A 144,179-nucleotide genomic window follows, 5' to 3' on the forward strand; every position below is an offset into this window, starting at 1 on the left:
AATCACTGTTATAAGGTAAATAATATGCACTTTATGAACACAGGGTTTAAAACCCTAATTCTGTGGGTCACTGGCTGTTGGAACAGATTGCTTAGTCTTTCTGAGTCTCACATTCCTCAGCTATAAAATACAATTACTTCATGGGCTTCTTAGCATCAGATGAGATAATGTGTCATTGCAAAGTGCAAAGGGTATGAGAGTCTCAATAAATGTTAATTTTCTTGCTTTCACCATATCTAGACCTTGATGAACAATTTATGGAATGAAAATAAAGTCATAGAGTCTTACGGCAGGAAAGGGTTGGGAGCTATCTAGGCCAGCCTCCCAAGGGAGTTCCTTTCAAAATGTCCATGTCAGACAGTCATTCAGTAACTGCCTGAAGATTGCTTAGAGACTGGGAGCTCATCTTTTTTTTTTTTTTTTGGTGATAGGTTTTGTTTTACTGATGTACACCACAGAATGAATCAGAAATCTGACCCTTTATTCTGAAATTTATTCTTTAGAACAACATACATTATGTAGTCATTCAAGTTTTAATGGTAATCATTCATTCAAGTTTTAAGCCAGAGCATCAAGTATTATATAAATTATGATCTTGTTTTGGTTAAAAACAAACTAATATGTGTATCTGTATGTGTGTAGAGACAACATCTGTAGAAATTTATATAAAAATTTAGTAGTGGTTAACTGTGTGTTGGTCTTATAGAAACGTTTCTTTTTTATAAAAAATTCATTATTAATGATTTTTTTCCCTTAGTAAACATGTGCTTTTACAGATATTATGTTATCTTTTTTCAGTCTTGATCCTCATAACACTTTTAAAGGATAGATATGGAGATGTTATGTTTACTCTGCAAATGCATGCATACACATGTGTGTGACACACATGGAACTCAGAGGGATGAAATGATTTTCGGAGAGTGATTTTCAGAAGTTTATCAGGAATGGTGGAACAAGAATTAATCTCGGATCTTCTAACTCTTATTCTTCCCACCACATCCTTTTGTTTTGTTTTTTAGTCTACATGTCCCAGTTCCTTCAGCTCTGTCATTTTTGACATAACTCATAGGCTTCCTATTATTTAGATCATTATTCCCTGAATGCATTCCTGTCTGTTAACCTTATAATTAAAATTAGGTATCTAGAAGTGTGCATAATACTCAGGTGTAATCTGAAAAGCCCATAATATAGTTTATTACCTTCCTTGATTAAGACATTACACATTTATTAAATCAAGACATAATACTTTTATTAAAAATGCATGCATTTCAGCTAATTTAAAAACAATATTTTATATTTCCATTATGAATGTAATATATGTTCACTGTAGGACATTTGATAAGTACAGACAAAGAAGCAAAAAATCACTCACGTATCACCCACAGTTCTCTATTCAAACATAATTTCTCCAAATATTTTGTGTCCTTTCCCACAAGAAAGGAAGCTCTAGAGGGACAGAATTTAGATTTATTTTGTTCAATGTTCATGCGTAGGTCAGTGCTTAGTCTATTAGTAGGCACTTAGTTAAAATTTGTTGAGTGAATGAATAAAATATTTATGTATATGTCTATTTATATTGTTGAGTACATAATGGAATCTGTAAAATTTTGTGTCCTGACTTTTTTCAACTCATATCAAGTTATTGATAATATTACCACTTTTATGTCATCATAAATTCTATCATCATAATGATTGCATAATATTCTCCTGAGTAAATATATTGTCCTTTTATACACAGAGTGTTTTTTTTTTTTATATTGGGCTGCAATGACAAATAGTGTCATTGCAAACATCTCTGTGCATGTTTCTATAATTTTTGAGAAATATCTTTTGCAGATGTTTCCAAAGTAAAATTATTAGTTTAAATGTGTGAATAGTTCATAAGAAACATTCCTCTTTTTCCCACAGTTAGATAGAGTTTGAGTACATATTATATTTGTGGTCATCTATCATCATTGAACTTCCAGCTATTTTTCACTTCAAAATCTACATACACAGTAAGCAACAAGCTTTAGGTATGTGGTGCAGACAGTATGAATTCATGTTCCTGTACCATTCTTGTCTGTATTTCTTCTAACTTCACAGTACCAACCACTTGTTTCATTTTGGTCGGAATTAAGAAGAAGTTCCACTTTTTGCTTCTACTACCTTTTGAGAGATGAAATTGTCAGCAAGACAAGTCAAGAATTTGTCTGATGCTCAGCTTTTTAGTATAATGAGATTTCTAGCAGATGTCTTTATAGTGGAAGTGCCCCATTAATGTTATACTTTTTCTCTGTGACAGATTTTTAATCTGAGTTAAGAAAGCTATGTCCATATCTTTTGTCAGGCTGGGCAGCCTTTTATAGGCTCTCATGCCGTATTCCTTTAGTTTCTCTCTCTTTGTACAGCTTTCATCTTTTTACCCATCCGTAGATTTCCACATGGAAGCTCTCCTTGTTAAAAACAAAGCATAAACATTTTTCATAAAACCAAAAACATAAGGCATATTTAGGTCTATTTTAGAAGTCATACATACCAATTCTAGAAATCCTAGAAAATGCTGAAAAGTATAAAGAAGGAACTCCAAATAACCCATAATCCGTCAGTTTCAGAGATAGTATCTGTTAACATTTTGCATACTTCTTGTAAATTTTTCCTCTGTGCATATGTGTGTGTTATGTTAGAACTGAACGTATGACTTTTACGTTGAAGTTATACTTAACATTATATTATAAGCATTTTCTTAAAACTTTAAAAACTTTGGAGAAAGAAGGTTAATTTAATGAATACACAAATTTCATCATAGAGATAGGCTATAGCTAATTTAATCATGCTCCTGTATTTTTCATCTGTTTCAATTTGTCTCTAATAAAAATAATTCTCTTATAAACATCTTGGTATGTAAATTTTTCTATATACCTGTGGTGATTTCCCCCAGATAGATTCCTACATGTGGAATTACCTGGAGAATATGCCACCTGCTTTAAGCTGTGTGGTATATATGTGAGGGTATTTCAAAAAGTTCAGGGAAAGATCCATATTATATTTCAATTCTATTTTTCCACGCACTTTTTGAAGGACCCTTGTATGTTGCTGTCTGTAATCCTGCATTCTTGCCAACACTAAGCTTCTGTAATCTTTGCTAGTTTTATAGGTAAAAAATTTTTGTTTTGCAGTTTTAATAGTTATTAAATTGTTAGTAAGGGTAAACTTTTTCATCTTTCAGCCATTTTCATTCTTTCTTGATTTGAGATCTGTTACCTTTACAGTACTTGTTTCTTCCATGGAGAAGCCTGCTATATCTTTCTACTTATTCATATTTTTTTCAATAAATTAATTTTAGCTTAATTTTTATTTTATAATGTTAATTTATGTACATAGTTTTAAAAATTCAATTTTATTGTAAAGTTTATTACCACCACTAGCAGCCCTCGGCTCACTCCTCCCCTCCACTGATTCCATTTTTTAGCAACATCCTCTTTCAACCCTCTTGCTGTGTTGTCTGCTGTTTCTTCTATTTTTCTAAATAACATGCTAAGGAAGTCATTTAAACTATTTTAAATTCAGACATTATTGACTTGCTATTATGCAATTATCTGTTTTATACATTCTCCGTCCTCACTGATTCATTGTTCCTCTATACCCCATCTCTCAAATATAGCTACGACAAAATTCTTGGTTAGAATCAGTCATTAATACTTTCACCTGTACGGCCTGTTTTGTTTGTTCAGTTTTCCATGCATTCATTACTAATTTATTCTCACATCATCTGGAGCTATAAAACTCTTGTCAGCATGATGAAACACACCAGGTATTTTTTCCCCTTCACTTGGTGGCATTCCTTGTGGGACCTGCAAGCTTCCTGCTCCAGTCTGGACCATCCACTAGTCCTGCTGCCCATTTACCACCCCAGAACTCCCTTCCCTGTCTCACTGGGTCCCATGTCTCTTTCTCATGTTACTCCCTTCAGCAGTTTCCTAGAAAAGGATGTACAGGACATAAAGTACTTGAGATCTTGTGTACTTTTTAATTTATCATTCCACTTGATCAGCAGTTTGACTTTATACTTTATGCTCTATTGGAAATAATATCCTCTCAGAATTTTTAATCAATGGTTTTATTGTGTTCTAGTTTCTAGGATTGCTACTGAGAAGTCTGACACCTTTCTATTCTTACCCTCCATATCTGACCTGTATCTTCTCTCCATAAGCAAGCCCTAAAGTCTTCTTTTTACCCCTAGTGTTCTGACATTTCATCCTTTTTTAGTATGGTAAGTCAGTTCCACCTTTAGCTGTTCCAGAGTTCTGTATATTTAATGTCTCCAGAAATTAAACCTACTGTTTTCTTCTGGGTGGGAGGGAGCAGTCACCTAGCTTGAAAAAGAAGCGGGGAGTATTGGAGGGGGTATTCTTTTGAAATGTATTCATTCATTTGTTCATTCATTCACTTGTTTGTTTATCCAGTCATTCATCTTTTTTGCATTCAACAAACACTTACGAAATGCTAATAAGATGGCAAGCATGGTGCCTGGCAATAAGGATACAGGGAGACGTGTTTTCTCCTCTTAAGGGCTTTATAGGCTTTCTCCCTTATCTTTTATTGGCATTCCAATTATGATGTATTATATCCTAATATTACCTATTTCTTGACATGAATTTTGATTTTTCCCAACCACTTGGTGTATTTTTTTTTTAAATGATCTAATTCAAAAGGCCTTTGCTGGCCGTACACATTGTGCCACATTCAGAGCTTGGGGTAAGGAATGCGCAGGAAAGAGCAAGCATGGAGTCTCCACTAATGAGTTACGTCCAGCTCTCTGGTCACCTCTCCTGTGCCCCAGAGGCTGAGAGAACTCTGAGAGAGATTTGCTTTTCTCCAGGACTCCTGAGGGTGATCAGGGAACTAGTCTTTTTTTCTCTTAGATTCATAATCTTAGGTGGGGTTTTATTATCTCACCTCATCTCCAATGGTAGTACCTGAGGAAGCTTTGGACAGGAATAAATTAACACTTTATCTTTCCTTCTCTGATCAGATCTGTATGGACTATGGTGGTGTAGTCAGCGGGTAGAAGGTAGGATGGATGTTACTAGGAAAATTCTCCTTAGATAGTGTTTATTAATCTTAAAAAGACAAAATTTTGATAACTTAGCTTTCTGTTTCCCCTGGAGGTAATGGAGGTTGAGTTCAACAAGAGGAATGGACAATGTCCTAGGGCAAATATGAAGTATAGAACAGCACATCAATTAATGACATTTCATTTCCTTCTTTCACAATCATTCTTTCCATTTCTTTGGCAGTAGGATAATTACTTTACCAGCTTTAACCTTTGCAATTAAAACAACACTACACATTTTTTCATCCATCTTCCATACTTATTCTCTGTTACATGCAAATAAGTTTTTGGAATTCTTTAATTTTTCTACTTGCCAACCAAAATTTAGAAAGGTTTCTCAAAAAAAATTTTTGTATGTGTGTTTCAAAGGGATGTTTGAAATAAAATGATCTCATATCCACAACATGTGATCATCTCCAATCCTAAGATTTAGGAGACAATATATTCATTCTTATCACTATTCATATTCATACAGTCCAAATTTTAAATAATGTGCTTATATTTTCCAGCATTCTTTATTTCTTGTAGCCTGTTTCTTTCCTACAACACTATCAGTTCAGGAAATGTATAATTTCATCCTCTTATGTAAATGAATTATGTAGTTGATTATATCACATTGAACATCCAACACTCACATTTTTAAAACATTTTCAACTTTATTTTTCTTAAATCCTTTTTTCATTATGGACACACGATGAGTTCACTAAAAATAACAACCAAAATGTAAAAGAGAGAGCAGGTAGATTCTGGTTCATAATTGTGAACACTTACACATACTTTATATGTTAAGCAATTTCCAACTTTTCATAGTAAAAGCTCTATAGATTTTGTAGGTTTCTGAATAAGGAAATGCTTCTTAAAATTCTGAGCTTAGTTTAAGGTGTAAATTTTTATTTTATTAAAAAAATGGAATTATGTAACTGTTGAAGAATTTTACATAAGGTGAAATGGAAGTACACAAGAGGGATGAGACAATTTCAATAATTTTCTGTAAATGTAAATATAACTGCTGATTCGCTTACTATTTTTAAAGCACTTAATAATTACACAATATAATTGTAATGGTTATGTATATCATAAAGTATTAAATATCAGAAAAGATAGCAGATGTATCATAGTAAAATGTACTTTTAATAGAGAAAATATAAGAAAATGATTTTTATTTTATTTTATTTTTTTTGTATTACCCAAAACTTCAGCCAGTTAATCTGTCAGCTGCATCAGGCAGTACTGTTTTCCCAGAGAATCTCAAACATCACTGCTACCCCTGTTACTTACCATGGATATATGACCAAGGTTTGAATCTATTCTTAAATAGTAATTTCTGTTATAGTCTTTCTTTGTTGCTCACCACATTCTCCCCACATTTTTATTTTCTTAAAAAATTCCAAGATATTTAATCATGTTTCTTTGTTGCATTTTCTATTTAATGATACTCTAGTCATTTTAAAGAGGACAATGAATGAGACCTCAAGGTGTACTTACACACTATTTTGTTTCACAGGTCCAATTATTATTTCACACTTGCTTCTTTTTTGTGATTAATAACAAACATAATGTTACTAGTGTGGAACATTGATGCATATGATGTTAAAAGTGGCAGATATTCTTTGGAATCAATGGTACTGTTTGTCATATTTTTTGTTTGCTATGATGCTATTTATTATGATCTATTATATAGATCAAGTTGTAGCCATCTACTCTGCCATATGATTAAGGCACCACTTTGAATTGTTTCACCAGTTGTTACATGCCTTTCCAATACCCAAGATCCTCAATGGTTTGGTGATATTAAGAAATAATGAGTGGGTTTTCCCAAGATGGCTGACTAGAGAGGTATGGTGCTAGTCACCCCAACAAAAAGAGACCAAAAACAACAGAAATATGAATATATTTTTATTGAAACAACTGAGGAAATATGCTGCAGAGCACCAGGAGAGTGATGAGATCCTTGTGAAGTGTGGAAAACAGGAATAGCACTATAGAGAGCCGAGCAGGGCACCCAGCTTCTTCCCTGCTTGCAGGGACCAGCTTGGAATCAGGAAGAGAGGAGGTAAGCTGGAAAAGACCCCAACCATCTCAACACTCACCACAAACATCAGCAATCCCCACCACAAGAAAGTCCCCTAGTCTTCAGGCCCATGACTCACTTGGAAAGTAGCTGGGAGTTAGTGTAACTGCAGAGTCTCATAATGGAAGCCCAAGAAGAGGAGAACCCCTCCTGCCTTGAGTGGCTGTGATGCAGTGCCATCTTGGAGCAGAACACACAGCTGGAATGTTTCCTGCCCTGGACCTGTTGACACTGACTCCCTTTGTCTGGAGGACCTGCCTGAATTCTACCACATTCACATGGGTGTCAACAAGGCTGCCTGGAGCATAGGACAGACAGAGAGACCAAGACCCCAATGTCTGAACACTCGCAGCACTCCCTGTCCCCCAGGTTAGCAGGCAAACCACCTAAGCAGAAAAGCCACCAAGGTGGCCCCTCCTCCTCCTGCAGCCCTCCACAGAGCTGCTGGGGCTGGCTGCTTCCTTGCAGGTTTGCTACAGGCTGAACAGCTGAACTGGTGGCCCTCTACAGAACTGCCAGGACCTGTTGCATCAGTATATATCAGCTCCCAGATGGACAGTGAACCATGCAAGGGCTTTGAAACTCAAAGACAGCCCTCTACACAGCTGCTGGGCTTGGCAGCACCCTCGCAGCCTTGCACCAGCCTCAATAGCTGATCAGGCGTCTACCTATAGAGCTACCAGATAGCATCTTTACCTCCCCACATCTGATTGAGTAGCATCTTTTCCTCTTCACAGAACACCTCTAGATAGCCACTGGGTCCCGAAGCATCCATGCAGGCTTGCTCCGGACTCAGCAGCTGATCCAGCAGCCTCTGATGGACCTGCCAGGACCTGTTGCACCTGTGTACACCTGCTCACTGACTGATAGTGGATCACCCACCCCAACAAGAAGCCCATTCCAACAAGGAACTGCTTAGGGCAACAGCACCTAGGCCACAAAGGAACCCACAGACAACCCCAAGATTGAATACAGTTGAAAAATTTGCATGAAGGCTGCACTCCACAGAGCTGCTGGGCTCACACTACCCAGATCCAAACTTAAATTGCCCAACTCAACTATCAAAATAGAACACTTTTACAAGAAATAGTATCTCCCTTCAAAAACTACTTCTATAATTAAAAGAAGTGACACACTACCAGATGCCTAGACATCAATGCAGATATAAGAGAAACTTGAAAAAAAAACAAATCAGGGAAACATGACTCCCTTAAAAGAAGACTACAATTCTCCAATACCAGGCCCCCAAACCAGGAAATTGACAAATTGCCTGAAGAGGAATCTCAAACAGCAATACTAAGGAAATTCGACATGATGAATGATAAAATAGACAAAAATCACAATGAAGTAAAAAAATATCTGGAGCATGTATGAAAAATTCAATAAAGAGATAGAAACAATAAAAACAAACCAAGCAGAAATCCTGGAACTGAAGAATTCATTCAAGTAAATAAAAAATACAACCAAGAACATAAACAGCAGGTTAGAACAAGTGGAAGAAAGAATTTTTGAATTAGAAGAATGCCTTTTTAAATTAACCAGTTGGTCCAAGGAAAAAAAAAAAAAAGAAAGAAAGAAAAGAAAGAAAAGAATTTTAGAAATAAAGAAAACCTATGTCACATTTCTGATAACCTTAAGCATACAAACTTTCAATTATGGGTATACCAGAAGGAGAAGAGAAAGAAAAAGGCATCGAAAGCCTATTTAGCCTATTTAATGAAATAATAGCTGAAAATGTCCCAAATACTGGGAAAGATACAGTCTTACAGATCCAAGAAAATCAAAGATACTTGAGCAGACTCAACCCTAAAAGGACCTTCCCAAGAGATATATTCAAATTATCAAAAGTCAAAGACAGAAAATTCTGAAAACAGCAAGAGAAAAGCATCAAATCACTATAAGAGAATCCCATCAGGCTGACAGCAAACTTCTCAACAGAAACCCTACAGGCCAGGAGAGTGGGATGACATATTCAAAGTGCTAAAAGCAAAAAACTGCTGACAACGAATACTATATACAGCAAAGCTTTCATTCAGAAATGAAGCAAAAATCACGTCTTTCCCAGAAGGAACAAAAACTGTGGGAATTCACCACTGTGCAACTGGCCCTTCAACAAATCCTCAAGTGAGTCCTACATCTTGAATCAAAAGACAGGGGGCCGGCCCGGTGGCGCACTGGATAGTGCGCCGCTTGGGAAGTGTGGCGGCGCTCCCGCCCGAGGGTTCGGATCCCACATACGGACCGGTTCCCGCTCACTGGCTGAGCGAGGTGCGGGAGCGACGCCGAGGGTTGCAATCCCATTGCCGGTCCTCGGTCCGGTACGGGGGCAACACTGAGGGTTGCGATCCGTTGCCGGACACGGAAAAAGACAAAAAAAGACAAAAAAAAAAGACAGATATATATCACCCTAAATAACATGAGAAAGGACAAAATCTGGTAGAAGAACAAATATGCAAATGAGAAAGAAAAAGAAAGTTTATCTTATCAACACAGAAAAACACCAAACAGCACAGATAAACAATAAGAGGGAAAGAAAGGAACAAAAGAAATATAAAACAATCAGAAGGAAATTAATAAAATGGCAGGAATAAGGCAATATCTTTCAATAACAACCCAGAATATAAATGGATTAAATTCCCCACTTAAAAGATATAGGCTGGTTGAATGGATTAAAAAACTAGAGCCAACTACATGCTGCCTGCAAGAAACTCACTTCACCAATAAAGACACATGTAGACTAATAGCAAAGGGATGGAAAAACACATTCCCCACAAACAGAAACCAGAAACAAGAAGGAATTGTCATACTTATATCAGATAAAATAGACTTCAAACCAGAAACTATAAGAAGAGACAAAGAAGGACATTATATAATGATAAAAGGATCAATGCAGCAAGAAGATATAACATTCATAAATGTATATGAGCCCAACATCAGAGCACCCAGTTATATAAAACAATTGTTATTGGATCTAAGGGGAGAGATAAATCCCAACACAGTAATAGTCGGGGACTTTAACACACCACTCTCAGCACTGGATAGATTGTCTAGACAAAGAACTAGCAGAGAAATGCTGGATTTAAACAGCACTTTAGACCAAATGTACTTGACAAACATACAGAACATTTCATCCAACAACTGGAGAATATACACTCTTCTCATCAGTTCATGGATCATTCTCCAGGATAGATCACATATTAAGCCACAAATTAAGTCTCAACAAATTTAAAAATATTGAACTCATATTAAGTATATTTTCATACCACAATGGAATAAAACAGCAATCAGCAGTCTCCCAACAAAGAAAAGCCCAGGACCAGATGTCTTCACTGATGGATTCTACCAAAATGTTAAAGAAGAACTAATACCAATCCCTTTCAAACTAATCCAAAAATTTGAAATGGTGGGCAATCTCCCAAACTCCATAAGGCCAGCATTGCCCTGATACCAAAATCAGAGAAAGACACAACATAAAAAGAAAGCTACATGCCAATATTCTTGATAAACATAGATGCAAAATCCTCAACAAAATATTAGCAAATAGAACACAACAGCACATCAAAAAGATTATATACCTTTATCAAGTGAGATTTGTCCCAGGGATGCAAGGATGGTTAAACACAAATCAATAAATGTGACACACCACATCAACAAAAGCAAGGACAAAAACCATATGATTCTCAGTAGATGAAGAAAAAGCATGTGACAAAATTCAATATTGCTTCTTGATGAAGACCCTCAATAAATTACATATAGGAGGACAATATCTCAACACAATAAAAGCCATTAACAAACCCACCACCAACATCATCCTGAATGGGGAAAAACAAAACTTTTTCTTTAAGAACAGGAATAAGACAGGATGCCCATTCTTACCACTCCTATTCAACATAGTATTGAAGTATTAGCTAGAGCAGTCAGGCAAGAGAAAGAAATAAAGGGCCTCCGAATTGGAAAAGACAAAGTCAAATTGTCCCTGTTCGCAGATGACATGATCTTATATGTAGAAAAACTTGTACACTCTACCAAAAATCTCCTAGAACTGATAAACAAATTCAGTAAAGTTGCAGGGTACAGAATCAATACACAAATATCAATAGCATTTTTTTTTCTTTGTCTTTCTTGTGACCGGTAAGGGGATCGCAACCCTTGGCTTGGTGTCGTCTGCACCGCGCTCAGCCAGTGAGCGCACCGGCCATCCCTATATAGGATCCAAACCCGTGGCAGGAGCACCACTGTGCTCCCAAGCGCCGCACTCTCCCGAGTGCACCACGGGGCCGGCCGTCAGTAGCATTTTTATACACCAGAAATAACCAAGAAGAAAAAGAAATCAAGAAAGCAAGTCCATTTACAATAGCAACCAAAAGGATGAAGTACCTAAGAATAAATTTATCCAAGGAGGTGAAAGATATTTACAATGAAAACTAGAAAGAACTGCTGAAATAAATTAAGGAGGACATCAATGTGGAATATACTATAAAGCATATGTACTTCACAGGGCCTGGTTTTCCAAAGCCTTGCAGTTTCAAATATTTACCTTGCAAGGACAGGAAATTTTCCTCAGGCTATAAGTCTCTGGTGTAAGATAAAGATTTGTGTCACAGCAGGTTGCTGGCTCAAAGACAGACAAGTTACTGATTGTTATGTAAAGATACTGAGAAATTGCTATAAGAAGGAATGTTTGCTAAGATCAAGTTTGTGTTGATAAGACCACTTAATTGCCTTACTGGAATGTCATCTGTCTTGTTTCACTGAAAGTTACCAGCCTGTATTGTTAAACTATAACCCCACCTTTGCTCTCTTCCTGTAACTTCCTGGTCTGGAAAATAAAGGCAGGAAGAGAACCCCAATTCGGTGTTAATTTTCCCAAGGAAGGGATCCTTCTTTGCTGGGGCATCCCAGGAAAGTTAACCACTTCAGGGCTTCTCACTGCTCAGAAGAGATGGGATGTGAGTAATCCTTTGCATCTCTGTCACCCGGGGAAAGTGAGGTGACAAATCCGTGGGGGGCAAAGCAACACAAAGCAACACATCAAAAGATGGTAAGGCACTCCATGTTCACAGATTGGAATAACTAATGTTGTGAAAATGTCCATATTACCCAAAGCAATATACAGATTTAATGAAATTTCCATCAAAATATCAATGACACTCCACAGAAATAGAGAAAAAAAAAACCCTAACATTCATATGGAAAATCAGGAGACTCTGAATAGTCACTGCAATCCTGAGCAAAAAATAAATAAATAAAGCTGGAGGCATTACACCACATGACTTCAAACTATACTACAAAGCTATAGTAACCAGAACAGCATGGTATTGGCATAAAAACAGACACAGGGACCAATGGAACAGAATGGAGAATCTGGAAATGAATCCACGTACTTATAGCCAACTGATCTTTTTTTTTTTTTTTTCCTTTTTTGTCTTTTTTCGTGACCGGCAACGGATTGCAACCCTCAGTGTCGCACCCGTACCGGACCGGGACCAGCAACAGGATCGCAACCCTCGGTGCTGCCCCCGCACCTCGCTCAGCCAGTGAGCGGCCGGTCTGTATGTGGGATCCGAACCCTCGGCGGGAGCGCTGCCACACTTCCCAACCGGCGCACTGTAGCAGTGCACCACCAGGCCGGCCCTAGCCAACTGATCTTTGACAAAGGCATCAGGAACATACATTGGAGAAAGGATAGACTCTTCAGCAAATGGTCCTGGGAAAGCTGTGTATCCATGTATAGAGGAGTGAAAGTAGACCCATACATCTCACTATATATGAAATCAACTCAAAATGGGTTAAAGACTTAAATATAAGACCTGAAATTATAAAACTCAATCATTTTTCATTAAAAAGTGAAATAATCACATTCTACTGGTTGTTTTGCATTTACCAACTCTTGTCAATCTGTTTCCTAAAATGATGGTGACTTTTAAAATTCTGTTTGGTACATACATGTTCATGTGCTGCAGTTGGTCTCGGCTGGCTGGATGTTCACATGGCTCACTCACATGCCGCAGATGCTGTTGCCAGTCAGCTAGGAGTTCAACTGGGGATGTCATTGCAAATGCTGACCCCAAGCCTCTCCATGTGACTTGGTCTTTTCACAGCGTGGTGGCTGAGTTCTGAGGCAGACAGTCCTAACATCACCTGTTCCAAGAGACAGGAAATGGAAGCTGCCAGTACTTTTTAGACCTGGGTTTGGAGTTTTCCAGAATGTCATTTTTGCCTTATTTTACTGGTCAAAGCAGTCATAGTGCCCATCCAGTGTCAAGGGTAGAGAAAATAGTCTTTATCCTTTGATGGGGGAGTGGCAAGTTCAGACTGCAAGCAAGCAATTGGGCTAGGGGGTACTGTGACCACCTGGGGAAATATAATCTATTACACTACAGCTGTGTTTTAAAATTTTTATTTTGGTCTATAATTTGACCAGATAAATGTCATACTAAAGAGTTCAATATAAATGGTGAAATTCAGTAAGTTATTTAGACAGCATGTAAATTGTGACACTATGGGTTGCTTTCATGTTGCTATGAAATCAGAAATAATTCTGAGCTTCAGAGTTCTATCATGTGATGAGTTTTTACATGTGTACACAACACCGATGTCTTATTTATTTATTGGAATGACAGAAATTAATTTATCTTTTCAAAAACATCATTAGAAAAATTTATGTTTACTATTAGCCTTTAAATATTCAATATAATATTTTGTACATTATGCTGACTGAATTATGTTTCTGGGAAGTGGGGTATTTGGAATATTTGGGTGGGAAATTCAATCTACTGCAGTATATTATTTTTAAAAATAAAGTAGTAATTTAAAATTATATTCTCATATCTTTATAATCTTATAAAGTAAAGGGATGAAAGGGCCTCAAATATATCTTTTTTTGGCTAAAATATATATACACTCATATACAAGGGGTCTTCAAAAAGTTTATGGAAAGATTCATATTATATTTTAATTACACTTTTCCATGAACTTTTTGAAGTACCTTGTATTGTTCTAGCTATGTCTTCTTGGTATCTAAGAACAAATTTTGTTGAACTTATTAGGCCAGTAACTGCTCCATGTAGTTGACTGACTAGTACTCCTTTATTTTATAATTGACAAGAAGCTGTGAAATTCCCACATAGCTTTGTGTTGTGATAAGCCTGTAGAATTGTCAGGTCTGCCACTGGCCGACCCGAACAGCACTAGCCTCGTTCCTTCTGGTGAGCGAGTGAATGGCCCGGATTACTCTCTCCCTCCTGTCCCCTTTGGAAGGAGACGGGGGAAGAGAGCTGTGAAGAGAGGTGAGCACAACCACCGGCCCCCCAAACAGCCCAGGTAAAAGGACACTCAGATGTGGCGGGGGTTCTATCGAGCAGTTCGGTTTATTATCACACAAGCACTGGCTTTTATAGGCAGATATGGAGGGGAGGTTTTAACATTCAGCTTAAAGGTCAAGGGCATGCATCCTGTCTCAATGCCTTTCACGAGCACAGAAGCACGTATTTGGCCAATAAGGGCTTAAGCAAGGTTCCCGCAGACACTCCCACCCTACTTCCTCCCTGCGCCATCTTAGGCTGCCACGTTAATACACCCTTGTGGGCCCATAATGGTGCTGCTTGTAATGTCACTTAAGGTGGCGTTGGTTTTTAAGACCCAACATAGAATGAAATATATAATTGTTCAATGGACATTCAGACTTGCTACATTTTTCTGTCAAAAGAAAAATTAATGTAACTAAACTCTATGTTCTCTTTTTTCCTCATCATTTCTATTTTGTTAATCCCTTTGACCAGCCAAAGACATTTTTTTTTTAGTATATGGGGGAATGAGAATAGCATTTTGGCTATGAATGTGTCAAAATGATTGTGATTTAAAAAATATCAGTTTATGGGACAAAGGGATATTCTCTGAAGTAGTATTTGGAGTAATCTGAGAATTGAGAGTTTATGAGTCAAGAAGTCTTTTGACATATGGTGAAGAGAGAGTCATTCTGAAAAATTAATTGATTTGTAAGGTCCAGATGAGCACTGTGGGAACTCAGAAGCCCAGTCATAAAAACAATGAAACGAGAAATTCCTTGGTTTTCACACCCTTTTTTATCTAACAGATTTATCATTTCTTCCTCTAGTTTAAATAGGCTTTGCTTGTCGAGAGCCATCCTCGAGGCATGGGAGCCTGAGGAGTGATACCCCTTGTTCAACAGGCTGCAAGGGGGTCCCGTGTGTGTGGCATGGCTCCATGGAATTTTCTGTTTGTTCACTTTTGGTTACTTGACAAGGCTTCCCAGAATTAGAAGGCCTCACCTTTTGGCTTAGTATGGCTTTGGGAGGTTCCAAGGGTCCTGGAGTTTCTCAAAGGACATGTTAATAATATATCAAAATTTACTGGTTTATTTAAAAGGCATTGTCAGTATTAAAGGTGTCTTTTTTTTCTTTTTTTTTTTTTGTCCTTTTTGAGACTGGCCGCACCGCACACAGCCAGTGAGCGCTGTGAGCACACTAGTCATTCCTATAGAGGATCTGAACCCGCGGCGGGAGCACTGCTTTGCTCCCAGTGCTGCACTCTCCCGAGTGTGCCATGGGCTCAGCCCACTAAAGGTGTTTTTGATGCATGTTCCCGGTATGGGTTGGCTTTATTTAATTTTGTTATTGATCTTTCCTATTAGTGATGCATGTATTGACCCATAGTGGCTGTGGTCATGCTCTTGTATGTGTAGAATGAAGTTGTTATGTTGGAATTTTATCCATGTCCCCCAGGGAGTTGGTGGGTCTGAGTGCAGTGTTGTTTACAACTAATTGATCACAACTAGTTACAGGTTTCTTTGTTTTTTTCCCCATTCCCACAGTTTCACTTGATTTACCAAGAACATGTTGTTTCCTTAGTAATAATAAGAATGATATAGTGTGTTTTTTTTGGCTTGAGTAGGATCATTTAATTTTTCACTTTGTTTCTTGTACTGTTCCCAGAGTCAATTGGCAAGGAAACAGAAAATTGTATTACAGAGATGGATAGGTAAAATAGTAGAGATACATAAAAAGGTTTAGATATTAACAGATTTTGTTTAGATTAGTTTAAGGTGTAATTGTCTTTAATAGTAGTACAAAATATAATAGGACATTGTAGTTAAATTTCATTATAAAAAATCATGTTATAGACATTATGATTTTGGTTAAGAATTATAATAATTAATATAAAACATAAAACATTAAATTGTTAAATATAAGCATAAGTAAGATTTAATAGGAGTTTAGAATGCCAGAAGTGATGGCTTTCCAATTTTCTCTTTAGGCTGGCAGCTAAGACTCACCATCTTCCTCTAGAAAGCTTTTATCTAGTTTATTTTCAGGGTCTCAGTGCCTCAACTCTCCATCTCTTAGAATTCTAGGGAAAAAAGATTTTTGCTACTTTGATATAATGCAGTTTAAACCACTTCTTTGACTCCAGTTTATCCTATTGGGGCCTAGAATAAAAACTTCAAGCTGTTGTTAGCTTTTAAAACATGATTTTTTCCTAATTTCTATATATAAAGATTTATATTTATTTAAAAAAACACAACTAGAACCATGTCACACATTCCATATATGCACACACATACACATATACATATGTAGGAGAATATACATATGTGTGTGCATTTGTGTAACTAAATATTATAGGCAATTACCTTCTTCATTTTACTGGATTGTATAGTGTTCCACTGTATGAACACATGAAACATTAATTTATTAATATTTAGGTTGTTTCCATTTTGTTATTATGTGCTACTGTGAACATCTCTTACACACATATATGTTAAAGATGTATATACATATATATGTATATTTGAAGATTAATGTGACTATATCTATCTGTTAAATCAATACATAGAGGTAGATATAGGTCACTGAATGAAGATATTTGAAATTTAAGTATTTTTGGTTAAATCGCCTCTCATTCAACTCTGATAGCTGTTCTAAAATCCTAGAGTGGAAGCCATAGCTGACACTACCTCTTGCTTTGTGATATCTGTCATGGATAATACATGAAATTAGGAGAATATTTAAGTGTCTTTTTATTGGAGTAGTAATATATTGATTTTTAATCAATATATTACTATTAAATTATTAAATTAAATTAATTAAAAATCGTGGTAAATGGAATAATTTTGGTTTAGCAATTTGAGACATCCAAAAAAAGGCAATCTATTTGAATAGTTTTCTATATGTCTATGCCTTTTAAGACTTAAAAGGATGTCGCTGTCATTGGGAAGTATTTGATAGATGCTGATAAAATCTAAATGGTGATTTGGGGCCTGCCAGTAACAATTGTAAGTAGAGATTTTAGCCATATTTTAGCCCTATTCCCACTTATTGAACCTATTTTTAATGTATTTGCTGTGATTATATATAGTTATACAAAACTTATTATTAATCCCATTTTTTCTTTTGTTTTTAAGTATCTCTCTAAACATGCTGATAATGGCATAAATCAGCTTGACACAGATATCTTTGCACTGCAGCATACTCATCAAGCTGACTGCTGAATTTTTTCATGATAAGATAATTTTCCTTCAAGTCTTAATACCATGGAGGTCACATGGTCTGGTGATATTCATGAGGGAACTGTCACTTTCAGGCTCCTAATATCAGTCGCTCTTCTATCTATATTTGGTTTATGGATTCAGGAAAGTGTGATAGCAGTTATTAGCTGCTCTCAGAAAATCCTCTTGCAAGATAGATTTATTTCCTGATTAATGATGGAAATGATCCAGTATTAATTTCAGTTTTTAATATCAACAATTTTATGTTAACATCATTCTTGCTGTGTTCACCTTTCAAATTACTGTGATCATTCTAATGATTAAAAAGCTATTATTTGATTTAGATTCACTCTGTTATTATCAGCCATAGCATTTCTGACATTTCTAACTAAATTTGGGTATATGAAGTTGCACCTCAACTAACAAAAGATGTTCCAATAGAAGCTTTTTGTGTGTGAATTCAGGAAAGTTTAAAGAATAGAAAGCCAGGGAAACCCTATTTGTCATAAATTCGATCCTATCTAACAAGATTTTAGATAGGTAGAGTGGAATTTGTTTTATTGCTATTTACACTTGAATCTAGGGTACCTTATGTAATCTTTTGTTTTTAGCTGCATATATTTGTCAACATTTATTTTATAACAGCACCAAATTGCTTCATCTGCTCTATTTTTTGAGATGTGTTATTAGGCTATTCGACCTTTCTATTCCTTGTTATTCACTATGATTAATGAGAATGAGGGCTTTTAATTGCGGCATAAGAAAAGTGCCCAAAGAATGTGGCAATTACGTTAATAATTCTCACTTTTGGACATGTTCTGATGAAGTAAATCAATGAAGGCAGCAAACAGTTTGCCACTAAGTGCCAAAAATATTGTTGAATTTTTATTTATTGGGCCAGCCCGTGGCTCACTTGGGAGAGTGTGGTGCTGATAACACCAAGGCCCCGGGTTCGGATCCCATATAGGGATGGCCAGTTCGCTCACTGGCTGAGTGTGGTGCTGACAACACCAAGTCAAGGGTTAAGATCCCCTTACTGGTCATCTTTTAAAAAAAAAAAAAAAATTTATTTATTTATTTATTTAAGATCTATTTATCTTTTTCTCCCAGATTTATTAAGCTTTAATTGACAAATAAAATTATGTATATTTAAGTGTACAGTGTAATAATTTGATATATACTCTGAAATGATTACCACAATCCAGTTAATTAACATAGCCATCCCCTCACATAGTTACCATTTTTGTGTGTGATAAGAACACTTAAGATGTACTCTCAGTAAGTTTCTAGTATATGATACAGTATTAATTATAATCACCAGGGTATATTAGATTCCCAGACTTTATTCATCTCATAACTCAAACTTTGTACCCTTTGATCAATGTCTCCCCACCCACCTCACCCCTTGTACATGCATGCTAATAGCAGCATTATTCATAATATCCAAAGAGTGGAACTAACCCAAAAGCCCATCACTTGATGAATGAATAAACAAAACATTGCACATTTTGTTTATATATACATATAAGGAAATATTATTTAGACATAAAAAGGAATCAAATACTGATAATGCTACTGTAGGGGAAATGCTGAATATAAACCTATTCCTACTCCCCATGCATACCAGAGTTCCTTCTCCCCACCGGGAAACTACCCCTGGCCAAGGTAGTTGATGGAGTTTGGATGTGTTCCCTCCAAAACTCATGTGGAAATTTGATCTCCAATGTGGCAGTGTTGGAAACTGATTGAGTCATGGGGGCAGATCCCTCATGAATGGATTAATGCTCTCCCTGGGGGAGGGGGGATTAATGAGTGAGTTCTCACTCTATTAGTTCCCACGAGAGTTTGTTGCTTAAAAAGACCCTGGTGGGCCGGCCTGGTGGCGCACTGCTACAGTGCGCCACTTGGGAGTGCGGCAGCGCTCCCGCCGAGGGTTCGGATCCCACATACAGACCGGTTCCCGCTCACTGGCTGAGCGAGGGGCGGGCGCAGCACCGAGGGTTGCAAAACCGTTGCTGGTCCCGGTCCGGTACGGGCGCGACACTGAGGGTTGCGGTCCGTTGCCGGACACGAAAAAAGACAAAAAATAAAATAAAATAAAAGACCCTGGCACCTTCTCTCTCTCTCTCTTGCTTCCTCTCCCCATGTGATCTGTTTTTAACTGCTGGCTGCCTGCTACTTTCCACCATGAGTAGAAGAAACCTGAGGCCTGTGCCAGATGCAGCTGTCCCAGAATCATAGGCCAAATAAACCTCTCTTCCTTATAAATTACCCAGTCTCAGGTATTTCTGATATAGCAACACAAACGGACTAAAACAGAAAATTGGTACCAAGAAGTGGGGTGTTGCTAAACCAATACCTGAAAATATGGATGCAGCTTTGGAACTGGGTAATGGGCAAAGGTTGGAGGAGTTTCGAGCACTTAGAAGAAGAGAAAAAGACGAAGGAAAGTTTGGAATGTCTTAGAGACTTATTTGGTGGCAAGCAGAATGCTGATAGTAATGTGGACAGTAAAGGCCATGTGGATGATAGAAATGAGGGACTTATTGGGAATTGGACAAAAGATAAACCTTGCTACACCATAGCAAGGAACCTGGCCGCATTGTGTCCATGCCCTCAGACTTTGTGGAAGTTGGAACTTAAGATTTGTGAACCAGAGCATTTGGCCAAAGAAATTTCTAAGCAGCAAAGCATTAAGGATGCTGCATGGTTACTTCTAACAGCCTACTCTGAGTTATGGTAGCAAAGGCATAACATAAAGCCAGAATTTAAAAAGGAAGCAGAGCGTAAAGTTTTGGAAAATTTGCAGCCTGGCCATGCAATAAAGAAGCAGAGAGCCGGAGAACAATGCAAGGGTGAAGCAGAAAAACTGGTTGCTAAAGACATTATCTTGGCAGTGAGGCAGCCAGATGCTAATAACAGAGATGATGAGAGGAAAGCCCTGCAGGCATTTCAGAAGTCTGGAAGAGTGCCCCACCCACCACATACCCTGAGGCATAGAAGGACTGAGTTGTCCTGGAGGACAGACCTGGGGTGCAGCTGCCCTCAGGATCCTGTTCTCTGCATCCCAGCTGCTCCGGCTGGAGTGGCCCCAAGTGTGGTTTGTGCAGCAGCTCTGGAGAGTAGAAGCCCAAAACCTCAGTGGCATTCATGTGGTGTTAGGTCTGCAGGCTTGCAGAATGCTAGAGCTGGGAAGGCTTGGTAACCTCCACCCAGATTTCAAAGTATGTATGGAAAAGTCTGGGGGCCCAGGAAGAGATCTGTCTCAGGGGTGGAGTCTCTGCAGACAACCTTTGCTAGAGCAATGCCGAGCAGAAATGTGGGGTCAGAGTTGCAGCAGAGAAACCCCAACAGTGCCATGCCTAGTGAAGCTGTGAGAGCAGGACCACCATGGAGGCCCCAGACCTGTGGAGCTACCAGAGTGGAACACCAGCCTGGGAGAGGTGAAGTGTGGCCTGAGACCAGGAAAGCCATAGGAGCAGAGCTGCCCAAGGACTTGGGGACTCAACCCCCACACCAGTGTGCAGAGGCAGTCAAACATGGAATCAAAGTACCTGATTCACCAACCTTGAGATTTAATGCCTGCCCTGCTGTGTTTCAAACTTGTTTTTGGCCTGTTTCTCCTTTCTTCTGGCCTATTCCTCCCTTTTGGAATGGAAATGTATACCCAGTATCTGTACCACCATTTTATCTTGGCAGTAGATAAATGTTGGGCCTTAAAAACTAATGCCACCTTAAGTGACATTACAAGTGGTGCCATTAACGTGGCAGCCTAAGAGGGCACCAGGAGGAAGTAGGGTGGGAGTGTCTGTGGGAACCTTACCTTAGCCCTTATTGGCCAAATACACACTTCTGCGCTCGTGAACACTGTGTGATTGCAATAGCTAGGCATTGAGACAGGATGCATGCTCTTGTAACCTTTAAGCTGATTGGAGGATGTAAAAAACTTCCCTTCCCCATTTGCCTTTAAAAGCAAGTACTTGTGTGATAATGAACGGAACTGCTTGACAGAACCCCCGCCGCGTCTGAGTGTCTTTTAATGGGATGGTTGGGGCCAGCGGCTGTGCTCACCTCTCTTCAAGGCTCTCTTCCCCCGTCTCCTCCCAATGGGGACCGGGGAGGGAAAGAGGAATCCAGGCAATTTGCTTGCCCACCAAGGGAGAGACTGATAATGAGGCTAAGGCTGTTCGGGTCGGCTGGCGGTGGACCCAACAGATAAATTTGGTATTGTTTTTCAGGTTCACAGGTGTAAGGACTTTTGCTTTTGGTCTCAGATGAGACTTTGGACTTTTAAGTTGGTGCTGGAGCAAGCTAACACTTTAGGGGCCCTTGGGATAGAATGATTATATTTTGTATATGAGAGGAACATGAGTTTTGGGGGGCCAGGGGCAGAATGATGAAGTTTGGATGTGTTATCCCCTCCAAAACTCATGTGGAAATTTTATCTCCAATGTGGCAGTGTTGGAAACTCATTGCGTCATGGGGGAGGATCCCTCATGAATGGATTAATGCTCTCCCTGGGGGAGGGGGGATTAATGAGTGAGTTTTCTCTCTATTAGTTCCCATGAGAGCTCTTTGCTTAAAAAGACCCTGGCACCTTCTCTCTCTCTCTCTCTTGCTTCTTCTCTCTTGCTTCCTCTTGCCATGTGATCTACTTGTACCCACCCACTCCCAGCCACTTTCTGCCACGAGTAGAAGCAGCCTGAGGCCTGTGCCAGATTCATCTGTCCCAGAATCATAAGCTGAATAAACCTCTTTTCTTTATAAATTACCCAGTCTCAGGTATTTCCGTTATAGGAACACAAACGGACTAAAACAGCTGTATTCCATATGTTTTCATATATTGTATTTTAATTTTCATTTTTCTTAATATACTTTTTGATTTATTTTTGATTTCTCCTTTGACCAATTGGTTGTTCAGGATTGTGTTAATTTTCACATATTTGTGAATTTTCTTCCAGTGATTGATTTGCAGTTTCATACTATCATGTTTGGAAAAAGATACAAGGTGTGATTTCAACCTTAAATTTGTTAAGACTTATTTTATGGCCCTATATGTATGTTATACCCTGGAGAATGTTTAATATGCCCTTGAGAAGAATGTGTATTCTTCTCTGCTGAAGGTGTATTATTCTTCTGCTGCTGTTGTATGAAACATTATATACATGTATATATGTATGTGTGTGTATATATATACATACACATACACACACATGTCTATTAGATCTATTTGGTCTATAGTGTTGTTTTCTTTATTTCTTTATATGGATGATCTATCCATTGTTGACAATGGGGTATTGAATTCTCTACTATTATTATATTTGCTGTCTATTTCTTGCTTCAGTTCTTTTAATTTTGCTTTATATATTTTGGTGCTCTAATGTTGGATGCCGATACATGTGCAATTGATAGATCTTCTTAGCCCCTTTGTTATTATATTGTGACCTTCTTTATTTCCTGTGAAAGATTTTGACTGAAACTATTTTGTCTGGTACAAGTTTAGTCACCCCCTACTTTCTTTTGGTTGCTATTTGTATGGAATGTTTTTTCTCACTCCTTTGTTTACACCTTAAAGCTAAGGTGAGTGTCTTGTAGACAACACACTGCTGTGTCTTGTTTTGTTTTTCTATTAAGCCACTCTGTGTCTTTTGGTTAGAGAGTTTAATCCATTTACATTTAAAGAAATTATTGATAGGTAAGGATTTACTATTGCTATTTTGTTAATTATTTTCTTACTGTTTTGTAGTTTCTTTTTTCCTTTTTTTCTCTCTTGCTGTCTTCCTTTGTGATTTGTTGATATTTTGCAGTCATATACTTTGCTTTGATTTCTCTTTGCCTTTTGTGTATCCTGTGGTTATTATGAGGCTTACATAAAACATGTTAGAGTTATACAACATCTTCAAGTCTATTTTAAGCTGATAATAATTTAACCTCAATCACATACCAAAATGCTACACTTTTACTAACCCTCCTCCTAATTTTATGCTATTGATGTCACACTTTACATCTTTTTATATTATGTATCCATTAAAAAAATTACTATAGCTATAGTTATTTTAATACCTTTGTCTTTTAACTCGAATAATAGAGTGAAAAGTGTTGTATACACCACCATTAGAGTTGTAGAATAGTCTGATTTTGACTATATATTTACCTTTACTAGTGAGTTTTCTACTTTCATATGTTTTCGTGTTGTTACTTAGAATCTTGTTTCAACTTGAAGGACTCCCTTTAATATTTCATGTATGGCAGTGTTGGGCATCTCCGGAGGCCACACGGGACCCCAACAGGTTTTTCCTTTCCCTAGAGGATTGGGGTCAAAGGATTGCCCTTTTCTCCCCCCCAGGACATGGGGTCATGGGGTGAAAAGAGATTCCAAGAGATGGGTGAGCACGCCACTGCTCTCCCAGATAGGGAACAAACACATACACATGCAGTGGGGGTTCTGTCAGGCAGTTCCGTTTATTGTAACACAAAAGATCATATTTATATGCTTAGCAGGTGGGGATTTCCAAGCTTAGGCCAATCCTTAAAAAGGTCAAATGTGCATGTGTCTCGCCTCTCTATGCTTAGCCCTCCTCCTTAACTTCCCTTGGGCACCACCTTTTATCCGTTTAGGCCATATGTTGTTTTTGCTTAGAAAAAGGGTGCGGTCCCATAAGGCAGGTCTAGTAGGGATAAACTCCCTTAGTATTAGTTTTTTCTGGAAATGTCTTTATCTCTCCTTCATTTCTGAAGGACTATTTCACTAGATTTAGCATCTTGGTTGACAGTTTTATTCTTTTAAGACTTTGAGTATATCATCCTACTCTCTCTTTGACTTCAAGGTTTCTGCTGAGAAATCTACTGACAGTCATACAAAAGTTTCCTCATTTATAAAAAGTCTCTTTTACTGCTTTCAAGATTCTCTCTTTGTCTTTGATTTTTGACACTTTGATTAAAATATGTTTTATAATCTTGTTTGTTGATCGTACTTGTGGATCTGTGAATCTAATGTCTAAAACTTTATGAATTTACATTGGAAAGATTTTAGCCATTATTTCTTTAAATAAGCTTTATGCTTCTTTGTCTTTCTCTTCTTTTCTGGGACTGCCATAATGTGTACATTCATCTGTTTGATAAGTCTCATAGGTTCTATGTACTTTCTTCATTTTTTTATTCTTCATTTTGTTTCTCTAATTGGCTAATTTCATATAATCTGTCTTTAGTTTACTGAGTCTTTCTTCTGTATGACTATGTCTGCTGTTGAAGTTTTCTACTGAACTTTTTAGTTCTGTCATTATATCTTCAGCTCCAGGATTGGTTATTTTGTATGGTTTCTATTTTTTCATTAAACTTCTAATTTTGTTCATTCGTTGTTTAGTGATTTCATTTAGCTGTCTGTCTCTGTTATTTTGCATCTTATTGAGCTTCTTTAAGATGATTATTTTGAATTCTTTGTCAGGAAATTTATTGACTCCTATTTCTTGAGGTCAATTACTGGTGCTTTATTAACTTCCTCTGGTGGTATCACATTTGCCTGATTCTTTGTGATCCATCTGGCTTGTGCTGGTATCTGTCTTAGACTGCTTGGGCTGCTATAACAAAATACCATTGATTGAGCAGTTTATAAACAACAGAAATTTATTTCTTATAGTTCTAGAGGCTGGGAAATCTAACATCAAGGAAGCAGCAGTTTTGATTTCTGGTAAGGGTCCATTGTTCCTCATTGATTGCATGTCTCACCATGTCCTAACATGTTGCAAGAGACAAACAAGATCCCTCAGCCTTCTTTGCAACAGCTTGAACCCCATTCATGAGGGCTCTGCCTTTATAATCTAATAAGCTTCCAAAAGCCACACCTTTTAATACTCTCAATTTGGAGGTTAGATTTCAACATATACATTTTAGGGGAATACAAATATTTAGACCATAATAGTGTCTGTGTATTTGAATGGAAAAACACCTTTTGTAGTCTTTGCAGACTGGTTTCATCAGGTAAAGACCTTCTCATATTGTGTTTCAGGGCTGATGCAATTTCCTTCAGGATCCCAGCCAAATGAGGTTGGAGCTTGGTCATGTGGCTGCTGTTCTGTCTGCCCTGGGGTCTTTGGTTGGTGTGCCTGTAACTGAGGGCTCAAGTGGGTATTGATACTGTGTGGTCCTTGGGTGTATTGGACTGCCTCCAGGACCTTGGTCAGTAGGGTTGGCTCTGGGATTGGCCTACTTCCAGGTCCACATTTGAGTCTGTAAATAATGGGCTTGTTACCAGATGAACTGACAAGTGTGGCTACTGCCAGGTCCCTGGGAGTGCTCCTGCTGGGTCAATGCATGGGTCCCTGCGTAGGCAGGAATGCTAAGTTCTAAAACCAGGCCACAGGACTGTTTCAGGGGCCACAGCTGACACTGAGGTCTGCAGGCCTGCCTCAAGGAGCATGTATGGACATGTCTCTTGCTGGGTTTCTGTGTTGACAAGACCATTCCTGGATCACTGTTGAGATGGGCAGGAGCTGGGTTATAAAGCTGTTTCAAGATCCCTAGTGGAACTGAGGTTGGCAAGATTGCCTCTGGGGACACAGATGGGCATGTCTCCTGGCAAGTCCCTAGGCAGGCAGAACTACTTTCAGACCACATTTGAGAAAGGCAGAGCCAAGTTGTAGGGCCATTTCAGGATATGCTGTGGAATGAAGGTGAGTAGGCCTATCTCTGCCGGCATGGACATGTGAGTCCCCAAGTGGTTCTCTGTGGGGAGGACTGCTCCCAGACCATGATTGAGAGGGACTGGAGTCTGATCATGGGCCACTTCAGGGTCCACTACCAGGACTGAGGTCAGCAGGCCTTGGCCCAAGGCACAGGTGGATGTGACTCCTCCCAGGTCCGTTGGCAGATAGTGCAAGTGTCAGGACCAAGGCAAAACCTGGCTGTATGTGAGTCCACAGGGGGTTGGGGCTGTTTCTGGATCTGTATCCAGTACCACAGTTGGCAAGCCTGCCACCTGGGCATGGGCTTGCACTTTCAAAATGACCCACCTTATTTTGGGGTCTCACCAAGATTTTGTAACCTTCTACTTGGAACCCAGAGCTCCCACAAAAGCACTTTTGTCCATGGATGACAGCCAAATTATTGTTGCTATAGGGGGCAAGCAGGAGACCACATATTTCACCATCTTGTTGATGTCACTCCTCTGAAACTTTCATTGTGATTTTTCTATTATTTAGTATTCTGTAGAGTTAAAACTAGAAAATACCACACTTGTACAAGATTTTACATTTCCCTTTGCTTAGTGAAATTCTCTAACTGTGAATGGTTAATGTTTGTTAAAAATCTTAAAGTATATAAGTACTGGATTTCATGCAGTTTATATTCTGCTATTTTTTTTTTTTTTTTTAAAAGAGGACCGTAAGGGGATCTTAACCCTTGACTTGGTGTTGTCAGCACCATGCTCACCCGGTGAGCTAACCGGCCATCCCTATATGGGATTAGAGTTAAAACTAGAAAATACCACACTTGTACAAGATTTTACATTTCCCTTTGCTTAGTGAAATTCTCTAACTGTGAATGGTTAATGTTTGTTAAAAATCTTAAAGTATATAAGTACTGGATTTCATGCAGTTTATATTCTGCTATTTTTTTTTTTTTTTTGCAATATACCATAAAATATTCTTCAATCAAGTATCTCTTCTTTATTGGTCATTTGGTTAGGGATGTTTCAAATTTAAAATATGCATTTTTTGTTTTAAAAATCTGAAGACTACAAATAATAAAACTTCTTATTAATACCCTTGTATTATCTGCATTTTACCAGTGTTTTAATATTGCCTTTTTTCTTTTGAATTTTCATATTATGCTTTTAATATATCAAATATATCATCTCTAGTGAATCTTCATTATGGGCTCACCAAGGTTAACTTTAATAGTTACTCTTTTTTCTGTATTGGATTGAGAACTTTAAGGGTGATTAATCATGTTCTTTTGAGGTCAGTCTGAGTCTGATGATTAGATGTCCTTAGCAAAGCAAGGAACTAGATAAGAAATTACATCAGCATTAAAATTTAAGAGTAGAAAGTGTATTTGGGGAAGTTTGCTCTCTAATGGCATTTCTGCATAGCAGTAAATGAGTGTGCCATCAATATTTATCTTTGGGTTTACTCAGTGGAATCAGTGACACTGGTTGATAACCCCTGAAATGTTCTTTGAATACTTCTGAGGGAAATAATTTTGAATACTAGTGAGGGATGAAAACTAGTCCCCACACTAGATCAAAAGGTCTTCTTTAAAAAAAAAAAAAACAAAAAAAAAAACCTGTTATATTAAAGAGAATCTTCCATTCAATAGCACCAGAGTAAAGGTCAAATTTATATTTTGCCTGGAATATGCTTTTAATCCCCATATAGATTTTAAAAGAAAGTGAAAATAGCAACTCAGATGACACCAGAGAGGACAATTAGAAAAAGAAAAAAGATTCTTATTTAGTAAAGACTTTATTTAATATTCAGAATTCTCTGTAGAGTTGATTGATTTATAAAGTTCAAATTCAGAAGAAAATATCCATCCTCTTACATTACACTCAGTTTATTGACTCAAAATAATGGAATTAGAAATGATTGGAAAAGATTCATAAACTTTAATAGATAACAAGCTGGGTCAGCTTCTCAGTGTTAGAGGCAACTCTGAGAATCAATTTCTAGGTTATTAGTCAAGTGTTCTATTGTAAAACTGCTGCTTTGATTCCTCAACTATTCCTCACATAAACCTTCCTTGCTTTTTTAACAGTTTCCTGAATCTCTCTTTGATTTTATTTTTTAGTCATTATCATCTATTGTTAGAACAAATATTTAAAGTTTTCATGATGCAATGTGAGCTCATTTTTTCCTATTTAAAAACTTTATGAGTATATAAAAAATCTTCTTTTCTCCCTTTAATATAAATGATATCCTAATATTTTGTGAAGCTAAGCTTTCTTCACACTGCTTTTGATTTGTGGGATATTGAAACCAGTATAGAAAAATTAATGTAATAATTTTAAATGTAAAACATTTCACTCTTCTCTTCTATATATATATATATATATATATATAACGTGGATAATGAACAGCCCAGCATTTAATGTTTATGGTAACAAAATAATATGTTACATATAATGCATTTTTATATAATCTCCAGAGTATATTATGATTTACAGATTTTTAGAAATTTTGCTATTTTTTGTTGACAACAATATGTCACATATTGTTATTCTTTTCAAATATATCTCATTTCTCTCCGTTAAAATTTTGGTCCATACTTCCTGCTTTTCTGCTTTAGTATATACTCTACCTAGAAAGCACTCCTTTTACTTCATACAAATTCAGTTTCCTTGTTAATTGTCACATTAACCTTTACAGAAAACACACCATGATTGACTCCTCTGATGATTGTTCCCTCTGTTTAGCCTCCTCTCAGAATCTATGTACTCAATTTATACTGTGTTAGTCTGTATGGCTGGTAATGTTGCTTTGTACATATTTTTTCTTTAGATCTGTAAAAGTATTTTATGTGGATTTTATCTTTCTGATTAGATTGCAATCTTTAAATAAATTGAGGAGTCACATCTCTACATTAGCTTCTCTATTTTGTTTTTATCTTCTCTCCTTTGCATTTTTTTGGTACTTGAAGATGTTTGACTCTTTGATTTACTGAAATATAACTAGGAATTCTCATTCTACAACACTGTAGTTTATTATTTTGTCAGAATATGAGTGCCAGGTCCAGATTTGGGTGATAAATGGTTTAGAAGAGAGAGCAAACATAAAGATTAACTAAAGTAGATTGTAATAAATATTAATAAATAAATATAAAGAAACACTATAGTATTATTTTCTTGATATTTAATCCTACAAAATATTGTGAATTATTATTTTTTGAAGGAAATGTATATTATAAAACATGTGCAAAAGCAATTTATATTGATTTTAAATGTGTGGTTTTATTCAATTATATATATATAGCCTCATTAGCTATATGACTGAAGAAATAAGAAAGGCAATTTGCAGTGCTGGTTCATTAGGACACACAAGACCTCAACCATGGCTCTTTGCCTTAGTTACAGGCATTTCATCTGGATAAGGCTGTGAAAAGATGCCTGGCCTAGTCTGCAGGTGACAGAACTGAATATCCCTTCTGTTCAATCTGCTCAGTTTCATCAGCTCTTAACACCCCAGCAAAGTTGCTCACTCACTTAAAACAATTATGATTGTCACCAGGCAAATTTTAAATACATTATGATTTATAGATTTTTTTTAAATTTTGCTTTTTTTTGTTGACAACAATATGTTACATATTGTAATTGATTTTCTTTTAAAATTAATAGTGAATATCTCTAGAAACTGTTAAGTCAAATGTAATCTATGAAATATGTTGTTGGTACAGTTGGTCCAGTTTTGAGATAAATTTGCACTGACATCACCAACTTTATTAATGTAATAAAATAATGAACAGTGATTTTACAATTTTACACATAACCAATCTAATGGCATAGTACACTAAATGTATTACATATTTTATTTTTTAAATGATTTTAATTAATTTTCTTAAACAATTAGCACACGTTCTGTATAGGATCACCTATTTTGTTTGCATATGCCTGAAAATAATAATATTTAAGAAATTAATTTCCCAATGTATACATGTATCAAAACTTTACATTGTACCCCATAAATTAATACAATTATTATTTGTCAACTAAATGAACTTTCAGCCCAAGTGCCTCCCACAGACTAGAATTTTCCTCTGGATTTCTTAGTTTAGATTTCAGACAGATGGTATGTGATTGTTAAATACATGAATAAATATATGCATAAGTGAATCAATTAATAAGTGAATTCAGCATTAAAAAAATAAAACACAACTTTAAAAAATATTTAGTATTTATGTTCCTAAGATAAGCATTAAATTAAACTCTGTTAATTACCTAAATACTAGTATAGAAGATATTACAATAATAAGTAAATAATAAATGTAGAATCAAGAAAAATAGCCTTATATATTCATTTTGTGTTATCTGACAAATTAAATGTATTAAGAGGAATATGGTTATTAATTTTTTTTTCCTTTTTGTCTTTTTTACTGACCGGTAACGGGATCGCAACCCTCGGTGTTGCACCCGCACCGCGCTCAACCAGTGAGCGGGAACTGGTCTCCACATGGAATCCGAACCCTCGGCGGGAGCGCCGCCGTGCTCCCAAGCGGTGCACTCTCCAGTGCGCCACCGGGCCGGCCCTGGTTATTAATTTTTACATAATTAAAAAGAAACCAGTTTGATTAAGATTGTTTTAATGTAATAATTCTACAGTAAAATTTTAATTTATGACTCATCTGTAAAAAATTATTTAAAGAGGTGTATATTATTTGTATATTTTCATATATTTAACATATACACATAAGGAGTATAAGAAAAAGAGTAGAAGCAAGATAAGATGTGTAAAAATTATGCTTAACTTTAAAATATATTTAACATAGTTCATAGGGAACAATAAACATTTTGAAAATTCTTAATAGGTTTTCAAAAGTGAGCACAGGGATAATTTATGTCTTCCATCAATATATGTTGATGCATTTGCTTTAAAAGACAATTACTAAAAATTAAACAAAATATGCTACATTTCAGATTTACCTTATATCTGAAGGTATCAAAAGAAAATAGTAATTTTCAAATACATGTTCATATTGAAGAATACTTAACAATATTAAAATTTAAAATGGTATTTTTGTTGATATTAATCTAAATGGTTAAGGAAATGAAGTGATTTCATTTCCTACTGATTGTGGTAGGAAGATGTGTGTTAGGTTGTACAGTTAGACCAACTTTCACAGCAACAACTTAAATACTTTCTCTTAGTCTTCATAACCCTTCTAATGATGATACATTTTTTCCCAGGTAAAATATAATTTTTACTACATTTGAAATAAATACTTAAAAATATTGTACTCTTAAACCACTATTAAAATAAATTATTTTCCACATAGGGTCCAGGAATTAGGGGTGCACTTGGTAAAATAAATCTCAGAATATGGACAGAGTAAAATTTCCCTAGGGAACCAAATAAATCATTTGAAGAGCTTTGTCAAGAGAGTTTCTCTGTTGTGTAAAATTCACATTAAAAAAATTCTTAATGTTGACTGGGTGCATACCCCAATAATTCCTCTTCCCATCTTTACCTCTTCCCATGCTGATGAAGCAATCACTCAGTGAGATGTTGTGTCTTACAGTTTCTTTATCTTGGTCCTGGATCTGGTAGAAGGGAAAGCTTTTCTTCATATATGCAAATGGAAACTAAATTCATCTTATTTGTAGGTGAGGTGAGAATGGTCTTTGAAATTAAGGTAAATATAAGATTTTGTAACTGCATTACTCTGTTTTCTGTCACTGATAACAGAACATTTGAAACCAAAATTTATTTCTTACATTTTTGGAGGCTGGGAAGTACAAAGTCCAGGGAGCACACCTGGTAAAGACTTTCTTCTTGGTGGGGCCTCTCTCTACAGAGTCCCAAGGTGGTGCAGAATATCACATGGCAAGTGCTGAGCAAGAGCAGATTAACATGCTCTCCTGCTCTTCTTATAAAGCCATCATCCCACACCCAAGACAATTCATGAGGGCAGCATCCAATCACTTCCTAAAGGCCCTATCTTTTAACACTGCCAAACTGGGGATTGATAGAGTTTGGATGTGTTGTCCCCGACAAAGCTCATGTGGAAATCTGATCCCCAATGTGGCAGTGCTGGAAGCTGTTCGAGTCCTGGGGGCAGATCTCTCATGCATGGATTAATGCTCTCCCTGGGGGAGGAGGGATAGCGGGAGAGTTCTCGCTCTATTAGTTCCCGCAAGAGCTGGTTGTTTAAAAGGCCCTGGCACCTCCTCTCTCTCTCTCTTGCTTCCTCTCACCATGTGATCTGCTTGTACCCGCCAGCTGCCTGCTGCTTTTTGCCATGAGTAGAAGCAGCATGAGGCTAGCCCATGCCAGATGCAGCTGTCCCAGAATCATAAGCCAAATAAACCTCTTTTCCTTATTAATTATTCAGTCTCAGGTATTTCTGTTATAGCAACACAAAATGGGCTAATACAGGGATCAAGTTTCCACATGAGCTTTGGAGGGGACAAACATTCAACTCATAGTAGTACCATTGAAAAGATATTGCTTTGCAAAAATTCATAAGAGATACCAGTAAATGGGACTGTTTGAAACTCTTGTTTTTTGTGAATGCTGACTGCCCTTTGATTATTTAAAAGTGTATCTTCAGTAATTATAATAGACATTAGTTATGGGTTTATACTGGATTTTTGAACAGCATAAAACAAACTTCTCAGTAAATTGACCTACTGAATCTGAAATACTGTGGAACTCATCTTTGAATACCAGTGATCTACTTGAGTAGTAGATCATCCTCTTTTTATACCAGTGTTGTCAATTGTACTAAATGATTAAAATAGAACTGCTGATATTATAAAATCCCCACAAATTGGAACTAAAATATTATAATACGGTAAGTATGAAGACAAACAGTTCATGACATTTATTTTACGTACTTTTATAATCTTGGAAATAACGCTTCAGAACTCTCCATTAAAATCTTATGATTAATGAACAAAAAAAGTGTTGTAATTAGATAACATTTAAAAAGGAGTAAATCCTTCATTGTTAGGCAAAAAAATTGAAACCATTGTTTCTGTTTCTGTGTTCTACAAACAATAAATTGTACACAAACAATAAATGCTTAGACAAACAATAAATGTTTGTTTTCATATTTAAGAAAAGCCAACAGAAATGAAATATTCTATTAAATTCTACAGTAGCTGTTATTAAACATAAAGGAATCATTAATTAATTATTTCAATTTCTTGTAGGTAGTACTATCTTAGTTCTTAAAATAAGAATATGAGTTTCTTGGAGAAATCAAGAAACAACTAATATAAACGTTTAGGCTCTATTTGATCTTGGAGTTTATAACACTTTGGGACAAGACATAAGAGGGCCAGAAGAAAAAATACAGTAAATACAAACACTCTGAATAGAAAGAAAATATTTTATACTGTGAGGTGTGCGTATGTACGTGTATGTGTGTGTGAGAGAGAGAGAGAGAAAGGAAGAGGCAGAGGAAGAAAGAGATGTGTTAGGTATTGGAGGTTAATTAATTTCATTTTTTGACCATGAGGAATTAATTTTCACTTCTCTCAACCTTGTTTATTTTGACCACTGCTCAATATGTGTCTCATATACTCTGTTTGCCCCCACATATGCATCACCACACTATTTTGTGCTTTCTTTCTTTTAAATGCTCACATTTCCCTGGTTTTCTAACCCTTCTCTTCTGCCCTAAAATTGTCCTATTCTTCATAAATCTTACAATCTGCCTTCTTAACCCTTACACTTGGGAAACTGATTTTTGCTGAGAAAATCAGGATTCTGTGTATTAATGATCCTGCAAATTCGTTATCTCCAAACTGTACTGGCACCTCAATATGGTTTGGGAATATTTCTGACTCAACGTCTACTCCTGTTCCTCTCGGGGTGCTTTGAAAGTTTCACTAGGCTCTAAAAGACTCTCATTTATTAATGTTGTACCATATGGCTATTTCAGATTTAATGTAAGAGGAGTCAGTAGAAGAGTTTGTTGTTTTTCTCCTTTCAATCCATTATCCATATTGCTGTCATAATATTTCTAAGATTCAAATAACTTTGTTTAGAATTTTCAGTTTCTCTCCATGTTTATTAGGCTAAAACCTACTCCTTAGCCAGGAGTAACCTAACTCCTTAACCTACTCTAAAACCTTTGAGAACTTTGAATGACATTGTGGTCATTCACTCCTAAGTGCTTATTGAGCTCCTACTCTTTCTTACTATTGAGACACATCGGTGAGCATAACAGGCAAAGATTCCTCCTGCCTTCATGGAAATGATATTCTAGTGGCGGGAGAGATAATAAATGATAAATATACTGTGTAAGTAAATTAACCAGTATATTAGAAGATGATATGTTCTGTAGAAAAAAAGAAGTGGATCAGGACTTGTGGGAGTTGTTGAGGCAGGTTGTGGTATAATAGAATGGTCGAGGTCAGTCTTATAGGGATTTAAGTGCATGCCCACCACCACATGTGCCCTAACTTCCCACCATACCTTACTATCTTCCATTTCCTGAAGAGCCCTCATTTTGTCACTTGTTAGGAATATGGCTTTACACAGAATGTCCAGCTTCCATGGAAGCTCTTTCTTTGCCCAGACCATTTTCACTTTTGATTCCATATTCTGCTGTGACATCTTTCCCTCCAAAAATCTTTCCCCCACTAACCCTTTATTCCCATACAAGGTTGGTCATCCCTTTTCTATATTTTTGCTATGTCATGGTTTTTTGCAATTGATTTTTTTTAGTTGCAATAATAATTTTTACTTACTTATTTATTATTTTTATTTATACATATTTGTGGGGTACAGTCTTCAGTATTCGTGTACGGTTATGTGTTGATCAAAGCAATATTAGCATATTCATCATTACAAATCATAATACTATCAGTATTCGTGTACGGTTATGTGTTGATCAAAGCAATATTAGCATATTCATCATTACAAATCATAATACTATCAGTATTCGTGTACGGTTATGTGTTGATCAAAGCAATATTAGCATATTCATCATTACAAATCATAATTACTTTTTGCAATTACTTATTTACTTTTGTATTAGTTAGTGTTTGCTAAGTTATGCTACAGCAACAGAGATCCCTTAATTTCAGTGGTTTATTTTCCACTCACATTATATTTCAGCTACAGTTACTGCAGGAAAACTGTGGCTCTGTTCCATGTGTTTTCTTCATTCCAGGAGTAATCCACATTCAGGACATGTCTTTTTCATGGTAGAAAGAAAAGAGAAATAGCCAAAACACATAATGGCTCTTAAAACTTCTGCTCAGGTGTAGCATGTATCACTTTTGCTCATATTCTACTGGACAAAACAAGTTATATGGCAAGCCCAAAGTCAATGGTGTGGAAAAGATTCCTGAAGAGAATTCTTGCAAGTCACCTGGCAAGGGATGGGAGGCAGAATCCAATTAGCTTTGTATCTCATGAAAATTTTTAATAAATAAATAAGCACACTTAGAAAGCCAAAAATAAATGAATAAATAAATAAAAAGAAAAAGAAAGAATGATTGTAAGCAATACAGTCTACCACACTTGTATGTCTCTCACAGTAGATTATGTGAAACTCTATTACTTTCATCAACAAGGATATTTTCTGGTATATAACATCAGCTTAATAAAGAATTTTGAAAGTGAATAAGAAAAAAGAGGAAGGGAACTGAGATTTATTTAGTGTCATTGCACCAGACACCACCACGCTTTGTTACTTCCATGTTCCATTTTACGTGTTAAAGTAAAGAAAAGAAATAGACATGGCCACACTATGAATGGTGATTTCAGTTCTGCACGAAATTTTGCATTGTATGACCCTTTTGTATTGTATACATTTTGTATGACACTTTCTTATCATACCTCTCACCATTTTTCTATTTCAGACATTTGTTACATCCCATTTAGATTCCGTAATAACCCTTAATTATTCTCCTCTCCCTCTAGGTTCCATTCTACCTGTAAGTAATGTCCCCAAAGCCTACCTTTTTCATGTCATTCTTCTGTTCAAAGCGTTTCAAGATTACTGATTATCTATGTTATGTACTCTAGTTTATGCTTTGAACCTACATGGTCTCACTATTCTTCCTCGAATACATATGCTGAGCTATTTACATCGTTAGGATCTCAACTTAACTTTTCCAAGTATATCCTTTGCTTTATCTGCTTACTCCACCTGGAATCACCCTTTATTGCCTTCATTTACAGCAAAGCTTTTTAACCTTAAGTCAAATGCTGCTTATTCCATAAACATAGTTTAGTCCCCATCTGAAAGTGATCTGTTCCTCTTCTGTTTCATTGGCACCTTGTAGCTATAAAATGACCAAAGTTATTGAGGATGTTTAGACTTCACAAGAGTGAATGTCAGTGTGACAGCTATCTTTCTTCAGATATTTGAAGAATTTTCAGCTGGAGGAATAATGGGCTTACTCTCTGTAATTCTCAAGGGGAGAACAAGAACAAGCATGTATATATCATGGAGTATATCACAGCAACTTCAATATCTGCCCCAAAAAAGGGTAAATTCTTTCCTCAAAGGAAGTGTTAAAGCAAAATCTGGATGCTCCCTGATTATGCATATTATGATTTGATCACCATTATTTATCTTATAGTCGTTTGTGTCTATGGTGTTTTCCCTACTAGACTTGAGCTCTTTAAGAAAAAAATCACTTTTGTCTTGTTTACATTTGTGTCTCCCATAGTGTTTATTGGATTGGCTTTATTATGCAAAGGGTTTATGAACACATATAACACTAACACCACATGGTGTCAATATAAAATAGATTTTTAAAAGTTTATTCATTAATATTACTATTTATTTATTTTTTTTACATTCTATAATGTTGTTGTGGAGCAGTTGGGGGGAGGGGGAAAGGGGAAGGAAATAGGGTGGGAGAAGGAGGAAGGAGGAAGGGTGGGGTTGAGGCCTGTGGCTCCCCCCTCATTCCTGCAGGGGAGACCAGGGGGCTTCCAGAGGTGGCTTGGTCATTGCTGTGCTGGGTGCAGATGTCAGGGGGGGCATGGCTGAGGCCCTCGGTCCCCCTCCTTCAGGACTGGTTGCGGATGTGGGTGGGCATAGCTGAGGCCCCCAACCCTTTCCACTCCCTGGCTTGGTACCTCAGGGGACTTCTGGTCCTTCTAGGTGTTATGGGTGTTCTTTGGTGATGACAGACCTTTACTAGTTAATACCAAACTCTGTCTCTGCTTGTGCGTACTTTGTTTTTTCTTTCAGTTCTGTGTTGGATCATTTGCTGTTCCCAACACTTACACTCTGTGTTGGAATTAATTTGCTGTCCCTTGCTTACTTCTAAAATGGGGGAACTTCCTGTGGGGCCAGTATTTGTGCTCTGTGGTTGAGCTAAATTGCTGCTTTGCTGCTGATTCCCTAGGGAAGGCTTTTTATGCAGCTCAGGTTTTAAAGGTTGATTTTATAGGTGCTTTTGGGACTCATGAGATCTGATGCACCTGGGTTGTATAGAAACTTGGGACTGGGCCTAAGTCTTTTCAGCAAATTGCTCCCCCTGCAGTTCTATATTCATGACCAGTCTCCACTGAGTGTGCCTGCACTGATCAGGGGGCAGATCAGCTGTCCTTGCTGTGCCCCAGTGTTCCACTGGTGGGACCATCTCCCCCACTGCCTGCACTCTAAACATGTCCCATAGGCGGGCCATGCAGCAATCCCTTGTGGTGACTCATCGGCCTTTGAGTAGCTCCTTTTTCTCAGTTGTTGTGGCTCCTTGCTCCGATGTGGGTCCACAGGAACCCTATTAGTAGTCTTGCTGGCCTGGGGGCCACCAAGGCCCTCTTCTCCCCTGCAGCCTCCAAGCAACTCCATCCGAAGGGCACGGCTGTGGCTTTGGCCACCTCCTGCTCTGGGAGCTCAGCAGCTCCAGCCTGGAAGTGGTTGGTGCTCAAAACAGTCACAGCGGTTCTTTCTCTCATCATGGCTTCTTCCACCTTCATGCACTCCGTAGGTCTCTCCTTCTCTTCCCCTGAGCTTTAGTGGCCCCAGCTTGGCTGTCATTGCTTTTTAATAATTGTAAATTGGTTGATTTGTGGGAGAGAGTGATGCTGGGAACTGTCTATTCTCCTATATTGACGGCATCCCCTAAAATAGATTTTGTTGGGAAAAAACTTGCAAGTAAAGAAGCAGTAGGGGGGCCGGCCCGGTGGCGCACTGGAGAGTGTGCCGCTTGGGAGTGCAGCAGCGCTCCCGCCGAGGGTTCGGATCCCATGTGGAGACCGGTTCCCGTGTGGAGACTGGTTCCCGCTCACTGGCTGAGCGCGGTGCGGGCGCAACACCGAGGGTTGCGATCCCGTTGCCGGTCAGTAAAAAAGACAAAAAGGTAAAAAAAAAAAAAAAAAAAGAAGTAGTAGGGTACACGTTATCCCCCAACCTTTTACAGTCCCAATAGAGGTGGGTTTATGCCATGCAATATATGCCTCTGTGCACCACAGAAATTGCGCCAGCTGCAAGGGCACCAGCAGTAAGATACATCTAGTCAAGCATAAATTCTCAGGTAGAGGAAGTGGCCTTCTTTGAAAGGAGGAGCCTCTGGCTCTCAGCCTCTGATATCAATCTATTCTCCTAGGCTAAGATCTATCAAACGAACTTCCTGCTAGGTTATCAAAAGGGTGGAGATCTGATTTTCTTTAAGCTTGAAATGTCTTTGGATGAAAACAAAAACCACCTAGCTGTTGGTACTGGAAGAGAAAGAAGGTAAATACATACCTATTAGTTTCATATTTTTATTTGACACCAGAAAGGCAAGTACAAAATGGAAAGATGAATTGGAACACTTTCTTACTGGTCACATTAGCTATCAGTTTCTAACTGAACACAAAAGCCAAAGAATCCTCTGATTTTTGTAGTTAGTTAGAAACTGATAGCTAATGTGACCAGTAAGGAAGTTTTTCAATTCATTAACAATTGTAAGAAATAAAAATCACTACCTCTGGCTAACTACAAGGAAAGTGAGGTATTGTGAGAAGAAAGGCACTAACAGAATGAATGAGATGATTGGAGCATTGGGCTTTTGAGGTGCAGAAACAAAGGAAGGACCAGCAGAATTGAAGGAAGAAAGCTGGGAAAGCTCTGGGGACAAGAACAGAACAGATTGGTCAGTACTGATTAATACTACAACAAAAATGAATGTCAAAATCATCATGCTAAGTAAAAAATGCAGACACAAAAGGCTATATATTGGATGATTCCATTTTTTGTAAAATATGCATCCCATGTAAATCCACAGAGATAGAAAGCAGACTAGTGGTTGCCAGGGGCTGTGGAGAGTGGAGAGTGGGAAATAACTATTTAATGGGTGTGGGATTTCCTTTTAATATGATGAAAATGTCTCGGAGCTAGATAGAGGTGATGGCTGCACAACACTGAGACTTTACTAAATGCCAATGTGTTGTACACTTTGAAATGATTAATCGTTAATTTTATGTTAACCTTATAAAATTTTACCTCAATTAAAAACAAAAAAAGAAACAGGTTGGGACTATTCTGGGAGGAATGGAATTCCAACTTTTCCTTTTTTTTTTTTTTTTTACTTTACTTACCCAAGATTATAACCTTTTAGTTTGGCCAAATAATTTAGGTCATGTTGCCTCCTCTTTGTGTGGAGGCAATGGAAGTTAGTATGCACCCCTAGACTTCTTAGTGGGAGATGGGCCCCAGAATTTCATGGGCCACCAAGATTATAGTAACTATGGGGAAGATGTGATTTTCCAAAAATAATGACAGTGCTTTTAGGAATGGATAGTGGAAATTGGGCAAACAAAAACACGCCTAAAATATCCCTACAGGAGGCAAAAAACAATCTTTTAAAGCAAAACTGGTAAGATGTCTTTGAAAAAAACCCCAAGAATCCTCAAACATATTTGCTCCTTTTTAAAAAAATTTTATTTTTGGCCATAAAACAAGTCTTAATACACTTAAAAAGACCAAGATAATAGAAAATATATTCTCTTACCACAATAACAGAAGGAAATTAAGGAAATTCACAAGTGTGTGGAAATTAAACAACACTCTTCTCAATAAACAATATGTAAAAAGAAAAAACCCAGGGAAATTAGAGAGTACTTTGAGATTAAAAATAGACATCCTCTTCTTTTTCTGGTCTCCACTAGTGACTCTCCTTGTGTCAATGCAGTTGAGTGTCTGGCAGGCCACCTATATGGTGGTTGTGGCTACTGCTGTGGTGGCAGCCGTGGCTATGGTGGTGGCTGCTGGGGGCCACCTACATGGAAGTGTGTTTTCAGTGTGCTCCTTGCCTGGTTGCAGGTGGAGGGGGGTGGCCCTTGGCTCCTGCCACAGGACCCTGGGTGTGCTCTGTTGCTTCTGCTGCTGTTTTTAAGAGTCTAACCTTTTCTTTAAAATATGTGTGGTTGCTGTGTATGTCAAACAAATGCATTGGAATATCCAAATAGTAACATGAAATTGTTTTCCCTTTGAGTAGTTACTAGGACATATATTGTGCAGAATTTAGGGAATAAATAGAGCTGGCATATAGTCTCCTGGAATATAATATGTATTTTGAAAACAGTGTGGATGGGAAAGGGGCGTGATAATTAGTTCTCCACTTCTTACTAATCACCATTCTTAGAATTCTTTGTGAAACTGTTTTTATTAAAACTTGGGGATTTAAATGTGTTTACTAGAGGTGGTTGACAGGCTTGAAGGGGTACGACTGAGAAAAACCAATGACAAATTGACACTTGATTTTTAGGACAGAAGGAATATAGAGAACTCAGATGCACTTCATGTCTATTTCTATTCCTATATCCAATATGTTCAGTGTTCAGTGATTCTCGTCCTCTGTGGCAGGGGAGAAAGTCGCACCAGAGAAAGCACTTAAATGTAGTATAAAATTGAATACAGTCACATCAATGTGGCTATTTTATATATATCAATGAAATAGCTTGGTTTCTTGGTAATTGTAATAGGAATTTACCTGAAATGCAGATGACCTGCATGGTACTCTTGTACTATAGTAATAGATCAGGCAAGTATTCATCCAAACAGGGAGGGAATTGATTTCAACTTTCTAATATAAAATACAATTTTTTTTTTCTTATGGGCACACAAGTCAGAAAATGTACAGATTTGGACACAGATATAAACAGAGTAGGAGGATCACTGGGTATGAATTCCAACGATCTGGGTTTGAGTACTAAATGCTATTGACTATCTTTGCAAACTGAAGCAGATCATCTGACTTTTCTATAACTTAGTTTCCTGCATTACAGTGATGTTATGGAGAGTAACATGCAAGTGTCATTTGTATGATATATTTCCTGGTTTTTAAAATTTTATTTTATGGAATCTTAATGAAAAGACAATATTTTCTCAAAATACTGCTCGTAGTTTTAAGGCTGTTTGAGGTAAAATGAGGCCATAATAGAAGCAGGTTAATTACCCATTCTAAGAACAATATGATCCTGCAAATTGCTGTCTTTTCATTGGCAAAATCATACATTTGCTTCTATTATGGGAGAATATAATCCTACCACTAGGGAATTTTGACCATGACTGCCTGTAACCACCAATCTTCACCGCTTACTATCTCATCGTACACTCCACTCACCGTGTTAATCATTTAACACTGATTCCTGGCTCTAGCCTCATTATTCTCCATGATACAATTCTTGATATTAAAATAAAACAAAAGCCAAAACACAAACCCAGCATGAAATCTGTAGGTGACAGGGTACAACAGCAGGACATTGGGTTTGGAACCAGCAATATTGTATAAGCAGATGGAGAGTGATGAGCTTTCACTTATCCTGCGGGATGGTGAGAAATGGGGTGGGATTGACAGGCTTGTGCTAGAGGGGAGAAGAAGGAAAGGAAGACTAGAGACTGAGGTGACAGTGAGGGATGGGAGGACAAACAGTATGATTAGCGTGTCATCTATACAGCAATGAGAGAAAAAAAAGGGTGAACTATTATCTCAGAAAAAAATTAGTTCTAAATAAGTAATAATGGTAACAATAAAATCTTTTCCTCATTGAGCACTTGTTACATGCTAAAATTTTCTTGTAAGAGCTCCTCAAATCATCTCATTTAAACTTCCCAACAATCTTATGGTATAGACAGTATTATTACCACTGTTTTACAGATGCGACTCAGAATAGGCTACTTTTCTGAGATCATATATTATGTGGTAAAGCTTAAATTAGAACCTAACCTTAAATTAGGCTTCAGAGCTTGTGCATTAAGAAGACTAATAACTGATGGCTAGTATTAAAATCTAGTATTTTGCATATTTCTGATTTATTTGTGTATGTATATATGTACGTATGTATAGTTGTTTGTTTGTTTCTTGCCTCTGATCCTTTAACTACTCTTGTCCCTAGTCAGAGGACATTTATAAGATGCTAGGCTTTCAGCACAGAGACTTAGCATTGTGGTCTTCTATTCTTGACTCATTCAGGTCTTATATCTAATTCTAGGGACTGAGCTCTTGTCTTGATCCACGTTCAGAGCCTTCTTTTTCCTCTATATTCCATTTTGGTTTCATGGGCAGCATCCCAGTTCTGTCTTTTGCTTGCCGTTCTGCAAACATCCCCTCCCCACCACTGTAATTACTTTCCTGTTTCACGAATCTTCTAAGTGTACTCAAGTTTTCATAAAGCTCAGCTTGAATTACCCCACTAGCACCTGAATAAATCCAAGATACTTTTCAGATGGTAACATTTATAGGCCTTGGTGAATGATTGCCTCAGGGCAGAGGGAGTACTGTCCCAATTGCTACTATCACTTTCTCTCTAGCTAGATAGATGGAATATTGGATGTGAGCCCACTCCACATTTCTGGCCTGCATGGTTGAATAGATGCTGATGTCTCTATATGGGATACAAAAGGAATTAATAAGTGAAGATAAAGCCAAGAAAAGGATTAAGAATAAATCCAGTCTGCTAACTGGCTAGCTAGTGATGCCACCAACTAAAACAGCAAATCTAGAAGAAAAAAATGTTTGGAGAGAGTGTAGTAAATTATGATTATAATTTTGGACATAGTAAGTTTCATATTCCTTTGAAAATAAAGGTAAATATATAACTCTTTGGTTTAGCAGAGGTTTAGGCTAAGAAAGAAAGATATAGGAGTTAACCACATATGATTTTATGTGGCAGTGCAGAATGGCTTGGGGGAGGGAGATCATATGTTAATTCCCAATATATTCCTAACTGTATCCCAGATAAATGTAATGATAATATTTTTTCATGTGAAAAATTTATGTTTAAATATTGCTATTTTATTAACTATAATATATAATCTAAATTAAAGGCAACGTACTTGCTTCGCAAATGTAGCTTCAACACACTTCTTGCTTAACTAGATTGTTGCCCTTAAGGTTCATTTATGTAGAATTTGAAGCCATCACTGTATGTCTAATACATTTCTGGACTCTGCTTGCATTAAGATACTCAAGACTTTGCTGGATACAAACACAGGATGTTTTAAAAGAAAGTTGTACTTTTATTGGCACTGTTGGACAATACATATAGTAAGGCATGAAGACAATAAGTGCTTTCTTTCTACAAAGTCCATAGGAATAGAACAGAAAGAATTATGAATTTCTAAAATCCAGTCTTATGCCTACCAGGCACAGTAAAGAGAACTTTACCTTCAATTTTGAAATATCTGTAAATGGTAATTTTAATATTTTGTTGACCAGTTATCAAAGACAATATTTGTATTTAGTCATAACATTATTACTAAATAAGCTAGTTTTTCTACCGTTCTCAATGCCATTTTTATAGTATTACTTTATATTCAATAAAATGGATTTTACATAAAAGCTAATACTATGGGTTGAGGGAAGAAAGGAAATTTCATACTCTACAAATAGAGAATTATTTTTTATTATATTATATTTTCAGAATTATATTTTGTGAACTTTTTTTAGAGTGACATGAAATTTAAGAATAATGAATTAGTAAATTTTTTCTTATGAATTTAATACCTCTTGGACAGGCAATTGAAAGTCTTAGTGATCCTTGTAAACATAATTTCAGTAATAAGCTTTTGTACCAGAATATATTCTATTCTGTGTGTAATCTTTCAACAAACTTCCCTATACACATACTTGGTCATAATCTTCTGACATCTTTATTCTCATGGAATGCAAGCAAGGTGCTGTCTATGCTGCCACTACGTAAAACTAGATGGGTGGGACACTAGTGGAATCAAGGATAAGTCCTGATTTTGCTGTGAAATGTTTGACTTTTATCATTTAGAAAATTATTTTTATCACTACTTGGTGCTTGCAACTCCTCTTTTCTTCTAAAATTTGTCCCACTGAAAGCTGAACATTTTCAATAGCATGCTTCTATGTTGCTTGATAGCAGGATGTGTATCTTTTTGATTTTGATAGCACCTGGCACAATTCCTAGCCTGTAATAGGTGCTTTACAGTGTTTGTGAACTAATGGAAGCATTTTGACTTTTTTATATTTATTGGATATGATCCATAATTCTCAAATCTTCTTGTTGCTGTAGCTGTTTATCCTCTGGTAATATAAAAAATGTCCCCAGTTTAGAAAAAAACTACTGGCTGTGGATTTTTAAACTGAACCACTCCTAAAAATATTTTAACAAATATGTCTTTCTTTATTCTAGACTCAGCTTAAATGGCCTTTCTTCTGAGAAGCATTTTAAAGTCAGAATTAATCATTCACCTCTCTCTATTCATCAAACTAAAAGTGTAATAGGATCTCTATGTTGAACATTATTAACGTGGCTTTCTTTTTTGCCTTTCTGAACTATATTCCACTGAATATAGATGAAGACTTTTTTTCCAAAACGAATGAAAAGAAAAGACTGAGGTAATAATTAGTATTCAAGAGTAGAATTTGTAGCAAGGCAATAGTCTGGCTTTCACTGATTGAGAATTGGATGTTCAAAATCCATTATATCTATGATTAGCATAGGCTTGGGAGCCTAGTCCATAGAGTTTTACATAAGAGCGCTAGACAGGAAACCTGTCTCTTTCCAGTCCTAGAGAAATGTGGCAAGAAAACAGATAGGTGGGAGAATGCAATGAACAGATCTGTCTTTTCTGTGAGGAAAGCTATCACTGGGAGCAGAATGAGGCTTTGCCTCTGTCCCCTGTTCCCATTTGGGACTCTGGGTGTGAGACCTCTCATACTTTTCCTTGTGCCATCCTGGCTGGAACTCAACCATAACAGAGTAATTTTGAAAGCAAAGCTTGAAATTTTATTTTCCCTAGTCACTCTTACCCTTTCCTGTGTGTGAGAGATGCCAGGGAAGCTAAGGGTCTGATTGGCGACTTGCCAAGACTTGGCGGTGTAGCATGTTTCTGCGGTGGACCACCTAGGCTGGTACTCAGTGTAGTGTTTGTAGCAACAATATGAATGAAAGAGAGGCTGAAATTGCTAGGGTAGCATCTGGAACATTGCAGAAGCCAGAAGAATGCTTGACAATTTTCTTGCTCAGACTTCAGTGCTGGAGGACCACAGAGCATTCAGAAACCAGGTAATCAGGGAACATCACTAGAAGACTAGAGGATCCAGACTATCCCATTAAAGGAAACTCCCACCCCTGTGGCACCCGGATGCCATGTTGGAGAGGAAGCTGTGCGGGGATACAAAACAATAAGAAATCTGACAGACTGAAAATAGTTTCTGGAGTTACTGAATAATGCCCAAATATATTATTTCACTTGTCATGTTGGGTTAAGTTTTAAACTTGGATGGACAATTAGCTAATGCTTCTCCCAATAAGCCATGGGTGGGGTCTCCTAAAGAAAATCAGATCAGCTATAGACAAAAACAAACTGTGTATACTCTAGGAATTAAATTTCATAACCCAGCTTTACATTTTTATTGAAGTAAGCTGAAATTTATTCTCCCCAAATATTTAACTTGTGCATATATTAGCTCTTTTCATACTCTCTTGTAGGGAGTGATACATGTATCTGCCTCTGTATTAGTATGTTAGGGCTGCCATAACAGAACACCAAAGGCTGGGTGGCTTAAACAACAGAAATTTATTTTTGCACATTTCTGGAGGCTGGAAGTCCAAGATTAAGGTGCTGGCAGGGATCAACCCTCTCCTTGGCTTTCAGATGGCTGCTCCTTGCTGTATCCTCATATGGCCTTTTCTCTGTGTGTACACACACCTTGTGTCTTTTCCTCTTCTCATAAGGACACCAGCCTTATTGGATTATGGCCTCCCCTTATGACCTCATTTAACGTTAATCACATCCTAAAAGACCCTACCTTCAAATACAGTACGTGGAGGGACAGGGCTTGAACATATGAATTTGGGGAGGAGGGGGACACAATTCAGTTGATAACAGTCTCCATCACTATACCATATTAGTTATCTGAAAACAGAGATGTCATCATTGTAGCCATACTCTCTAGTTTGATGACTGACACAAAGTAGGTATTCAGTAAGTGATGAATAGACACAAAGGAAAGTAATACATGTTCGATGCAGTATAATGTGGTAATTAAGCACAGACTTTTGACATTTTGGTTCAAGTTCCAGATATCCTTCTTATTCAGACCTAGTTTCTATGTCTGAAAAGCAGCATAGTAATAATGCTTCTCTTTCAATTGTTAAAAGATTAAATGAGTGTTTGGTAAATTATTAGTGCTCAGTAAATGCTACTTGTGATTGTTATTTAACTGTGCTTCATTATATCAGTCTACTATCATTTGTGCATCAGCTAAAACCAACACGTTTCCTGTCTGATAAGCAGGATCAGAGCACCAAAGAGGCAATCAAGGGCTGCAGATATGGGAATAGTGTGCATGTCATGGAGCCGTCATTCCTGGCAGTTGGTCTCCAGGGATTGTTTCTGTCTGCTTGGGATGATATTTTGGCCCTCATGATGGTAATATTCTTAGTGTTTTCAGGCAAAGTTAGGATGAATAAATTTTAGAACTGACCCATTTACATATTTTTTACTTTAGACCACAGCAGCTGAAGAGCTAAGTTGGACAATTTACAAGCTATATTATAGCCAATATGGGGCAGGCTACTCTTGAAATAGGACCAAGATGCCCAAGAGTCTGAGTGGGTGGTTGCTTGAAAGGTTCAAAATAATTAAAATCTTTAACCCTTGGTCTTCTGCTGGAAGTTTAGCAGTTTGAAGGGGGAAGAAAAGAGAACATGCTGCATTGTGATTGGGGAAGTCAAAAATAAAAAAAGAAAAATCAGATCCAGAATGTTATGTAATAGTCATTAAATAAACAGAAATTAGAGTAAATTTCAATTACACTGGACTATATTCACTTGCTAAGTTTAGATTTAAACATTTGAATTAGTTTGGTAAATTTGCAGGCTCTTCAGGTGTTTAGGCAATGATATAATACTCATTCTTAACCTCAAAGCAGTACGTGTGAAATCTCTTCCATTTTCTCCATGAATCTTTTAAATACACCCTTTGAACTAAAATAACCTATCTCCTCTAAACTCTAAATTAGCACTTTATCTGTCCCCTCATATGTCACTTTTATCGTTTAGTGCTTTATGGTTTATTTTGCCCCTTCCATCTTTCTCACCCTGCTGCCTTCCTTGAAGTCAACAGTTGTAATCTCTTGCAGTGATATGCACTGAGTCTTCCATATAGGAGGTGCTGGATAAATGTTAATTAAATCCAGTGTAGCCGACATCTATGGAGACCTCACTCCCGGCTTCCTGCTATTATGCAAGATTCCACTGGAACATTTTTCCTTGAGTTGGACTCAGATATACAATTTTTCTCAACACTGCTCGAGTTTTATGTGGAATGAGAACAAAACCTTTTGCTATTCTGGCTCTTACATTTCCAGCCAGACATTTAACCTTGAATTTAAATCACTCATCTAAGCCCTTGTTATTAAGGATAAGTGAAATGAGATGTTTTCAAATGAGGCAAAGTTATCAATGGTACCTGCAAAACAACTCATATAATCAATCTATTGTATTGATAACAGGTCAGAAACACTATTTTAATGTAGGAAAGAAAGCCAATTGCTATCAATAGTTGTGACTAAATAAAAGTAAGAGTAGAAAATAAATACTGCTAAGTTTTATGAGTTACATTATGTTATATCAATTGTTTTGATATACAAATATGAGTAGCCTTGTTTTCAATGGTTTGTATTCAGTTTAGTGTAAAGTAATTCCAAGATGTTGGCCCATCATTCCCACTAAAGAAGTTAACTCATTGCCTGATATATTAAAGATTAGAGTTCTTTTTTATTCTTTATTTAGTTTAAATTATTTTTAAAATATCTGATACTATTACAATGTTTCTAAGAGTGGTTATAAACTTTCGCTTTGAAGTAAGTAATTTCATTTTTTTAAAAGTTGGACAATGTTAATCTTTCTATTTACTTTTAAGTGCATGGAAATTTATTTTCCTTATCTTCGTCTAAGGGAAAAGGTTGTGACTAGGTGTGCATGCCTAGGGGAGCCATAAATACATTGACTACCCTAAAGGAGATACCAGGGAGGAATCCCTTCTTGCAGTAGAAATAGCGCTTCCATTTAATCAGAGTTAAGAAGACTCATACTAACGTTGTCCTAAGAGAAGAGTGAGCTTGGGGTTATGATATCCCTTTACTTTAGTGGAAAAGTCCATATGGATAGTTAGCTACTTTCCTCATTATGGGAAGCCTTTATTTGTGTAGACCCTAATAATATTGTTGTACTTGCTAACAGCATCGATGCAGGAAAGAAATTGTTGTACTTGTTAGTAGCATTGATGCAAGAAAAAAAACAATGAAAATAGAATAAATAAATGTTCATAATCAAATCTGAAAACAGTACTATTTCTTCAAACAGTTGAGACTAGTATAGAAGGTTTTATCTGTTTTTCTTAGAAGATACGTTAAAAACATATAACTATTTAAATGTCTAATATCACAAAGAACTACTATATTTAGAAGGAAATTTAAAGATATTATAATTTTGTCTTATCAACCAAACTAAAGAATAATCGTACTTCATATTCTAGGATTTATTTATTGGCAAAGAGTTTTTTCCTGTCAAAATTCTATAAGGATGTGATTTCCCAAGCCTATTAAAAATAATAGGAAAGTCAATAATAATTTAGTGAATGAGTTCTTTCCACTTCAATCTCCTTCACATAAAATGAATGAAAATGTTTATTTGACCACTTATTGAAAGAGAAATAAAGTCATAATCTATTAACATGTACTCAATGTCTCCCACTTTACCTTGGCCTTGCTATTTTATCTAAAGTAAGGAGAAAATACCATGTGAAAAGATTTTGGTTTACATATATATTTATTTTTAAATTAATTGATAAGCCTTTCTATTCAACTAAAAATAAGTTATAGAAGGGAGACTGCCAACATTTTGCTAAATAGCGAATACTGTGGTTAGAAAACCAGAAGTCATAAGAATGTTCCTCAGTGTTTGTCAATAATGTTGTATTAATATCTGATTATGGAGCGCATTTCAATAGTATGTTACTAGTAACAGACAGACATAATTCCTTTAATATAGGAAAAGAAAAATCTTCAAGGATGTGTTCATAATCATTGGAAATTATTGGTTATTCAGTATCTATATTGTGTGAGAAACATTTCCAAAATACTTTTGGGTATAGACTGAAATTTCTTTTTTTTCTTTTTTTTCCTTTTTGTCTTTTTTCATGTCCGGCAACGGGATCGCAACCCTCGGTGTTGCGCCCGCACCTCACTCAGCCAGTGAGCGGGAACCGGTCTGTATGTGGGATCCGAACCCTCGGCGGGAGCGCCGCCACGCTCCCAAGTGGCACACTGTAGCAGTGCGCCACCGGGCCAGCCCATAGACTGAAATTTCTAATCACTAAGGATTGATAGAGAAAATTGCATAAAAGCACTTTTCAATGACAAAACAAAAATTCTATAATTCAAAAATGGAAGCATAAATGCCATTCAAAATGAAAATTATTGAAAAATTAATACAAAACTTTGTGCGAGTGCAGGCTGAGTTCATTCTTAATGGGGAAATCATAAGACAATAACTCGCTTCTTCATTATATCTGTCTCTCACATTTTTTGTCTCTATCAGAAAAATAACTTTGAAAACTAAACTCACATCAGTTCTCGACTTGGTGTTTTTGTAACTTAAAAAAATATGTTACTTGTAAGCTTGATGGAAAAATTCGAGAATTTTAATTATACTAGTTGTAAACTTCTATTTGCTAGTTGTACACAATTCTTTTAGATTTGTTTTAGGGAGTTTAGTTAAATATATAAAAGGCAGAATGATACCAAAGGCCTCTAGAACACCAACACTCATCTTTGCTTTGCCTTGAGCCCTGCCTTGCTTTTAGTCCCAATTCTATTTTCAGTTCTGTCTTTGTTCTTAGGCCATATTTTGAACTCCATATGAAGACCTTACAAATAAGAGTCTATGCATGGAGCATGCCTGCCACATGCTGGGCAAGTAGAACCCACTGCAATTATCTCTATTTTATAACGTTTGAAACTGAGATGCAGAAAGGTTAAGCTATTTGTGAGAAACCACATATAAGTAAGCATTCTTTGAGATGGAGATAGAAACCTTTAATCAGGAAGAGGTTAAAATGTCATGATTCCAAATCTGAAATAGATGGTCTGAGATGGCAGATTCTTAAGAGAAAATAATTAAAGGAGTTGATGCCTCATTGTCTTTAACGATATTCCTTGCTGTTCCATCAAGCCATTGAATAGATAAGAGGTGAGCAATAAGTTTCAAGCTGATCTTTTGTGTAGCCAGATAATTTAGACAAAAGCTCATAGGGCTGATGTGGAAACTAAATTCACCTAGCTGGCCTCTAAATTCCTCAAGTTTCAGTAGAGGGTGAATGAGTGACACTTAGACATATGAGGCAGAACAAAATGACTCTGTATATTCAAGTTTCCTTTTTGGAGTTTGCAGTGTTGGACCACAGACCACATTTGATATGCCACTTCTGAATTATAGATTGGGCAAATGAACTTTATTCACTATTTTCGCTTTGCCTATGCTCAGAATACTTAACCTACATAATATAAGATGGTTAATCCTTATTCTTTCCTGCAGTGATTATAATTTCCACTGTTGAAAAGGTAGAAGAAAATGTCACATTCCAAGTAGACTAGGATATATTTTTTAGACACTTCTCTCCATGTCTGGGGAAGTTCTGGATCAGGTAACTTGTAAGGCACCTTCCCTCCCCCTGATTTAAATTCTGATTAGCCTCCTGGGGAAAGGAAATAGGCCATTCCTAAATTTAAAATCTTTACAACCAGGTGGAAGTGGTGACAGTATGTATTTATCACATCTCCTCTAATGGTTCTAATTCCCCGATATCAGTTTTTAATGGATCATTTCCCTCATATCTTCATATTTTATATGAAACTATACTTGAAAAAATGATCTAATGTTAGTCTACTTGTTCATGCAGTCTAACTCTCTTTTCCTTTGTACCCTATTCTTCTTTAAAGTATTTTTTTTTATTTTCTCCTTTTGAAAAGTCTCTATAAAACATAATACAACTGGGCCAGCCCGTGGCTCACTCGGGAGAGTGTGGTGCTGATAACACCAAGGCCCCGGGTTCGGATCCCATATAGGGATGGCCGGTTGGCTCGCTGCCTGAGCATGGTGCTGACAACACCAAGCCAAGGGTTAAGATCCCCTTACCGGTCATCTTTAAAAAAAAAAAAAACATAATACAACTGTATTCAATAGGGCTTCTTATATAAATGAGTATATAAGCTTCATATACATGAGACCTTCTATGGTGGCTACTTAATGCATTAAAACCTGTTTAGCTGTTCTTCTAATGGGATTCTTTGAAAAGACTCCAGAGAAGGCAATGGAGACCTCATCTTCAAGCAGGGATGAGCAGAGAAATGATGACTTAACAAGTGTGGTAGGAATTTCTTATCAACTTCTTATTCTTATCAGTGTGAGGAATTATCTTTGGACTTTCTCCTTGTTGTGGAATGTGATAATGATCCCTGAGTGGTTTGCTTGGATTAAAAGGATAAATACTACTTCCCTTCATGGGATGTGCTTGATTCAGAGTTGGGTTTTATGGGCCATCCCAGTCTTAAGTATGAGTTCCATAAAAATATCTAGAAAAGAAGAGTCCAGCTGCTAATATTCAGGAGGGTACCTTTGGGAGAGGCCACAGGGACACATTTTAAGGAATTTCCTTAATTATTCAACAAGTATCTACTTAATGAGTTCAGGGGGAAAGACCACTGAGCCGGACAATCAAGTGCTGGCTTTGCCTATGCTGTGAAGGCACTAATAAGAGGAGAAAAATCCTCCCTTCTTCCCTGTAGGCTTGCTTTTTACAGTAGAATGAAAGAGAGGATCTACATGCTATCTGGAATTCCTTTTAGTTTAAATATGTTTCAGTATACAAACATCTGCAATAAGGCTGTGTACTTAAGAGCTGTGGGAGACACAGTGTCATAAATACTTTTCCAGACCTTTAATAAACAGCTCTCACTTTATTATATCTGTAAATAATAGAGAGAATTAACCTAAAACTTTGAGCCAATCCCACAATATTATGCAAGCAATGGAAAGACTTTGTAATGCTGTCTGATCTGGACATGATACCTATGATACTATCTTCATTTACTATTTCTTGGGCATGCAGATTGCATGATAAGAGTGAAACACCATTTTCCATGGCAATACAGTATAGTTCAATCTGATGCATTTTTGATGTAGGCAAATGACCTAAATAGTGTGTAGAAAGCTAAAGAATAAAATTTTTAAAAATTAAAAGAAAGTCACAGGCTAGTAAACTTTCAAGGAAGCGAAAGGAAGAACTGTAATCATTGTATCTAAAAATATTCCTCTAATTCAGTAAGTTACATCTTCTCTGATATGTTGTGGTCCCCTTGAGGGCAGAGGAACTTTCTCAGTCATCTTTCTATGTACAGGGCTTGACACAAGATAAGTGTATCAAGAAATACTTTACCGAATCAAATCTCATAAAATAGAAGTTTTGGGGATTAATCAATAGTGCCTGTCTCAACATATACATGTACACACACACTGAACAAATAGGCACAACTCAATATATAGGTTCAGTCACAGTGTCATAAACTTTCTGGGGCATAGAATCAGAATTACACAAATAAAAAGGACCTGGCTGATCTTCTAATTGTTTTACACAATAAAGTTTTGTTATAATGAGAGAATATAACTGGAAATCACATTCTCATTCTGTGGAAGCTGAGGATGAGAGTTTATGTTTAACCTTTCTAAGGGAATTATCAAATTAAAATAAGTTTAAATTCTAGAAGTATAGAAAGGATACTATCAGTTCTTTCCCACCCCCACCTCCTTACCCTAGACCTCTGGGAACTCCCTGTGTTTATAGGGTTATTTTGGTGTGGTTTGGGAGTATAGGTAAGAGTTTTTCAGGATGGGATGATGAGATTTGGGGGTAGGAGAAAGGAAAATTAGAAGTTGATGTTCTTCACTGGAATAAGATAATAATTAAAATAATTCTTAAAAATTCTTTCCCTTTTTTACTTCTTCAGGTACAAATTGAATGCCATTTCCATAATATGCTGCTCTCTCCTGGTGGATTTTTGTTGAATTGAATTTATTGTAAAGTGCTGAGTAGATGAAACGTTCTAGCTCCCGGACCACTGCTATCCTTTTACTAACTAGCTGTGATGGAGTCAAAGTCCTTCATGTCTCTGTCATTTAACATCTACATTTGTAAAGAAAAGGGGGGGGGGGGGAAGGTTTCAGCAAAAATTCCTTATCACTCTTAAGATATGTTCTATTTTATTTTTTTCAAAGACATTCTTACCTTGAGAATACCTAAAAGATAACAGCATTTAAAAAGATTTATTTATTGAAACATAATTGATTGTACATATCTGTGGGGTACACATTGAATACCCATACTGTCAGGTCCACCGCCAGCCAACCCGAACAGCCCTAGCCTCGTTCCTTTTGGTGGGCGAGCGAATGGCCCGGATTCCTCTTTCCCTCCTGTCCCCTTTGGAAGGAGATGGGGGAAGAGAGCCATGAAGAGAGGTGAGCACAGCCGCCAGTCCCAACCAGCCCGGTTAAAGGACACTCAGACGCAGCGGGGGTTCTGTCCAGCAGTTGTGTTTATTATCACACAAGCGCTTGCTTTTATAGGCAGATGGGGAGGGGAGGTTTTAACATAATCCTATCAGCTTAAAGGTCAAGAGCATGCATCCTGTCTCAATGACTAGCTATTGCAATCACGCAGTGTTCACGAGCATGGAAGCGCGTATTTGGCCAATAAGGGCTAAGGCAAGGTTCCTGTAGACACTCCCACCCTACTTCCTCCCAGTGCAGTCTTAGGCTGCCACGTTAATATGCCCTTGTGGGCCCATAATGGCACCGCTTGTAATGTCACTTAAGGTGGTGGTAGTTTTTAAGGCCCAACACCATACTTGTGTGCAATATATGATGCTAACATCAGGATAATAGATATTCTCAACATAGAACAATGTAAACATTTTTTGTGGCCCTTTACTAATTTCTTGCTTATCTCTTTCTCTCTCCCCATTTACCACCTCTGGTGGCCTCAGTTCTATTCTCTTCTTTTGAAAGTTCAACAAATTATTGTTGTTGTTGTATCTTTTATTTATTTATTTACTTACACATTTTAATTTTTAATTTTTTTTTTAACCTCTCACTTGTGAGAGGGGACATACAGTCTTTCTCTTTCTGTGCCTGGCTTATTACACTCAACATGATTGTTTCTAAGTTCATCCACGTTGCTGTGAATGGCAGAATTTCATTCCTTTTCCTGGCAGAGTGGTATTCTGTTGTGTATATATACCACATTTTCCTTAACCAGTCATCCATCAATGGACATTTAGGTTGGTTCCATCTCTCGGCTACTGTGAACAGAGCTGCAATAAACATGGGAGTGCCAGTATCTCCTTGACATGATGACTTCTGTTCCCTTAGGTATATACCAAACAGTGTGATTGCTGGATCAGGTGGTAGTACTATCTGTAGTTGTCTGAGGAAACTCCGTACTGTTTTCCATGATGGCTGTACTAATTTACAGTCCCATCAACACAGTAGGAGGGATCTCTTTCTCTGTGTCTTCATCAGCATTTTTTATTCTCCATCTTTTTGATAATGGCCACAATGTGGCTATTTTCATAACTTCAGTAAAAATTAACTCTCTCTTTTTTTTTTCTTTTTTTTTCCTTTTTGTATTTTTTCATGACCGGTAACGGGATCGCAACCCTCGGTGTTGCGCCCGTACTGCGACCGGCAACGGGATTGCAACCCTTGGTGTTGCACCCGCACCGCGCTCAGCCAGTGAGCCAACCGGTCTCTATATGGGATCCGAACCCTCAGCGGGAGCGCCGCCGCACTCCCAAGTGCCGCACTCAACTGAGTGTGCCACCGGGCCGGCCCTTAACTCTCTCTTTATAACAAGATATAATTTAAAACTTTGGTTATAAAATAGCATGTATCTTCTAAAATTTCCTGACCCCTCTTCATGTTGCCCTAATTTGGCCTAACTGCTGCTACATCTTGCTGATTCATCTTTTCCCCCAACATGGGGCATGACAACCTGGGAATGAGCCTGCCCAGCACCGAAGGACCTATGCAAAGAAAAATAAGACCTTTTCAATCTAAATATTGATCATTAATGCTTTCATGAGGAATGATCATAAAAGAGGAAACAATATCTTGTCTACAAAAGCAGTTCTCTAAATTTTCCTGGCCTTAAAGAGGGTGTTTATAACTTGGATGAGAGATCCTTTTCCTAAAAAGAAGATTTGTAATTGATCAAAAATTTTACAAAATATTAGATGCTTTGAAAGCAGCAGTGTCCTGGACCAGTGAACACCAACAAACTCTCTGGACTCAAAATAAACTATCATATGGAACAGAACCCCATTCCAGAGTTTCAGAAACTGGTAATTACACCCCAATTCACAGCACCAGGAATGATGCTGATGCAACAGCTCTGAGAAATGATAACATCATCAGTCCCCACCTGGAATAAATTAAAAGGACTTGCCATGCTAAATGATACTAACTTTGCTTTAACAAAATTCTTTTGTCTTAACTGTGAAAACTTGATCTATAGCTTTTGATTTTTCTTTTAATTAAATAAATAAAACAGGGGAGATGTGGACTATACTAACATTTATAAAGCAAATATATTTCACAGGGCCTAGTTTCCAAAGCCCTGTAGTTTCAGGTATAACCTAACTTAAAAATTACATATGGAAATGTTAAGCTTGCAAAAGACAGGAAACTTTCCCCAGGCTAAAGTCTCTGTTGTAGATAAAGAATTATAACACAGCAAAATTGCTGGCTCAAGGACAGACATCTTTGGAGCAGGTTAACCTAAAGTTACTTTATTGTTATGTAAACATACTGAGGAAACTGCTATAGGAAAAGACAATATTTGCTAAGAACAAGCTTTTGGTGGTGGATCAACTTAACCTTTTGCAAATTGCATTATGGAATGTCACTTTGTTATTTCACTGATGTTACCAGCTTCTATGGTTAAACTATACTTAGCTATAACTCCACCTGTGTTTCTTTTCTATAACTTTCCAGTCTGGAGAATAAATACTGGGAAAGAACCCCAGTCTAGTGTTAATTTCCCAAAGAGGAATGCCTCTCTCTTGAGAGCTCCAGGAAATTAACCCCTTTGTGGTTTCTCACTGCTCAGAAAAAGTGGGCTTTGAATAATCTTTTGCATCTCCATCTCCTAGGGAAGAGAGGTGACAGAGAGAGTGCAACAATATTGGCAGTGGGTTTGTTGTATATGGCTTTTATTGTGCTGAAACAACTTTCCTTCTACACTTCATTTGCTGACAGTCTTTATGTAAGGCAGGGATGTTGAAACTTGTCAAGTGCTTTTTCTGCATCTGTTGAGGTATTCATGATTTTTGTCCATGATTTTGTTGATGTGATATATCACATTTATTGACTTGGGTATAATGAACCATCCTTGCATTCGTGGGACGAATTCCACTTGTTCAAAGTGTATAATTTTATTGGTGTATCTCTGTATTCTGCTTGCTATTTTATTGAGGAGTTTTGCACCTATCATCAAAGACACTGCCCATAGTTTTCTTATTTTGTTATATCTCTGTCTGGCTTTGGTCTGATGGTAATGCTGGCCTCATAGAATGAATTTGGGAGAATGGCCTCTGTTTCAATTTTTTGGAATAGTTTGGAGAGAATTGGTATTAATTCCTCTTTAAAGGTTTGGTAAGATTCAGCAATAAAGCCATCTAGTCTTGGGCTTTTCTTTATTGGGAGACTGCTGATTACTGTTTCAAACTCATTGTTTGTTATTGGTGTGTTCAGGTTTTGTATTTCTTTGTGGTTCAGTCTCGGTATTTTGTATGTGTCCAGAAATTTATCCATTTCCTCTAGGTTTTCAATTTTGTTAGTGTATAGTTGTTCATAATGGTTTCTAATGATTCTTTGTATTTCTGTGGTATTGGTTGTAATGTCTCCTCTTTCATTTCTGATTGTTGTTATTTGGGTTTTCTCTTTCTTTTTTTTTCCTTTTAGTTAGCCTGTATAATGGTTTGTCTATGTTGCTTATCTTCTCTCAAAACCAACTTTTTGTTTCATTAATCATTTGCATCATTTTTTGGGTCTCTATTTCATTTACTGCTCTGATCTTAATTATTTCTTTCCATCTACTACTTTTGGAATTAGATTGTTCTTGTTTTTCTGGTTCTTTGAGGTGTGGGGTTAGGTTGTTTATCTGAAATCTTTCTATTCTTTTGATATAAGCATTTATTGCAATAAACTTCCAGTTTAGAACTGCTTTTGCAGTATCCCACATGTTTTGGTGTGATGTGTCTTTATTTTCATTAATGTCAAGAAATTTTTTGATTTCCCATTTAATTTCTTCTTGGGCCCATAGGTCATTCATAAATATGTTGCTTAATTTCACTGTATTTGTATAGTTTCCTGAGTTTTTCTTGTTACTGATTTCTAGTTTTATCCATTGTGGTCTGAAAAGATACTTGAAATTTCACTTTTAAAAATATGTTGAGACTTGACTTGTGACCTAATATGTGGTCTATCCTGGAGAATGTTCCATGTGCTTATGACAAGAATGTATATTTTGTAGTGTTAGATGAAGTGTTCAACAGATACCTGTCAGGTCCAACTGGTAGTTTTAATCCTATGTTTCTCTGTTGATTTGTTGCTGAGATGATCTGTCCTATGTTGAGAGAGAGTAGTTCAGGTCCCCAATTTTATCACATTGGGGTCTATCTCTTTCTTTACATCTAATAGTGCTTGCATTATATATCTAGGTGCTCTGGTGGTGGTTTCATATATGTATGATTGTTATGTCTAGTTGCTGGATAGATCACTTTATCATTATATAATGTTTTTCTTTGTCTCTTTTTATGGTTTTTGGTTCAAAGTCTATTTTATCTAATATAAGAATAGCTACTTGTGCTCATTTTTGGTCTCCATTTTTCCATCCCTTCACTATTAGTCTGTGTGTGTCTTTACAGGTGAGCTGTCTCTTGAAGACAGCATATAGTTGGATCTAGCTTCATAATCCAATCAATCAGTATGTGTCATTTGAGTGGGGAACTTAATCCGTTTACATTTAGGGTTGTTATTGAAAAGTATTGTCTTATTCCCTGGTGTTTTACTGATTTTTGTTTGGATGGTTTAAATATCTTTTGTTCTTTTCTTTCCCTTTTTTGGTTTATCTTAGGTATTCATTGTTTTTTTGAGATATTGAGATATAGTTTCTCTCTTTCTTGTTTGCATATCTGCTCTACCAGTGATGTTTGTTCTTTCTCATATATTCATAGTGGTGATTGTCATGTTTTGGCTTCCAGATGCAGGATTCCTTTAAGGATTTCTTGTAGGGCTGGTTGTGTGGTCATGAACTTTTGCAGTTTTTTTGGGGGGGGGAGGTCTGGGAAATATGCTATTTCTCCCTCATTTCTGAAAGATAGCCTTACTGTATAGTATTCATTACTGGCAGTTTTTTTTCTTTTAGTATTTTTGAATATATCATCCCATTCTCTTTTGGCCTTTAGTATTTTGAATGTACTGTCCCATTCTCTTCTGGCCTGTAGAGAAATCTGCAGTTAATCTGATGGGGACTCCCTTATAGGTGATTTGATACTTTTCTGTTGCTGTTTTTAAGATTCTTTCTGTGTCTTTGAGCTTTGCGAGTTTGAATACAATGTGTCTTGGAAAGGACCTTCTTGGATTGAACCTGTTTGGGGATGTTTGAGCTTCCTGGATCTGAGAGTCCATTTCTCTTCCTCTATGGGAAGTTTTCCATTATTATTTCATTGAATATACCTTCAATGTCTTTCCCTTTCTCCTTCCCTTCTAGAACAACCATGATTTAGATGTTTGTGCATTGTTGTTGTCTGCCTGGATTATTTTGAAAAGACTGCCTTCAAGTTCAGAAATGCTTTCATATGCTTGCTCTAACCTCCTGCTTTAGCTCTCAGTTGTTGTTTTTATTTCATTGAATGAGTCCTTCAGTTCCAGGAGTTCTGCTATGTTCTTTTTAAGGTATTAATCTCTTTCTAAATTTCCTCCTTCATATCCTGGATGCTTTTTCTCATTTTGTTATGTTCTCTCATTTAGTCTTCTCTCATTTCTTTGAGTTTTCTTAAGATTGTTGCTTGGAATTCCTTTTCAGACATTTCAAGGCTTTCCTGCTCTAGGGGGTCTGGTACTTGAGAATTACTGTATTCCTTTGGTGGTGTCATATTTTCTTGTTTGTTTGTATTTCCAGTGTCTACTCACTGATGCCTGGTCATCTGATAAAGCAACTGTTTCTTCTATTAATTTGGAGTGGGCTTTGAGGGGAAAGATTTCCTTCTCTATTTGCAGGCTTCACTGGTGACTCTTCTTCTGTCAATGCAGTTGAGTGTGCGGCAGGCTGCCTGCAGGGTGGTCCTGGCTGTTAATGTGATGGTGAGTTGTCTTGTGGTGGTAGGAGCTGTGGTGGTGCCTGTGGTGGACCACCTGTCTGAAAATCGTGTTTGTGTCTCTACGGCCATACCACCCTGAACGCGCCCGATCTCGTCTGAAAATCGTGTTTGTGGTGCTTCCTGGTTTCAGGATGCTCACTTGCATCCTGCTTGGGTGGCGGGAGGGGATACTTTTTCTCATTTTATTGTGTTGTCTATCTGAGTCTTCTTGTATCTCATTGAGTTTCCTTAAGATTGTTGCTCAGAATTCCTTTTAAATAATTTCAAGGTTTTCCTGCTCTATGGTGTCTGGTACTTGACAAGTACTGTATTCCTTTGGGGGTGTCATATTTTCTCATTTTTTCATATTTTTAGTGTCTGTTCATCTGGTAGAGCAGTTGCTTCTTCTATTACTATGGAGTGGGATTTGAGGAGAGAGACTTCCTCTTGTAGATGTGTTTTATATTGACCATTGAGTTGGGTGCTTTAGCATTGATTCTAGGTAGATGTAGCAGTGTAATCTTCATGTGAGTACTTTGGCCATACTCAGTGTTGGAGCTGCATGTGAGTGTCTCCATGGCCTAGGCTCTGGAGCACTTAGTGATTCCTTGCTGAGATTGGAGATTCTGTATTGGCTCACTGAGGATGTGGGTGAACTCTTGAGTTCTTGGGAGAAGTGCCTGGGTTCCCTGTTGCTCTTTGGCTGGGGTAGGTGTCCCTGGGTGGGCTTGTCGGCACCCTGGCTAGTATCCTGTGACTATGATGGGTGCACTGGGGTATGGTAGAGTTCCTCAGTTTGAATGAATGACCATGGGCAGGGTTTCTCTATCCTCTTTCCTACAGGCAGAGGCTCCTCCTGGGTCCTTGCTTCCCCTAGTTGGGGAAAGGGTTGGTGGTGATTGGGAATTTTTTTCCTACTGTATTTGAGTATTCTGGATTTCTGCCCTCCTGGGGGTTCTGTGTGTCTCTCTCCATATCAAGGCAGTAGCACAGACTACACATGCACCTTCCACCCCCAAGTGTGCTGCCACATGTGGCAGTGTAATTCCCCCTGTGGGTTTGGCCCCTGGGTTGTGGGTTTGTGCTCGCTGACCTCTCTCTGTGGATTTCATTGGTGATTTTCCTTGTGTCGATGCAGTTGAGTGGTTGCCATGCCACCTGCATGGTAGCCATGGTTGCTGCTGTGGTATTGAGCTAAGCTTTGTGGCAGTGGCTGTGGTGGATCACCCACACTGAAGTGATGCCTGTGGCAGCCATGGGGCTGCTCATTGTGGCTCTTGAGGTCACCAGGTGCATTCCTGCCATCTTCTGGGTGTGAGGACTGCCTGTGGTGCACTCCTGCTGGGCAGCTGGGCAGGAGGGCTGACCACAGCCTAAAAGATTGTAGCTTTTAATTTTTTCCTTTTTATCAGAATGTTTCCTTACAATCATTGCATTCCTATGAAATAATTGTCTATCTTTGGCATTCCGTCTCATAGATTATCACTACATAATCACTGAGACTTTGCACATGTACAGGTGGAGGAATTTGGAAATATTGCATTTAAGAGTCAATAAAAAATAGAGACCAAAAGAATGATACAAAAAATTAACAAAACAAATAGCTGGTTTTTTTGAGAGGATAAACTATAGACAAGTGATTCACCAGATTAACTAAAGAAAGAAGAAAGAAGACCCAAATAATAGAAATCAGACATTAAAAAGGAGACATTACAACCAATATCACAGAAATACAAAGAATCATTAGAAACTATTATGAACAACTGTACACCAACAAGTTTGAAAACCTAGAGGAAATGGTCTCTATTTTACTTACTTCTGTTCTGATCTTAATTATTTCTGTCTATTAGTTTGCGATTAAATTTTTCTTGTCTTTCTAGTTCTTTGAGATTTAATATTAGATTGTTTATTTGAGGTCTTCTATAATTTGGATATAAGCACCTACTGGAATAAATTTCCCTCTTAGTACTGCTTTTGCAGTATTCCATTGGTTATGGTAAGTGGTGCTTGTGTTTTCATTCATTGCAAGGAAGTTTTTGATTTCCTGGTTTATTTCATTTCATTTGCATATGGTCTATCCTGAAGAATGATCCATGTGCTGATGAAAAGAATGTATATTCTGTCAATGTTGGATAAAATGTTTTATATATGTCTGTCAAATCCATCTGGTGTAAGGTGCTGTTTAAATCCAATATTTCTCTGATGATTCTTTGCCTAGATGATGTATCCAATGCTGCAAGTGGTGTGTTAAAATCCCCAACTATACTGTTTGGGGGTTTATTTCTCTCCTTAAATCCAATAACAGGTGCCTTATATATCTAGGTGCTCTGATGTTGCATGCATGCATGCATGTTTATGATTGTTATATCTTCTTGCTGCATTGATCCTTTTATTATTATATAAAGTCCTTCTTTGTCTCTTTTTAGAATTCTTTGTTTGAAGTCTATTTTATCTGATATAAGTATGACAACTCCTACTCATTTTTAGTTTCCATTTGCATGGAATGTCTTTTTCCATCCCTTCACTATTAGTCTATATATGTCTTTATTGGTGAAGTGAGATTCTTGTAGGTAGTATATACTTGGGTCTAGTTTTTAAATACATTCAACTGGTCTACATCTTTTAAGTGGGGAATTTAGTCCTTTTACATTCAGGGTTGTTATTGAAAGGTATTGCCTTATTCTTGTCATTTAAAAAATTTATTGTTGTTTTATTTTACATATGTCCCTTTCTTTCCCTTTTATTATATATCTTTGCTGTTTGGTGTTTTCTTGTAGTGATAAAATGCATTTTCTTTCTCTTTTTATTTATGTATCTGTTCTACTAGCAGATTTTATTTTTTCTTGTGTACTTATGGTGATATATATGTCTTTTGATTCCAGATATAGGACCCCCTTAAGGATTTGTTGAAGGGCTGGTCTTGTGGTGGTGAATTCCCACAGTTTTTGTTTGTCTGGGAAAGATAGTATTTCTCCTTCATTTCTGAAGGAAAAGCTTTGCTGGATATAGTGTTCTTGGTTGTCAGGTTTTTTTTTTCTTTTAGCACTTTGAATATGTCATCTCACCCTCTCTTGGCCTGTAGGGCTTCTGTTGAGAAGTCTGCTGTTAGCCTGATGGGGAATCCCTTATAAGTAATGTGATGCTTTCCTCTTGCTGTTTTTAGAATTATTTCTTCGTCTTTGACTTTTGATCATTTGACTGCAGTATGTCTCAGGGAGGTCCTTTGTGGGTTGAATCTGTTTGGGAATCTTTGAGCTTCTTGGATCTGTAAGACCATGTCTCTCCCAACATTTGGAAACTATTCGGCTATTATTTTATTAAATAGGCTTTCAATGCCTTTTCTTTTCTATTCCCCTTCCTATATATCTATATTACAGATGTTTGTATAATTAAGGTATCAGAAAGATTTTGCAGGTTGTAGTGGATTAAATTATGTCCCCCCAAATTCATTGAAGCTTGAATTGTGCTCCCCAAGTCTTATTTATTAGAGAATTAGCCCCCACTGTGAGTGTTAAGAGGGTGGGAAATCCTATTATGGTAATTGAAAGGTGGAACCCAGAAGAGGTGATTGGATTGTAGGACAGTGCAGTAGTGAATGGATTAAAAATAGGTAGTCAGGAGCATGGTTTTGAGGGCTTTAAAAGAAGAGGAGAGTCTGTTTCTCTCTCTCCCTGCTCTCTCTGTTTCCACCATCTTACAGTGTGAGACACCTAGGTCACTGTCACCACCATCAGATGTTCTCCTTGGACTTTGGACTTCCAAGCCTCAGAAACTGTGAGCAATAAATTTCATTTTCTTATAAATTAACCAGTTCCAGGTATTTCTGTTACAGCAACACAAAATGGACAATACAGAAAATTTGGTACCAAAGAAGTGTGGTATTGCTTATAACAGATACTTGGAAATGTGGAAGCGGCTTTGAAATTGGGTGTTGAGGAAAGGCTGGAGGAATTTGGAGTAACAGGCTAGGAAAAGCCTAGATTCTGGTGAAAGTTTGGAAGACAAGAAAACCAGGGAAAGTTTGGAATGTTTCAGAGACTCGTTAAATGGTGGTGAGCAGAATGCTGATAGAAATATAGACTGTAAAGACCATTCTATGGAGGTCTCAGATAAAAATAAGTTTATCGGAAACTGGGGCAAAGATCACCCTTGCTGTGAACTGCATGGAATTTGCCTGCATTGTGTCCATGCCCTAGGAAATTGGAACTTAAGAGTTGTGAACCAGAGTATTTGGTAGAAGAAATTTCTAAGCATTAAGGAAGCTGCACAGCTACTTGTAATAGCCTATGCTGAGTTATGATGGCAAAGGCATGACATAAAGCCAGGATTTAAAAGGGAAACAGAGTGTAAAGATTTGGAAAATTTGCAGCCTGGCCATGTAGTAGAGAAGCAAAGAGCATTTTCAGAGGAAAATTCAATGGTACTAAGAAGATTAATACAAAACTATGGGATTATCAAGAGAAGGGAAGAAGGTCCTGAAAGCATTGTAGAAGCCTCTGGGGCCAACCTGTCCATTTCAGACCCAAAGACCTAGGGAGACAGATGGTCTTGGGGAACAGGCCTGAGGTATCCTCCACAGCCTCACTGCTCAGGACCACCTTGGAAAGCTGCTTCCAGCACCAGCACCCCAGCTGCTTTGGCTCTTCCAGCCATGGCTAAATTGGCCCCAGGTGTGGTTGGACCCACAGCTTTGGAAAATACAAGCCAGAAGTCTTGGCAGCGTCCATGTGGTGTTATGTTTGCAGGCTCACAGAATGCCAGAGCTGTGGAGGCTTAGGACCCTCCACCCCTATTTCAAAGGATTTGTGGAAAAGCCTGGGGACCTAACAGAAAAGACCTGGAAGAGATCTGTTGCAAGGACAGAGTCACAACAGACAACTTTCACTAGAGTGATGCTGAGCAGAAACGTGGGATCAGAGTTGCAGCAGAGAAACCACTGCCATGGTTAGTGGAGCCATGAGAGTGGGACCGCCTTGGAGACTCCAGAATTGTGGAGCTACCAGAGTGCAACCCCAGCCTGCAAGAGCTGAAGCATGGCCTGAGACCTGTAAAGCCATAGAAACAGAGCTGCCTGAGGACTTGGGGACCTAACCCCCACACCAGTGTGCAGAGAATGTGGAACATGGAGTCAAGGTACCTGATTCACCAGCTTTAAGATTTAATGCCTGCCCAGCTGGGTTTCAGACTTATTTGAGACCTTTTACCCCTTTCTTTTGGCCTATTTCTCTCTTTTGGAATGGGAATATATACTCTATATTTGTCCCACCATTGTATCTTGGAAGTAGATAACTTGTCTTGACTTCGCAGATGGGACTTTGGACTTTGGACTTTTGAGTTGAAACAAGTTAAGACTTTGGGGATGAAATGAATATATTTGCATGTGAAAAGGACATTATTTGGGGGGGCCAGGGGCTGAATGTAGTAGATTGAATTATGTCCCCCAAAACTTTTTGAAGCTTGAATTGTGTCCCCCAAGTCTTAGGTATTAGAAACTTAGCCCCCACTGTAAATGTTAAGAGGGTGGGAAGTCCTAATGGTAACTGAAAGGTAGAGCCTTGAAGAAATCATTGGATTGTAGGACCATGCCATAGTGAATGGATTAAAAATGGTGGTCAGTGGCGTGGTTCTGTGGGCTTTAAATGAAGAGGAGAGTCTCTCTGTCTGTCTGTCTGTCTCTCTCTCTCTGCTTCTACCATCTTGTAACATGAGACCCCTGGGTTGCTGTTACCACCACCAGATGGACTTTGGACTTCCAAACCTCAGAAACTGTAAGTGAGAAATTTTGTTTTCTTATAAAATACCCAGTTCCATGTATTTTGTTATAAACAATAGATAGTGGACTAATACACAGGTTTTCTTCATTTTAAAAAAGTTTTTCTTTTCTTTTTTTGTTTTTTGTCCAACTGTGTTAATTCAAAAAGCTTGTCTTTTAGTTTGGAGATTCTTTGTTCTGCTTGCTCTAGCCTGTGGTTTACTCTCATGGTTGTATTTTTTATTTCTTTGAATGAATTCTTCAGTTCCAGGATTTTCTCTTGATTTTTTTTTATTGCTTGTATTTCTGTTGAATTTCTCATACATGTCCTTAAATTTCTTTTCGACTTCATTGTGATTTCTATCTATTTTTCCATCCGTCATTTTTATTTTCCTTAGTATTGCCCTTTGCAATTCCACCTCAGGCAATTTATCAATTTCCTGTTGTTTGGGGTGTGGTATCATAGAATTGTAGTCTTTTGGGGGTGGGGAGTCAATCTTCCTTGTTTTTTCATGCTTCTCATATCTCTGTGTTGACATCTGGGCATCTGGTGTTGCAGTCACTTCTTTTAACTCTATGAGTGGCTTTTGAAAGGGAAGATTCTTTCCTGTGTAAGTATTCTATATAGACAGTTGGGTTGGATGTTTTAAGTTTGGATCTGGGTGAGTGCGGTAGTGCAGACTTTGTGCAATTTCAACTGTACTCCATCTTAGAGTTGTCTGTGGGTGCATTTGTGGACTAGGCAGAGGGGCCCTCAGCAGTTTCTTGTTGGGGTAAGTGATCTGCTGTCAGTCACTGGGTAGACGTATACTGTTGTAGCAGTTCCTGGTACATCTGTAAAGGGCCACTAGCTCAACTGTTGATCTTGGAGCAAGCCTGTGTGGATGCTGCAGGACCCAGAGACTTTTAGAGGGGTGCTGTAGGAAGGAAAAGCTGCAAGCTGATAAGCTGTTGGTTTGGGAGTAGGTGTACACAGCTGTTGCAGGTCCTGACAGTTAATGTGGCTGCCTGATTAGCTGTTGAGCCTGATTCAAGCCTGTAAGGGTGCGACCAAGGCCAGCAGCTCTGCAGAGGCCTGCCTTGGGGTATCAGAGCCTCTGCCTGGTCCACTGTCAGTCTGGGAGCAGGTACACTGAGGCAACAGATCCTGGGAGCTCTGTAGAGGGCCACTGGCTGTGATATTGAGCCTGGAGCAAGCCTGTGTGAATGATGCAGGACCCAGTGGCTCTCTGGAGGCATGATGTAGGAAGGGAAAGCTGCTACCCAATTACTGTTGAGCCCAGTGGGAGCCTGCGAGGGTGCAGCTGTGCCCAGCAGCACTATAGAGGCCTGCCTTGGGGAGGGGTGCTGCGTGAGTTCATACACTGATGTCTCAGTCCTTCTGTCTGTCCTGGGCTCCAGACAGCCTGCGACTTGGTCCCCCCTGCACCTGAGTGAGCTCAGCAGAATGCAGGCATGACCTCCAGACAAAGGGACTCAGGCTCACTGGGTCCAGCACAGGGGTCTAGGATCCAAATAGCTGGGATTGTGGTCCTGGTGGCACCCATGTGAGTGCGTGTAGGGAGGCAGGGCTTCCGGTGGGCTAGCTGTGGGCCATGCAGGCACCCATGGGCTCAGCCCCCAAGGGCCATTCAAGGCAGGCCACGATTGTGGGGAACTGCCACACTCCAGCACTTTTCCACTGGCAAGTCTGCCTGCTTGCCTGGCAGGGTGAGTGGGTGCTGAGTGAGTTCATATGTGAGTCTCAAGAAGACTGGGAAGACTCCCCTGAGGCAGGGATCACTGGTATTTGTGCTGGAAGTGGGAGTAGCCAGCGTCTTTTCCAGCTTCCCTTCTCTCTGCCAGGTGCCAGGCCAACCAGTCCCTCTGGTGGTGCTGAGGCTGCCCTGCTCTGTTCTCTGGTGCTGTTTCCATTTGTCTGTGCTTCACAGGAATCCCCTCACTCTCTTGGTGCTCTGTACCATGTTTCCTCAGGTTCCAGTCAAAATATATCTGTTGTTTTGTTCTCTTTTTATAGGGAGGAGACTAGCATTAGACCTCTCTGGTCAGCCATCTTGGAATTTCCCTCGACACCCAGACCTAACCCTCACAGGTTATTTGTTTCTTTATTGATAAGTTGTAAGGGTTTTTTAAATAGACTTTAGGTATGAGTCCTTTATCAGATATATTATTTACGAATATTTTCTCTTGTTCTATAGGTGGTCTTTTTATTTTCCTGATGGTGTCTTTGGAAGCACAAAAGTTTTAATTTTTATAAGGTCCAATTTATCTTTTTTCTTCTGTCACTTGTGGTTTTGGTGTCTTATCTTAGAAATCATTGTCTAAATTCAAGCTCACAAAGATTTATGTCTATGTTTCTGTCTTAAATTTTTATAGTTTTAGTTCTAATATTCATGTTTTTCATTCCATTTTTAAATTAATTTTTGTATATGATGAGAGGTGGGTCCAACTTAATTCTTTTGCACGTAAATACCCAGCTTAACCAAAAGTAAAGGTCATTCTTTATAGTGAAATAGTGAAATCTTTAACTTGCAGACAAGGACTTGGACAAGGATACTAGTCAAAAACACTGCTATTGAACACTGCTATTGAAATTATAGAATTTTTGCCAGTGCAAAGCAAAAGACATAAAGATGAGAAACTAAGAAATTGTGATTATTTACAGATGTCATGATATTGTACACATGAAACACAAAATGAACTGTAAATAAATTATTATAATTAATAAATTAGTTTAATAAGATTGCTGTATTTAAAGTCAGTATACAAAAATCAATTGTATTTCTATGTAGCAAGAAAAGAAAAAACAGAAAGTGGTATGTTTAAAATGATACTATTTACACTAGCAGGATAAATCAAATATGAAGAAATAAATCGAATAATAGATGTGCTGTGCAAGAGATCCTCCCTGCAAACTGCAAAAGGTTACTGAGAGAAATTTTTAAAAAACCCTAAAATATGAAGGGCTGTATAATGTTTACAGATTGGAAAGCTGAATAGTGCAAAAATTTCAGTTTTATAAAGATGTCAATTTTCTTCAAATTCTCTTAAATATTCCATAGACTCAATGTATTCTGAATAAAATCCTAGCGTTATTTTTTGTGTTAACAAGATGATTCTAAAATGTAAATGAAATCATAAAGGACTAAGAAAAATTTTTTTTTTCCTTTTTGTCTTTTTTCGTGACCGGCAACGGATCGCAACCCTCAGTGTCGTGCCCGTACCGGACTGGGACCGGCCACGGGATCGCAGCCCTCGGTGTTGCACCCGCACCTCGCTCAGCCAGTGAGCGGCCGGTCTGTATGTGGGATCCGAACCCTCGGCGGGAGCGCCGCCGCGCTTCCCAAGCGGCGCACTGTAGCAGTGTGCCACCGGGCCGGCCCAGGACTAAGAAAATTTTGAAGAAGGATGAATCTGGGACTTATTTTACAGGATATGAAGACTTATTTTAAAGCTACAATAATTTCAAATGTGATATTATCACAAAAACTGTAAAATAGACCAATTGTCCAGGTTAGGGTACAAAAATAGATCTCCACACGTAAGGTCACTAATTTTATTACCAAGGTGAAATCACAGTGTAGGGAGAAAGAGTGATCTTTTCAGTAAATGATGCTGTATAAATTGGATATATTTATCCAACAAAGATAAATCTTGATTCTCCTACCTCATATCATACCCACAAATCAATTCTAGAGGGACTGTAGATCTGAATGTGAAAGGTAAAGCGTAAAGAATTTAAATAAAGATCTAGCAAACAGACTGGATTTAAAATAAGTTCTATTCATCAGAAGATGCCATTAAGAGTGAAAAGTCAAGTCACATAATGGCAGAAATAATCACATATAGACATGTACACATGTATTTATTTATATCTATCTATTTATCTATCTACCTATCTGAATTTTTTTTTGTTTTTTAAAGATGACCAGTAAGGGGATCTTAACCCTTGACTTGGTGTTGTCAGCACCACACTCTCCCAAGTGAGCTAACTGGCCATCCCTATATAGGGATCCAAACCCTTGGCCTTGGTGTTATCAGTACCACACTCTCCCGAGTGAGCTATGGGCCAGCCCTTTATTTATCTGACTTAAACATTACCACACAAAAGCAAACATCCAAATGACCAGAAAATGAAAAGGTACTCAACTTTATTAGATCACTGGCTAAGCAAGAGATTATGCAGACATTAGGAAAACTCAAATGAGAACCACAACAAGATACTGCCCTATGACTACCAGAGTGACAAAAATACTGACAAGATCAAGTGCTTGCAAGGATATGAAGCAATGTGAACTCTCATACATTGCTGTTTAGGAGTGTAAATTTGTCCCACTACTTCAAAAAATTGGCAGTGTACTAAAGCTGAATATACACATACCCTGTGACCTAGCCAATCCACTCTGGCATATACCTAACAGAAATGCATATGCCTGTCCACCAAATGACATAGATAAGAATGTTCATAGCAGAGCTGTCATTAGTGGCTTAAACCTAGAAACAAACCAAATGTCTGTTACAATCTGTTCATAGAATAGAATATTATACAGAAATGAGAATGGATGAATCTCATGATCATTATATTAAGGAAAAGAAGCTAGTCATCACTGAGTTTGGTTCCATTTACATTGAATTCAAAAATCAACAAAACTAATCAGTATTTTCTATCCATGATAGACGTCAAGATAGTAGTTACCTTTAAAAGGTAGCTATTGAAAATGGGCATGAGAGTGATTTCTGGCTGGAGTGCTGGTAATCTTCTATTTAAAAAACAAACAAACAAAAAAACTATTCGGGGGTTATGTGACCAAGTTCACGCTGGGAAAAATTCATTGAGCAGTACAATTATGATTTGTGAACTTATCTGTATGAATATAATATTTAAAAAGTTTTTCTTCAGTTACAAATTTTTATGAAGACCTTGGTTAATACAAAATATTCTTATGAGAATATCCAATGCTGCTTGTAAAACAAAAATAAAAATAAAACACTAAAACTAATGTAAATTATATTGAGGCACAAAATAAGAAAGAGCTTTTTATGAAATTTTTCTCACAAATGAAATGTGCTGCCTTATGCAATAGTGAATTTGCTATCATTGGATGCATCCAAGCTGCAGAAAGAAGCATTCCTGTTAATATATCTTAAAGGGGAGTCTTTTTAAAGAGTGGAGACGGGACAAAATGACTTCCAAGGAACTTTTCAACTCCAAGACTAAATAATTTTAAACCTTATGTTGGCACACAATATAAATTCCCAAGTGAGTTATACCACACGATTTGCCAAACACTGTTCATCAGTGAGCAAATCATTGAAACTTTAAAACTGATTCCACTTGAAGGAACATTTCACACTTCCTTATATTTTTGACAACTTTTTGTTATATGATTTAAAAATATGTATGACTCAACCACTAGGCTAAGCAAGAGATTATGCAGAGACTTTTTTTCTCTTGCTATTCTTAAGAAAAATCCAACATAATCCAAAGACAGTTGACTGCTCTATTGGTACAAGATGATTTGCCATGGGAAAATTTAGAATGATGCTAAATATATCTATTCACTGTACCAGGAAGAGCCTTATGAAAAATTGAACAATTTCTATTTATTTCTCACCTAAATATTCAGATTAGATATTCATAATGTGTATGCGCATTTATGTAAACATTATCACGTACTTTTTATATTACATAGCAAAGATATTTTTATAGTGGATATTGATTCAGTTTGGGCTGAACAGTAACTTTAGGTACATATGAGGTACAGACTGATTTATTTTGCTTTTAATTTGTAGGACAAGCTCTTCCTGATTGTCAAATAATCATTTCAAGACATAAATAATAATCATTTGCAGGTTTTTAAATTTTTAGTTCAGGGATCAAGGGGAAAATTTTGTATACTCTACACAGTAAAATGTAGACACACACAAATTTAACACAAATAATTTCAGGGGATTTTCAGACACTTTGTTTTCCATCCACAAACCCTGCAAGATCCATATATCTCAGATTACAAACTCTTGGCCTGGCAAACTCATATAATATAAAGTTTAGACAACTAATCAATACTGATAATGATGCCAGCTTTGTTACAATATTAAACATTATTAGGCATCCAATCCTGCATATTAAATTCAGTTGATTCTTTAAATTGTTTCAGAGATGTTAAGTATTCATTATCACCCAAAACTGCATAAAGCACATGCATGCTCTTTGAAACTTTTGGAGAAATATATAGTTACTGCTAAATTTTATCTGTATTAAGTAACCCAAATGACAGAAGATCCATAAAAAAAAGTCACATATTTTACAATACTACTCTATAAATAGACTGGAAAAAAAGCATAATTTCTTGCACGCTGATTTATGTAGGATCCCATTATAAAATCACATAAACTCTTAATTTTCCAAAACCAGATTTTATTTTATTTTCCATGCATTATTTGTTTCATCTGATCTTAAACCATTTATTGAATTCAGTGACAACAAGGAAGAACTATTATGGAGTGGAGAAGATGACAAAAGTCTTCTAGTGATCTGAACTAATGGTGACAGTTCAAAGAAAATATATGCCTCTGAAACAGAGTTGTATGAAATGAATATGAAACAACTAAAGCAATTCTTTCTTCTGTTCTTATTTGCATGTACACATAATAGAGGGTCACCAATAGCATGCATTGGTATTTCCTCTGTTTGCTATGGAAAATATTTGACCTGAATAAAGAGTACAGTGTCCTGCTTGACAGAATATTTTGGCAGATGGAGAATTGCCACATATACTGCCCACGAATAATCATTTTGTAATGATTTAGAAGCTACTTCAGGATCTTATATTGTGAACATTTATTTTTACTATATTGTAGAAGCACAGAAATAGCAATGAAAGATATTATAAATAAAATACGGGGAAGATGAGGGCTTATGTTAAATTTATTTATTCTGCTTGCCACCCATCAATTCACCTATCCACCCATCCACCCATCCATCCACCCATCCACCCATCCACCCATCCATCTACTCTTCCATTTACATACTATGGGATGTATAGAGATATAATGGTGCACAAAATAGATGTTCATTCCTCACAGAACTTTCACAAAGAAAAATGTAAGAAAAATATACAGTGGCTATACTAGACGGTAGGATTTTAAATGATCTTAAAATTGTAAATGTACAATTTCCTTGTAAATTTAACCACCATAATTTTAACTGATATTTATATTTTAATGTTTAAAAAGCTATCCATGTATTAACTCATTTGATCCTTGTAATAACCCTTTGAAGTAGGAACTATTAGTATTCTTATCGTGCAGATAGGGAAATCAAAGTACAGAAAGATTAAGTAATTATCTAACGTCACTCAGCAAATAAATAGAACAAGCTTATGCAGTGCATATCTAGGCACTGTGTTCTCAGACTCCACAGCTTATTGTCACTCAATAGAAGTATGTTAATAAAAATCAGCAATATTGCAATTCTATCAGCAAGAATAACAGTAGTAATATACCCAATTTTCTACTGATTATATTAGAGTTGTCACTATTGATAACTGCTTATAGACACATTCTAGTTTAATCCTCACAACAACAAAATGAGTTAGGCATTACCGTGCTCCATTTATAGAATGAAGAATGAGGCACAGAGAAGTTAAGTATCCTGCTCAAGTTTCAAACAGCTCATAAAAAAAGAGCAGGCATTTTAACCAGTTCTGTTTTATTCTAAAACCCACACTCTCGATCACTTCCTTAGACTTCCTTCAGGTACATACTCTTAATTCAATAAATGTGTGTCCAAAAATATGAAAAATATGTCCAAAAATAAGAATCCAAATAAACATTGTCTAAAATTTAACTATTTGAAATTATAATTTTAAGTGTAAGGCTAATGTAAAACAATCTTTTGATAATTCACATTAATATAAATAGAAAAAATCTTGAATGTTGCCCCTTTTAAAATTGTGTAAAGCAGTGATTTAGGCTATGTATACCATACCAAGAGATATTGTGCTCTGGCATGGACTCCTAAATCTTTCTTTGCTGATGTCCTCACCTAGGGTGGGGCAAAAAGTATGGGGTAAAAAATCAGCAGATCATTTTTGGTTAGTATTCTTACACCAGGCTTCCTGTAATTGAATAATTAATAAAATTAGCAAAGTAAATAGCAGGCACAAGAGTCAATATTTTGCAGGATTTCAAGTCCAGGCTTCCTTGAAATAGGAATGGATGGTCCCTTGCTGCTGATAAAAGATTTAAATAACCTATGAAACAAGAGTCCAATTGTAACATGATAAAGAGGAGAATATGAGCAGGACCCCGGAAGCCAAGCTTACAATGACTATTTCCAAGATTTTCTAATAAATGACTAAGGCTATTGGGCAAGGAGGTGAGATACATTATGATGGAGAATTTCTATTGTTGCTTAATCTCTCCACTAGATGCTAGGCTATTGAGAATACATTCTGGTATGTTATTTTATTTTTTATTAGGACATAATGTTAAGTGGAATAAACCAGGCACAGCAAAACAAGTACTACATGATCTCACTCATGGGTGGAATCTAAAAATGTTGATTTCATAAGAAGTAGAAAGTAAAATGGTGGTTACCAGGGTCTGGGGTTCTAGTAGAGGGATGGGGAGATGTTGGTCAAAGGATACAAAATTTCATTTAGAAGGAATAAGTTCAAGTGATCTATTACACAACATGTAATAGTTAACAATATGTTGTAGTCTTGAAAATGCTGAGAGAATGAATATAAAGTGTTCTTACCAGGTTCTATATTTTATAATTAACTTTGTAAACTTAGGAGCTAATACATGGAGTATAAGGCCAATTTACATCCACAATTCTATCGGCTCACTAAATCTATTACTAACCCAAACACCCTCACCCCCATGATCTAGCACCCTCCTATGAATGGCATGCATAATAGCATTCATTTGCTTCACAAACAAATGACAACTTTCATAATAGAAGGCTCATGTGTTTGCAGATTTCCCAGTTTTCAAGAGATCTTAAATAGTCAATATTCAGACATTTTTACAAAGCAGTTAAATAATTTCCAAGTTCAAACAGTTCCTTAAGGATAAGTATGACTCTAGAATTTAGGCCTATTGTCTCTTAACACAGTGTGCTTAGCTATACTTTTTAATATCAAAATTCAGATACTATGAGCATTTATTTTATGGACCAATTAACAATTTACTATTATCAGGTGATATCTTTCTTTAAGAAGTTTGATATATTTTCCTCCTAGGGCTAATGCTGGAATCACCCACAGCTCACAGTAAGAATCCTGTTGGCCACTTTGATTTCAGTTTCCTTATGAGTAAAATGAAATGGTTAGCCCTAATGCTTGCTTGATAACTGCTATTAGAACTCTAGATTTTTAAACTGTACTCTATATTTATATGCCTTTATTCTGGTCAAAAGAATTTAAAACACATTAAACAATCTATGTAAAATAAGCATTTGGTGCTTGAATATTATACTAGTTTTTTTTCTTGCAAATTAAGTGGAAGAGTCTGGATGCTGCCTTTGGTGGCAAAACTCTTCTGCTATAACATGATCAATTACTCTCTAAGGAATAAATGGAATCCTTTAAAAATTTATCATTGTCTGGTAAAGTTTCTATTCTCTCCTTTAAAAATTTATCAGTGTCTGATAAAGTTTCTATTCTCTCCTAACTTATCTGTGCCTGCCCTATTGACAGATGTGAAATTTTTGAAAGATTTTCTTTTCAACAATTGGAGTCTGATGAACAAGTCTGTCTCAAACTATGTTTGAAGTAGTGTCCTGTAACTAATAGTTTTTGAAAATATCAATGTTAGTTTTAAAGAGATTACACAATTCATTTTGATAACTTAGATCCATAATTCCCAAATAGAAATCTAGCAGAGTCTCTGCAGGAGAGAGAGGACACACACAGTAAGATATTATATTTACCAAAGGGGGAATAGATTGGAAAAGGTTGAAAGATCTTGTCACAAAGAAAAATTATCTGGACATACCCCTGGAGATCTTTCATCAAATGGAAAAAGGAAAGTTCACAAAAGTTAATTGATTAAAAAAATAAACTAAATCTGGAACAAATTAATTTTAATGACTGTCTTCAAATAATGATTAATTTGTTAATTATGAATTCTAAAACTAGTAGTTGGGATGCAGAAAACTGGACCAAAAGCAAGACAGAGCTGAGTTCGAGTCCCAGCTTGGTTACTAAATAATGGGACCCTTCAGTGTTTGGGATGTTTGTTTTCTTATATGAAAATGAATGGACTAGCCGAGATGATTGCTAAGTATCCTTATAGTTCTACTGCTTTATAACCCTACTAAATTTTTATGTCATTCTTTTTTGTAAAAGTACTTTATAGTGTCTATATCAAAAAGAGCACATAGCACTTGAGGGATGATAGCTACAATTGTTTTCATAACTAGAACAAAAGTCCTTGACTTTATGGCCAAGAGACTAGTAGATCATGCAACTTACCCAAGTCTGCATACCAGAATCATTGTGGAGCATCATCAACCTGGTAATTCTTATTCAGTAAATCTGATAGTATACCTGAGCCTGTGTATTTTAAACAACTCTCCCAGTGATTGTGATATGTATTCTTACTTAAGAAACATGTTCCATATTCTCTTTTGACAAAATGTTTCTTGAGTTTAGGTTGCAGACTAAGGGAAACAAATGTGAAGTTATAATGAATTTTTAACAAATCATTCCTTTTCTATTCATTTGTGGATAAACTCATTTTTTCTTTTTCTTTTTTTTTCCTTTTTGTCTTTTTTACTGACCGGTAACGGGATCGCAACCCTTGGTGTCTCCACATGGGATCCGAACCCTCAGCGGGAGCGCCTCCACACTCCCAAGCAGCGCACTCTCCAGTGCGCCACCGGGCCGGCCCTAAACTCATTTTTTCTTTTTCTTTTTTTTTCCTTTTTGTCTTTTTTACTGACCGGTAACGGGATCGCAACCCTTGGTGTCTCCACATGGGATCCGAACCCTCAGCGGGAGCGCCTCCACACTCCCAAGCAGCGCACTCTCCAGTGCGCCACCGGGCCGGCCCTAAACTCATTTTTTCTTACTTGTAACTTCCATTGGATCAGAGCTTACAGACCTTAGATATTTTAACTTTTTTTGCTTGAACCTGTAACAGTAAATGGTCAGATAATAGAAACTCAGTTGGCATTGAGATGGAATATATATAAAGGACGAGAAACACACATATTTTAAGTGATGTATGTATACATACTGTATGTATGTAATTATACATGTATAAGTACATGCTTAATCTCTGATATCTTCTGTTTGCTCCTCCAAATCCACTCAACACCCTTTTTGCTGTGTTCCACCCTGTGCTCTGCTCCAGGAGACTGACCTGAATGAACTGTAGTAGTCCCCATGCCCTCTGGCCAATGGGTAACCCTGATGGGACATCATAGGAAAGGAGAAGAGTGAATTCAGTGTATTTATGCCATTGGATCACTCCTGGCAAGTCCATCTTCAGTGGCTGTGTCCCTTGACCAGGTTTCCAACCAATGAACTCTTTAAGGTTCTCTTTGCTTTCAAGTTCTGGTAATTGCTCCCTTTCCTTATCGCTTGAGAAATGGTAACAGCTCTGATGCAAACTGGCTCCAGTTTGTTACACTAGCCTTTGTGGCTTTCTTACATTTACACTTTATAAATAGACCTTGTAAATAAACCCTCCTGGAATGATCTTATTTGAGCATGTCATCTATTTCCTATTTACTGGGATCCTGACTGATACTGTCTCTTATGTTAAAGGTAACTTTGCATAACTTTGTTTAACATGAAAAAGTGGAATGCATCGAGACTTGAGTTTTAGTTTGTAAAAAAGCCCTAACTCTCCTAAAAACGGTATACCTAAGCAGCTGAGGAAGAGTGTGTTAAAAGTGTTGAAACTGAGGTAGTAGTGGATATGGAAAAGTGGGTCATTGCTCTGATCTGTGGTATGGAAACGAAACAAGGAAATGTGAATTTTAACTGAATACAAACACCAAGTCACAAGGCTGCGGCTGTTGGTGTTTCTTTACATGCTCCAGAGACACTTAATCTGTGATAGTGCATTCATCTGGGGGCAGCTCATTAACAGAAAAATATGAGAGGCAAACTGGAAGGACTTCATAGAGGAGTAACAAAATGATAAAAAGCACTGGAGGATTGACATCTGAGAAGAGATTAAAAAGATGAAATCACTCTGCTTTAGCTAAGTGGTGACTAAGGGGGAGCATGTCAACTGTCTACAATTATGTGAGGGTTATAAACCCAAAGAAAGGCAGCGATTACTGCAAATCAAGGGAGTAGTGCTCTGTGTAAAGAGACACATTAAAAAGGGAAAAGTTTAGATCAAGTAACAGGACAATATTCTAATATAGAGCTATTTTATGTCTTATAAAGCCAAGTATTACAGACTACAGCATTTGAAAAAGGCAAAAATGAAACAAATTAAAAATCCAAATACTCACATATATGGATTCTCTGTAATCTATCTACCTATCATCTATCTCTTTACATATCTTAGAAATCAGCCTCTCACAAACACATATAGAAAGAAAAATGATCACTACTTTTACTATAGGTTTTGTGCTAGACGTTTAACAGTCATCTTATTTAATTGTAACATTGCATGTTAATAATTAAGAAAACTAAGGTCTAGAAAATTTGAGCAACATTCTGAAAGTTATCCAACTCACAAGTAGCAGAGGCAGGATAGGAACCCAGGAGTCTTCATCTCCATGCCTCTGCTTGTAACCGTTAGATAGTTAAATTAATTTAGTGCATTATTACATCGTTAATTTTCGTTGTTCTGTGATTAACATAACCATATGGACTATCTCACCAGTTCTACAAAGTATTTTGCACTAATTTCCTTGATTACATAATGATATATTCTAGATACCTTGAAATATGGCTTCTCAGGGTCATCAGGTTTGCAAGGGATAGCCATTTCCACAGCCATATTAATTTAGTGCATTATTACATCGTTAATTTTCGTTGTTCTGTGATTAACATAACCATATGGACTATCTCACCAGTTCTACAAAGTATTTTGCACTAATTTCCTTGATTACATAATGATATATTCTAGATACCTTGAAATATGGCTTCTCAGGGTCATCAGGTTTGCAAGGGATAGCCATTTCCACAGCCATATCCCATTCTTGAACATCCCACGTGGCCACCACCCATTCTAGCTGTGTAAATAAGGTAAAGCCTAAATAATTTCATTTCCTTATCCTTCTAGACACTGCTCATTTTTAATTTTGAAAAATAACTTCTCCACCCACTACTTTATGCAATTTAAGTTATCCAATAACTTATATCATATTTATGAAGCTGTCACTTGAAAGAAATTATGCCATTAGACTCTTTCGTGAAAAAAAAAATCACCTCTCACACTTTATATTTTTTCAATTTAATTTAATTTATAGATATTTGGAACAAAAACCATGCCCATGTATAACATTTCAAACAGTACAGAAAACTTTAAATGAAAAAGAAATGAATAAGGCTGCAAACTTCTACCTCTGTGGTTAGAGGTAAATGCTGCTAACATTTTCTTTTGTATCTTTCCAGGAATTTTCTATGCCCATACCTGCACATCTTTTTTTTCTTTTCTCTCTCTCTCTCTCTTTCTTTTTTTTTTACTTAGCCATTTATCTTGGATATCTTTCCACATCAGCACATAAAGTGCTACTTTATCCTTTTTAATGACTGTAAAACATTCTATTGCATGTGTGTAACATTATTTACCCAGTTCCGTGTTGATGAGCATTTAGATAGTTTCCAGAGATTTTTAAATAAACATTTCTGTTATGAATATGTATCTACATTTACCTTTGCATACTTTTCCATACCGATAGGGCAAATTTCTAGCTGAGGCATTTCTGGGTCAAATCATGTGTGTGTTCAAAATTTTTATAGGTTTTTACCAAAATGGGTTTTACGTTAACACAAAAAGCATGTGAGAGTCTAAAGAGGCTGTTCATACTTTAAAATTCACATCAAAGTACAGGTGTTGTGGTATCAACTGCTTTGTGGGCATAAAATGGTAATTTTCCCAAGATGAGCATTTTATTATTATTATTGATTGACACATAATAATTGTATATATTTATGGCATCCAGGTGATATTTTGGTACACGTATACAACATGTAATGATCAAATCTGGGTAGTTAGCATATTCATCACCTCAAACATTTGTCATTTCTTTGTGTTGGGAACATTCAAAATCCTTTCTCCTAGCTATTTAAAAATATACAAAACATTGTTGTTGACTATAGTCACCCTGTTCCTCCTATCTAGACATTATATTGTATGTGTTAACCAATCTCTCCCTATATTAACCTTCCCCTTCCTTTTCCAGCCTTTAGTAACTGTTATTATACCCTCTATTTCTATGAGATCAACTTTTTTACCTTCCACATATGAGTGAGAAAATGTGGTAGTTATCTTTCTGTGCCTGGCTTATTTCCCATAACATAATGTCCTCCAGGTTCATCCATGTTGCCATGAATGGCAGGATTTCCTTTTTTTTTTTTTATGGCCGAATAACCAAGATGAACATTTTACTCTACATAAATATTTTACTCCCGGGCCAGGTTCATCTTTTCCAGCTTGTATTTTCAAGTCAATAACACGTGACTTCTGTGTATTTTTCCATGGCTTAATTAAAAGAAACTAATGTTTAAAATAATAGATTGTGTGAATTCTTTGTTCTAGGCCTTGGCTCAGGCTATGTCTTCTACCTGGAAAATCCACCTCATTCCAACCTGCATGTCTAGATTCTACCTGCCCTTCATGTTTTATTTCAAATGGTACCTTCTCCCTCTAAATCATGTTTCCTCCCTCAGAACTTTCAGCACCTCTGTTTAACCCTTTTGTAGTAAAGAGTTTACATTATAAGTCCCTGAAAATGGTAGCTATCGTTATTAGCAGGCTCTAGATCATTCCAGTTCTGTAAATGTTCCTATCCTCCTCTGACTGACCTGCCTGCTCTGTGGATTGATTTAGCTCAAACTACATATTCAGTATTATGATATTACTTTTATTTTCTTTTTTAAAAAAAGTTCCAAGTTTTAATTTTTAATATCAACTGGTTAAAATAATATTTCTAGGTTAAAGTTCCAGAATTTCTAGCACAGCAAAAATGGTATTAAAATGTCTCTTTGGAACTCAGCTTATAAACAAATACAACATTAAAAACTAAGACTTAAATCTGAAACACACTGGCGAGAGTTGCATGAATGCTATCATATTAAAGGCCTTTGGAAGCAGGCTAGCATAGTTTACACGCCATCGGGTCTATTTATAGAGCTGACTCCTTTCTGCAATGTCAACTGTAACGTTATACTTATTTTAAGCCTACGTATCTCAAATATCAGCCTCTACTAGTTGTACAATTCTCTCTCATTTGATATCAGAGAGCCCAATGGAGCCTTCTGAAGTACCTAGTCAGATCAGCAAAGATAATTTTTTAGAAGTTCCTAATTTATCTTATTCTCTTTGTGAAGATGAAGAAGTTAAAGCTACCTTCAAACCTAGTTTCTCCCCTCAACCGAGTAGACGAGGTTCTGATTCTTCTGAAGACATGTACCTGGACATCCCATCTTCAGGTACGAGAAGAGTTTCATTTGCTGACTCCTTTGGATTCAATCTTGTGTCTGTTAAGGAATTTGATTCCTGGGAATTACCGGGTGTTTCAACCAATTTTGACTTAACTAAGAACATTTTCCGTACAGAAGAATATGTTTTATCTCCACTCTTTGACTTGCCTTCGAAAGAAGATCTTATGCAAAAACTTCAAGTACAGAAAGCAATACTGGAGTCAACTGAGTATCTTCCTGGCTGTACAACTATGAAGGGTATTATTCGAGTTTTGAATATTTCTTTTGAGAAGTTAGTATATGTGAGAATGTCTTTAGATGACTGGCAGACACATTATGACATTTTAGCAGAATATGTTCCTAATTCATGTGATGGTGAAACTGACCAGTTCTCCTTTAAGATTTCACTGGTTCCTCCTTATCAAAAAGATGGTAGTAAAGTTGAGTTTTGTATACGTTATGAAACTTCTGTTGGTACATTTTGGTCAAATAATAATGGCACAAATTATGCATTGGTTTGTCAAAAGAAAGAGCAAGAGCAAGAGCCTGTAAAACCACGAGAAGAAGCTCCTAATAAACAAATTAAAAAAGGCTGCTTAAAGGTAAAATCAAGGTGAGGATATATCTTACATTCTTTAGTATTCATAGTCTTAAAGTTTTTTCTATGTCATTCTTTATTTCATGTGTTTTAAGAAGTAGCCATCCTATTTGAAAATATACTGCTTTTTATGTAAAAAACAATGCTGCCAGGATTTAACAAGGTCGGTGCTATTCAAATAACAGCATTGTGTTATTCCTTCTCAAAATGTGAGAAAACATATAGGTATTTTTCCCATAGATGGGGTGGGTGCAATAGGTATACTACCTAATTAACGAGTTATAAATTGCCTCAGTTCAACCCCTGAAATCTAGATTCTTCACATATAAGAACTATTTATTTTGGTATTTAACATGTGTTTATTTTCAGTGGTTTTAAAATGTTTATGCTCTGCTTTGAAACATTTTTGGTTGATGTAAAACTGTATTTCAATATGTACCCAGTGGCCAGAAATTTGTAGACTTCCCCCAAAAGCTGTACCAAACTTAATGACTGATTGAGTCATACATAGATGTTTGGATTAATACATGTTAAGTTATATCATAAGAGATGTGACTGTAATGATAAAATAACAGAAAAACGTTAAGTATATAAGTGATGTATGAATTACACATAAAATTTTATAATTATAACCAAATGTAACATTCTGGAACACAAATTGGTATAATTTAGTAAAAGTAAATGGAGCAGAATATAAAAATGACCCAAATAGAAATAAGGACATCCAGCTATATAGATTAGAAGTTTGAGATGTGACCCTTCATTACTAACCCTGCTCTCCTGTTAATGTGAAAAAAGGAAAAAAAATACTAGCATTCAGCTCCCTCTGTAGTGCAGAGTCTGCTAATTTCTATGATGCTAGGTTAGTAGATAAAACATTCAGGAGGAGTTAGACCTCTTCTGCTCCTCAGAGGGTCCCAATGAGAAAGTCCACCTTGCTCTACTCTTCACAGGCAAATATTTGATTATCCTGAGTGGTCCCCTAACTGTTCCTAAAACCAAAGATTTTAATATTGGCACCAGAAATAGTGTGATACGATGAAAAGAGAATTGTATTAAGAATCAACACGTCCAGATTCTGATTCTCTAAGCAGAATTTCATAATAAATGTAAGGTATGCCACTGGGAAATTTTTAACCTCTTTATGCTTTAATGTGTAAAGCAATAAATAATAACTACTAAATGTGTTGTTCCATGAATTAATGAACTAACGTAGTTGAAGAAATAGGTGGAAGAAATTAAAATGTATAAAATATTTCTATTTTCATCTTTCTTTAAAGTTATTTGAAAGATTGGCTTAATCAACTTTGTGAGTCATGCCAACTTTTTAGTACAAACTTTTTCGGATTTTAACTGATGCTGTTAAAAGAGATAATATAATCACAATCCCTACATACACTAAAATAATAATTTGGATGTTTATGAAATTACTCAGTAGCATATTAGCTACACAGACAAAATAAGTTCAACACTATTTGACAAACTTATTTAAAAACATAAACATACACATGTTAAATACTTTACAAATGATATCAGAATCACTGATTATTAAGCTTGCTGCAACTTGCTTTAAATGTTAGAGAAAACGGAATTTAGGAAAGATACAGCCTTATTGTCAAGGAGCTCATGAAAGAAGCAGTGTTTATCTTAGCAGTTTTTTCAGCAAGTTAAAGAAACATCTTTAAAATTACAAGCAATGGGCCGGCCCGTGGCTCACTCGGGAGAGTGCGGTGCTGATAACACCAAGGCCCCGGGTTCGGATCCCATATAGGGATGGCCGGTTCGCTCACTGGCTGAGCGTGGTGCTGACAACACCAAGTCAAGGGTTAAGATCCCCTTACCGGTCATCTTTAAAAATAAATAAATAAATAAAAAATAAAATAAAATAAAATTACAAGCAATACATGCTGAAATATGGTTTAGGTAGAGGATTCTTTCGTAGACCAAACTCGACTTGATACCATGAACAAAGAATGGGCAGCTGATAGCCTCATCTTCTACCTCAGTCCTGATAATACTGGAACTTCTTCCAGTTTGAAGATATGTATAACTATATATATCGACACACACACACATTTGTATTCAGAACAGTAATCACTGGATTCATAGCGGACACTATGCAAGTTTTGATATTGCTTTGGGGAAAAACCTGAGAAGAACTAAACCACAAAATGGTCTAAAGGCCTGTAAAGTTTCCTAATGAGTTATAAAAATGGAAAAAACCTCTCTCCTTCAAAACCACAAATACATTTTCTGCACTTCTAGAACTTAAAAATGACCAACATAATTCAAACCACATTTTGAAAAAAGCATTTGCCTCTGGAGGAGGCTTTTTGTGCTGAGTTTCAGTCCAACATGAATTTTTACATCTGATTTATATACCACTCAAAATGGAGTGTATAAAGGAAATCCTGACAGATCCTTAGAACAGCATGTGCCATAATAGAATATTTATACAGCTTTTCCATGATATAATTTATATGCAATGGGGTTTCAAATATTCCTAAAACTCACACGAGAGCATTATCAAATTTCTAAATGAATATTGCAGTTGGATTTTATTGTGAAAAATTTGGTTGAAGAAAAATAGCACACCTTATTAGTATTTTAGAAAATGTGTATTTGGCTAAAATAAAAATGAACTAATACTTATTTGATCAGAAAATTATACCTTCTAAAATCTCCTCCTCCCTCTAAATAGTTACAGAATCTAAATGAATCTTTTTGAGCCTTTCCTCACTTCCTATGTAGCTTAATTTGGAGGTTATTTCTTTCAGAAGATAAAAACATAAATGTATACGAATTTTTGTTGTATATATGCAAATAGATTAATAATACTGTGTAACATAAGTCAGAGTTAAAATGAAAATTAGGCTGTCCTAGTGTAGAGTGATGTCTAACTTCAATTCCTCTTAATACCAAAATTAATTTGCTATCAGGGTCCCTGAGATTGCATCTTCTGAAAGTGTAAATAATCCCTTCTAATAAGTACAGAACAAACTGTGGAAACACATTTAGTGAGGTAGGATTTCTGTTATGTCAATCACCCACCAGGCATTATGTTTTCTCTGTAGAGATTTTCTCAGGTCAGAGTTTGCAAATCTCTACGTTGGTGAGGAGATTTTCTTTTGATGCTTGTTAGTCTATCTACTTTAGACAGAAAGCAATATCTAGAAGGAGAGGAGAACAGAGTTTGAAATTCATAGGCATGTGACTGAGAGTGACCTCAAGATATTTAATTGTACTGAGAGGCATTCATCATGAGACACTTGTTAAGTGTCACCACATATGCAGCTCTGTGGCATGTGCTAGCAGACAAACAAAGCAGATTTCTGACTAACTTTCCATGGGCTTTACTTAAAAATCAATGACAAAAAAATATTGATAAAAATTGCATTAAATGTACATAGCTAATTAAGCTAAACACAGCATGCAGAAACAGTATAACCTCAAAGTTAAAATTATGGGCTTTAGAGTTAAACAGAGTTAAATGTGTTTGAGTCCAAGATCCACCACATACTAACTGAGTGAATTTGGGAAGGTTAAGCTTGGTTTTCACATCTATTAATTGAGAATAATAACAGATTTATCTCATAGGGTTGTTTGAAATTTCCATGAGGTAATACATGTAAACTTTTGTCATAGTGTCTTGCATATAATAAGTTATCAGTAAATTTTAACTGCTGTAAAAACACAACATGAACTCTAGCTTTAGGCGTATCTAAAAATCTCTTGTAAGGTTCAAGGTGCCCCAAACTCCCTCTTCTCTTTCCTCTCAGGGCTCCTAAATTTTCAGCTTTGGAGAGCCATTTCTTTGTCTCTTGCAGTATTTCAATCAACAAGCAAAACTGTAATTTTTCTTAAAATATGTACCACCTTATATCTTGAACATCTTAAAGGTAGAAGAGAACTTAGTGACTGTTAAAATTTGCACATTTAATAGATGAAAAAAAGTAATAATGAAGGACCAGATTGGAAGGGGTAAAAAAAGGTATTAATTCTGGCATTGAAAAGACATGCATATTAATCACAGTAAAATCTATGCTTAATAGCTCTGTGGCTGTGGACATATTACTTTACTCCTCAGAGCCTCAGTTTATTAATCTGTCAAATTGGGGTCATGATGCCTGATATTATGATGATTAAATTAAAGTAAATCGAGATTATATTTCTAAAGCTTCTAGTAGCATGTTGAGCAACTGTGAGGTAGTCATCAAAAGCTAATTATCTTACTTGTCATTATCATGGTCAAACCTTGTTCAGCTAACTAATTTCCTGATTCTTGGACTTACGTTATTTCTCCAAACATCACAGGTGTCCTTGTTCTGTTCCAAAACTCACGCAACAAATATTTCTTAAGGGCCTGATGTTAGGCAGCAGTATCCAACTGAGAACTAGTTGGAGACGTGGGCTTGTGAAGACAAGGACAGGCCCCAAGGGGAAAGGTCTCATTGGGCAAAGAGAGGAGAGTAGGAGAGAGAAAATGCTAAAATCAAATTCAGATTCTCTGGGTATACAATGAGAGCCAAAGATAAAACGACATTAGAGCTGTTTACGTTTTAGGTTTTAGAATATGTGATCTAACTGACATTGAGTACTGGCTGGAGATTGGCCTCAGCACCTCATTTTTTCCCCCACTGTCTGCTAAATATATGAGAGTGCTTCAAGAATTCATGGAAAAATTTGTATTACCTTTAAATTCTATTTTTCTACAAACTTTTTGATGTGCCCTTACATGTTCCCAACTGTTGGGTACACAGGTTGACTTCATCTGGTTTTGTATTTTATTAAGTGAAACCGATTTATTATATTAAGTAAAGAACTAGCATGATATAGGTGTTTGATGGTATTTATAACTTGGCTAGGTGAATGCAAATAAAGCCCTAAATGACGTTAAGGCCAAAGGAGAAAATTGATTAGTCCTCAATTTTTGTTCTCGAGGAATAGAACCAGGCACATTCAGGAATGGAAAAAGGATAAATCCTTTCTAAAGCATGAAGTATACATAGAGTTTATCTTTCATGGTGGTAAAATCATTAAGAGGAGGCCAAGAAAAGCATTAGGAAATGGGGCATAAGATATGTCCATGTGGCGTGTTCCAGTCAGAGCCACTGGATTGTGAGACTTCCTTAATTCACACATACAGTACAATCTGGGGTCCTGGAAATAGTCCAAAGAGGTGTAAACAGTGCCACAAGGCCTTTGGGATCTAATGTATTCCATAACTAACTTGTTTTGAGTCCACACTAATTGTGGAAGCTGGATCTGTTTAAGGGGAGGGACCTTTGGCAAAGCCATATGGAAATATAAAACACAGCTGCACCAGGCCCATCAGGAAGGGGTCTGGAAACTGCCAGCTGGTTGACAGCAAGGAGCCAACAAGCTTAGAGTTATCTTGGAGATCCACCAAGGCTTCGTGGCTTCCTGGTTTTGTGGAAATCCATACCCGCATAAGTCTGGACTTTCTCTAGAGTAGTTTTAAAACTTTTCTGAAAGAAGGAACAAGAGGGTCTCATCATTTAGAGTTTCTCTGAAGCTCTAGCTGAAAGGAGTCACTATAGATGCCATACCTCAAATGGATCCTCTGGGATCTCTGTGAGCCTGACTTCTGCACCTGAAACCCATCTGCAGCCTGTAAAAGTGGAGCATGGCTTAAGAAGTCTGAGCCAAAAGTGCCACAGGCAAAAAAATGATGGCACCACGGTGAAGGGGGCCAAGTTAGTTTTTCACCTTCATCCATTTCTGCTAGCTGTGACTCTTGTCCCTGTTCCAAGATTTTATCCCGACCCCCCAACAGGAATAACATAGGGGAAGCAAGCTCAGGGCAAACACCTAAGGTGGGCCTGATTGCCCAGTGCCCTGTCAGACTTAAAAGATCCTCTATACTCTGATACCTCACATTGTAATATTGCATAAAATTTATACATAAGTATATATGTGTATGTGTTTATATGTGTATGCACAAACACACACACAGATATACACACACAGATATATACACACACACAGATACACACACACACACACACACATATTTATATATACACCCTCTGCCCCTTGAGTGTAAACACTTCTAGGGTGTCTGGGGCTTCCCTACCTTATACACACTGAGGATAGTTGCACAGAGGCACTTTGAGTTTGAATCAAGACTATGGAAGTGGATACTCTTAGAGCAGAGAGCACTATAGGGTGCAATGCAGATCTGAGTACAGAGTTGTGGTAAGGGCTCCACAGAAGCATGATGACTCTTGGGGTCTGGAGTATGTCTGCGTATTGGGGGGTGACGATGGGGCATAATGGAAACAATAGATTTGGACTTTAATAATGGAATGGAGCAAATTGTGGTTTTAATTCTAACTAATTACTGTTTAAAATTGGAGAAATTATATTTTGTATTCATTTTATTCAGGTGTAAAATAGGAATTGTAATTACTCTGTGGCACAGTTGCTGTGAGGAATACATTAGCTAACGTATATAAGCATCTATTCTTGTTGCTGACACTTTGTAGATACTCAGGATGGTAGTGTCAGTGGCATTGATGATAAATTCCACATTTTACAATCTTGTGTATGGCTAATCATATGCCCAAGATTCATGGAGGAATGCTTTTTCCCTCATTATCATTTCTGCTGCCTGGACCCAGACTAATGCAGAGTTTCAAAATTAATCATGTTGTGGGTTTTGTAATCTTTGGGGCACTAATCAGGGAAGTACCCAAAATATTTACGGTATTGCTTCTATGGGGAAAAATTATTTTTCAAATTCTAGCAACTCTGGGTTGCAAAAGATTTTTGGAACATCACCCGTTTGTAAGTTGGAGACTTTTTTTTTTTTTTTTTTTTTTTTTTTCTTTTTCCGTGTCCGGCAACGGATCTTTGGGGCACTAATCAGGGAAGTACCCAAAATATTTACGGTATTGCTTCTATGGGGAAAAATTATTTTTCAAATTCTAGCAACTCTGGGTTGCAAAAGATTTTTGGAACATCACCCGTTTGTAAGTTGGAGACTTTTTTTTTTTTTTTTTTTTTTTTTTGCAGCTTGCCAGTACAGGGATCTGAACCCTTGTTCTTGGTAAGATAATTATTTGGTAATTTTGGACTAAATAACTGTAATGGCTGCAAACAATTCACCTAATTATCCCTTCCCTTTATACCTATGAGTAGAAGATGAAATTGAAGTTTTATATAATTATTTTCCTCTAAAAAATATATTATGTACCATTACATTTTGGTTATTGTTCTGTTTTAAGGCATTCTCTTTACTCCACTACTATATAAACAAGAAATAGCTCCTCAAACATCTCTCTCAGATCTTTTCAGGTTTCTATGCTACTGCCCAAATAGCTTTACTCGATTAACAGACATGGTTGTGTTATTATCTTTTAGATAAATAATAACTGGTTTTGAAGACTTAATCATGCTATCCTGTTCTTTAAAGATTTTATGATAAATAGAAATAAATTGCTAAATTGTACTGTTATACTGCATTGTTTGGTGACAGAGACCAATTGTACATTAAACAAACTTGTCTTAGAAATTGTATATTCCCTCCCCAACAAGTTACTCTGAAAACTGCCCGTCATGTTTTACATTAGTGCTATTCAAGTCACAACTATTAATGGAATCCTAACATCGTAAGATAATGATTGTCCTATGTGCAGTCGTGGATTTGAATTTTACTTAGTTAGCATTTTTGAAATTTGCAGTGGTGAAAAAGATTAAAATATCTCCTTCCAAATTGATATTTGCAAATCATACTGAATAGTCGATTCTTTTTCTAATTATGTGATACAGCTTAAGTTTTTAAAGTACTTACCAAAGGAAAAATTGGACAGATTTTAAAAATCACAGCAAGGAACAGAGAAAAAAGATTATATTCTTCACATATGATCTTAAGTATGGCTATAAGATTATTGTGTTTAGTGCAAATATAGTTATAAAGATCATTTCCAATGTTAATATAGCATGTGATTTCTGAACAATCTTCATTGAATCATACTGTAGAAGGGACTGCCTAATTTTACCTTTCACTGAGGCCCAGCTCAATTTTCCCTCTTACTTGAAACTTTCTCACGATGTCTCCAATTTATTCAGATCCTTTCTTCCTCTAAGCTTAACATTTAATGCCTACATCATTTATCTGGTACATAGTCAAATGTTGCTCCCTGCCTCTTTTTTTGCACTTTTAAAAAGCTTTTGTATGTGTGCCTTCCTTCCCAACTGGATTGCGAGTTCCTTGAGGTCAGAAATAATACATTAGTCTAAGTAGTATTCCCCACAGTAACTAACACAGGATTTTGCACACAAAAAGCTTGGAAAAAATATTTCTTAAAGGCAATTGGTTTTCTCATTGATAACTCTAGGGTCTGGTAAAATCCAAAAGTACTTTCTAAATACTTATATAATAAATTACTTTTATTATATATAATAAGTTATGTTTATTATAGTTTTAATGATTAATGCTTTTATTGTTTTCATGATCTTTAAAAATCAGAAGCCTCATGTACAACTCCATCTGGATACTCAGGTAGCAAATTATTAGCATAATGCTCCAAATAAAAGTTATAGAACCCTTACCTCTAGTTCCCATTCCTTTATTCTATATGTTTTTTAATATCATAGTAATCATTCCTGTAATGCAAATAAAAAACTTCAAGATCATAATAGATTTCTCTATTGCCAACTCTTATTCATTCGACACCCATATTATATTCTATAGCCGTGTATGCAGTGATCGTTTATTTGATCAAAAATAAAAATTATTTTAAAAATTAAGAATAGAATAGAATATACAGAGTATATTTACATACTATAGAAACAACAGATAAAAGGGAATTTTGTCCCTTTATTAACTACATATTTATTGTTTAAATTGACTCAAAATTAAATATAGACTTGAACACATTAACTATTGTAACATCTTGTAGATAGTCTAAATTTAGTTGGTTGAATACTCAAATTTTTCAATCTTTTCTTCTTTCTTTTGTCTTCCAAAGAGCTGATTCATTGATTCATTACCATTTTACTTTTCCGTAATGTCAAGTAATTCTAACATCTCAAATAAAAGAGATATTCGTTTGTCGGTCTTTGGCTTCCTTTATACCATAATGCATACAAGTGGGACCAGACCAGAAAAAGCCAGCAGGCTGAATAATAAAAGACTAAAGGCATGGATTGTATGTCTGCTAATCAGAACCAATTCATTCACTTTTTCTTCTTGCCATGGCCAGGACTAGGATTAGAGCTCAAGTTAGTGCTGATGCTGATGCTTCATGTGGTCCTCATTGATGTGACATCCATGGACCCTGGGACAGATGATGTCTCATTTGCTTTTCCTTACCTGAATGACTTCCCTTGACTGGGCCATTTGCCTGTCAAGATCTTCTACCACCACTGAATTCCTCCTTTGTACCTAGATACCCTACTAAGTTGTATACCACTTTCACCTGTATCTCGAGATGCAGTCTTAGTTTTTCCCTATGTGAAACCAAAAGAAAGAAAGAAAAGAAGAAAAGAAACACTTAAAGGATAGCAATGCAATGCATCTAAAATTTTAAACTTAAGACCTATAATAATGTAGTGTGGATTTATCTGCTACACTCTGTTTAAATTTTTTAAAGTTTGGTGTAATTTTAGATTTACTGAAGTTATAGGAAGAATTCCCATATTTGCATAAACAAATGTTTTAAAATTGTAAAACAAAGGAGTTCAGTTGCATTGATTCTTATAGGCAAAAACTTTTCTTTTGAAAATTTAAGCAATGATAACTTTCTAGTTTGTAGACTATTACTGATTTTGCAGAATATAACATACATTTAAAATGTTTTGTGGAAATATTAACAAACTCAAATGGAATTGTATTATTATCACCAAATATATACTGCTTTTGAAACTTATTTTAAAATTATAATTTTATGACAATAAGAATTGGAAACAAATATGTATTTTAGGAAATTAACATAAAGTCTAAATAATCATATATTTTATATGGCAAAAATAATAATGTATCCCATCTATAATGATATATCAATTAACTCTTATATCACTACCCTTAACTAGTCTCTCACTGTTTTCACTAAGAACTTTACTATACTTTTCCTAAAACCCAACAAAACTTTATTGTACAAAGCTTGAAGTCTCCACTCAAAGTATAAATGTGTTTGGAGGTAGGCAATGCATGGCATTTGCAACTATTTTATTTTTCACTTTCTCAGGAATAATTGTTTCAATAAAATTAGCCAAAAACTAAAGTTTTATCATGTACATTTTGTTGTTTTCCCATAACTTTTAATATACAAATGCAATGGGTTCCTGCTCAAAATGTTACTTGTGAAATTGAATTAAAAATTTTCTGAGGAAGGATTAGCTGCTGACTGAGCAACATGTGAAGACACTCTTTTTAGTACAATAGAATATACTTGTCTGTGGCAAATTCTAACCTCAAGGAAATTAATTTTATGAAACCCCTTTCAAAATTATGTTGGCATGATTTTTTATTTATTTATTTTTTAATTGAAACATAATTGATTATATGTATTTATGGGGTGCAGAGTTGACTATCAGTATTTGTGTACAATATGTGATGATCAAATCAGTACTGTTAGCATGCTTATTGTTACAAATCATCATTATTGTTTGTGTCCATTACCCAATTTCTTCTTAAACCCCCCCTCCATTTTCTACCTCTAGTAATCACAGATCTGTTCTCTTTCTGTAAGTTCACATATTTTTGTGGATTCTCTCTCTCTCTCTCTCTCTCTCTCCTCCCCGCCCCCTCCCTCCCTCTCTCATTCTTTCTTTCTTAGCTCCCACTTATGAGTGATGACATGTGGTATTTCTCATTCTGTACCTGGCTTATTTCACTTAACATAATTTTCTCCAAGCTCATCCACGTTGCTGTGAATTTCATTCTTTTTATGGCTTAGTACTATTCCATTGTGTCTATATACCACATTTTCCTTATACAGTCATCTGTCAATGGACATTTAGGTTGGTTCCATATTTTGTCTATTGTAAATAGAGCTGTCATGAACATGGGAATGCAGATATCCCTTTGACATGATGATTTCCATTACTTTGGACATATACCCAGTAGTGGGATTGATGGATCATATGGCAGTTCTATCTGCAGTTGTTTGAGGAACCTACATACTGTTTTCCATAATAGCTGTACTAATTTACAGTCCCACCAACAGTATAAAAGAGTTCCACTTTCCCTGCATTCTTGTCAGCATTTGTTATTCTCAGTCTTTTTATTAATGGACAGTCTAACTGGGGTGAGATGATATCTCTGCATGGTTTTGATTGGCATTTCCCTGATATTTAGAGATGTTGGCATTTTTTCCATATCCTATTGGCCATTTGTATGTCTTCTTTTGAAGAAATGTCTATTCAGCTCCTTGCCCATTTTTAAAATTGGATTATTTGTCTTTTCTTTTAAAGTTGTTTGAGTTCCTTGTATATTCTGGATATTAATCCCCTGTTGGAGGTATAGTTTGCAAATGTTTTCTCCCATTCTGTAGCTTGTCTTTTCACTCTGTTCATTGTTTCCTTTGCTGTGTAGAAGCTTTTTTAGTTTTATATAATCCTATTTGTTCATCTTTTCTTTTGTTGCCTGTGCTTTTGGGGTCTTATTCACAAAGTCTTTGCCCAGTCCTACATCCAGAAGTGTTTCCCCTATGATTTCTTCTAGAAGTTTTACAGTTTCAGGTCTTATACTTAAATCTTTAATCCTTTTTGAGTTGATTTTGGTATATGGTGAGATGTCTGGGTTTAGTTTCATTTTTCTATATATGGATATACTGTTTTCCCAGCACCATATACTGAAGAGGCTGTCCTTTCCTCAATATGTGTTCTCAATATATGATCTTTGTTGAAGATCAGTTGGATATAAGTATGTGGGTTGATTTCTGGGTTTCTCTTCTGTTCCATCAGTCCAAGTGTCTTTTTATGCCAGTACCATGCTGTTTGGGTTACTATAGCTTTGTAGTATAGTTTGAAGTCATGATTATATGGATCTTTTTTTCTCTGTATTTCTTGAATTCTTGGTGAATTTCTTGACCACATATGGTAATTTTGGTCCAATTTCCTCTCATTTGTTTAATTTCATATCTGAGGATACCAAAGTTTTAATATTTGTTAGAACTTGGCTACAAAACGAGGTAGGGCTCTCATCTCATGTATGATGAACTGTGGCCTCTTAACAACTTCAGTTTTATAATATTTTACTATGTTAATAAATTAGCTTGTTTTTTTATCAGATTAGAAATTTCCTTATTTTTCATAGAACTCATCTAGGTAGTGTCTATTTTCAAGCACAGATTCAGTTAAGGGATAAAATTTGTATACATTAAAAGTTAGCTATTGACACAGTATGTGGCAAATGGAGTGAGACATACCCAGAGGAGTTTATAAGAGATATAGAGCAATAGGCATTAGAAAAATGATTATACTGCGTGCAGGCTGCCCTGTTTAGGAACAGCACCACAAGGGAATTGAACTTGACTTTCAATCTGTAAGATTTGGTTAGGTTTAGAAGGAGCAGGAGAACATTTATGTAGAGTAAAAAAAATACTTGTGGAGATGGCAACAAAAATGATAAGTTAAAGGTTTTTTTTTAGTTGATCAGACTGCCCGAAATGGAAGAAATTTTGAGAGTCAATTTTGAAAAGCAAGGTTGAAAATAATTATACAGTCTCGCTAGACTGAGGATTTTGTACTTTAGTCCCCATGCTGAAAGGCTAAGTATTATTTGAATTATAATTTGGTTAAATAATTATATTAATCCAGAAGGAGTATGCAGGATAAATTAGAGTGGAAAGAAAAGTTTGACCCAGATTGCTAACTGTAAAAAGGGAAATTTAGTGTAATTGTAAATGCTGAATATGATTTTACCAATTTTTTTCTCCTGTGATTAAAAAAAATTATATTATATGAATTATGGCATTTATGAACACCATAATATTTATGGTTGTGTTTGGGGCATGTCATGAATTAAATAATCTCTCTCGTGTTTATAAACCATTATTTGCTCACTGTTTCTATATGTTGGTACATTTCAAACATAGTTTTTATCCTTTCTCATTATCAGTATTATTGAATTCAGCTATAAGTAATTTTTAAACATAAATGAGCAGGTATGTATTGTGGCATAGATTTTTAGATATTTCTCTACCTATTTTATGGGTGATTCATCTTACCACTCTGGTCATGCTTAGGGAAGATTTCTTGTAATGAGTTTGGATCCAGACTCTTCCTGCAATACTTAAGGAATACATTTTAACTTAGTGAAAAGGATTAGTCCAATCTCAATCTTTATGCTTTTAGATGGGTACATGTAAATTATTCTAGTATGGTTTCTTCTATATTACCAATGACCTTAAGATTGAGAGGCTGTGGATTTTGGTTAACATGTAAACAAATTATGAAAATATTAGCAGCAAAACTCTTACTATGCTCTTCAACCTGTGCATTGATAGAATGCTAAAAGAAATTGTGACTAGAAGAAATGAATAGAGGATCTTTATTTATTTAACAGACTTTGGTTGAACACATACTATGTGTCAAAAACCATACTAAACACTGGGGATACATCAGCAAACATTACAATCCCTGTCCTCATGTAGCTTACATTCTACTGAAGGGGAAATGAGTAGTAAATAATATACATAAAAAATAAGTAAGTTATGGTAGAATATGTTAGAAGCAATTGAGAAAATAAAATGCAAAGAAGCATAAGTAGAAGGAGTATTCTTCCTTCACTTCATTAAGTGAAGAATGTATTTCACTGAGAATGTGAAAATTGATCAGAGACTTGAAGAGAATCGCCATGAAGATATATAGGGGCAGGAACTCCATGCAGAAGGAACAAGCCGGTCCAAATACTCTAAGGAAGGAGAGAACAGCAGTGTTTTAGGAGAAGCAAGGAAGCCAGTGGGGCTGAAGCAGACTGAGTGAAGCTGAGCATAGTAAATGTGGTCAGGGAAATTGCAAGGAGCCAATCATAGACAGCATTATAGTCCATTATAAATCTTCAGCTTGCACTCTGAAGGTAAATAAAGGGGGCCACTGAAGAATGTTAGACATAAGAGTGATGATGTAAATTTCATTGAAAAAAAGGCTGATGCAGGCTGCTGTAGGGGAATAGATTATAAAGGGAGAGCAAGGCAGAAAAAGAGAGAACTGTTTGGGGGCTATTCAGTAATCCAGGCAACAGATGACATGACTTAGACCAGGGTGGAAGCAGTGGAGGTAGTAAGAAGTAAGAAATGGAGTGATTCCATATAGAAGGCAAAGCCAAGTTAGACCAGGGTGGATGCAGTGGAGGTAGTAAGAAGTAAGAAATGGAGTGATTCCATATAGAAGGCAAAGCCAAGAAAATATCCCAAAGGGTTGGATATGGGTTTTGAGAGAAAGACACTAGTCAAGGATGACTCTAAGGTTGTTGCTGAGCTCCTGGAAGAAGAGGTTGTCCATAGGATGACATGAGGAAGACTGAAGAGGGAGTTGAGTAGGGGGAGATCATGAGCTCCGTGTTGCATATGTTCAATTTGATATGTTTTTAAATATCCAAGTGGAGAGGTAGGATGGGTAGTTAGATATGCAAATCTGGAGTTTGAGAAAGAAAGAGTTCTGGACTAGAGATACAAATTTAAGAGTTGTCAGCCTGTAAATGGTATATAAAAACATAAGACTGGAAGGTATCACCATGAGTATACATAAAGAAGAGGTGAGAGATTCCAATATTAAGAGGTCAGAAAAAGATAAGAATGCACCAAAGATGATTAAAATTAGGGACCGAGTTATAGTTATACGATATGCTTGGGATTCTCTAAAAGTTATGACCAAATTGCATCTACAAAACTACTTCAGTTGTAATAGATTAAAAAATCCCTGTCTTGGTGATGTTCTTAGTTTTCAGAAAGGGCCTTTGTGTTTATGATCTCATTTGTTCTTTTTATCAACCCTGTGGTGTAGTGAACTGGCTGATGTTATTATCTCCATGTGTCAACTGCAGAAAGAGGAGTAAGAAGATTTACATGCTTTCCTGAGGTCACAGAATCCATAGGTGGATTTTGAGGGGACTTAAAAAGAGTATTTTTGACACTACTGCCTATGATCTTTCTGCTATGTCCTGTTACATTGTCCCATACCACTCACAGCTAACCCAGGTCCAGTTTGCTTAGTTGGGAAGATAATTCAGTCACAAAGGTCTGTGGCAGCGAAGGTTAGTTTTTTGTTTTTTTTTTTTCTCATGTTTATTTTTTTTTAATTTTAAGAATACTAAAAAAAAGAGAAAAGCAAAATTCACCTTTTATCTTATACTTTTCTTTATGATGTTTCTACCTTAACCCATCCAGTTTCATTTGAAATTAATTTGGAATATAAACTTCCAGCTTTTTTCCTGATTTAATACAAATGTATACACTCTTTCCATTTTTTTAAATAAAAGTGAAATTATGCAATGCACATGTGTTGGGCTACAAACATTTACTCATCAATATATGGTGCACACTGTTTGGGGCCCGTTTGTAGAGTTGGAGGGTCTATTTTAGAATGAGGATGGTGTCCATGTTTGGAAAAAGAATGTACAAGTGATGACGCTTCCCCTTCTGTTTTCAGTGGATTCTGTTGCCCCTTAGGTTTCTTATAGGCTATTGGGCTTGTTTCCCAGAGGATCAGTCACTTCCCACAGAATCTCTGAGGCTGAAGGAGTGCAGCAAAGGCAGAAATGAACACATTTAACAATTGGCGGTTTGTCTTTGACACCAAACTCTTTTCTTTGGCTGCCTTCTGGTTGTCCAGATCCCCAAATTCTATTCTTTAGATTCATTTTTTCTGCTGAAGGACCCAATTCCTAATTCTGTTTCAGTGAAGGGAGAGTTGCATTATAGTTAATCTAATCAAAGAAGAAATTTCACATTTGGTTTATTTTTAAAAATCACTAAATCATTGTAGCTATCATCATTTTTGTTTTCAAAATGTTTCAATTATCTTGAATATAGACTATTACTATTGTACATATTGGATAAGTTTATGTAAATTGTAATTGTGGGAAGAAAATATTTTCTATGAAATCAGCCCCATACACATTTCACAAGGAAACCATTGAAAAGTGATAATTCTGAAAGACAGCAAGTGTGATCTTGCAAGTGCCTTCATGTATATACCTTATTAGAAAAGATGAACAGACTGGAATGTATGTAGTTATTGTATTTTTATACAAAATATACTTACACATGATAAACTCCAAACACACTAAACTATCAGCATTATCCAGAAACTTGCATTTAAACCATTATATTGCATGTTCTGCCTTTTTCAGTAACTGCCACCTCATCTCTATTGTTTTCACCTCAAGACTCTAATTGTTTCTTTTATGCAATCTAACCCACTAGTGTCCTTGGCAATACACTTTATGGGTGCTTGCATGAACAGTAATTTCGTGGGCAATTTGCCACATGGTACAACAAATGAAAAACATTTTGTTAGCCCAGGTCTAAATCTTCATAAATATAATCACGTTCATAATAAGCAGTAGTTGTTAACATAAAAATGATGAATGTCTCATACCAAAAACAACATCTAACTTCCCTTTCAGTTAAAAAAAAAAGTAAATTTAAATTCACTGAAGGATGGATAGGTAATGTTTGTGATGAATAAAAATTAATTGTTTTATAGACCTAACAGTAGCATAAATACAATCCATATGCAATTTACACTAATGCTGGCCTGTCTGATTATGTTTTCTCTTTCCCTCACCCCCACTGTAAACCTTAATAGCAGAATATTTTTACTGAAAGACTTAATTTTACATTAACTATACATTCATATAGTAAAAGTTGGTACAAAATAGTAGTGTCAACTAGTGCTTCTCAAACTAGGTTGTACATAGAAAAGTGAAAAATAAGGTACCCAGACTCAGGCCTCACTACAAAGATTCTAATTTAGTTGGTCTTGGCAGGTCCCAGACACAGGTAATTTTTAAAAGCTCTGTAGATGATTCTGATGTGCCCAAGGACTGAGAATAGTATAAACAAAGATCATAAATACAGGTGTTCTCAGTTATAATTTGAAATATACTGAAAATAGTTTGATTAGTCATAGTATCCATCAAAATAATAATATTATTTAAACAAAGGAAAATTAGTTAATTCAAACAAAATAACACTTTTGAAAATGTGGTACGAGAGACTTTTAAGAATTAATAGCAACATTAAGGACGGTGGGACATTGAGATACAAAGGATAATCCTTATAAAGTATTTATTAAAGATCTTTTGTTTCTGTTATGACTTAGAGAAAAGGGCACATTACACAGCATGAAAAAGTTAATTTCTGTTTAGGATGAAATAAACTCTTAGAAAGTATTCATTTTTTCTATTCGAAGGCACTAGTTACAGCGGTAAGAACAGATCTTAATCAGTAATACACTATTTTTTTTTCCTTTTTGTCTTTTTTCGTTTCTGGCAACGGATCGCAACCCTCAGTGTCGCGCCCGTACCGGACCGGGACCGGCAACGGGGTCGCAACACTCAGTGTCGCACCTGCACCTCGCTCAGCCAGTGAGCGGGAACCAGTCTGTATGTAGGATCCGAACCCTCGGCGGGCGTAATAACTTCGTATAGCATACATTATACGAAGTTATACGAGCCTGGGCTACCCCGCCGCACTCCCAAGCGGCACACTAGTGCAGTGCGCCACCGGGCTGGCCCAATCAGTAATACACTATTGCAAAAAGGAAGAGGGTCCAGTGTGAAGTGAACTCAACTTGGATTTGTATAGGGGTGACTGGGCATTTTAAAGAGAGAATGAGGGAGTAGTGAGGGGGTCAAGAGGGAGCTTAGTAGGTCAGGAAAGTAAAAAATTATGAAGAGTTGGTCTGTATGAATGCTGGTTAGGCTAGCTGTGTCTGTTAGCTGGCAATTATCGGAGTTAGAATTCTATCCTTCCACAGAGACTGGGAGACAGAGGATCTCTCCTTCCAGATGATTATATTTTAAAGAAATGGCTTTCAGGTTCTTGCAAAAGACACTCTTGAATTGTAGAGGATACATATACATCTCATTCAGTAGATGCTCTGAGAAATGGTCGTGGCTAGAACAAACTACGTCTTTTTTCCACCTCAAGCTTTCTCAGGTGGGCGCTTTAAGGGGAACTTGGGTCATACTAGAGATGTGCCCTTGAGCAGTTAGAAACTATGTTGGTATTTAACTCTTTTAATGTGGAGACTGGTGACCAAAATCATTCGTGTTGAGTCTGTAGATTTTGTAGACCAAGGTTGAGGACAAGGAGAGAATCTTTGTCATTATCTTTGTCATTAAGATCCACCTGTCCTCATCTTTTCGTTCTTTTCAAAGGACATGCGTGTCTCTCTCACTACCATGCCCCATGGTAGTCCATCTGCCTGGAACATTCTTCTACCTCCTCATCTTCATCTGAGTAATCATTCTAAGCCTCCAGGTCTCAGACAAAATGTTTCCTACTCTAGGAAGCCTCTCTTGCCCACCCCCCTTCCCTGAGATTAGGTTAGTGCTCTTATGATTTTCTTCTGCAGGACTCCATGCTACCCCAATCATGAAACATACAATAGTGATGTTAAAGTGCTGCTTTATTTTTATCCTTCATTAGATTGTAAACTTTATAAATGTGGAATTTGTTCAATCTTGGCCTTGTGCTAGTGGTTTAAATTCTAGCCTAATGCCCAGCACATATAAAATATTTGTTGAATGAATACATGTTGAATTTTGTCTAACATTATTTTGAATTAGCATCATGTCCAATAGAAGGACTGAGTCCTTTTAAACTCACTTGATAGCAGTGTTCTTCAGAGTGTTACCTACAAAGTCTTATACTGCCTTCTCAAAAGTGTGGCAGAGATCCTAATCTTTGTCAACATAACTTCATCTCAGCAGACTTTGGCTATTGTTCCTGACTTCTTTAGTAATCCCAGTATGTGGCCCAACTTCCTCAGCCACCTGCTCCCTGCTTACCGTTTGTATCTGGTTCCCAATTTGCCCTTCCTTAAGCACCATATTGCTCTTATACTAATCTTCAACCATAGTCTGTCTTAGTGAGCCTTCTCACTTCATCTTCTCAGGACTTGCTGGTAATGAACTTTGCTCTATTTAATCAGGGACCCCCAAAACTTCAACTGGCCAACCTTTCTTGGCACTTATGAGCTCTGCTCAAACTCCTTCATCCCCTCCAGTGGTAGGCTCCAGAGAAAATGAGACGATGTCTGCACTGTAAGCTTCCTAAACCAGTCAGCCTTCTTTCCTTGAATCTACATGTTCAGGTGTATCGTCTCTAAATCTACTTGTATCCTTTTCAGTTTAGAACCTGGATAGGACCTATAACTGTTGGATGCCTTCTAGCATTAAGTATTGAAATTAACGTTAGCCAGCATTTGAAGTGTAATCAGCTGCTTGTAATAATTATATTAATAAATATTATTTAGGTTAAAAATAATATTGCCTCCTATTTAAAGAATTTTAATAAAATATATGAATAAAAATATAAATTTAATAAAAATATAAGGAGTTACAATAAAATTTATGTTGGATCTCTTCAAGGTAGTGAGAACTTTAAAGCTAATTTAAAACTTATATTAATGATTTTATATAGATATATGAATATTTTATGATAAATAGATATAGACTTCTGTAGATCCACTGCAGATTTTAGGGTACATGGAGATTACAAGTTAAAAACTAAGTGTCTATTTCTCCCAAAATTTAGTAAGAAATGGTAATGTAAGATTGTATTATAGTTTAGACTACACTAGAGTAATAAAGTGACAAGAAAATGAATATAGGCAGTATATAAAGTCCCAGATGAAAAGTTATTCTATAGCATATTTTCCATAACATGGTAAGTGGATAAACTTCAAATATGCTTGAATACCTTTCCATGGATTCTGTAGCTAATTCTGTTGCACAAATAGAATTTTGATCCCCTTCTTCATAGTATGTTAGTTGAAAGATTAAACTACTTTCACTTCATGATATTTTTCATATTGTTTCAGTAGTGAATGTGGGTATTAACTATATCTTTCTGAACACATGCAAAATGCCAATGTAGTAATAATAAATGATATTTATTGATTGTTTGTTGTATGTCAGGCACTGAGTGGTTTATGTCCATGTCCCTATTTAATGTGTTACATTCGTATAAATAATTACTCTTACTTGGTTTAATTGTACTTTTCTTCTGGTGTTCTCTCCCTTGGGCCTTTCTCTGCTCTCTGTTTGTTTTTTTACTGCACTACTCTTTCCCCACCCACCTTCAGTAAGAATTATTCAGTTGCTAGTTGTATCATTCACGTTTCAGAGCTTCATTTTTAAAAAACAAGTGCTTTCTTCCCTTGTCTCTATCATTAGCCAAAAACCAATTTGACATTGGAAAAAAATACAAAATCAGATTTTGACCTAAATTTTGACTGATTTAGTCAAAATGGTTCAAGTGGTTTGTGTGTATAAACCTGCCTCTAACTAAAGAAACATGGGCTGAAGCGGAGGAGGTCTTTGAATGTGAAGTGGTAGATTTCACATGAGTATAGAATCTTTTGTGAAGAAATCTGTGACAGAGGATGGAAGAAAGAAAATAACTCACAAAAGGTGTGGGTGAGGGGTTGAAAAAAGAAAACGTGTAACACAAAATGTGGACATTTGCGAGGTGTGCTTCAGTGCTTTGCATTAATAATTTGCATATTAAACAGTCACGAGTCTTCACATTAATGAATCCCTAACTAGTCTTTGACACAATACACTGATACCTCCCTGGAGGAGTCATTATGGCCTATCATGTCAATGATCCACATATTAATGACTCTTTTACACACTCATCAACAGGTAGCCTAATAAGCTCCATTGAGTCTTTTTCATTTGCTTTTTAAATGTATCCTCTCCTCCCTCCCTTTTGTAATACCATTGTGAAGAATTGACAAAAAGGTGCATTAAGATGATTTTAATGTATGAAGTTCACAAAAGCATTAAATTTGGGAATAATGCTTAAGAGACTTACTGAGCCTGCCTAGAAAACTTTTCAAATGCAGTTAAATAAAAATACAGTTTGATAATAGGATTCTTATTCAAATTTTAACACAAACCATCTAACCCAATTTACTTTTTTCCCTGATATATTAATTTATGAAATTAGTAGCATAGGTAGAAGGAAATTGTTTGTGAAATGAATTGCTTGAGAATGGAAATAAATTCCAACAGATTTCACATTATAGAGGCTACTAAACACTTGTTAAAACTAGTAAAACTCAGTAACTGATAGTATAAAAAAATTAAAACTATGGAGGAATGCTAGCTGTATATCTAATCGTAGAGCAATCCAGAATTATGCTCAGGATCTAAAAAGTGACTTCATAACTTTTAAATTTAACGTTTAAATAAAAACAATCCCAGCAAGGGATCAAGTATCTTAACATTTCTAACTAACTTGCTTTGGCATGTTTTAACTTTTGTAAGCCAAATTATTATATTTAATATATCCTGTGATGTCTTTAAAAACAGAAGAGCTATTTTCTACTATAAGAAATACTGAAGAATTGCCCTTCCAGTACTTTTATTGGATTATACACCATTTCAACTGATTTACTCTCCAGAGATGGGGGAAAAGTATTGATACATGTTTGTAATTCTTTTTCAAGAGCCAGGAATGGGACAGAAGTTGAATTAGTTTGATACTTTGTTCCCTATAAAAAATAACAAAACAACCACATGAGAACATCACCAGTTCGAGGAACAGCAGAGACCTCAAACGCTCAGGTGAGTGGTGGCGTTTGCTGCTCTGGCCTCGCACCTGCCACTCTCATTTGGGCAAGAGATCTCTCTCCTGAGAGGTGTCACTTCTGAATAATTTGATTTCAAAATCTGGAAGTCTCATGCCCCTTTGTATTCACTTCCTGTCTGAACCTGTCCAAACATACAATGAAGGTATCAATTTAAAATTTTAATTACCTTTTCTTAAAATGGTTTTCAAAACAATATGTAACACAAACGCTGCAGAGCTTGGATGTCCGAGCTCAATATTTAACAAACCAAATAACTTAGGTGATGGTTACTGTAGAGTACACAGAGAAAACGTGTTTAAACACATTTTCTTTTTCTTTTTTTTTTTTTTTTTTTTTTTTTTTGTCTTTTTCCGTGTCCGGCAACGGATCGCAACCCTCAGTGTCGCCCCCGCACCGGACCGGGACGGCAACGGGACCGCAACCCTCGGTGTTGCTCCCGCGCCTCGCTCAGCCAGCGAGCGGGAACCGGTCTGTATGTGGGATCCGAACCCTCGGGCGGGAGCGCCGCCGCGCTTCCCAAGCTGTGCACTATCCAGTGCGCCACCAGGCCGGCCCTAAACACATTTTCTTTAACTGCAATTAACTGGCTCAGGATCCATGACTCTGTGATAATGACTTTCTACACAAACAAATAAATACCATTACAAGGAAAATAATGTCCAATATTTAGTATCCTCAGGAAAAATTACACACGGCTATACTCTGATAAGTTTTGCAAGATGGAGGCAGGAAAAAGCTGTTAGCAATCACTTTGTGGGGGAATTGTGGAGAATCAGAATGTCGCACTTAAGAGGTAGCAAGATTCTCAGCTGGACTATCACTTGTTTCTTGTCACCCACCTGCTTCATGGGTGACAATTACTTCCTTTAAGAACTCAGGTAAAATAAGGAGTTTAGGCTAATAAGTTTAAGAATTTTTTTTTCCTGGTATCTCTCTGATGCACATTCTTTAGTTTTTCCAGTATCCATCACTTAAAAACATTTACATTTCTCTCTGTCAATAGAATATAATTGGCAGGTGGTGGCAGAGGAGTCCCTTGGGCCAGGTTTACCTATAAGTCTTTTTCCACTTAAAATTCATGAATTCTGCTTGTAATTACATCTCATTCCAAAGCAACCTACAATTTTTTTGGTTCACACTTGGACCTCCAAGATTCTACTTAATTATGCACTCGATTTTCACAATTTAAAGCCTCTTTAGAAAGTACACATCTTTACAGAATTACACATAGTGCTTGGTTCAATCACGGAATTAAATATAAGAAGTCTTTTTCTCCCTGATTCCTTTGGAATGAGCTAGAAAAAAAAAGCACCTACCTGCTTTTACTTAGACCTGCAATCCTTGGTAGGAAACAAAGTGTTAGAAATAAGAAACTTACCAAAGAATTTGCCAAAAAGGTTATGTCTTTCAGTTACTTCTTTTCCTGCTATTGAAAGTTCCTGCACCATGAAGGCTAAGTAAGTTTAAGCACAGAGGCAATGGGCAATGTTCTAATTTAGAAATTGAAACACAGAAAATTTTCAGGAATGTAGTAATTCAGCTTTATGCAAAACAGTAAAATTACTCAATAAAACCATCTGGTCACTGAAGTCGTGATATGTTCTTAGTTACTTGAATGTTTGAGCAATTCATTACAGTTTACTCAAGGGGCTTGTGGTTTTTGCCATGGTTTATGGTTACATTTTAAAGGCAATAAATGAGCTTGTATAATAGTAACTATTCAATACATATACTTATCTTAATCAATTGTAGATATTGATAATGTTCCAGTATAAGAAAGTTCATGGAAAGATTCATATTATGTCTTAATTCTATTTTTCCATGAAGTTTTTGAACTACTTGTGTTTGAAGAGTTTTACTTGGACATAAATAAAATAATGTGGAAATAAGTCATTGTATGATATGTAATAAAAAATAATATTATGACTAACCCACAAATTGCGCAGGTAAGATTTCTGTGTATTAAATTTAAATTTCTAAAGCTGATCATAGATTTAACTGAGAATTTATCTTTGACTTTATTGCAATTTCAAATTAGCAGTTATTATGTTTTTTTTTAAAAAAGAGAAATTTATAAATTAAAAATTTGTAAATTCATAGAATACTCCAATTAGTTACATAAATATAGAGCTCTAAAACTGGAAGGCAAGTCATTTACTATCAAAACTGAGAAGAGCCAGTTGATTCCATTCTGAGCAATAAAGGGGTTGATAGGTAGTGGCTGATTGGCCATGGAAAAGAATGGTCCTGGGGCTCAATCAGGTTTTAGCAAAGAAGTCCCTTTATCTGTTTTCAGTGCTTGCCATGGGTCCTATAGGCAGGTCACTGGGAGTGTACTGTATTTGTGAGCCCTAATCTAGTGCTGTGCTTTCACTTTACAGATAAGAAATGTGATGTCCTCAAAAAAACAAGGTGCCTTACCATCTCAGATTCAGCATATAAAGGGAGTATAATGCCATTTAAAAATTCTGTTGTTCTTTCCTTGAGATTATTTCTTGCTTCTTTCAATGCCTGATAATAATGCAGAACTATATTCATTTTATTTTCTTTTCTGGCATTATCATCAAGGAACTGAACTTGATGCATCTTTTCATCCCAACTCCTTCTGCATAATGCCTTTAATTTTTTTTCCTTAGACACTTCTGTTCACAATTAGACATCTCTCTAATTATCTCTCTTTTGATCAAATATTTCTTCTTCTGTCTTCGGTTTTATTCCTGATCAAGAGAACACTACTGGTATTTTAACACACACACACACACACACACACACACACACACACACAAAGATATTAAACTGTAATAGTTGGCTAATGTATTATAAACTTTACCTCTGATTAAGTACAAGTCTTTGCTTTCTTTTTTCCTCCAATATGTAAGTAGCTATGAAATGTCAGAATGCTAGAAATTCAATTTTTATGGAAATATCAAATTAACATTATGAAAAAAATGGTGCACAAAGCAGCACGTAATTATTTATCCTATGAAAACCTGTTCATTATTTCTGTGAGCATCCACTTAGTATCAATGCTGATATACTGTTAAGTGTCCTAAAAAATATTTCAAATGAGTTTCATATCATTTCTGATTTAAAAGATCATTTATTTTCCTTTCTTTCTTGAGGGGAAGGAGGGTAAAGGAAATCAAATGAGACCACAAGCTTTGAACTAAGAGGACTGGTCCAAACTTCTTGAGTAGTTTAACATTCACCTTTTAGTTATTTGTCATAGAGTAAGAGGTTTTACCCAAGAATTCCAAGTTTGGTCCTCTTTAGACAGTTCTGAGCACTTTCAGCAGAGAGTTAAGGAGAACATAAATACAACATTCATGACTCACTTTGGAAATGATTCCTTTTTGTGCCAACATTTTGATTCCTCGTGGAACAAAGTTACACCTCACTGCTTACAACCTAATCCTGCCATTCACCCTCACTGGGTAATTCTATCACATCAGACTTAGATTTTGTGGAACAGATCTCTGAGAGGTTCCACTCTCATTTTAAGAGACATATGGGGTTTTAGCACAATGGAATTATAGGACCTTAGGAAAAACCATATTATTACCTATACTAAAAACAACTACATTTTTGATGGTGTTAAAGTTAGCCACAATTCCAAAAGCAGAAGTGCAACATATCCAGAAACTGCAGTAATATTAACATGGCTCCTAAATCCTGACACCGAATAAATCAATTGGGTAATAAAAGAAGGTGTGAATGAGCATTCCAGTGCAAACTGTATTTGGAGAGGTTACTTTTAAATAAAAGATTACTTTCACTGGAGATGTGCTGTTTTTTCTTTGGAGGGTAGTCTTCCGATAATAAGGGTATATTTTAAAAGGTTAAGCAAGTATGCTATCACAGGCTGCAAATTTTACTTTTAAAAGCAGCTTGTGAAATAAGATATGAGAGAATGTGGTAAACATTAAAAAATATAGATAACTCCAAGTAAATGAAGAAGCATGGAAATTGGTTTCTAATGATCAGTGTGTATTTACAACATCACTAATAATAGTAATAATAGTGATAACAATAATAAATTTATTAAACACTTCCCTATGTTGGAAATTGTGCTAAGTAATTACTATGTGTAAAGAGTAGACAATATTTTGAAAAAAAAAATGAGGCAGAGAGGTTAAGTATCTTGCCCGAGGTCACATGGTTAGTAATTGGCTTAGTAAGTATTAAATAACAGGAAAGACATATTTGCATGCAGGACTTTCTGCTCTTTTTCACTATGAATTGACCCTCTATGGAAAAAACACTGGCATGGTGATTAAGAAACTTGGATCTAGTTATGTCTTTGCCAAGAATTAGCTTGTGTGACTTCTGCCATAATGCTTAACTGGGCTTTGTTTCTTTGTCTATAAAATGATGGGATGGAATTATCCAAGTGTGAGGTCCCTTACATATCTGAGATTCTATGTGAATTAGAGGAATTCGGCATAAAAAGTAAAACAAACTTTCCTTAAGTTACATGAGGCTCAGAGGTAAAAGAGTCTGTAGGACTTACGTTTTTGAATGATTAACAGCTGACTCAGAAACACAAATTATTGTTTGCTGTAAATTTATTAGACAGGTTGAAAACACCTTTTAATTCCTATTCCATCAATATTTCATTATTTTATTCTGTAAGGCACATAAGATAGGTCTATTCTTCAATGTGTTTTTTCTATTCTGGGTATGTTTGAGATACATAAACAATTATTTTCTTCTGTGTATACAGCTGCAGCTGTCTTTAGTATAATTGGGTGTGATTTGCTAGACAGTCTGAGGCATAAAGAGGTACTTCCTGCACCGTATTTCTGAGTCTTAGAGTATTTGCTCGCAACCCCTTTTTATACATGTGGTTAGACCAGAGTATTTCTAAACACTTGTGCACCTCATGTAACTCTGAGGTTCCACTGGAGGTTCCAGTTAAAAATCAGATTCCCATTCCCCACTCCTGAGATGCTGATTCAGTAGACTGGGTTTCAGGCCCCTGATGCAGAGTTTGTAACAAGTACCAGGCCATTTTCAAATAGGAGGTCTGTGAACCACATTTTAAGAGGCAATTTTGGATTTAAATTTGTGCCTCTGGAGCTAGCTGGCTACCAATTGGTTCTCTGGCTTTTAGTCTTTCATTTTCCTAAGTTGTTTCTTGAATTATTTGACATGTTCAGGATAATTCTATTTTACTGATAAGGTATTTGCATATGATGCCTTAAGTTTGGAATTGCTGCCCTTCTTTTGTCTAGCTAATATTACTTCATGTTCTGGTTTAGTTCAGAGGCCATGTCCTCCTGGGAGCTATTCTTACCCCACTCTGCACTTCACTGAGCACATACTTACTGCACTCTGGGGTTATTGCTTTATTGAATTGTCCACCCTCCCTCACTGACCTGTGAGCACTTTGAGGGTAGGGACTCTGTCTTGCTTACTGTAGTGATCTAGTATAACATTTGAAAATTTGTGGGTACTCAATAAATATTTGTTAAATGATGATTGAATGAATGAATGAATATGGATTGCTATAAATTTTAAACTATTACACTTTATAAGCATAACTATTGGCTGGAAACCATTCAGTTCTTCCTATATCCAGCACATATTTATTTAATATCTTCTTTAGGTCATCTCATAAAATTTGAATATTACTTCCTATTTCTTTGAAGTGGAGGTAAATTTACCTCAAATTGTAAAGATGATGTAAGCCTTTGTGCAATGATATTGTGAGAGAAAGGAAAAGTGATATAATCTGGACATTCTTGTATTCTACAAGCACTAGTTTTCATTTCCCATGTGGTCAATAGCCTTCCAAACTCAACACATTTCCTTTAATGAAACTCATACTCTTCTCTTCACCATGCTTCTCCTCTTAATTTCTCTATCTCAGCGATGGTTGTTCCATCCTTTTAAATACTCATACTAGAAACCTCCACATCATCCCTCATTTTTCCCTCATCCTAAGTATTGTGTAAACAGTAGCAAAGCATGCTGCAAATTCACATAAAACTAGAAAGAAGTAGGGGAGCTGAGTTTGGTGCCAGAATGTCCATTGAAATGAATGAGTCTCCCAACTGCCTGTCATCTCGGGAGGGGTGGTCTGCATAGCTAAATCCAGTGGACTTGGTGCACTGAGATACATTGTTGTCTTCATCAGGAGTGGCAAATCTGACCTCACATCAAAATCATTTCAGGGAGTCTCAGCACACTTGTTCTCTATTTCCCCTCCTCACCAAGCACAGGTCTATTAATTTAGAATTTACAGATATAGAACCTGGTGTTTCTGATATGAAAGGCAATCTGGGGAACAGTTGTATTTGAGAGCTATAGTGTTAGTGAGAGAAGAGAGGAATAAGGTTGCAGGGCTTCTGAACCATTGAGATGCTTAAAGTTCTATATGAGCTTGATTCCTAGAGCTTTAGAAATTCACCTATGTAGAATGCCCAAATCTAGTAAAAGCAGGTAGGCAAGGACAATTTACAATATTATGGACCCAGGTGAAGAAAGTGTAGATGGGGAAACATTTTATTTCCCCCAGTGAAGGACTAGAATAAAAACTAGGAACCTAGGCATAATTTGCTGGTCCACTGTCCAGGCATGTGTACCAGAGGTTAGGGAAGAAGGCTGAAAGAGATGTCTGCATGGCCACCTAAGAAGCAGGTCACCCAGCACATTGGACACCAGAAACCAGCCTGCAGATGAATTCAAGAACTTGCTGACTTGCAGTGCTGAAATCCTCAGTTAACTGAAATCCTCAGTTAACTACCAGACTTAACTCTCTCCACCAGTCTTGGAAGAATCAACACTGTAGATTTCTAATTCCCATGAATGCAACCAAGGTTAGGCAGAGAGAGGCATTTGAAAAATCTATGTACAGAAAATTGACCAACAAATCATATCCATGCTACATCAAATGTTATAACTCAAATTTGGTTCTTCTCCTCATTACCTTTACCCTTAACCCACATCATGCTGTGCCAGAAATGTTGCAGGAGCCAAAGGACTAGTCTTCCTCCTCCACTGTGGGTCATCCCACCCAGGCTCTCCTTTACATTACCTCCAGAGATAGGTCCCTAAGAGTTAATCTGACTATGTCTCTCTCTCCCACCCCCAGTCAACTGGTGAAAAAGTACCTAAGGAATTTAGTCCTATTTTTCCTGGCATTCTAAACCCTTTACAATCTAGCTCCTCAACCTAACTCCAGTTCTGTCCCTTGGCATTCTCCCACCAAACACAGTCCAAAACCTCTGAATATCTCATTGTTCCTGGATGTGTCTTTTCCTTTTGTACTTTCTTTACCGTCATCTTTGACCACCTGTTGTTCCCTATGCCTAGAATGACTTTATCATTTTTCTCTAGTCTGAAAATCCTACTTACCCCTAAAGTCTAACTCAAAATATTACCTTTTCTGTGTGAAAAATTCTCCAATTCCCCAAAGTGTCCTCCTTATTTCTGTCCTCTCTTCTTTTCTCTTTAAAAAATCTATTATATCCCATTATTAATTATGATATTCATCACTTATTATAGTTATAATACCCTGTTGATGTGTCTATTTCCATCATTACATTATAACTTTCTTAAGGTAAGAGGCTAGAGATTATTTACCTTTGACTTCCCAGTGCTTATTATAATTCATGGTATACGGTAGGTATTCAAAATATATATTAGAATGAAAGACAACTTTATTACGACATTATTATGTGTCAAGGACTGTGTTAGCCACTGGGAATACAGAAAAACAAGAAACTCCCCTGATCAAAAGGTACTCGAGAAACATAAAGGGGAGATGAGAAATCTTCAAAAATACATTTTTCTTATATCACAATTGTATATACTTCGGAGCCCTATCATCAGCAGCCATCAAGTTCTTTTTCTTTCTCCTCAAATGTTTTAAAGGTTGGAATTAAACTCCTTAAATGTAATTGGTCATATGACTAATACTTTTAATTTCAGAATGGGATTCTATTTATAGGCATTCTCTAATCTAGGCCAGAGAGCAGCTCATTTGTCTTTAGAAATTATTTGAAACAAGAGCTAAACTATTTAGATATTTTAAGTAATATAGTAAGTCCCTGCAAAACAGCCACCCAAAACAATAACTAAATTCTAATCATTTTTTTCCCAATTCCTTCCCCATAACTTGCCCCACCTGATGTAACCATAGTCTTGAAAATCTAGCTCTCTTTTTCATATAACTCTTTATTATATTCTAGGTGTTTCTTGATATGTAAATATTAAAGTTATTTTAATAGTTTTTATCTTAATAAAAAAAGAATTTTCAGGGGATGGCCAGTTAGCCCAGTTGGTTATAGTGCACCGTTGTTAACACCAAGATCAAGGGTTAGGATCCCCGTACAAGCCAGCCACCAAAAAAATAAATAAATAAAATTCCTTGGATGTATTATTTTGGTACAGTTCATTTAATAGTATATTGCTAAGATTTATCCATATTGTTATATGTCTCTGTTGTTTATTAATTTTGAATGCTATATAATATTCTTTTTTGTGATATTACATGGTTTTATATCTACTCTTCTGTTGATGGTCATTTGAATTGGTTCAAGATTTATAGAATTGATAACAGTGCCACCATGAACATTCCTTTTGCTGTCTCAGTTATGTGCAAGAGTTTCTCTTGAATATAGACCTAGGAGTGGATGAAGTGATCATGGATTATATAAATGTTAGATTTTAGGAGATGTCAGTCAAACTGTTTTCTGAAGTGGTTTTTCCTGTTTATTCTCCCACCAGCAATGTATAAGAAAGCCAGTGGTTCCAATACCATCTCCAACTCTTGGTATTAATGGATGTTTTAATTTTCATCAATTAAATGGGTACAAAATAACATCTTCTGGTCCTGATTTTCATTTCTCTGTTCCCTAATAATCCCCTTTATGTACTTTTTGGCCATATGTGTTTTTTCTCCTGTGAAATGTCTGCCCTTACACAAGGAAATGTTTGTGCTTTCTCATTGAATTATAGGAATTTTAAAAATATATTCTTGATACCTATTTGTGTTGATTTTGTGTGATGCAAGCATCTTCTCTCAGTTTGTACTTTATATTTTTACTTTATAAAGAGCCTTTTAATGAATGAAACTTTCACATTTTAATAAATTGACCAACTTTTTTATAGTCTGTTTTCTTTTTTCTTATTTAAAAAAGTATTTCATACTCTGAGGTCTAAAAGATATTTACATGTATTTTGTACTAATAATGTCAAGGTTTTTGACATTTAGGATCTTAACACATCTGGAGTTGATTTTTGAATATGTGTTGTGCCCATTTCATATTTTTCCATAAGAGCAGCTATTTTTCCTGTTTCTATTTACTGAAAGGTCCTTTATTTCCCTATAATCTGACATGTTATATTTGTCATATACCAAAATTCTAGATATGTGTGATTCTGTTACTAAGCTCTCAATCCTGTCAGTCTGTCCTATAACCAATATAACACTGTCTTAATAACTAAATCTTTGTAAGAACTCTTGAAATCAGGTAACACAGGTATCTCTTCCCTGATATTTCTCAGAAATATTGCAGCTATCATTAGCTCTTTATTCTACTCTTTAGAATCATATTTCCAAATTCTGTGAAAAACTGTTTTGGAGTTTTGATTAGAATTGAATTGAATCTGTCGATCAATTTGGGAGAGAATTAGCATCTTCATAATATATTATTCCTTTTTTTATTATACATACATGTGTGGTACAACATTGATTTTCAATAATTGTGTAGAATGTGTGGTGGTTAGATCAGTATAGTTAGCTTATTCATCATTACAATATGCAATCATTCTTTGTGTCCATTGACCAGTTCCCATCTATGAACATGGTATATTTCTTAATTATTCTGAATCTTCTTTAATATTTCTTGATGTAATTTTATTCTTGCACCTTTTCTATTAGTTTTTGTTCACAAATATTTAAATGTAACATATAATTTTTATTTATTTCCACTTTTCTATCTTATATTTATCTCTGAATCTAAAGTTTTCCCTTGTACTTCTGTATTTACATATTTTTGTAAGACACCAACATCATAATGCACAATTGGGTACCTAATCATTTGTCCCCAAAATGACTTAAAGCAGGATTCTGTCCTTTAGACTCAAGCATTGAAGTATTTTAGAGAATTAAATTAGAAAAATTATTGACAACATTTTGGTTAGATAAAAACAAAAAGCTCGGATTGTCTATTGTTTTTCCTCTACAAATGAGATTTTTAGTATTGTTATTGAAATAAAGAGGAAGCAGGAAGAATTAAATGCTGTTTAATGATTTGAGGTAAAATTGTCTATAAGGCTGGTATTTCAATAAATCCCTTTAAATGGTGAAAAAAAATAAAAATAAATAAATACTGCTTTATGATTTATATATTATTAAACACATAGACATTATGTACATGGAGGAGGAAAGTGTTAGTTGGATTCTATAAAAGTAACTCTTTGTATAGTTATTGGCCTCATTAAGCAATATAGATTTATAGAATGTCAGTATCAATTATGCAAATATTTTTTTCTAATGAAATTATATTTACATAAAAACATTGTTTTCATTTATATGCCTACTAAAGTTACCAAATGTTTTTAATAAAGTTAAAATTAAGAATCATGAGTATATACAAAACTGAATTACCTTCTTATATAATCAGGATGGAAGAATTTGCAACTCCTTTATGATATGTTGAAATAAAATTACCCTTCCTGGGATTTGGATCAAAATTGCCTGTGCAATGAAGACTAGATCTATTACAAGAGTTTATCAGCCATTGCCAACTTGCAAGATTTCTTTTGTTACAGAACAAGTCATTGAAAAAAGTCAGTAGCAGAAAATTCAACTGAGAGAGTACAAGAAAATGTGGATACTGGACCAAATATTTCTGATGAATTGACTTGTTATAAGTATACACAAAGTAGATTTTTCACTAACAACTTTTTTCCTACTGAGTATCATGGACAAATCTAAATTTTAATGGCTCCACAAATGCACCTACAAACAGTTTACATTTGAATGGAAAAGGTATTTATCTTTTCCAATTGGTATGCAGAATATGCTGGAAAAGGGATTGTGACCTGAATCATTTTAAAGAAAGGAAATATGTACTTGCATATGAGTAATCTGAAGTCTTGGCTATACAGTAGGCCTGTGGCAACATACCTATAAAGTCTTTTAACCGAGTATGAATTTAGCTGACTTTTGGATTTTGTTAGCTTTTTTTTTTTTTCTCTTTTTTCCTCCTTTTCTGGAGAGATATTAATGTTGTATCAATTCAACTGAAAGAATTTTCAGTAAAATGAAACACACAAAAAATTAATAATTGAAATGTTAGAAAGCAATTGCTACGACCACAAATGGACTGTCAGTTCATAAAACTTTATCATTTAAACCAAGAGAAAAAATGTTCTCACTTACGAAGATTAAATTCATGAATGATGGAATAATCTGCATTTACATGTATTTTTACTTTGGTTATATGTTAATATGAGTGACAATTGTTTAGAAATGTGGCATTGTGTGAATTCTTTTTAAATTTTTATAAAGCCAATTTTTACTATTGTATCATTACAGAAGATTATTTTTATTTAAATATATACAAAGTAATGTAAGAAAATATGAAAGGTTTTGTAATGTTTATTTAACCTATTGCTGATTTGAATTCCCCCTGTACGAAAATAATTAGATTTAGCCACAAAAAATATATATAACATTTTGTTTTAAATTTAACAGTAAAGAAGAATCAGTTACATCAGAAGATAATAACTTTGAGAATTCAAAGATTACAGGTAACATTTCTTCTTTAACTTTTAAACAAAATCTGTCTCTTTTATTAAATCCTACAATTAAAACAATCTTACATAGGTACAATTATATTAACTTTTCAGATACCTATATCCCAACAATTGTTTCTCCTCATGAGAACAAGGAAGACTTGGAAACCAGTAATCAAAATGTAGAACATGTAAACAGGGAACATGATGAACATAATGAAAAAGAATTAGAGTTGATGGTAAGTGTTCTGGTTGCCACAGTATTAGGGAAGATGAATCCATTTATGCTTCAAAGATGCTGCAATGCTTGCCTTTCAATAGCTTCAGCTAATATAATTTGCAAATGTGAAAGCACAGCTTATTCTGTCCTTGCATCTCTGGCTTGATCAACAAGGCACTTTGATTTCAGTATTTTGCTTCTGGTCTCTGGAGTGGCAAATTAATGACATTCATGTCTTATCTTTTTACCAGCGGCTCGAGTAATAGTTTGTAGGATTTACAAGAGAGGTAGCACTATCCTGATGTGCATTTCTAATCTTTATGACAAGTGTACTCTTAGCATAAACTCATCTGTAAAATGAGAGGGCTGGACATTTATGATTGTTAGGGTCCTGTCCAACTTTACAAGTCTATGATTCTTACATTTAGCAGCATTTTTTTTTTTTACTTCCATCCTTCTAAGAATCCCAAAGTTCCAAATCATTGTATAGTATTAAATTACCAAGTGAGAAGAAAATAGCCTGTGCCATAGTTTTTAAATGGGAAACAAATTCAGTACTGTACAATTTAATATTAAATTTGTTATCATAAATTTCACACTTGTGAACATTCAATTTGGAATTTGGGGGGGTTAGATAGTACATTTGTCACAAAGGAAGAAATAGGAGTAAATGAGACACATAATGCAATTTATTCTTTACTGTATTTGGTTGGAGCTCATATCATTGGAATACGTGGGTTCATAATCATCTGAGATTAAAATGACATTTGCCTCTTCAAGTGTCAGTGCTGAAACAGAAAAGAAATTGAGCTCATCTCTTTCTCCACATATTCCACCTTTTCTATAGTGATATGAGAGCTGCATCACTAAAGTATGCAATTTACTTTGCTCCAACTTTAAGAAACTACAAAGTTGTCACCCATTGTGAGAATTCTCACCAGCTGAAAGTTAACATCGCCATTTTTTTTTCAAACCATAGAATATAATGAAAGGGCCCTGAAAAATCACATACTTCACCAATATACCTCATTACAACGAGCAGGCTCAAATATAAAAGTTTGTTTAGAAGTTACTGAAATTGTACATCCAATAAATGAACAGGGAGCTGTAATTTAGATGCTAATTTGCTCTATGCTGACGTTAATGCATAAAACAATGAAGCCGTATAATAGATGGAAATACAACCAAATCTGTGGAACCCACAGGCATTGGCTTACAAGACAGCTGTGCAGTTGACAAGTAACATGAGCCTTATGTGAGAAGAAGGGGAAGACGTAAGATTTGCATATAATTATTGAGATCATGCAAATGTCAGTTATGAGGAGAAAAAAAAAAAAAACAGGCATCTCACTGTTAAATCCTGACAGTTGGCATCACTGAAGAGCTCAAATACATTTGAGTACCAGTTGGCAGAGGGTCATTAAAACAGAATTTGCAGAGACATTAACTCCCTCACTTTTCTTTGAGTGACGTTTTGCTATTAATAGTTTGCAGAAGCTTTGCAGAAAACATATTAATAAGAGAAACTGTAATGGGGGCACCTACAGCAAGTGTAAATGCAGCAAGGGGCACCCAGGAAGCTGCTCTCTAATTGATTAGCATGGAGCTATCAATGTGTATATCCTAAGTGAGGAGAAAGTGCAATGACAAGCAAGAATAGTTGAATAATACAATGTGATATTTGGGAGCTGGGAAGGAGAGTGATTAATTTGGGCCCCGTTTCTTACTAATCTTGTTCCCAAGACATAGCCTACGAGGATCTCCCCCAAAACATCTGGCTTCCAGAGTTTGCATGAAATCCATAAATGAAATGAGTCCAGGATATCTACCAGCTAATTACCAGCCAAGTTAATAAAACCTATCTAATTCATTCTGTACGTTTAAAAAGATCATATGGTCATTATATTTTTTGTTGTTTTTATTCCATAAGATAAATCAACGCTTAATACGAAGTAGAAGTACTGCTTTCAGAGATGAAAAAGATACATTTTCAACAGATTCAGACAATTTTCCAAATAAAGCTGAGGAGTTAGAGAAGAAGCAAATCTATGGTGAAATATGCACTGACTCTTTCAAAAGGCCTTTGTCTCCAAGTTCATCAGCAGAAAGCTCCATAAAGGGAGATTTTTACCACAAAGAACAATATTCCTCAGGAAATGAAGGTAGTCATCAACCTTTAGAGGAAATTACTTCAGATATGGGAGACATCAAGCCATTATTGGGAGATACAAGTAATGACGAATTAGTGCAATTACATATCGGCAGCAGAGAAGTCCTGGATGATAATGCTAATCCAGCCCACAGGAGTAGCAGAGTGCAAATATATTGTCCCTCCTCTGATCAACTAATGGCAAGCAACCTTAATAAAAAACATGAAGGAGGAGCTAAGAAAATTGAAATAAAAGACTGGGAATGTCTAAGAAAAGATTTTCATTCAGATGTATCTGCATATCTGGAAGAATCAACAGAAATGGAATCTTCCAAGAAGGATTATGGCAATGGTAAAGATGAGGAGGAACAAAGAATACATTTAGATGTTAATGAAAAACAAAGCAAAAATTTTCAGTCAATCTTACATGACAGAGAAAGGAAGACAAGCCACGCTGAAATAAGTGTGAAGGGGACAGGAAACCTAACTGCTCTGCCAAGCAAAGGTAGAACAATGCCCACCCAGTCAATCACAGTAGGTACATGTCATTCGCCGAGGACAAATTTAAGATGGGAAGAAGCTGTGTTAACAACCACAGAGTGTGATCTCTTGACTAGTGAAGTCACCGCTTTAAGAGGGTTAACTGGTCAAGTTTGTTCACCAAGAAATGGAAATGTTTTGAGGAATGATTATCCTTTCCAAGTTGAAGAAGAAAAATCAGATAGGATTAATCCTGAAGATCAGAATAAAATCACACAGTGTAAACAAACTTGGAATGTTCTGGAAAGTCAGGGAAAAGCAAGAGGGAGTAAGACAAATGCAACAGAGCAGATCAAAGAACAAGCAGATTGTGAAGACATGTGGGGAAAAAAAGATAATACGAGGAGTTGGAAAGCTAGTCCTACAGAAGAATTGTTTACCTGCCAAAAAACAGTGTGCTGTGAACTGTCTTCTCTAGCTGATGATGGTATTACTGAGAAAGCAGAAGCAGGTACAGCTTATATAATTAAGACAACATCAGAAAGTACTCTAGAAAGCATGTCTGCTAGAGAAAAAGCAATAATTGCTAAGCTTCCTCAAGAGACAGCACGACGTGACAGGCCCATCGAGGTAAAGGAAACAGCGTTTGATCCACATGAAGGGAGAAATGATGGTTCACATTATGCCCTTTGTCAACGCGACACAGTGGGTGTAATCTACGACAATGATTTTGAAAAGGAATCGCATTTAGGTATTTGTAACGTACGTGTAGATGAAGTAGAGAAGAAAGAAGCCATGTCTATGTACAATCCTGGGAAGACACATGACAGGGAGAAACGTAGCCCTGGAAATGGAACATCTGCAGAATACTCACAGGTCATTACAGGCAATCAGAAAGCAACTTCAAAACGGGATTTACATTTGGGAATGTTACCAACAGACAAAAAAGTAATTCCAGAAAATAGAGATCGTGGGCAGGTCCAAGAATTATCAAAGAAAATGGACTTAGATACTGTTGTTCATTCTGCTTTTAACTCAGACATGAATGGAGCTTCTCAGAATGGCTCTAACATTTCCAAACACCATACTAAAACTTCAGTGCCATCTTATGAACAGGCAATTGCTGTGGCTACTATGACTCTGCAGTCTATTTCTACTAAATCAGAATATAATTGTAATCCAACGAGTGAAATCCAGGGTATTGAGAAGCACCCTCAGCCTTGGCCTAAACCTGAAGAAGTTTCCAAAAGTTCAGGAATAGTGACATCAGGTAGAAAAGAAAGATGTATAGGCCAGATTTTCCAACCAGGAGAATGCAGTGTGGAAAAATCTTTAGGGCCAATGATTTTAATCAGTGCACCTCTTGAGAATGTGGAAGAGGTGAGGCATGAAAATGAAGGATTAACAAATTCTGGACAATCTCTATGCTCTTCAGGTGACAAAGAATCTGAGAGTTCTGCTTCTGCTAGTCTCCCTGTTCGGGAAAGTCCAGCTCAAAGCAATGAATCTCTGCTTTCGAAATATACCAACTCTAAAATACCTTATTTCCTTTTGTTTCTGATATTTCTTGTAACCATCTATAACTATGACTTAATGATTGGCTTGGCATTCTATCTTTTTTCATTGTACTGGCTATCCTGGGAAGGGGGAAAACAAAAAGAATCTGTCAAAAAGAAGTAACTTCAGCTCTATTATTATTCTCCCTTAAAAGATAAGCTATTTAGCCCCAAACATTTGGAATGGTGAAAGAGACTATTCATTGTTCAAAGAGCCAGTGCAGTTTTTCTCTTGAAGGATCATTTAAAAAGGAATGCGTATGAAGTTTGCTCCTTCATATAAGTAATTATTCTATATAGGACCATTATGTTTGGATCATTAAATACCTATATGAATATGAGATCTGAAGCACGTCAAGTTGAAATTAGGTACAGCTGTTGCTCCTTAGCAGGCTATGAAGTTGCAATGCTTCACGTCTCTTCACTACTTAAAGTGCTATTTCTTGCATTCATTTCTTTTGCAGTAAAGCTTCATTTTTTTCCCTGAGTATTTTCCCCCCTGTGGTTTTAAAAAATAGATAAAACATAGACAATGGCCGGGATTTTTTTTAGTATTGACCATGAAATTTGCGCTTACCACTGTATCATTTATCAGTACATTTTAATAGATCAAATATTTGTACCTCATTTCATATTTTAAGGAAACACCCAATGTATATTGCAATGTGTAAACTTAAATTGAAGAAAAATTACCTTCACTTGAATAATACTTTGTATATGCACACACACACAACACACATGCACACACCTTATAGCTTCTTTATACTCACAAAGTCAGGGCATTCATAAGACAATCTGACAAAGACTGAAACAACTGGAAGATTATTTTTCAATTGCACAAAATTTTATGAGTGGCCTATCTTTAAGCAATGTTTTTCTCTTGTAAAGGGAGACACAGCTGAACAATTTCAATGTCAACTATTATTCGGAGTTGAAAATCTAAATGCAAAGTTCCACCAGCATTGCTTGAGAGTGAATTTTTATCTATAAAGCATAAGGCATTAAATAATAATAATTTTTTAAATTCCAAATGAACTATTTGTTCTTTATGTTAGTATTTTTGTCTTCAAACATATTTATAATCTTTTCTCATTATAAGATAATGAATTTTCCCCCAAGGTACATTTAGAGAACAACCAACCAGTCATAGGTGATATTTATTATGTGGTTATCAGGATGTTGATGATGACTCAAAATTTGAAGTAGGCAAATAGTTATATGTGGAAATCTACTGAAGAAATGAATATCTAGTACAGCAGTGACTTTGTTGTTATTACCTATACCTAAATGTGTGAAATAATGGAACTAATCATTTTAGTCAAGTAAGGATAATGCAAGGATTCATATACAATTTATTTCAACAGCTATTTATTGAATGACTACTACATGCAAAACTCTGTGCTCTGTTCTGTGGTACTCTATACAGAGTATAGCTAGTCCTAGGCATAGGTCCATAGTGTGATACTTGTGACTTGGCTAGGAATATGGAAGAAAGTCGCAGGGAGGGAGCCTATTTGGATGATTCCTTTTTTTATACAAACTTTTTTCAAGAAAATGTGACATTGATCTTCAGAGAGAAAAAGTAATCTGTTTGTTTACCCATAAAGGTAAACTCAATGAGTAAAACTTGCTTATGTTATCCCAAAAATCTAAGAAATATGCATTTATGGGAAGAAAAAATAAAAATGAAATATTTAAACTGATTTTCATCTGGTAGTAAATGATTTCTTTAATTTTCATTAGGTACACAACTATTTCCAAATCTCCTAATTGCATATTATTCTCAAGTCCTATTGAAAATGAATGCTTGACTTCAACTTTTTAGCTGATCAAATACAAATATCCTGAAGTAGAACTTAGAGCAAATATTTGATTATTTGAGAAGGCACTTTTTATCAAATACAAGTGGATACTGTAAGCAGTACCTAGAAATTATCTCTAAACTTGCTTTACTGATAATTTTGTTGACAGGTCTAACTTACAATGGGGTTAAGGTTAGCATTTCTTCAGTTCTTAATGGCTTGGTTTTTGAATTCTACATTTAAGAGTTTCAGTCAACACGTCATATCTCATTAATGCAAAGAACACTGCATTACTTTATGAACACAGGTGTCCAAGCTGGAATTATTTCCTTTAAAGAACAACTTTAGCTATTTTATCTCTTTTATTTGACTTTTGATAACATTAACTTATCAAACCTTATACATACTTGTAATATGAAAATAGAATCTTCAAAGAGTTTTAAATACTCAATCATATATTTCTCTGCATGCAATGAAGAAATAATTGATACATTTAACTAACTTTCCAAATATTACTTACGATGAAGTTGAAATAAAGTCATCATAACTTGTGAAACTATTGCTAGGTGGAGAGGTGAACTTCTGCAACCTGTTTTGGTCACGTCACTGTGTTGAACAAGAAAAGTGAATCTCACAAAGAACTGGCAGCCCCTGGTTAATAAAGATTTGGTTGTGAATTGTCATGACAAGAGTGATCTATGTAAGCATAGCTGCCCTTACTGTGTCTCACCAAGTATTGGTTAAGGGCCAAATGAAGTTGTGGCAGGAAAGTTAGCAAAGAATAGTGTGTTGCAAATCTGCTTCATACATTGAGTACTGAGCTTCTAACTACTAGAGCTTCTGACTACTAGAAAAATTCTAAAAATTAATTGCAAGCCAAACAAGAATAGGTAGGAAAAATAATTATCGTTGAAAAATCACATCTGTACAACTCATCAGTGTCATAGTAGATTTCTCAACATAAGAGGAAACAAGTCAATGAGATGGCATTCATCCTTCAACACTGGGTTAATGCAGCTATGTTTCGCTGCTGCACTCCAATATTTTGATAGTGAATTATTTCAAAGAGTATATTTATGTATCTGTATCTATATATCATCATTTTGTGAGAGAACCAGGATTATCTTTGATTTATCATCTTAAACCAGTCTGCTGGTTAAATAGAAAACTTAAACATATCCAGACCAAATTTGAGGAAATAAATAAGATATTTTGTTTTCCCAAGAATCATTCATAGTGCTTTCTTAATAATGTTTTTTCCAGTTATGAATATTATGCATATTATTTTGTATCACCAGGACTATTTTATTCTTTATTAGGATCACATTTTACTTATAAATAAACTAAAAAAGCAAACAAAGGAAAACAACAAAAAGCTAGTAGGAAAACAGGTAAGGATGCAGGCAGGTCCATCTATTGATTTCTGTTATCACGATTTCTGATCTTTCTTTCAAATTTTCACTGAGTGAATATAGAAATTGAACTACGCAATAAAGACCTTCTTTTGTTATTTGAATCCTGTCTTAGCCAGTTCCTGTGGAACTGAGGAATAAGATCGACTTTGATTCTGCAACAAGGTGAGAAAAAAATATGACAGGCCATGCTCCGCAGGCATCTCCACCGCAATACATCTGTCTGAAGAGCACAGCTAACAAGCTTATTTTTATTTATTTGATTAAGTTCATTTGATTATTTTTGTTTTCAGAAATAATTTATATAAAATCATGGTAACATAATTTATTTTTTATATTTTAAAAATAGATTTGGTCATTAATCCAATATGTTTTCATCACTTTAGCCAAACCTCTTTAAACAGCAAAATGTTCAGGAAATTTTCAGCCTAGTTTTGAATAAACACATGTTTTACAAGAAATGCCTTTACTGTACTGTTAAAGCCTTATTGAACAGACAACTTTTTAAAAAGTACAGCATTTTCATTTTGCATCATTTCTATATTCATTAAATGCATATATATTACTTTCATATTTCATTTAAAAACAATATATTATGTGGAAATTTAATGAAAAAAATTTAAGTATTTTACTAATATATTCATTTCTTTATATTCATGATAATAAGGAGGGGTATGGGTAAATCCATAGTGTGTTAGAGAAAAATCATTTTTATTTGTCTGTGATACCTCCAAGATCTGATTTTGCAGCAGATTTCAGTGCCTAATTAAATTACTGGTCTTGGGTTGGAATTGGTGCATCTTCCTTCTTATCACCCATCCAAACCATCCAGCCTTATTTCCCACTGCTCCTTTTCTCAAGCCCTCTGTCAGTCAAACAAGTCACATTGTCCCTAGAGTATGCCACCTTGTCCGTTCTTCTGTGACTTTGCTCATGTATATCCCTCCGTCTAGAGGACACTTTATATTATCTCTACTCCTCTCTTCCTATCCAATTCTGCACATTTTTCTATGTACAGTTCAAGTCCCTGTCCTTTCGAAGTATCCTGCTATTTTAGTTGGTGGAATCTCTGTTTTCATATCTCCTGTGACACTAACCTTCTTTTGTGCACTGGGCATTTGACTAATTATCCTAACTGGACTGTCTGCCTAAGGTTTTCTCTTCCCTCCTATCACCCTGCAAGGTCTAGTTTGTAGGGACCTTCAGTCAATACTTGTGGATAGAATTGAATTGCAGTGATGCCTCATTTCTTTCCTGTCCCTGAAATGTGGGCAAGATACTCTGAGGTCTGATTTAAAAATGAATAAATTTAACCAAATTGAAACTAGGTTGTTTTAGAAAACTACTGAAGACAAGTAAAAAAAGTGGTTGAAAAAGGCAAAGAAGATGTAGAGAGGTCAGAGTGGTGTGGTGGATTTGAGACATGGGAACAGAGAAACAATCCTTTCTCTCCATTTCTCTTAACAATTAAATTGATTTTCCATATTTATAAATTCTTCCTAGCACACAAAACATTTTAAAAATTCTATTTCCGGGCTGGCCCGGTGGCGCACTGGATAGTGCACCGCTTGGGAAGCGCGGCGGCGCTCCCGCCCGAGGGTTCGGATCCCACATACAGACTGGTTCCCGCTCACTGGCTGAGCGAGGCGCGGGAGCAACACCGAGGGTTGCAATCCTGTTGCCGGTCCCCGGTCCGGTACGGGGGCAACACTGAGGGTTTCGATCCGTTGCCGGACATGAAAAAAAAAAAAAAAAAAAAAAAAAAAAAAAAAAAAAAATTCTATTTCATAGCAAGTATTATACCAATTATATATTAAAAGGACAGCAAAACATACCTTAATTCACTGGCTAAGGTGAAAACTAATAGAATAAGACATGTTTTCAGATAAAGTAGCTCAGTAGCTTAAAAACCAACAAACATCACAAGGAATAAAGTGTAAGAAACCCGATATTCCTAACTGCTGCCATGCCCTTTAAAAATGGCTGATCTCTCAATTTCACACCTGTTCTGCATGACAACTTTTAGGGTAAGCAAATAGAACAACTGGAAAAAAATAGCCAGTGAATTTTTAAAATAGAAAGCATTTGCTTAACTTATAAAGGAATATGCACACACACACACACAAACATATGTGTGCACACATACATATACCCACATCTGGTTCTAACATCCAATAAGTGACAGTAATTGCAGTGAACACAATCTACTAGTACTATGTGTAGGAATGTATGTAATATATGGAGGCTTATCCTTTCCTTGAAGAGACTCATCAGATTTGGGTATGAAATTAAAGTAATAACACAAAGACATGCCTATTTTTGAGACAGAGTCCAAAAGAAAGTTGTATATGACCTGGAAATGTAGTAGCAAGTCATATAATGGCTTAAGACCATCAGCAATTAGTCTTGTAAAACTTAAACAAAAACCAGATACATGTCTTCTAGATTGCAGAATTCATTAACATCATGTATTGGTTGACTTGGTTCTGAATGGAAACATTTTTAGAATTTCCTAAAGACACTCTGCAAAACACAATATGGAACAGCAGGGAGATGGTACTTAGGAATCATTATAAGAGGTATAAATTCTCTTTGTAAACACTTAACCCATAATCTACATTTCATAATTTTGTGTAAATGGCCTTTATGTTAGAATTTATAAATATTTTTAGCAAGGAGCATTTATGAAAGTATCACAAATTTAAATCATTTTTAATGTACACTATAAAAATATTGTATTTTGTTTCTACACATTAACTGACTTCCCAATTAATAAATAAATTTTTGGGAAATCCAATTGTCTTTTTTCATGATGCATATAAATTTTCCCTGTTTTTAAGTGAAATTGTTCTGAGTTCTGCCTAAAAAAGGGAACAAAGATTAAAGAAAAGTTCATTTATTTCCTACCTTTATAGATATAAGTGAAAATATCTTAAATACATTTTTACTCTTTGAAAGAAGTAAAGGAAAGTAGGAAGTAAAGACAAAGTATTAAAATATCCTTTATATTTATTTCATAGTCTTTAATATGTTGAGTCAGGCCTATAGTTTACAATTTAAATTTAAGTTATTCAGCTCCTCCCATGTGAATTCTTTGGCCTGCCTTTTCCTATTCCTATCCTTAAATTATTGTTCAATACAAGTGCAACAGCTTATTTGCTGTTACATGAATAAACAAGGCATCAAGTTGTAGTCTCAATCTTTGAGCATAACATCTGCATATGTGTCTCTACTGATCTGTGCATGAGAGGTTCAATCTTTAATAATAACAACAACAACAAAACTACAAGCACTTCTTGAGTGTTTACAATGAACTGGGCACTGTGTTAAGCTCTTTATGTGAAAGACACATGTATTTTTTACAACTTCATGAGAGATATATTTACTATTACTCTCTTATTTTATAGATAGAAATGAACGCACAAGGAGGTTAATTTTTCCAGGTCACATAGCTATTAAGTGGTAGATCCTAGGCTCAGACCCTAGCAGTCTTTCTCCAGAACTGATCCTCTTAACCGTAGCCCCATGTCACTCCTTCATTCCAGATACACCAAGCTATCTAATGAATTATACAGTTCCATGTTGACATTCTGCATGGTGCTATATTCACATATAAGTACATTATATGCGACACACCATATCTCTCGTACAGATAATCCTCTCTTTAATGCTCCTAAAAATGGAAAGTTTCTAAAAATATTCTGTTCATTTCAATTTACTTTTATTCACATCATTTCAATTAAAAAACACTCATTGGCCTCCTTCTAGGCCACAAGCTATGTGCCAGGCCTGCACCTTACCTAGCTTGAGCATAGCAAAGGATATAGAGACATATATCTATAATTGCAATGTTTTGTGACCAGCTCAATAATAGAGGTAAGATTTAGGAATGGAAGTGGCAAAAAGGAAGTACTATTTGGTCCTAAAAACACTTTGCCTCTTACGTTTCAGAGATGTGCCATCCTTTTCACTGTCATTTTAGGGATCAAGAAAATCACAATGAAACTCTCCAAACGCCTCATTACAACTTTTACATATGTAGTAACTAGGATGAGGATACAGCTTGATGTGATCGGTATAGTGCTTATTTATGCCTGATGTTCCTGATGTAATTATTAATAGCACCTGTTTAACTTTCAAAAGTAACATGGTTTAGATAATAAATGAAAGGTCAGCCTAAAAACCCAAGAAAATAACCTAGACAGTAGATGTAAATTACACTACGTCACATGAACAAAAGGGGCAGCTTCCAATTTAAATGCCATCTATAACTTACAGACCTAATTCTTGTCCTTAGGGTTATAAAGTATAATTCAGATATACCAGCCCCTGAGAAGCATAGGTAAAGTAGAAGCAACATTTTTTGCAGAGTCAGTAATGTAGGGTGTGATGATCAAAAAAAAAAAAAAAAAGTATGAACATTTTTTTGAAGACTGTGCTGGTCAAAACCTGTTAGAAAGAAGTCATTTACATTACTGATACCAGATAATTATTTATAATATTGTGGAACCAGATACTACAGCCTATTGAGAGGGCTCAGAACATGATAATTCCATCATTCAAGATAGTCAAAGTGAAACAAGATGGAAGAAACCTTTGCAAAAGATGTGGAGGCCACTGTGGTTACTCGAAATTATAATGATGTATGTTGCTGGAAGTCATATTGTGAAAATACATTTTGTTCATCATCAGTAAGAGGAACAAAAATATGGGGGGGGGGCGGAAATCAGATCATACAACTGGCATTTGACAATCATGTGGTTAGACAACACTATTAGAATAGCAAAAATAAAGGACAATGTAAACAAATAGCCCAAGATATTTAGTAAGAGACAAAGACATTTTAGGGGAGAACCAGTGTCACTCCATCTAAAAGTTTTGGCCTTTGCAATGACCTTGATTTTTGGTCTTACTTCACACAGGTAACACTGTGCTAAGACTGTGAATAACAATAGACTTTTTTTCCTGCACTTTTGCTTAAGGGATGTATATGGAAAGCTTGTCTAAAGGACTACTATTATTATGTATACCAAAGAATATGTTCATATGATATGCTAGCAAAAGGCTAGCTGAGTTGCCCTAAAAGCCTTTAGTCATGCCTGTACTGGCTTCCCCTTAATCTAACCCACGCAAGACACAGAGGACCAGTTTTTGAATACTGCTCTTTCTATATCTTCTCTTTGCTTGTTTAAAAATTATCACTGGCATCAATTTTATGTATCCATAAAGCTGTTCTATTATTGAAGATATTGAGCACATGATATTTTTTACAGTTGGACATCATTATTTTTAATTATTAAGGCCAAGGATAATTTGATAATAGTCAAACTGTATAATTTAATGTTCTTCAATCTCAAATAAAACTCCTCAAAGTAGTATAAGCAAAAAATGGAACATATCAAAAAGAAATAAGGCCACTAAGCTAGAAGTGAAAATAGGTGTCACGAGGGACTGGAACAGGGAAATAAAGAGCAGTCAGAAATGGGGTCTTTCCTGGTTTTTATGTTCTCTCACCTTTTTTTCCATTTTTATTTTTCTGTTTTTGTCAGTGGGTTTTCTCTTTACATTTACTCATCAAGATTTATGGTCCCTAAAATAGATTCCCCAACAATAGCTTTACATCCTGACTATATATTTCCAAAAGCTAACTGGTTAGAGTTTTCTGAACCTCAGATCTAAACTCCTAGGATGGAGAAATTTATTGTTTCCTTCTAGATTAGATGTTTATGTAGAATGCAATCCATTGTTTCCTGGTAACTTCAAGCAGAGGGTAATAGGAAATGTGAGAGTGCTCACTGTAAAGGGAGTGTTTCCAGATTCTCAAAATGCTGGAAGGAACAGTAGATTTGTAATGTATATCTGTAACATAATAATTCTCGTTGCTTTATGGACGTTGCTTTTGTAGATGTATGCAGCCCTAATTTCTACAGATTTATATTATATCTTGATATCAGTTAGGGCAGGTTCTTCTATCTTGTTCATTAGAATTCTGTAACTCTTGGCCCTTTGCTTTTCCATATAAATTGCAGGATCAGCTTATCAGGTTCCATGAAGAATTCGACTTTTATTGGAATTCTACTGCATGTGTACATTATTTTGAGAAGAATTTAAATTCTAAAAATGTTAATTCTTTCAATCCATGAGAATAGTATACTCCTTGATTTATTCATTTATTTTGTTCCTTCAATCATGATTTATAAATTTCTCCATGAATACATTGCACATTTACTATTAGATTTATTTCTAGGGACTTTAGGTACTTTATTACTATTATAATCAAATAATTTTTTTCTATTATATTTTCTTTTGGGAAATTATTGATATATTGTAGCACTATTGATTTTTACATGTCACTTATTCAGCCATTTCACTGCGCTCTTTTATTAGTTCTACTAGCTATTAGTGATATGTTTCAGTAATTATGCTAAAAGTGTATATGAATGCTTTTAATTTGTATGTTCTTTCATGCACCTTTGCCAATAGTTCAACTGGTTTTATTTTTTGATCCACTCCTATTTTCTTTTCCTTGACTTCTTGAAGTAAGTGTACGGCTCATTTTTTTAAATTCTGTCTCTTTAATAAAAAAGTCCATATAATGCTATAATACACACCTAACATTTTAGCTGTATTGAATTGATTTTGAGATAATTGTGTATCAAAAACATATACACACACATATATATAAAATCTTTAATTTTTCCCCTTTTATTTCCTAATTCCCATTGTAATTTCCATTATAATTTAACATATGAGTTATTTAACATAACATTCAATATATTTTTTAGATCTTTTATTATTGGTGTAAAATTAGATTAGGCTATTGTTATAAAATATTGGTTATTGCCAATTATTTGAAATGGAATAACACTGCTTTTGTAACCTACTACATTGTAAATTTGATTATTAGTCCATGTATGTATGTTCTCTTTTGGATACAGAGTTTGTTAGATCAAGCTTCTCAAATTTGTTGTTCAAAACCATATTTAATATATTTAGTCAGCTTAAACTGTTATTATTTAAAATTTCCTACTAATATTACGAAAGTATTCATTTCTCCTTGCATTTGTGCTATTTTTGCTTTCAATATTTCGATTTAACTCTTAGTTGAAAATAAGTTCATGATTTTTACTATTTCTTAGTGAATTTCCCTTTTATTAGTGTACATAATATTCCTATTAATATTTTCCTTAAATTCTATATCGTGTGATATTACTCTTGCTGCACCAGTCTTCTTATAGTTAGTGTTCACATATCATAGTTTTTCACATCACTTTATCATGGTTCTAGCCAGCAACTTATATCTGTATTTTTAAAAATCCAGTCTGCAATCTATTTTAATAGGTGAGTTTAAACCATTTACATTATTTTGATTAGCTGATATGTTTGGACTTATTTCTACCATGTTATTTTGAGTTTTCTGTTTGTCATCTCTGTGCCTTATTTTTCTCTATTTATTAGTGCTTTGGGGAATGAAAACTTTAAAAAAAAATTCTTTCTTTTCTCTGATGCTCTAGAAGTGATATTTGTTCTTTCAATTCCTCTAGTTGTCACTCTTAATTTTAAAAAAATATAGTTAATGATTTTTAAAACAAAGTTATTTATGTTTTCTGTTCTGTCAAGAAAAAAACCTCTAAGCAGTATGTTTTAATTACATCATATTACTATTGTTTTCTAAAGTTTTTTTTAATACATTTAATACACATATAGTTATTGTATTTAAAATCCATCATTTAATTTACACACATTTCTTCCAGTTTGGTGTTTAGTCTTGTTTCTTGTATCTCATGCTGTCTGTCTGGGTTCCCTCTTTTTCCTAAGAAAGTGCGTCCAATTATTATTGCTTCAGTGAGAGTCTTTTTGAAAAATTTCCTCAGTCTTTGTAAATCTGAAAATGCCTTCTCTGGTGATTTTTTTTTTTTTTCCTAAGCATGGCGTTTGATGTAGATAGTTATTTTTCCTTTGCACTTTGAAGATATTCCATCATCTTCTGCCATCTGAACAGGTAATTTGTACTTCCTTCTTTGCATTTTTGAGATTTTTTTCTCATTGGTTAGATAAACATGGTAGACTGAAAATGATTGTTAATTTTCCTCCTTCCTGAAACTCCATAAAAACAAGATTAAAGGGATAAAATAATATAATATAAAGAGCTCTAGCAATAAAAATAGTGGGGGAAGACATTGTAGCAACAAATTTTTGGAAGCTGTAACATATTGATAACTACTAATTTACTTAAAAGACCAAATAAAGTTGAAATTTATCTTAGCATTGGCAGAAGCTCAGAATCAATCCAGTTCCACCAAATAACATCAGAAATACCGAGAAATTAGAGACACTAAGTACCTTTTAAAATGGTAATACAGTTAGATGGTTGAAAGACTATGTAAGATGCATTTAGACCCCAGGTAACTTGTCCTTCCTACACAGCCAATGAACTGTACTTCCCCCAACCCTGGTAGAATTCACTAATTCTCTTGTCTCTTGTGTCTATTGTAGAAGTTCTTTTCAAATTTCAGTGACCATAATTTTTATTTAAAGATATCTATCTTGTTTGTTTCATACCTAGCCATTTTTTTCTTATTAAAAAAAAAAACTCCTTTCCATTAAAAAATAAAGTTGTTCTTTTATTTATCAATTTGAGTATCTTAAATATAGATATTTTAAGTCATTATTGGACTGTTTCATAAAAATAATTTGAGGGGGGGTGGATTCATGTTCCAATTCCTGATTTAGCTACCTGTACTTTCTTGGTATTTGATTTCTTCATATGTGTTAGAATTTTGTTTATAAACTTATTTCTCTTTTTCTCTGGGTTTATTTTTCCCTATCTCAAGCCTGCTTTTTAAAAAAATTATTTTAATTTGTTTTTTTCATTGTACGTGTTCGTGGGGTACAGCTTGTTGTTTCAATACAGGCATGTACTGTATAATGATGTCATCAGAATAGTTAGCATATCTATCACCTACACATTTATCATTTCTTTGTGGTTTTAACATTCAAAATCCTCTTTTCTGGCTATCTCGAAATATACAATATGGAATTATTAGCTATTGTCACTTTACAGTATAAGAACTTAGACTTCCTATCCAACTGTACCTTTGTAACTTTGTACTAGTCTACCAACCTTTCTTCCTCTGGTAACCACCATTCTAGTCTCTATTTCTTTCTTTTTTCTTTCTTCCTCTTTTTAATTTATTTTTCTTAATTGACCCGTGATAATTGTATATATTTATGGAGTACCATATCAACCCTGTTTTGGGGTTGGCTTTTTGATCCTCACATGCAGAACCAGACTGTATCATGGGATTGCAGGCTCTGTTCCATGGGAATAACAGAAATGTTGAAGATTCTGCCATCTGGAAAGTCAATTGGTGGTTTTTGTGTGGTCTCTTAGTAGGGAGGCTATGTCTGCGTTCTCCTTAGGCCTGGAGCTTTTTAAAGTTACGTTCTAAGTTTTAGTCAGGGTTTTTTTTCCTGGAGAAGGGAAGCCCTACTTCAATCTTTGGCTTCAAATGGTGAACATGCCTTGAGTCACATTATCAAATGTTGTTTTCAGTTATCTCAGTATCGTATGTGTCATGTCCTAAGAAATGGCAGGTGTGGAGTTATTAGGAGAGAAATTCAGCCCTGTCATATTAGCTAAAAAGGGTTTGAGAGGGATAGGAGAGAGGGCATGTGTACTAGCTGTTTCTGTTTTGGTGTTATATATTTAGGATTGTCTCATAGTCCAGGTTACTCCAAAGAAAGGCTTTGTTTAGAAGGCCTAATAGGTCAATGACAATTTTAATGAAAGCAAGTAATATTGATTGAGTATATTGCCTCATCATATTTGATGGGTATATTGAAATTAATAAAAATTTAGATTTTAGATCAGACAGAGTCACCGTGTTTCTCAAATACTTACGATGTATCCTAAATGGCACAACCACATATCCTTTTATGGAATTCTAAATACGTAGAACTCAAGTTTGAAAATTATTATGTTTGAAAAAGGAGGAAATGATCTATTATTAAAGGTTCCTAGACATTTGATAAAATATTTGTTTCATTGTAATCCAAGTGTTCTCCAGGGCTTGAATGATATATATCTGAATCACTGGTGAAATAAAACCTCCTTTGTCACAAAATCCAAGTTCATGCATTTGAAGTATTTGATACACTTTTTTCATATACCTCAGACTGCAGCAGGGAAACTGATGGTGGCCTCTACAAGATTATACAATTCCATTGAGAAACCTGAGAGGAAATTCAGTGTTTATATTTCTAGGCTTTTTCTTTTCCATTTTCCATTTATATCCTACCCTCTCCTCTTTTCTTCCTAATCTTTGACACTATGAATATCTCACTATAACCTTGAGACGGTCTCAGACATGTTAAAAAAAGTATCTCACAAAATTTTAGGACTGGGTCAAATCATTATTCCCACTAAATTATAAAATCACTAAAATATGAAATAATAACTAACATTATATAGCCAATTCTTACCAGAGGAAAAGGGTAAGAAATTATTTTAGTGTTAAAAACCATATTAGCCTATCATTGACTTAAACTACTGTCATGTTTCATTTTCAAAAGGCGCGGCCAAAATACAGCGACATCAAAATACCTCACTGCACCCTCTCCTCTGTCACTTGTGTCATTCTCCTGAGCCACATTGTGGAACGTGGGTGATGCGAACAAGCTATCAAGTCCCGACAATTGTTGTGAAATCCCTTTTATCTTAGTCAGGGAAAATGCCTGGTATATATTTACTTTTCATTATAGGAACATACATCTTTATGGATTACGTCTTAAAAAACATGCTTTAATATAACCTAGAAAATTGAGCATGGTTCCTCAGATACCAAAACAATTCCTGTATGGGAAAAGATTAAATTAAATTGGGATTTTTCTAGCATATTGAGTAAACATTTCATCTTTGATATGTTAACACTACCTGGGACCCTAAGAAATTTTTTCCCCCTAATTTATAATTAGAATTCTGCCGTAGGTGTGGCCAAGGATAGAGTTTTTGTTTTGGATATACCCATTCAGGTCTTTTAAAATATCCAACCTACTACAAGAATAATTTTTACATATTTAGACAAGTTCAATGGAAAGATTGGACCCAAAACACAGAAGTTTAGATGATCGGGGTTTTTTTCTGTTATTATGAGAAAAAGTTCACAACTCATTATAGCTATTTCTTTCTTTCTTTTTTTTTTTTTTTTTTTGTCTTTTTTTGTGACCGGTAAGGGGATCGCAACCCACCGGCCATCTCTATATAGGATCCGAACCCGCGGCGGGAGCACTGCTGAGCACCCAAGCGCCGCACTCTCCCGAGTGCGCCGCGGGACCGGCCCCATTATAGCTATTTCTCACATTATAGCTAATTATAGCTGACCATGACTGTTTTCTATAGCTAACATAAATTACAGTTAGCTGATGTGTAAGGTTAGAAGTGTACAATACTGTGAAAGAATAATCCTATGGGGACTGGGAATAATTTCACAGAGAGGAGTTGGCTTCTAGGCAGGTCCTTAAAGCTGGAAGAGGATTTTGACAGAAGGTGAAAAAGTAAGAAGTGTTTTACCCAGGAGGGTTCAATTAATTAACTCAACAAATACTTAGAACAAACTGTAATAAATAGAGGTAACTCCTACTCTGCCTTGCAATGTGCCAAGCACTACTCAGAATATTTAACATGAATGATGTAAATCAATTTATTTAAAAATCTATGAGTGAGACGTTATTATTTTCACTTTATAGATGAAGCCCTTAGTTACAGAGAGATCACTCAACTATTAAATGGTAGAATCAGGATTCAGTCCAAAGCAACCAACTACAGAGCCCACATCCCTAAAAGCAGGGACTCTGGAGCCAACTGCCTGGCTTCAAATCTTGATTTTATCCACAGTCCTTAGATCAGTCACTGACACAGGGTAAGTGCCTAATAAATGTTAACTATATTAATTATGTTGTTTATTATTAATAATAAACTATTATACCATAGTTACTTCTCTGTGCCTGTGAATAAGTTACTCATTGTACTGCAGATTATATAAATGAGAAAAAGGTCTTAGTCCTCAGTGAACTTACAGTCTTGTTGAAGAAATAGATGCATACCTCAGAGGTACAATGGGCTAAGCATGGGAGAGATTCATTCCAATAGGAAGAGAAGAGATCAAGAAAGACCACAGAGGTGGTTTTTAGCAGAACACAGGATAGATGAGCTTGCAGTTTAAGAGATAAGGGGACAGCACTATGGGCTGAAAGAGCAGTGTGCACTAAGTCACATTGTTTTAAAAATATTCAGCATATGTTTAGAGAATAGGTTGGCTTGTGTTTAGTTTGCATAGGGGGTGGGAGAGTAGTGAGAGGAAAGGTAGGAAAGCAGCCTTAAGTTCAGATCTCATGGAGCCTTGAAGAGGTCTTTAAACAAGTCAGTGACAGATCAAAGGCATTTTTGGAAAATCGTTTTTGTAACAGGGCATAGAGTAGAGGAAGGGAGGGCAGGGGGATTACTACAGGCATGAAAACCAAGTGAGGTTTGCGGCCATAATTTAGTTCCAGCTTCATAATTTTAATAGCACACTAGATCATTAATTTGTGTGTGAAACTGGACAGATCACTATGATTTTGATCCTCTGTTTCCTCATCTCAAAATAAGGGAGCTGAATTAATAAGTATACAACCATCAGCTCATAGAGGTCATGAACTCTGTGTGTGACTTTGTGCTTAAATATTTTCATATATAAGTTTTGCTCATGATGGTGGTGGACAGATATGAATATCTTCCTTCTCTTAGTAAATTCTTGCTTTCATTTAATATTTCCATTAGTTTGGCACAGAATGCTATGTTATTGATCATTATTTTTTATCTTATTCGCTTTTCTTCTCAACCAAACTGTAAGTTAATTAAGAAAAAGACCACATTTTATGCTTCTATATCTAAGCAGAGATTAATATATAATATAGACTCAAATAATATTTGCTTACTAATTTATTAATGACAATATGAAGTTCTATGCTGTGATTATGGTCCTTTTCCAGTGGGTTAAACAATTTGCGAGATCCAGTTTTTAGAAAAATTTGACATGTAAAATTAAAATCATAATTTGTTTTACCATCACTGCTTAAGTAAACAAATAAAAGTATTAATTTTTATTGTGTATTTTTGTATCTTACCTTCAAAGTCAGAACATATACCATTGAAAACAGCGAAAGAGGATATGTTTTTATCTCAAAATAAATATTCAAATCCATAGAAAAAGTGACAATTATATCAAGATTTTTTTTTAACTATGAAAAATATCAATATATTATACTTTCCAAATAAGAAAAGTTGATCTCAAGATAAATGGCTTCTATTTGGGAATTTTTGTTGTGACTTTCACACCACATTTTCACATGAGAAGCCCCTAGAAATAAATCTTAAACCTAATTATGGTTCTCCTGCTTAGAGTTTCTGTAAGAGCCACTTTCCAATCTCTGTCAAACATTTGCAGTTCTAATACAAATACAATTATTTTTTTTCCAGAATTAATTCACTTTCACTTAAACTTCAATATAGTGTTTGCCTTTCATTGTGAAATAGCCAAAGGTTATAAAGAAATTTCCAAAGAATGAAAAACTTAACTGTGAAAATCCTCTTCTAATTTTGCAAAATTTTAATGGGTCTGGTTCTAACAATCATAGAGATATACAATTATTTTTTGGATTTGGGATGAACTCGTTGCCAATTCAGGCTTTTAAAGAAAAAAATCAATTCTTAAAAATAAACCCTCTGAGTTGATTGCATTGCCAATCTAAACTTTAGAGGAAAATTACCAAATGTCCTTTCGTCTTTTAGTCGCATTTATTTTCTTTCCCCATGAAAAACAAACACAGCAACAATGAATTCCCTTTACTGTTCTCTGACCAACACAGAGGAGTTGTAATTGCTTGTGGGTGATACATTCTCCTGAGTCAAGAGTTTCATGGAGACTTTCTACATTTAAAGGGTCTTCCTGCCTGATACCGCTTTTTGTCTTAGAAAAAGAAGTGGATTGGATTTAGTCCAAATTTATCCCTAATGTCTATATCTTAACATTTTTTAAAAAAGAAGAATCAAAGTCAACAGTAAGTCTAATTGGGCCATTTTTGCCAATTAGGGAACTTACTTAAAAATCAACATTGATATTTAGGTAAATATCACATATACAAGAATTAGTTATGTGAGCACAAAAATTGAATTTGCATTAGATTGTAAAATACTATGGTTTTTTAAAAAAATTATTTTTATTTTTTATTTTATTTTTATTTATTACCTAAATAATTCACAAAAAAGGTCTCTTCAAGCCCTGTTTTATCAACAACTTGGATGGAATGAAGGCTACTATTTAGAATTTACTAACATATCTAATAAAATTTATAAAGCAAGTTTCATTAACTAGGTTTACATAATATATTTTTCTTATGACAATCAGACCTCTTATAACATTCAAGAATATATCTGTTTAAAAATTTTAAATAAATTACTCGGTTTTTTTCTTGGCTCATTGTTATTTGACTGAACCCCACAGTTACATCTGATGAAAAGTTAAAAATAAAGTTTCTGTCAACTATTTTCCACCACCAAACATAGAGACTCACCTTCCAAATAAAAGCATATCAACATGAAGGTTTCCCAAGGGTATATTCTAGGTCATAATCTTTATGTTAATGAATTCCTTACTGAATAGTAAATTGTAAGAATATATTACTTTATTCCTGTAATACATTACCTGCCAGCAGGTAATTACCCATCAAAACCTAAACAGAGAGGAAGATTGCCCTGTGACACCAGTGACCCCTGCAGGTAAAATTAAAGAAACAAGCACACTGTGATTGGACAAAAGATACTGCTCTATATTAGAATGTAGATAGATAATACTAAAGCGTTAACATTTATCAGTAACTCCTAATGAGATTTCTTATTATTATTTACTAATTGCCATTGGAGATTTTGTAACCTGCAGAATAAGTCAAACATATGTTTTGGGATTTTACTAGCTATTATTGAGTACGTTTACATTTTGCAAATCAAGTATAGGTGTTAGAGAATGCTGTACAAATAGGGCATTCCAAAAGCTTTTTGGAGTTATTTGATTAAGAAGTTAGACGAGATCACACCTGGCCATCTGGTTCATTGGTCTGCCTAAAGATTCTTTTAAATAACCAGCTAACTGGGTACTTGTGTTTTACAAAGCACTTCGCTTGCAGTCTCAGGAACTCCCAGTGAGATAAATATTACTACCCACCAATTATAGAAAAAGATGATTATGTGGCTATATGGGTATCAAAGCTGGGAGACATACCCAGAGCCCCTACTCCTGAGCAATATACTATAGGTGAAGGTAATGTTTAGGTAAGGTTACAAAATAGATACATATACTTCAGTTCTCAACTTAATGGCATATACTTAATGACCCCTCATTTATTTAATATGTATGGAGTGCTTACTTAATATATCACTATGGGCTGGGTCCTGAATCTGTTTGAAAAATAGCCAACAACAATTAGCATACAATTTTTTTAAAGAACAATGTATCACGTTCATGACTTAAACAAATGCAGTTTTGAACTCTGATGGTAATTAAGACAGTAGCTACCAATTCAACCATTTCATATATATATTTGAGTCATTATTGATAGTACTTATATCAACATAAAATTCTCTAGCAACCTATGAAAGGTATGAATAATTTTTATAGCTACACATTTCTTCCTCATTTCTTATATTATTTTTTTCAGAAAGGAGAGTTACATTTTTAAAATTTATGCTTTAGAGTTCCTCATTAAGTTTGTTTTTGTCTTTTATGTTCCCAAACAACCTGTGTAATATGTGATATAATAACTCTTACAAAATAATAATGGAGGAGTATTGTAGTCAAATCTTATCTTTAAAAGAACTTAACTAACTGTAAAACTCCTAAAATCTTAGTGTTGTCATGAAAACAACAACATAGTAATAAACAAAAAGAAAACAAAAGCAGAACTTCCAATATCTTGGTATTTATTGGATTTGTCATTTAATAGTAAGCGGATCACCAAAAACAAAAATAATATTAATATTAAAAATGTACCAAGACTTCACAGCAAAGCCAAGTATTAAATTATGCCTATTTATTTTTTTCCACAAATATTTAATGAGCACCTAATATCTACCAGGCAATGAGGCTGATACTGAGTGTATTGCAGTCAACAAAACAAATATATTTTGTGCATTTACATAGCCTACAGTCTAGAGGGGAAAGTGGTAGTAAAGAAACAAATAAATAATTAAGGTGTTAAATGCTCTTAAGGAAATACGCAGAGCAGGAGGCTAGAGAATAACATGGTGGAAGATCTACTTAAAAAGAGTGAACAAGGAAAGCATCTGTCTTATTTAGCTTGGGCTGCAATAACAAATAGCATAGACTGGGTGGCTTAAACAAGTGTATTTCTCATAATTCTGGAGGTTGGAAGTCTGCAATCGGGTGCCAGCATGGTCATGATCTTAGTGTAGGCCTCCTTCCTATTTTATAGAGGGGGCTGCCTTTTTACTGTATTCTCACATGGCTGGGAAGTGGGTGGGGGGGGGAGAGAGAGAAGATATGCAAGCTCTCTTGTCTCTTCTTATAAGGAGGTGTCTCCACCCTCATGACTTCATTTAAACCTAATTATCTCCCAAAGGCCCCACCTCCAAATACCATCATATTGGGGATTAGGGCCTCAACCAATGACTTCTGGGAAGACATGAATTCACAGCCCATAAAAGCATCCATGAAGAAGTGTTCTAAACTTGAGCTGAAGCCTGAATAATTAGAAGGAGTTAGCCATGGAAGGGCTGAGGAACAACATGAGTAGAGGATCTGAGGAAGGAAAGAACCGACTCTGGTTAAGTAAGTAGGAGGCCAATGTGGTGGTGGGCAGCAGGGTGGGCAGTGGGCCAAATGAACTGAATTCAGACCAGGCAGCATCTTAATGGATCATGAGAGGGTGTATGAATCTCATTTAATGGGTAATGGGCTTCAGGTAGAAACGAACAGGACCTTCTCTTGCTGCTATATGGTGACAGATCTTAGATGGAGAAGATTAGAATGCGGAGATGAGAAAGGAGGATATTATATGAGATAAAAGCTAAGTCTGGCTATTGGAACAAAGTCAATTATTTCCTCAGTTTCCTATAAATGGAGCAGGTCTAAGAATATTGTCTTAGAAATCAAATTGCCATATTAATGTTAAAATATAAGGTTTGCGTAGATTGAATTGAATCAAAAATCAGTTATACTGGGTAAAGGAAATACATTGTCTTATTATAATGGCTCCAAATTCTAAGTCTCTGCTCTACAATTAAGTAAAGTAACATTGTATCCCTTTTAATTAAAAATAGGCAAAAATTTTTTACATCAACTTTCAAGAAGATTGGTGGAGAAACAAATCTTCCAAAAGGTAAATTAAGGGTGATTTCCCCCCTCTATAATAAGCATAGCCCAAGTATAAAACAGTAATGAATCAATCTGTACATCATGCCAAAAGAAGCAGTCAAGTCAGTGAGGAAAACTTAGTCAAGCCAGTTATTTGGTTGAAGAGAGAATTCAAAAGGTTGTGTTTTCTGCATTCAGCACTTTATAAGAAGTTGTTGGCCTCCTGTAACTATAATTATTTTGTTCACTTATATGTAAAACCTAACATAATAGAATTTTGTACCAAGTTAGATGACAAGCTTATCGCCCAGGGCATGATGCATAGGAGGCATTTGGTTTATAATGTGAGTTGAAGATCTACCTAAAGCTATGCTGTTCATTGGCAGTTAGTTGGTAACAAGTATAACTGGTGTCAGGTAATTTTTAGAAATTCTGTCAAATGGTTCATAATCTAGGAAACTCTGTTCTTCAAACATTCTACAATTTTAAAAATATAACAAAGTGAGAATGCTATAATTAGATTGAGAAGGTAAGAGAGTCAGTGAAATTCAAACATAACTTCCAGCACTATTACAGCGCTGGTGTGTGCTTCTCACCCTCTTATGTGTAAATATATCATCTAAAACAAAATAGGTTTAGGAAAAGCAATTGAGAATTTCCATGGGTTGAATTGTGTTTTTCAAAAATGATATGTTGAAGTCCTAACCACTAGTATCTCAGAATGTGAATTTATTTGGAAATTGAGTCTTTGCAGATATAATTAATTAAGTTAAGATGAGGTCATACTGGAGTAGAATGGGCCCTGAATACAATATAACTGGTGTCCTTATAGGAAGAGAACACAGAAACAGAGTCACTCAGGGAAAGGATAGCCATGTGACAATGATGACAGAGATTGGAATGATGTGTCTACAAGCCAAAGAATGCCAAGGATTTCTGGTAAACATGAGCACCTAGAGGAAGCAAGAAAGGATTCTCCCCTCCAGATGTCCGAGGGATGATGGCCCTGTGAACAACTTGATTTCAGATTTCTAATCTCCAGAACTGTGAGACAATCAACCTCTGTTCTTTTAAGCCACCCAGTCAGTGGTTATTTGTTAAGACAACCGAAAGAAACTAATACAAAAGAATAGCCACAGGGAGACCTAGCTGACTATAGACTCAGTCTACAGTATTTTACCCCAACAAAGCAAGAGAAGATAGAAACTACATGGAATGAGATGATAGTGATAGCGTTTCATTCTTAGTGCTGGTCTGGTCAACAGCATGCCTTAGCAAAAGCAAAACAAAACAAACAAAACAAGGAAGCAAACAAACACCCCCACCCTTAATTGTATCTTCTTTTCTGAGTCTTTAATGCATCATTTAAGTGACAGACAGATGCTTATTACTGTGCGACCTCCAGAGCCTATGCAGCTGTAGAGAAATAAGATCTACTCTATAGACTTCATGCATCTTTAAGAAAGGTGTCATCTGTGGTCTAACACCAGAAATCTCTTTTATTGGTGATGATGTATGATACTAAAAGAACACAATCTGATTTTTTTTTCAGACCCAGGTACATGAAATTGAGCTTACAGTGCTGCAAGTTAGGAAAACCTTGTTTTTAAGGCTGTATGTAAACTGCATATAACTTTGTGAATATATTCATATGCATGATATTAAAATAGCTTATGTGTGCCTAAAATCCTAGATTACAAAAATAGCATTCAGCTAAAAAGTGGATTTTTTTAGTCGATGCTCTCTCCTTCTGTGACCATTATAGTTTTCTGTGTCCTGTCTTGCTTGCACAGTATTATTTGCCATCAGTCTTAATCCATTTTCACAAACAAATTAAGGCAGAGAACCAGATGAGGTAGGCAACTCTCCTCTCTATCATTCACTTCCCTATGCCTCTGTCAGAATCAATAAATACTCATTCAAAGGAGGGGGGCTAAGAAACTCATTAACCTTCCTATCCACTGCTTCCAAAATACGGGTGGCTTGTTAGGTGCACTCTGAAATCCACAGTGCAAAGTGTAGCTCATGAGTGCTGTTAAAGACCTAGCAATACAGGCATAGTGCCTGGGGAAAGGGACTCACCAGTGACAATTACACTGGTGAATGTGTGTCCTGTGATTAATTCACTCACAGAATTTTTCAAACGATATCTTTTCTTTATACAGGATATAGGTTGTCTTTGTTTTCAGAGACTCAACCAAGCCTAGTGTCTCCTTATTGTTTAAATCTGCTCTTGAACATAAACAATGCTCTGGGAATTTCAAATTTTATGCAACACTTTCCAAAGCTCATAAAAAGAAAGTTCTTCAAATTCAAAAGAGCGAATAGTGACTGCTGACTTGTTTAGAGTGAATACTGAAAGAGATGTTACTCAAAAACTCCTTCAGCAATGCACGTGAGGAATGTGGATATCAACACCAGAGAAACTCACAGGTAATATTAAGGATTAAAAGAAACAAGCCAAATGCAGACTTTGAATGGATCTATGTGCTTAGAAATTTCTCACTCTCTTTGACCACAAAGTTAGAAGTGTGCTATCTTGGGCTTACTCTTCTAATTCTTTTGTTGCCTCAAGTTTGGGGGACTTTATTGTTGTTCTTTATGGATCTTCTAACTCTAAGAGAAGTGATGTGAAAAATAACATCAGCCTGAACTTGGTAACCTCTACTTTATTTTATTTCTTTAGTTTGACTTGGCTAAAAGCCATTATAGCTGCTGTTTATTATTTCAAAACACCATTAATTCTTACTGTGTGATTCATTTCCATGTAAATTTTCTTTTAGAGAGCTTTGCTTTAGAGCAATATATGCATTAGGAGGAAAACATCAGATAATCATTTACTCAAAAAACAAGAGAGAGGAAGGTTGAAGAGAACATATCCCCTGAGATTTAAGACTGACAGATTAGCAGCAGAAAACCTTTTGTCTGGAAAGTAAGAAAATGATCCTGAAGAACTATGCACAATATACCTCTCAACTTGTCAAAACCAAAGAAGCTTTATATTTCCAATTCTCTTTTCTCATACACAACTAACTTGAAAGTTTATCTGACTTGGAAAATAACCAAATTGAAAATAAAACCTGTAATCATAAACAACATTTTTATAGATTAAAAAATGAAACCATTACATTTTTCAGAAGTAAAATTTTGCTACTTTATAATTTCAAATATTTATTCTAGTGTATTAATTTATTGATCAGATATAAAAAAGTGATAGCCTATCAGTGAGAGAGTATAGAGTATCAAAAGTTTAGAGATAATAAAAATAACAGCTTCTACTCTTTCAGCACTTAGAATATTTCAGGCATAATACTATCCTCTTTACTTAAATTTTTTCCGCCAGTGTCCACAATAAACCTATGGATTTAATAGTATGATTTCCATTT

General features: G+C 35.9%; 1 protein-coding gene across 1 annotated transcript; it reads left to right on the forward strand.

The window, feature by feature from the left end:
• Positions 1-81,375: 81,375 nt before the first annotated feature.
• Positions 81,376-121,216, forward strand: PPP1R3A (protein phosphatase 1, regulatory subunit 3A). The gene is made up of 4 exons (XM_008572711.1): positions 81,376-82,226; positions 115,726-115,781; positions 115,881-116,005; positions 117,917-121,216. The coding sequence occupies exons 1-4, from the start codon at positions 81,439-81,441 to the stop codon at positions 120,293-120,295; spliced, it is 3,348 nt and encodes a 1,115-aa protein (XP_008570933.1). The 5' UTR covers positions 81,376-81,438; the 3' UTR covers positions 120,296-121,216.
• Positions 121,217-144,179: the final 22,963 nt, after the last annotated feature.

Source organism: Galeopterus variegatus, unplaced genomic scaffold (assembly GCF_000696425.1).
Source record: "Galeopterus variegatus unplaced genomic scaffold, G_variegatus-3.0.2 Scaffold825, whole genome shotgun sequence".
In the NCBI taxonomy this organism is placed as follows: Eukaryota; Metazoa; Chordata; class Mammalia; order Dermoptera; family Cynocephalidae; genus Galeopterus; species Galeopterus variegatus.

What these genes read in the sequence shown, in the direction of transcription:
- PPP1R3A (XM_008572711.1), top strand. Translation starts at nt 81,439, where the DNA reads ATGGAGCCTTCTGAAGTACCTAGTCAGATCAGCAAAGATAATTTTTTA. An exon ending in TGCTTAAAGGTAAAATCAAG is followed by an intron (nt 82,227 to 115,725) that starts GTGAGGATATAT and finishes TAAATTTAACAG; the next exon opens with TAAAGAAGAATCAGTTACAT. An exon ending in AAAAAGAATTAGAGTTGATG is followed by an intron (nt 116,006 to 117,916) that starts GTAAGTGTTCTG and finishes TTATTCCATAAG; the next exon opens with ATAAATCAACGCTTAATACG.